This window comes from Salvelinus fontinalis, chromosome 7, assembly GCF_029448725.1.
Source record: "Salvelinus fontinalis isolate EN_2023a chromosome 7, ASM2944872v1, whole genome shotgun sequence".
NCBI classification, from domain to species: Eukaryota; Metazoa; Chordata; class Actinopteri; order Salmoniformes; family Salmonidae; genus Salvelinus; species Salvelinus fontinalis.
The window spans coordinates 44,977,790-45,099,619 of record NC_074671.1 but is presented as its reverse complement, the minus strand read 5'-3'; the positions used below and the strand labels follow the sequence as shown (position 1 = coordinate 45,099,619).

General features: G+C 43.2%; 1 protein-coding gene, 3 long non-coding RNA genes and 2 pseudogenes across 5 annotated transcripts; 5 read left to right on the top strand and 1 right to left on the bottom strand.

Moving 5' to 3' along the window:
- The first annotated feature begins 15,423 nt into the window (after nucleotides 1-15,423).
- Nucleotides 15,424-16,394, top strand: LOC129859518 (uncharacterized). The gene is made up of 3 exons (XR_008760184.1): nucleotides 15,424-16,006; nucleotides 16,114-16,219; nucleotides 16,315-16,394. It is a non-coding gene; the product is annotated as an uncharacterized LOC129859518 (long non-coding RNA).
- Nucleotides 16,395-20,264: 3,870 nt separating this feature from the next.
- Nucleotides 20,265-30,332, top strand: LOC129859517 (ras-related protein Rab-20-like; annotated as a pseudogene).
- Nucleotides 30,333-36,740: 6,408 nt separating this feature from the next.
- On the top strand, nucleotides 36,741-56,404 carry LOC129859516 (uncharacterized). The gene is made up of 2 exons (XR_008760183.1): nucleotides 36,741-37,456; nucleotides 50,539-56,404. It is a non-coding gene; the product is annotated as an uncharacterized LOC129859516 (long non-coding RNA).
- A 584-nt stretch (nucleotides 56,405-56,988) lies between these two features.
- LOC129859514 (insulin receptor substrate 2-like) lies at nucleotides 56,989-78,527 on the top strand. Its single transcript, XM_055929377.1, has 3 exons — nucleotides 56,989-62,271; nucleotides 62,529-63,034; nucleotides 76,437-78,527. Exons 1-3 carry the CDS (start codon nucleotides 59,573-59,575, stop codon nucleotides 76,439-76,441), a joined length of 3,210 nt encoding a protein of 1,069 aa, XP_055785352.1. The 5' UTR covers nucleotides 56,989-59,572; the 3' UTR covers nucleotides 76,442-78,527.
- Nucleotides 78,528-88,147: 9,620 nt separating this feature from the next.
- On the bottom strand, nucleotides 88,148-102,237 carry LOC129859513 (uncharacterized). 2 transcript variants are annotated; one of them, XR_008760182.1, is made up of 4 exons: nucleotides 100,144-102,237; nucleotides 99,433-99,524; nucleotides 97,919-98,047; nucleotides 88,148-97,214 (listed from the first exon to the last, which is right to left on the bottom strand). It is a non-coding gene; the product is annotated as an uncharacterized LOC129859513 (long non-coding RNA). The 2 variants fall into 2 exon arrangements; XR_008760181.1 differs by having other exon boundaries at nucleotides 99,456-99,524; nucleotides 100,144-100,508.
- Nucleotides 102,238-109,192: 6,955 nt separating this feature from the next.
- On the top strand, nucleotides 109,193-111,380 carry LOC129859512 (DNA ligase 4-like; annotated as a pseudogene).
- Nucleotides 111,381-121,830: the final 10,450 nt, after the last annotated feature.

Genomic DNA, 121,830 nt, shown 5'->3' with positions numbered 1-121,830 from the left:
AGTATATGGCTTGGGTAGCTGGAGTCTTTGGCAATTTTTCAGACCTTCCTCTGACACCACCTGATGTAGAGCTCCTGGATGGACAAGGTGTGACTTGACTAATTTTAAGGTAGGTCAAAGACCACAATCTCAATGGCAATATAATTTGTAAAATCTATTTTAAATTGTTCTGCCCATGCATAGTAATTGTAGTCCTAAAAGTGCATGCCATACCTTGAAATCAATCTCGAAATCATATATGGAACCTTGTTTGGGTCTTTAAGTGTCAAAAAAGATAATATGCATTATTTGACGTGTCAAATAACGTTATGCAAATATTGGCCAATCACAAATAAGACGCATGTGAAGCCAGCTTTATGAAAAACATTGTGAATCATCATCACCAACAAACGAATAAGTCATGTCAAACCTTGAAAACATGAGACCGCTTTTTAAATTTTGCCAGCCAAGTACAACCACCGCAGGATTGGGTGGTTCAAAGGTAGGATTAATTCTGGTTGGTAATACCTGGAAAAAGTCAACATTGACCGGTGTTCTGACGAAAAGCTCCCGGTGCCAGAATTCTCCGCCCCCCTTCCCGTGAACGCGCACGCACTCAATTCTTCATTGCTGCGACTTGCTTGCTAGTTTAGATTTCTGCTCTTCACTCCGTTGTCAGTTTAGCCTACATTTCACTGATCTTAGAAGCAGAAAGCATGTTTTATGTGTCCTTCAAGGCAGCTGTCAATGATCACGTTAGGCTGCATTTCATTTTATTTTTTATGGCGGTTTGATCGCGGGGGAGGCACTAGTAATGTCTGCAGTTCTCGGTTTGCCTATTTGTTTCAAGTGTGTTAGTCTATAAACAAATGTCTATATTGCAGGGCCAGAGACATGTTCAAATGTGTGTATTTATGTGGGGTAGGGGCAAAATAAATGTATGCACGATGGCGCACGCGCGCAGCCGGTTTGGTTCCATGTTAAGAATAATTTTGGTAGCTCATGTTGACCAGTAGTGTGTGCCACAGAAAGCAAAATTAGAGTATAAAGAAACATAAACATTACAAAATGTTTCTAAAATAAATGTTTAAGAAAATAATGATAATACACAATAACACAAAAACAACAAAGTTAATTAACAAACAAATTAAATAAGAAATATACATTTTGATCTTTGCATAATAAGATAAAATGACAAATCAAATATAAAAAGACATAACATAAACAAATATTGGAAAGCTGCAACAGCTCCACTGAACATTTAGTCCACTTTTTATGGAAAGTTTTCCAGGTGATACCGTCGCCTGGAACTCAAGCCTAACCTAGTCCTGACAGGCAGCGCAGACATAATACTCCAATGATGGGATGGTTTTCATACAGGACTGGCGGTCACAATCAATCTGAAATTTATGAAGAAAAATGTTAATATATTTAAAACTACGAAGAAAAATGTTAATATATTTAAAACATTAAATACATTTTCTTGAATTACAATTATTTAATTATCAGACAAAGCGTATGATACTACCTCTAGAAATATTACTGCTTATACAAATTTGTACTCCTAAAAATGTGCCTTTAGAAGGGAACAAGCAAATATCCAGTTAGTGTCTTCCTCATTACTGTCCACCTCCCCACAGAAGTGGCACAGTTGGCTCAGGTCATGTAGCAAAACATAATTTCAAGTAGTCTATACATCTTTACATGTACAGTTGAAGTCGGAAGTTTACATATACCTTAGCCAAATACATTTAAACTCAGTTTTTCATAATTCCTGACATTTAATCCTAGTAAAAATTCCCTGTCTTAGGTCAGTTAGGATCACCACTTTATTTTAATAATGTGAAATGTCAGAATAATAGAGAGAATGATTTATTTAAGCTTTTATTTCTTTCATCACATTCCCCGTTGGGCAGATGTTTACACACTCAATTAGTATTTTTGTAGCATTGCCTTTAAATTGTTTAACTTGGGTCAAATGTTTCGGGTAGCCTTCCACAAGCTTCCAACAATAAGTTGGGTGAATTTTGACCCATTCCTCCTGACAGAGCTGTTGTAACTGAGCCAGGTTTGTAGGCCTCCTTGCTCGCACACAAGTTTTTCAGTTCTGCCCACAAATTGTCTATAGGATAGAGGTCAGGGCTTTGTGATGGCCACTCCAATACCTTAACTACGTTGGCCTTAAGCCATTTTGCCACAACTTTGGAAGTATGCTTGGGGTACATTTGGAAGACCCATTTGCGACCAAGCTTTAACTTCCTCACTGATGTCTTGAAATGTTGCTTCAATATATCCACATAATTTCCCTCCCTCATGATGCTATCTATTTTGTGAAGTGCACCAGCCCCTCCTGCATCAAAGCACCCCCACAACATGATGCTGCCACCCCCGTGCTTCACTGTTGGGAGGGTGTCTTTGGCTTGCATGCCTCCCCCTTTTTCCTCCACCCATAACCATGGTCATTATGGCCAAACAGTTATATTTTTGTTTCATCAGACCAGAGGATATTTCGCCAAAAAGTACAATCTTTGTCCCCATGTGCAGTTGGAAACGGTAGTCTGGCTTTATTATAGTGGTTTTGGAGCAGTGGCTTCTTGCTTGCTGAGAGGCCTTTCAGGTTATGTCAATATAGGACTCGTTTTGCTGTGGATATAGACACTTTTGTACCTGTTTCCTCCAGCATCTTCAAGGTCCTTTGCTGTTGTTCTGGGATTGAGTTGCACTTTTCACACAAAAGTACGTTCATCTCTAGGAGACAGAACGCGTCCCCTTCCTGAGTGGTGTGATGGCTGCATGGTCCCATGGTGTTTATACTTGCGTACTTTTGTTTGTACAGATGAATGTGGTACCTTCAGGCATTTGGACATTTCTCCCAAGGATGAACCAAACTTGTGGTTTACAATTTTTCTTCTCAGGTCTTGGCTGATTTCTTTTGATTTTCCCATGATGTCAAGCAAAGAGGTACTGAGTTTGAAGGTAGGCCTTGAAATACATCCACAGGTACACCTCCAATTGACTCAAATGATGTATATTAGCCTATCAGAAGCTTCTAAAGCCATGACATAATTTTCTGGAGTTTTCCAAGCTGTTTAAAGGCACAGTCAACTTAGTGTATGTAAACTTCTGACCCACTGGAATTGTGATACAGTAAATTATAAGTAAAATAATCTGTCTGTAAACAATTGTTGGAAAAATGACTTTTGTCATGCACAAAGTAGATGTCCTAACCGACGTGCCAAAACTATAGTTTGTTCACAAGAAATTTGTGGAGAGGTTGAAAAACAAGTTAATGACTCCAACCTAAGTGTATGTAAACTTCCGACTTCAACTGTATTTTTATGAGCAAACAGGGAACAAGGGAATAGTATAGGTTTCTTGTAACATAATTATTTAAATGTTTTAGTGGCCATCTAGTCCGAAGTTGGATCAAAGATAACCTTGAAAGATCCATATAAATGTTTTTTTTTTTTTTTTTATCTACAATTATATTAAATTAGAAATTGAACATACCAGTGTTTTAGAGGAGAGTGACTGCTATTTCTTCTCATGATGTTAACATCTTTGTCCGTATTTGAAAAGACAATCGACGACTCCTTCAGAACATATTCAGCAAACTGGGAAAAATATTTGATGGCCATTTCAGTTTTCCCCAACAAAATGATCTTACACTTGAGATTATAGTTTGCAAGTATACAACGACACAGCTATAATATAATTTGACAGTTCTGTTTTGCCCTTTAGTCAGTATATTTTCAGTAGGTTGATTTTACATTGCCTTGAAAGTAAGTATGAGAGTATAAGAGTATATATCTTATTGGCATGGGTGAGGAAGGGTACCACATGCCCATCTGGAGATATTACACCCTTTCTCTCTCAGGAATGATCTGAACATATATGTTCACAAAAGTACAGCATTTTGAAACACTTTATTGATTACAGTATAGAGATTAATAACAGAGGGGAATCTGAGAATGCAGGGATTCCAGCAGGGTGTGAGTTAAGTCAAATATGGAGTTGACAAGGGCTGGAATGTAAATGACATGATCATCTCGGATTATCTAACATCTGAGACTGGGCAGGCATTCCCTCGGATGAAGAGCATCTCTGTCTTGCTGATTTAGGTGCTGTCATCCAGGTGGAAATGTCACCTGCCTATCTGATGTAGGAAAAGAGATAAGTTGAGTGTCCTGTGAATGTTTGTGTGTGTGTGTGTGTGTGTGTGTGTGTAAGTATATACACTGCTCAAAAAAATAAAGGGAACACTTAAACAACACAATGTAACTCCAGGTCAATCACACTTCTATGAAATCAAACTGTCCACTTAGGAAGCAACACTGATTGACAATAAATTCCACATGCTGTTGTGCAAATGGAATAGACAAAAGGTGGAAATTATAGGCAATTAGCAAGACACCCCCCAAAAAGGAGTGATTCTGCAGGTGGTGACCACATACCACTTCTCAGTTCCTATGCTTCCTGGCTGATGTTTTGGTCACTTTTGAATGCTGGCGGTGCTCTCACTCTAGTGGTAGCATGAGACGGAGTCTACAACCCACACAAGCGGCTCAGGTAGTGCAGTTCATCCAGGATGGCACATCAATGCGAGCTGTGGCAAAAAGGTTTGCTGTGTCTGTCAGCGTAGCGTCCAGAGCATGGAGGCGCTACCAGGAGACAGGCCAGTACATCAGGAGACGTGGAGGAGGCCGTAGGAGGGCAACAACCCAGCAGCAGGACCGCTACCTCCGCCTTTGTGCAAGGAGGTGCACTGCCAGAGCTCTGCAAAATGACCTCCAGCAGGCCACAAATGTGCATGTTTTAGCATATGGTCTCACAAGGGGTCTGAGGATCTCATCTCGGTACCTACTGGCAGTCAGGCTACCTCTGGCGAGCACATGGAGGGCTGTGTGGCCCCACAAAGAAATGCCACCCCACACCATGACTGACCCACCGCCAAACCGGTCATGCTGGAGGATGTTGCAGGCAGCAGAACGTTCTCCACGGCGTCTCCAGACTCTGTCACGTCTGTCACATGTGCTCATGTGCTCAGTGTGACCCTGCTTTCATCTGTGAAGAGCACAGGGCGCCAGTGGCGAATTTGCCAATCTTGGTGTTCTCTGGCAAATGCCAAACGTCCTGCACGGTGTTGGGCTGTAAGCACAACCCCCACCTGTGGACGTCGGGCCCTCATACCACCCTCATGGAGTCTGTTTCTGACCATTTGAGCAGACACATGCACATTTGTGGCCTGCTGGAGGTCATTTTGCAGGGCTCCTCCTTGCACAAAGGCGGAGGTAGCGGTCCTGCTGCTGGGTTGTTGCCCTCCTACGACCTCCTCCACGTCAGAATCACTCCTTTTTTGGGGATGTCTTGCCTATAATTTCCACCTTTTGTCTATTCCATTTGCACAACAGCATGTGAAATTTATTGTCAATCACTGTTTCTTCCTAAGTGGACAGTTTGATTTCACAGAAGTGTGATTGACTTGGAGTTACATTGTGTTGTTTAAGTGTTCCCTTTATTTTTTTGAGCAGTGTATATCTATATAATCTTGGTATATATATTTTTTTACATTTTAATTTCTATTATTATCATTTGTGTTTTGTGGTTGTGGGGTGGGGGAGGTTGATGGGGATGGTGGAGGTGCTGAGGGTGTCCTATTGAGGGCGAAGGGGCCTATTGGGGAGGGGATTCTTCATGGAGGTACATTCAGTCATAGTTTTATTATAATTATACTTTTTTTTGTTCTATTATAATAGTTACTGTGATTATGGATATGCACTCATGTTGACTTATATATTTTGACTTTCTTTTTCGCCCAGAGAATATTTTTTTTATGTTTTGTTATTACTACTGTTCCTACATTCTTAAACTAAAACAGAAAAGGTGTAAAAAGATGTAGGAAAAGCCATAAGAGGGAAAAGCACCATGGGATGGGGATTGAGGGATGGGTAGAGAGAACAGTAGAGGGCTCTGAACTATTATTGCTAATACTAATGAGGCACACTTCAGAGGCGGTCACCAAAAATGACTCTCATACTGACTCAAATCTCTAGCCACTTTAATAATTAAAAATGTATGTAATAAATTTATCACTAGTCACTTTAAACAATGCCACTTTGTATAATGTTTACATGCCCTACATTACTCATCTCATATGTATATACTGTACTCTATACTATCTACTGCATCTTGCCTATGCCGTTCGGCCATCGCTCATCCATATATTTATATATACATATTCTTTTTCATTCCCTTACACTTGTGTGTATAAGGTAGTTGTGAAATTGTTAGATGACTTGTTAGATATGACTGCACGGTCGGAACTAGAAGCACAAGAATTTCGCTACACTCGCATTAACATCTGCTAACCATGTGTATGTGACCAATAAAATGTGATTTGATTTTGAGTTCACGGAAGAGTATCCAAACAAACCACCCACAGTCAGATTCATCTCCAAGATGTTTCATCCAGATAGTCTGGCATTTGTCTTCGTTTCCTTTTTGGAATGTAATTTGTTACCATTGTGCTTTGATCCTGGTTTCCTCTATCCCCCAGTGTATGCTGATGTCAGTATACAGTGGGGCAAAAAAGTATTTAGTCAGCCACCAATTGTGCAAGTTCTCCCACTTAAAAAGATGAGAGAGGCCTGTAATTTTCATCATAGGTACACTTCAACTATGACAGACAAAATTAGAAAATAAAATCCAGAAAATCACATTGTAGGATTTTTAATGAATTTATTTGCAAATTATGGTGGAAAATAAGCATTTGGTCAATAACAAAAGTTTCTCAACTTTGTTATATACCCTTTGTTGGCAATGACAGAGGTCAAACGTTTTCTGTAAGTCTTCACAAGGTTTTCACACACTGTTGCTGGTATTTTGGCCCATTCCTCCTCTAGAGCAGTGATGTTTTGGGGCTGTTGCTGGGCAACACGGACTTTCAACTCCCTCCAAAGACTTTCTATGGGGTTGAGATCTGGAGACTGGCTAGGCCACTCCAGGACCTTGAAATGCTTCTTACGAAGCCACTCCTTCGTTGCCCGGGTGGTGTGTTTGGGATCATTGTCATGCTGAAAGACCCAGCCACGTTTCATCTTCAATGCCCTTGCTGATGGTAGGCTTTGTTACTTTGGTCCCAGCTCTCTGCAGGTCATTCACTAGGTCCCCCCGTGTGGTTCTGGGATTTTTGCTCACCGTTCTTGTGATCATTTTGACCCCACGGGGTGAGATCTTGCGTGGAGCCCCAGATCGAGGGAGAATATCAGTGGTCTTGTATATCTTCCATTTCCTAATAATTGCTCCCACAGTTGATTTCTTCAAACCAAGCTGCTTACCTAGTAGAAAGAGGAGGAAGGGAAGCGCTACTAAGGTACACTATATTATATTTTGGTAGATAGATGGTGCTCTTTGGTAAAAGGGGTAAATTGGTCATCAAAAAGAAAGGAGGACCAAGGCACTCTTCATATAATTAATTAAAATGCCTTTATTAGTATGGCATGTTCAATAGAAACAAAGTTGTTTAAAAACCAACGCGTTTCGGCTGCATGGCCTTCGTCAGGGAGTACAAAAAAAGGAGAATAAAATGTCCTCTTTTGAAAGGATTTTCCAAAAAGCCCTAATTAGAAGAGGGAGTGGTTACCAAATTGGACACACCTAGTAAGCAATAATATACACATTAAAAGGTGAAATACTGTAGCTATGCAGTGGCGTGCCGTGGGCCTGGGCCTTCAGTGAGGTACTACACAGTCCCACCTGAATTAATCCACCTCATTATGATGCCATGGCTCTAGACACTATACATTTAGACAGAAACACATCATAACCAGGCGTTGCGTCACCTTGAAATTGACAAATTAACATTTTTGGGTAAACAGTGTTTAACCCAAAACATGACACAATCAATGAGTCTTTTCAATATTTCCCTTCACCTTTTCATTTTGCAGCTCCGTTGCCCTGCGCGCTTGTTCTTTGAGCTGTAGATCCACTCCGGTGTCCCCAAAAGTTTTCAAAAGCACCATTGCTTGTTTGGTGTCTCGTTGCTGCCTTGGTTAGACAACTCAAGTTTGCAAAGCCAGTGTGGCTCCAAACACCAAATCGATCACTTGCAAATAATAGGCATTCCCAGCAGTACAGTTTGCAGTGCTTCTCGGAGCCAAGGAGCCTGTGAGCCATTGACAGCGCTCGTAGTTGAAACTTTGAAAGTGGCGAGCGAACGAAGCCCTTTCCCGCCTGTGACAGGCTTTGTGGCGTCGGGCGACCTCTCCTTACAATGTCTAACTTTTCTTGAAAAGTTTGTCTTGAGAATGGCGTTATAATTATATCCTCGACCAAATCGATATCTTCTCCTCCTTCCGCCATTGTGGGTTGAAAAAACAGCTTAGTAGTACGCAAATTAATTTGTTTATCAAATTCAGTTTCCTAGATCTCCATAGGACCTGCCTCTCAATATTGGTAATCCAATCAAAAGACGTGCACGCACTACACCTGCTAGCTGGCTCCTGTGTAACACTGGAGCCAGCCAGCAGGCGTACAATAGCCAACTCTAAAGCTGATTGGTTGACACTAAATTTTCATTTCCATTCACTATAAGCTACAAGCGCCCGCACTGTTGATTCTGAAGGCATGAGGGCAGATTTTAGACCCCTGGCAACACATGATGGCTGAATATGATTGGATAAAAGATCTAACATAAAGACCAGCCCTCCAAATCTCAACCTGGGGCTGGAAGCAGTGCAACCAAGAGGAAAGCTATGAAATGAAGAGTATAACTCTTACTCTGGGGAATAATTTAATACATATTTGTGGGAAAATATATTTAAAAAAATATATTATATTCTGATGATGTTTAGGCCAGCAGAGAAGGCCTTGCAGGCCCTGATGACCCACCACTGTAGCTATGTTATCATAAGCATACAACTCCAAGCTAGAAGTATCAGAACACTAAAAGGTAGTTCTAACCTTAAATATGACTGGGAGAAGTGTCTAGAATAAGAAAGCAACATATTCCATAGTACACTAGAACACAGCAAAACAGGAACAACAGTCTAAACATAGCTGAGGGCAATTGAGCAAAATGTCCACGAGATGACAGCAAATGGACCTATCACGACCCTACAGGAAGGGTGAGAAATCCATATCTTCATTTAAACCAGGGTATTTAGTGGCCTGTAGTTTGTAAATCCAAAAACTTTCCCTTTGGTTTAACTGTTTAAGACGGTCCCCTTTTCTAATAGAGGCCGGAATATGATCAATACCCATAGCTTGTAGGGAGGCAGGGTTGCCATGGTGTAAGGACTTGTAGTGCCTTGCCATGGGGTAGTCTTCATTGCCTACCCGTATGGCGTACTTGTGTTCCGCCAAGCGATCTTGAAGGCGTCTCTTTGTCCGTCCAATGTAGAATACCTTGCACCTTGCAGGCAACCCTGCCTCCCTACAAGCTATGGGTATTGATCATATTCCGGCCTCTATTAGAAAAGTTCCTCCCAAACCCGGATCCGGGAGCACCCCCACCAGTAAAAAAGCTGACTAGCATAGCCTAGCATAGCGTCACAAGTAAATACTAGCATCTAAATATCATTAAATCACAAGTCCAAGACACCAGATGAAAGATACACATCTTGTGAATCCAGACATAATTTCTGATTTTTAAAATGTTTTACAGGGAAGACACAATATGTAAATCTATTAGCTAACCACGTTAGCAAAAGACACCATTTTTTTTTACTCCACCAGTTTTTTACTCCATCAGTAGCTATCACAAATTCGACAAAATAAAGATATAAATAGCCACTAACCAAGAAACAAATTCATCAGATGACAGTCTGATAACATATTTATTGTATAGCATATGTTTTGTTCGAAAAATGTGCATATTTCAGGTATAAATCATAGTTTACCATTGCAGCCACCATCACAACTCGACTAGAATAACTACAGAGAGCAACGTGTATTATCTAATTACTCATCATAAAACATTTTTTTTAAATACACAGCCTACAGCAATTGAAAGACACAGATCTTGTGAATCCAGACAATATTTCAGATTTTCTAAGTGTTTTACAGCGAAAACACAATATAGCGTTATATTAGCTTAGCACATGTGCAAACATCACCCCAGCATTGATTCAAGGCAAAAAGAGCGATAACGTATAAACCACCAAAAGATATTAATTTTTTCACTAACCTTCTCAGAATTCTTCAGATGACAGTCCTATAACATCATATTACACAATAGATATAGAGTTTGTTCGAAAATGTGCATATTTAGCGGCACAAATCGTGGTTATACAATGAGAAACGTAGCAAAGCTGCCCAGAAAATGGCAGGAGAAATCTTTGAAGAGGCACCTAATCTAATCAGTAACTATTCCAAAACTTGACTAAAAAATACAGGTTGGACAGCAATTGAAAGACAAATTAGTTCTTAATGCAATCGCTGAATTACATTTTTAAAATTAACGTTACTTCAAGCATATCTGCTAAATTGTAATTACTCGATTTATTGCCTACCTCATGCCTTTTGCACACATTGTATATAGATTCTCTTTTTTTTTTTTCTACCATGTTATTGACTTGTTTATTGTTTACTCCATGTGTAACTCTGTGTTGTTGTTTGTTCACACTGCTATGCTTTATCTTGGCCAGGTCGCAGTTGCAAATGAGAACTTGTTCTCAACTAGCCTACCTGGTTAAATAAAGGTGAAATAAAAAAAATAAAAAAAAATACAGCGTGCGCTAAAGCGAGACCGCACCATAATTCATGGCGGAATTATTATCTGACATTTGCCAACATAAATACGAATTAACAGCATAAAGACTGCTTACTATTAGCTGAGCTTCCATCAGAATCTTGGGCAAGGTGTCCTTTCTCCAGAACAATCGTCTTTGGGTTGAAAGATGTCCTCTTGTCCGGTCGATAGCCGCTAATGTTAGCCGCCAACTGGAGTGGTGTCCAACTCGTGAAAGCGCATGGCAAAGAAATCCCAGAAAATCGCAATAAACTGCTATAAACTGCTATAAGTCGGTTTAAATTAACTACCTTATGATGTCTTTAACACCTATAACGAATAAAAACATGACCGGAGATATAGAACTACTAAAACGAAAGCGTTTGCAGGACGCCATTGTGATGTCTTCATGCGTCAAGCGCACTGTTGAAAAGGACGGTCCTTCCGCTCCAGGGTCTATATATAGGGCCCAGATTGCGCAATCCACTCCATTCAAATTCTCCCCGCTTACTGACATCTAGAGGAAGACGTATGCAGTGCATGTAGCCCCATAGTTTGCATGGGGACTTATAAACTGATCTCAGAACAGGGACCTCGATTTCTGAAATCTCACTCCCTGACAGGAAAAGTGCTGCAGAATGAGTTCTGTTTCACTCAGAGAAATAATTCAAACGGTTTTTAGAAACTAGAGAGTGTTTTCTATCCAATAGTAATAATAATATGCATATTGTACAAGCAAGAATTGAGTACGAGGCAGTTTAATTTGGGAACACATTTTTCCAAAGTCGAAATAGCACCCCCCATAGGCTCAAGAGGTTCAACACTATCAACAAGGCAGGTACTACAGGCCCCGGTTTTGTGACACCAAGACTACCGTTCTGTAGTGTGGTCAGGTGCCACAAAGAGGGACTTGGGAAAATTGCAGTTGGCTCAGAACAGCAAAAGTATACGGAGAGCTAACATTAATGGCATACATGTCAATCTCTCATGGCTCAAAGTGGAAGAGAGATTGGCTTCATCATTACTTGTTTTTATAAGAGGTGTTGACAAGCTGAATGTACCGAGCTGTATGTTTAAAATACTAGCACACAGCTCGGACATCCATGCATACCCCACAAAACATGCCACCAGAGGTCCCTTCACAGTCCCCAAGTCCAGAACAGACTATGGGAGGCGCACAGTACTAAACTCAGCAACAACAAAAAATAAGTCCTCTCACTGTCAACTGCGTTTATTTTCAGCAAACTTAACACGTGTAGATATTTGTATGAACATAAGATTCATCAACAGAGACATAAACTGAACAAGTTCCACAGACATGTGACTAACATAAATTGAATAATGTGTCTCTGAACAAAGGGGGGGTCAAAATCAAAAGTAACAGTCAGTATCTGGTGTAGCCACCAGCTGCATTAAGTACTGCAGTGCATCTCCTCCTCATGGACTGCACCAGATTTGCCCGTTTTTTGCTGTGAGATGTTATCCCACTCTTCCACCAAGGCACCTGCAAGTTCCCTTACATTTCTGGGGGGAATGGCCCTAGCCCTCACCCTCCGATACAACAGGTCCCAGACTCAATGGGATTGAGATCCGGGCTCTTTGCTGGCCATGGCAGAACACTGACATTCCTGTCTCGCAGAAAATCACGCACAGAACAAGCAGTATGGCTGGTGGCATTGTCATGCTGGGGGTTCATGTCAGGATGAGCCTGCTGGAAGGCTACCACATGAGGGAGGAGGATGTCTTCCCTGTAACGCACAGCGTTGAGATTGCCTGCAATGACAACAAGCTCAGTCCGATAATGCTGTGACACACCGCCCCAGACCATGACGGACCCTCCACCTCCAAATCGATCCCGCTCCAGATGACAGGCCCCGGTGTAACGCTCATACCTTCGACGATAAACGCGAATCCGACCATCACCCCTGGTGAGACAAAACTGTGACTTGTCAGTGAAGAGCACTTTTTGCCAGTCCTGTCTGGTCCAGCGACGGTGGGTTTGTGCCCATAGGCGACGTTGTTGCCGGTGATGTCTGGTGAGGACCTGCCTTACAACAGACCTAAAAGCCCTCAGCCCAGCCTCTCTCAGCCTATTGCGGACAGTCTGAGCACTGATGGAGGGATTGTGCGTTCCTGGTGTAACTCGGGCAGTTGTTGTTGCCATCCTGTATCTGTCCCGCAGGTGTGATGGTCGGATGTACCGTTCCTGTGCAAGTGTTGTTACATGTGGTCTGCCACTGCGAGGACAATCAGCTGTCCGGCCTGTCTCCCTGTAGCGCTGTCTTAGGTGTCTCACAGTACGGACATTGCAATGTTTTGCCCTGGCCACATCTGCAGTCCTCATGCCTCCTTGCAGCATGCCTAAGGCACGTTCACGCAGATGAGCAAGGACCCTGGTATCTTTCTTTAGGTCTTTTAAAAAAGTCAGTAGAAAGGCCTCTTTAGTGTCCTAAGTTTTCATAACTGTGACCTTAATTGCCTTCCGTCTGTAAGCTGTTAGTGTCTTAACAACCGTTCCACGGGTGCATGTTCATTAATTGTTTATTGAACAAGCATGGGAAAGTGTTTAAACCCTTTACAATGAAGATCTGTGGAGTTATTTGGATTTTTACAAATTATCTTTGAAAGACAGGGTCCTGAGAAAGGGACGTTTCTTTTTGTGCTGAGTTTACATAGAGCCATGACTACATGGAACTCTATTCCATATCAGGCAACTGATGCAAGCAGTACAATCAGATTTAAATAGCAGGTAAAAATACACCTTATGGAACAACGGGGACTGTGAAGAGATACACACAAAGGTACAGACACATGCATACGCACACATTGTGATATTGTTGTATGGTGGTATTGAACATTTTGTGTTGTGGATATGTGGTGGTGTAGGGATGTTATATTATGTACTGTTTTATCTTTAGCTCATTCAGTACAAACAGTTCACTGTTATATCTTTTGTTTTATATATAATCTGGGTGCTTTGGTGTGTTTGGATCCCAGGAAGAGTAGCTGCTGCCTTTGCAGCAGCTCATGGGGATACCTAATAAATACAAATACAAATTATACACTGAGCATATAAAATATTAAGAACACCTGCTCTTTCCATGATAGACTGACCAGGTGAATCCAGGTGAAAGCTATGATTCCTTATTGATGTCAGATGTTAAATCCACCTCAATCAGTGGAGATGAAGGGGAGGAGACAGGTTAAAGAAGGATTTTTGACACAACTGTGGGAAGCGTAAAGTATTGGAGTATGTGGAATGCTTTTGACACCTTGTAGAGCATGTCCTAACGAATTGGGGCTGTTCTGAGGACAAATATTGAGTGCAACTTAATATTAGGAAGGTGTTCCTAATGTTTGGTAAAACTCTGTGTGTCTGGGACTATCTTTGCTTTATGGGTTGTCTCAGCTAAGTTCCTCCCCCGTCAGCCAGGTTTGTGACATTAGTGAAGTGATGTGGTGACTAATGTTGTTGTGAGCTCACGAGATAACAGCGGCGAAGACTTGGGTTCAGAAGCTGGACAGACAGAGTAAATAATTGTCATTAAAATATACTAGTAGACAAGGCAGTGGTTTTGGTTGGACAGTTGGAAAGCTTGCTGATGAGAGTGGATTGAGGGAGTTGGAGGTTAGCCCTTTGTGATAGGGGATGTTCCTCCGTTGTTAATCCCAGATCCTGTTGTTGATCTAACCTTGGTTGAGAAAAGGAACAAATGGTTAGAAGTCAGTGTTATAAGGAAACTGGTTAACAATTATTGGTAGAAATGTTTCACAGTTGGATCCAAGGACCCAGATAGTAGGCGCACAGGAGCAGGCATTTACGTTCCTGAATTTGATGTGCAGATATGTAGAAGACTAACAGATGAACTGTCAGTATACTCAGTTGAACTGTTGGCAATAATAGTTGCCTCCCAGTGGGGGGAGGACGTACAAACTGTTAGAATTATAGGATGCTCAGATTCTCTGTCTGTATTGAATCATCTGGTAAATCTAATAGGAGTGACCTACTATTGGAGGTATTAATGTTATTATGATGAATTGAGAGAATGGGTGTAGTAGTGAGATTCTGCTGTGTCCCAGCACATTTGGGTGTGGAAAGGAATGAAATTGTAGACCAGCTAGCCAAAAGAGCTTTGAAACAAGATATAATTGATGTTAATGTTCCACTGGGTAGAGGTGAGTCCAAATGTAAGATCAGAGCCATTTTGACAGATGTGTAGCAGAAGAGATGGGACTCTGAGCACAAGTATTTACGGTGCATTTGGAAAGTATTCAGACCCCTTCCTTTTTTCCACTTTTTCTTACCTTACAGCCTTATTATAAAATGGATTAAATAAATAAAAAATCTTTGCATCATTGCACTTAAGAAATTGTACATTGAACTTGTGATAACATGTGGTTGGCAAGCATGTGAATGGTTTGTGTCTGGAGTGTATGGTCGGTGAAACGGTGGAGCGTGTTGTTATACTGTTGTAAGTATGTTGAAGAGAGGGAAAGTGTAGGGTCATTGATGTTAGACGAGGTTGGGAAAGGATTTGGGGGATGGGGTAAGATTCTATTAGAAGTTAGTAGAGCTCTTTTTTATTTTCTCCTAAGTACTGAGTTAGGAGGATTTAGAAATGTTATAAACCGTGATTGACCAAACACCCCAACACAGTAGGTGGCGGCATGCACCTTTAACGTTGGTTTGCGGACCACCATTTTATCATAGAAGAAGAGCTCACGAGATCTGGATGTATTGTACGAGGCTAGTTGTGAACGGAAAGCGACTTTGTAATTTTAAGTACAGCATCTTTCAAAATACAATTGACACACTTGCGCTACAATCAAATACATACTTCCATAATTGATGTGTGCACGACCGCTTGCATTCGTTTATTTAGCACATATTGAACCGCCTGCAAGCACATTTGCACGCGCTTATTTGACGCGTATAAAGTTAATTTAGCGCCTGCACCTGCTTACTTTACACGCGTAGCATTAACAAGATTGCGTTTTGACCACGTGCTGTAAGACCCAATCGGCGTTCCATAATATTGAAGCATGTCGAGGTATCGTCCAGGCACAACGGACGACTGACTGAACGACACATTTGGAGGTGGCAGTTGAGTTGCCTGCTAATCAACATTAGCTATATTGAGAGCTGTCAAGCAAGCTAGTTACTTGTCTGTCACATTGGACACAAGGGACTGTGGACGAGTGGTTCTACCGCCAGCTACATCCTATTATTTTGCACTCAGTTACCATGTGGCCCTGCATAACAATATTTAGGCCGCTTCTATTGAAATTAAGAAGCGGGTATGCTTTCTCCAAGGGCACTCAGCCAACGTTAGTGTAGTACTTACCCTGCATACATTACTTACTGCACATATATTTGATAATCATGTTTGTTTATATTTTTCAAGGTTCTTCCTCCTGCTGTGCACTTGAGAGTCACTAAGAATATACCGCAAATTGTGGCTTTCATCGAGGGCATCATCAGAAATGAACACGCCTATGTCACAAAACAAGGTATGTATATATGTAAAAGTCGATACATTCTCAAGCCAAGATCAGTTTGCAAATAGTTGCAGAATCTGAATTCCGTGTGTTCATTCTGCTGCAAGGGACGTGTATTTCGATATCAGGTCCATCGGGGACCATTACGGCAAGCTTATGGGGGCTGGTGATGCAGCTGGTGAGCCTGGTACGTGTTTACATCACTTCATTGTGACATGTTTTTGTCATACAGTGACTCTTTCTTCCTTTGTGTTTGGGAGACTACAGTCTACAGTATGTTTTTTCAAGACCATAAGCAAGGCAATGATTGACTAACCGATACATGTTTCGGGTAGGAACTAAGCTTTAACATGCTGTTTCCTAGGGGACACAGAGAAACGAAACAGCAGGGATTTTGCCCTGTGGAAGGCTTCCAAACCGCAGGAGCCCTCCTGGAAGTCTCCCTGGGGCAAGAGAAGTCCCGGCTGCCACATCGAATGCTCCACCATTGCCAGGTGCCAACTTCATTTTACTAACCCTTTGTTATTGAAGAATAACCCAATATTCATAATTTAGGACTAGCATAGTCCCAGATCTGTTTGTGCTGTCTTGCAAATGAAAATTACCACAGGAGTTGGCAAGATGGCACAAACAGATCTGGAACCAGGCTATTTTAGGTCATCATCATGTCTTTGCTTTTTGTTTTCAACTCATTCTCTGTCACAGTAATAAATATTTGCCTACCTACCATGGCTTGTGTTAATCTGTCACAATATGCATCTTATTATCACCATGTCATTTTATGTTGGGAGTTCAGTTTCTGAAGGTTTACTTTTTCACCTCTCTGGTCTCCAGCTCTGTGTTTGGAAGTCAGCTGGATATTCACTCTAGGGGTGTTGATCTGGTCTTCCCTCACCATGAGAATGAGATCGCCCAGTGTGAGGCCTACCGCCAGTGTGGCCAGTTAAGGGAACTACTTCCTGCACTCAGGTAAGACTCCACAGTCCTGTGACACGTAGGTTGTGTTCAGTAGGGCACACCGTAGCAAAACGAACAGGAGAGTTTCTTATTGTACATGTCCAAGGAAGTCTCTTTCTGCTTCAGTCAGTTTTATTTCGTTTGAAAGATAATAAACATGACTGTGATGTACACTTACATGGATTATGCTTTACGACATGGATATTCAGCTAGCGGGATATACGCTGCACCGGCAAGATAGAACAGCACACTCCGGTAAGACGAGGGGGGCCGGTCTGTGCATATTTGTAAACAACAGCTGGTGCACGAAATCTAAGGAAGTCTCTAGATTTTGCTCGCCTGAAGTAGAGTATATTGTGATAAATTGCAGGCCTCACTACTTGCCGAGAGAGCTTTCAGCTATACTTTTCGTGGCTGTTTATTTACCACCACAGACAGATGTTGGCACTAAGACCGCACTCAGTCAGCTGTATAAGCAAACAGGAAACCACTCACCCAGAGGCGGCGCTCCTAGTGGCCGGAGACTTTAATGTAGGGAAACTTAAATCAGTTCTATCAAATTTCTATCAACATGTTAAATGTGCAACCAGAGGGAAAAAAATCTAGATCACCTGTACTCCACACACAGAGACGCGTACAAAGCTCTCCCTCGCCCTCCATTTGGTAAATCCGACCACAACTCTATCCTCCTGATTCCTGCTTACAAGCAAACATTAAAGCAGGATGCACCAGTGACTCGGTCTATAAAAAAGTGGTCAGATGAAGCAGATGCTAAACTACAGGACTATGAAGGGAAGCACAGCCACGAGCTGCCCAGTGACACAAGCCTACCAGACGAGCTAAATCACTTCTATGCTCGCTTCGAGGCAAGGAACACTGAGGCATGCATGAGAGCATCAGCTGTTCCGGATGACTGTGTGATCACGCTCTCCGTAGCCGACGTGAGTAAGACCTTTAAACAGGTCAACATACACAAGGCTGCGGGGCCAGACAGATTACCAGGACATGTGCTCCGGGTATGTGCTGACCAACTGTCAGGTGTCTTCACTGAAATTTTCAACATGTCCCTGATTGAGTCTGTAATACCAACATGTTTCAAGCAGACCACCATAGTCCCTGTGCCTAAGAACACAAAGGCAACCTGCCTAATGACTACAGACCCGTAGCACTCACGTCTGTAGCCATGAAGTGCTTTGAAAGGCTGGTAATGGCTCACATCAACACCATTATCCCAGAAACCCTAGACCCACTCCAATTTGCATACCGTCCCCAACAGATCCACAGATTATCTAATCTCTATTGCACTCCACACTGCCCTTTCCCACCTGGACAAAAGGAACACTTATGTGAGAATGCTATTCATTGACTACAGATCAGCGTTCAACACCATAGTACCCTCAAAGCTCATCACTAAGCTAAGGATCCTGGGACTAAACACCTCCCTCTGCAACTGGATCCTGGACTTCCTGACGGGCCGCCCCCAGGTGGTGAGGGTAGGTAGCAGCACATCTGCCACGCTGATCCTCAACACTGGAGCCGCCAGGGGTGCGTGCTCAGTCCCCTCCTGTACTCCCTGTTCACCCACGACTACATGGCCAGGCACGACTCCAACACCATCATTAAGTTTGCAGACGACACAACGATGGTAGGCCTGATCACCGACAACGACGAGACAGCCTATAGGGAGGAGGTCAGAGACCTGGCCGGGTGGTGCCAGTATAACAACCTGTCCCTCAACGTAACCAAGACTAAGGAGATGATTGTGGACTACAGGAAAAGGAGGACTGAGCACGCCCCCATTCTCATTGACGGGGCTGTAGTGGAGCAGGTTGAGAGCTTCAAGTTCCTTTGTGTCCACATCACCAACAAACTAGAATGGTCCAAACACAACAAGACAGTTGTGAAGAGGGCACAACAAAGCCTATTCACCATCAGGAAACAAAAAAGATTTGGCATGGGTCCTGAGATCCTCGAAAGGTTCTACAGCTGCAACATCGAGAGCATCCTGACTAGTTGCATCACTGCCTGGTATGGCAATTGCTCAACCTCCGACCGCAAGGCACTACAGAGGATAGTGCGTACGGCTCAGTACATCACTGGGGCTAAGCTGCCTGCCATCCAGGACTTCTACACCAGGCGGTGTCAGAGGAAGGCCCTAAAAATTGTCAAAGACCTCAGCCACCCCAGTCATAGACTGTTCTCTCTACTACCGCATGCCAAGCGGTACCGGAGTGCCAAGTCTAGGACAAAAAGGCAGTTTTAACCCCCAAGCCATAAGATTCCTGAACAGGTAATCAAATGGCTACCCGGACTATTTGTATTGTGGGCCCCCCAACCCCTCTTTTATGCTGCTGCTACTCTCTGTTTATCATGTATGCATAGTCACTTTAACTATAGATTCAAGTACATATGTACATACTACCTCAATTGGCCCGACCAACCAATGCTCCTGCACATTGACTAACCCGGGCTATCTGCTACTCTCTGTTCATCATATATGAATAGTCACTTTAACCATATCTACAGGTACATACTACCTCAATCAGCCTGACTAACCAGTGTCTGTATGTATCCTCGCTACTTTTATAGCCTCGCTACTGTATATAGCCTTGCTACATTTTTTCACTGTCTTTTTACTGTTTTTATTTCTTAACTTACCTATTGTTCACCTAATACCTTTTTTGCACTATTGGTTAGAGCCTGTAAGTAGTAAGCATTTCACTGTAAGGTCTACACTTGTTGTATTCGGCGCACGTGACAAATAAACTTTCATTTGATTTGACTTAAGTCCTCCATGGGTAATGATGGAGAACGGCAAAAGGATGCGATTCATATCTGAATTCCTACTTTTACTTTATTTTCTTATACATGACATTTACATCTTAAAGGAAGTGCTGAGAAAATGTCAGTCCTCGAATAATTATATAACGATAAAGGTAAAGTGTTGATCTACAGTACATTACTACTTTTAAATAAATAAACATCATTAAATGGTTTCAGACTTGCACTATAGAAAAGGTAATTTGTTTTATAACAAGTCTTCATTCTTCCTAATTGAGGTAATATCTACTTCATGTGTGTCCATCTCTCTCACTTGTAGGACTTCCTAGAATCTTACTCCGCCAATGAATTCTGAATGTTCTGCCTGCTGACCAAATACAGATCAGGTGTGAACCCTTTTTGGTGGTTTTTATTGTAGTACAATGGCTTTCATTTTACTCAAGTGATGTTGAGCTCATCGTTTTTTGTTGTTCACAGCAATCAACTACAGTGACGCCAGCTTGAACGAAGCCTGGAGCTCCCTGGCAACCACTACTGCCTTCACCCATGATGCCCAGGCCTACATGAGGGGCCAGCTGCAGTGCCAGGCTGTGCAGGAGGGGGCATTATGGAAAGGTAGGGCCTACATCTCCTTTCTGCTATTATACTTATATGCAGTGTAGTACAGCGTTGAATACACACAGAAGTTCATTCTAGCTCAGGAACATCTCATCAGGAAGCATCAGGAGAGTCACATGCATTCTCAGTTGATTGAGACATTACAGCAATTTTCGGTTCTGATGATGACTTTGTCAAGGTGATATATTTGCTTGCATATTTTACACAAGGTGGGTCACTTATGTCTATGTTTAATAAGTCTGGTTGAACAGTTAATTTTTCTACCATAGCCCATGTCCTTCAGACGGTAAGCAGATAAACCTTGACCAATTCCTTGGCGTCTGTGTTTTCAAGGTTAGCTGAAACCAAAGCAAACGTCGTCAGATGACTTTGATACGCCAAGGGTCGTCAACCCCATCATGAGCCTTGTTTACCATGGGAACCGCCATCTTCAGCCCATCACTAAGGTGAGAAGCATGACAAACGTAGCGTACCCCTCTAAGGAACAGGTTCAGGCTAAGAAAGTCAACATCTCAGCATGTCAACACAACTAACCTGAATAAGATGTAACATCACAAGTCATACCTTCACACATTGCATTGAATTGTTACAAAGATGACACAATTTATCGTGTAGATTTTCCTGTGTTTCATAAGGGGATGGCTTGTACTGTATGGTGTACCACTGAATGGATTAAATCCCTGCCTTTTCCAGTGCAACATATGATTGTGTACATGGTGTGTCTGCACCATTTTAATGGTAAATGTCCATAAACGGTACTTTTTTTCTGTGGTTAAAATGGCACCAATTATGGGCTTAAAGTCAGGTTAATTATAATAATTATACTATTTTATGATTATACTATTTTATGTTACATTTGACATTTTAGTAATTTAGCAGACACTTTTATCCAGAGCATACTGGTCCCCCGTGGGAATCGAACGCACAACCCTGGCGTTGCAAGCGCCATGCAATACCAACTGAGCCACACAGGACCATAAGGTACCATAACCCTAACTGGTTTACTTGTTCCCATATCTCATTTATCTTCACCTTCAGGAGGCGTAGATTCTTCGGGGACCCTAGAGAACATGGTGGAGCAGTTGGCTCGGGTCCGTAGGGATGTGCGGACCTTCGCTTTGTCCGTGGAAGACACGCCCCTTGGAGAGCCCACCCATCCCAGTCCAAGACCACACTCAGAAAGGGTACCCCTCAAAGCCTGTGACACCCTGCGGGAAAGACCTTGCACCTTTGGGAGTGCGCATAAGGGTTAGTGTGTGTAGGTCAGTGGAATGTTCCTCAAAGGAGGAAGGGGAAGACGAAAGTGAAACTTTACGTTATCCTTTTTAGAAAATCTATACTAAGTATATGCACATCAAATAACTGATTTAAAACACACTGTTTTGAAATGAAGGTCTACAGTAGCCTCAACAGCATTCTCTCGGGTAGCACCATTGTGTAGCCGGAGGACAGCTATTTTTCGTCATCTGGGTACATTGACTTCAATACAAAACTTAGGAAGCTCATGGTTCTCACCCCCTTCCATAGACTTACACAATATTTACAACGACTTCCAGAGGACGTCCTCCAACATATCAGAGCTCTTGCAATATGAACTGACACGTTATGCTACCAATCAAAAGATTGTGGACATTTACAAGCTAAAAAGAACGAGATTTTGTTAGCATTTTGGTAGTAAGACACCCAATGGGCTTTTTACATTTTTAGTGCCCCCTTGTATGCAAGCCGGTTATACCATAAATCCCGGAATGGCAGAAGAACGCTATGAAAATCTGGATAACACCCAAGCTTTACTGTACTGTGATTGTAGCAAGTTTACTACCGCGTTACTTCTAGTAGCTTTGTTGACTATTATTTTTACTTTTTTACCTTTTATTTAACTAGGCAGGTCAGTTAAGAACACATTCTTATTTTCAATGACGGCCTAGGAACAGTGAACTGCCTTGTTCAGGTGCAGAACAACATATTTTTACCTTGTCAGCTTGGGGATTCAACCTTTCGGTTACTAGTCCAACACTAACCACTAGGCTACCTGCCGCTTTAGCTAAAATGGTGACAATGATGTGCGCTGTGCTGTTTTTTCGCAGGGTCACAGACAGCTGTTGTGCTCAAGTTAACAAGTGAAGGTGAGAGGAGGAGAGCGTATAGATGCGAGAAGGAATTATTCATCCAGTGAGGATGCTGTATGTATGTGGCTGCTATGAAAGTGAACTGTGTGTGTAGGTAATCAGGGCTGTATTCATTCTACCAATTATGTTGCAAAACGTTTCTTAAACGAAAGTAAACGGGATGGACTGACCTGCAATAGAAACTCTTGTTTTGGTTGCAAAACTGAACAACTGTTTGGAATAATGATTACACCCTAGATCCGCTAGTTGCAGGCAAGAGTATGCAAGGCGGTATTGAATGTGTCACTGCCACCTTTGTCTCTAAACCTCCTGTGCACCTACGTTAATACGTTATAAACTTACATATTTAGGTTAGGTTGTAGCAACCTCAGGATGGGTATAGGGCAAATTTGAGTATGATGTTGTAGCCTAAACCTATCGATGTTACATTGAGCTGGGTGAATGGAATATGAAGCACTGGATTACCTCTTTCATTTCGCATTTAATAGTCAGATTTCCTTTAGGTAATATTTGAACTTTTTTTTTTTCTTCTTTCAGTTTTACATTTCCTCAAACCATAGGATAAAACTAATCCAAGAAGTTGAACACTTGGATACTTTATGCCATCTGGTGTCTCTAAAAATACATCCTGCACCAATGATGCACATTAATAAGGCCTTATTATAACATTATATTAACATCTTTAGCTATGTACTGATATTGCAAAATTAACCATACTGTTATACCTTGCTTGAAAGACTTGAGTGTTTGTAGTATGAAGAGGTTTAACTGGGTGACATTCCTTCATTATGACTCAAGTTTTTTAGTTTTTTTTCTGAATTCAGGACCGAGGCCCCAAGTCCACGTTGGAGATTTCTCAGAAGAGGCCAGCTGGCCATGACAAGGAAAAGTAGAACAGAATTGCAAACAGAATGCGCTTAGATTGAGTTTTGTATGTCCTGGTTTGGATGAAGATTAAGGACTACCACAAAGACTGAGAGACATGGAATTGTGGGTTGGAGCTGCAATGATGTTGTTGGCGGTTTACTCAAAACTTTGGAAGGATTGGTATAATGGAATTTCAGTCATGGGTAGGGTTGTACATTTTGTGGAATATTCAGAGGTGGAAATTTTCCATTGGAATTAATGGAAGTATATGCAAATTAATATCAATACAGTTTAAATGTAGATGTTTTTTGTATTGGCTATATTTACCATATCATATGGAGACAGAAACATAAACCTTTTACCTTATCATAAGTATACATAATTGCAAATGATTAAATCCTTCCAATAGAAATAAAAATTAACTATTTAGTTACGAATTGAAATTTGTTGTTCAGTGAAATCATCCCATGTGAAGAATCAACTCAAATAAAGAACGGGAATATTGAATGATCCCCAATGATCCCATCGCATCTCCCAAAAATGTTTTCAACAATACATCTGTAAAATGATAGTCTAGAAACTAAAGCTTTGGTTGTCTTCCTCTCAGGCTTCCATGTCTTCTCCCTGGACCTCTTCAATGTCCACCTCTTGAACATCAGACTCCGAGGCCTCATCTTCACTGTCACTTTCCCACCTTGTTGAGGATGGCTCGTTGTCAGGCTCAAAAAGCTTCAAATTTGCCCGGATGGCCACCAATTTTTCAACCCTTGTATTGGTCAGCCTGTTGCGTGCTGTGGTGTGTGTGTGTGTTCCCAAACAAGGACCAGTTGCGCTCTGGCGGCTGATGCTGGTGGGATTTGGAGGATGATGGAGGCAACAGGGGAAAGAGACTCAGATCTACAAAGTCCCTTCCATCAGATGGCTAATGAGATATTTTGGCACAACTGCCATATTGCACCTCCATTCCAAAGCCCTTACTTGGAATTCTACTTTGCCAGACTGCCAAGAACCTTGCCCTCATCCATGCCAAGGTGGAGAGACACGGTAGTGATGACACCTTAGGCCTTGTTGATCTCTGCACCAGACAGGATGCTCTTGCCAGCATATTTGGGGTCCAACATGTATGCTGCGGTGCATATGGGCTTCAGGCAGAAGTCTTCATGCTTTTTGATGTATTTCAGAACTGCTGTTTCCTCTGCTTGGAGCAACAGTGAAGTGGGCAGGGCAGTACAGACTTCTTCTCTTACATCTGCAAGCAGTCTGAACATCAGACAGTGTGGAATTGTCTCCCTCAATCTCTCAATCCCTCAAGCAATGGCTACTGCTATAGCTTTCAGGAGTTTCGGGCTGCTTACCACTCCAAAAATACATCATCCAGGAGGATCCTCTTGATGGGGCTGTCCATATCAGCAGACAGTGATATGGCCATTTCTTGGAGTCAAACATGATGACAACACCACCCCAACGGGTGTTGCTGGGCAGCTTCAATGTGGTGCTTTTATTCTCACTTTGCTTGGTGAGGTAGATTGCTGCTATAACTTGATGACCCTTCACATACCTAACAGTTTCCTTGGCTCTCTTGTAGAGTGTATTCATTGTTTTCAGTGCCATGATGTCCTTGAGGAGCAGATTCAATGCATGAGCAGCACAGCCAGTAGGACTCCTCCACTTTAGACCAAGCAGCCTTCATGTTCGCCGCATTGTCTGTCACCAGTGCAAATACCTTCTGTGGTCCAAGGTCATTGACTGCCTGGAAGAATGCTCTGTGCCTGCAGAGGGTTGCAATTCCATTGAATTGGGGATAGTTTAACCAAAATATACCACAATACCTAGAATTGCCTTGTGTATCCCACAAAAAAAAGGTTCACTGTTATAAGCTAACTTCTTTTTAATGAATTTAAGCAAAATTCCCCAAATTCCCGGGCTTAACTTCCCATGGAAAATTTCCTGAAATTTTCCGGAAAGTTGCCGACCCTTTGCAACCCTAGTCATAGGGCAGGTTGGACTACGTCACTGGCATTGCATATTATGTGATTGCATCGTTTAAAAAAATAAATAATGGAATCGTCATAAAATAATACTGAGGTCTGCAAAATTGTATTGATAGAATTGTGTATAAACTATTGTGTTCATTTAAAATATTTTTCACGAAGCTATTTGAGTCAAAGTAAAATGTATTTCAGGGGAATGACTATCAAATATGTATATCCTTTGAAATCAGAATTGGCACATTATTATGTGCAAAATGCAGTTTAAATTATTACACACTAAAACAAAATGTAAACGCAACATCGAAGACTTGGTCCCATGTTTCATGAGCTGAAATAGAAAATCATAGAAATTTTCCATATGCACAAAAAGCTTATTTTCTCAAATGTTGTGCACACATTTATTTACATCCCTGTTAATGAATATTTCACATTTGCCAAGAAAATCCATCCACCAGACAGTTGTGGCATATCAAGAAGCTGATTAAACAGCATGGTCATTACACAGGTGTACCTAATACTAGGGAAAAAAGACCACTTTTAAATGTGCAGTTTTGTCACACAACACAATGCCACAGATGTCTCAAGTTTTGAGGGAGTGTGCAATTGGCATGCTGACTGCAGGAATGTCCACCAGAGCTGTTGCCAGAGAATTTAATGTTAATTTCTCTACCATAAACTGCCTCCAACATTGTCCAGTGGATGGATTTTGCCTGCTATTTTTGTTCATTGTCTTTCTGTTGCTACGTTATACTATTTGCTACTGATTTCATCAACACACACACACATTAGAGGGAGTGGACATATAGAAGTAAAAGGATGCCAACCTTTGATTAAACGTTAATTTCTCAGAATATGAATTGTTATCAAACAAAGGTCACAAGGTCACATGCAGCTGAACAAATACAATAGCTACATACATGCAAATATAAAGGGAAACCCCTCTTTGGTTTGGTGGACTACATTAACATTTTACTATCAAAGCTCAGTTATTTGATTGATGTTCCTGCATGCTCCTTGGCCAGATACTACTTTAAAACGTCCAGCAGTCTTTCGCACAAGTTTCCCCTGTCGTCATTTTTTGAGTGAACTTTGATCATTGAGCAAGCTGTGTCACAGCTTCATTGATATATCTGTTCATGTAGGAATGAGTCATATTTTATTTATTTATTTTTATTTCACCTTTATTTAACCAGGTAGGCTAGTTGAGAACAAGTTCTCATTTGCAACTGTGACCTGGCCAAGATAAAGCATAGCAGTGTGAACAGACAACAACACAGAGTTACACATGGAGTAAACAATAAACAAGTCAATAACATGGTAGGAAAAAGAGAATCTATATACAATGTGTGCAAAAGGCATGAGGTAGGCAATAAATCGAATAATTACAATTTAGCAGATTAACACTGGAGTGATAAATCATCAGATGATCATGTGCAAGAAGAGATACTGGTGTGCAAAAGAGCAGAAAAGTAAATAAATAAAAGCAGTATGGGGGTGAGGTAGGTAAATTGGGTGGGTAGTTTACAGATGGACTATGTACAGCTGCAGCGATCGGTTAGCTGCTCGGATAGCAGATTTTTAAAGTTGTTGAGGGAGATAAAAGTCTCCAACTTCAGAGATTTTTGCAATTCGTTCCAGTCGCAGGCAGCAGAGAACTGGAAGGAAAGGCGTCCAAATGAGGTTTTGGCTTTAGGGATGATCCGTGAGATACACCTGCTGGAGCGCGTGCTACGGGTGGGTGTAGCCATCGTGACCAGTGAACCGAGATAAGGCGGCACTTTACCTACCATAGCCTTGTAGATGACCTGGAGCCAGTGGGTCTGACGACGAACATGTAGCGAGGGCCAGCCGACTAGGGCATACAGGTCGCAGTGGTGGGTCGTATAAGGTGCTTTAGTAACAAAACGGATGGCACTGTGATAAACTGCATCCAGTTTGCTGAGTAGAGTATTGGAAGCTATTTTGTAGATGACATCGCCGAAGTCGAGGATCGGTAGGATAGTCAGTTTTACTAGGGTAAGTTTGGCGGCGTGAGTGAAGGAGGCTTTGTTGCGGAATAGAAAGCCGACTCTAGATTTGATTTTGGATTGGAGATGTTTTTTATTCTGCGGTGGATGCTACATGGGTAGAAGTTGCTCACGGTTTGGTAATCCTATGCATTCCTTCGCTTTAGACCTACACATGTTCTATGCATGTCAAAGGCCACCTGTCAGACTGGAACAGTAGTGATGCTTAATTGCTTTGACAATTTTATCAAATACGTTTTTATTGAAAGTCAATTGCACTTTTGAGATAGTGTAGCCTGTTCGGATGTCTAGAAGGAGAATGAAAATAACAATGCCTGAAATGATGCCTGACGTGAAACTGGTTATATTGGGGGACATGAACGTTGGGAAGACCTCTCTGTTACACAGGTACATGGATAAAAAGTTAAATGATGCCATTAGTACCGTCGGCGGTGCGTTCTACTTAAGCAGTGGGGACCCTACAACATATCGCTTTGGGACACCGCAGGTAGGTATTTTTTATGATAAAATATATTGTATAGCACATGGGGAAAGTGCAATGTCAATTTATACTTTTATTTTGCATTTTTAAATGCACAGACAGACTAATTTAAATTATTTAGGCTATACTCATCAAGAGTAATTGGTTGACAGAACCAAGAATCAATATGTATTTTCCAAATTCACAGTAGGGTTTCAAGAATCTTTTTCAAATTTGTATTTCATGTCTAATTTTGGGGGGATTTGTTTACAGTGGGGCAATTAATGGGCGGGGGAAGTGCTTGACACAGTAGTTAGGCCTACTTTCAATACAGAGCTCAACTGAAGATAACCTCTTGTCTTGAGTGACAGGGTTTTTCCATTCAATACAGAAATCAGTAGCTTTTGTGTGTGGAATACCCAAAGCATATAGTAAAAGTTGATCTGTCTGCCCATGTGTATATCTCTGTTGGTTTATGTTTGTTCTTGCTGTATAGTAGAGCGACACTGCGTTCATAAACATATATTGACTCCCACAAGGCGGAGAGGTTTCTTGGAGCAGTTGTTAGTGTGCTGGTCTTTTGACCAGAAGGCTGAGGGTTCGCAGACCACCTTGGACAAGCTCCCTCTCCCTTCTTGTTTCATTACACTATGTAACCATCTAAACATGCTCAATGTTTCACTTCTAGGTCTGGAGCAGTTCCATAGGCTCAGCCCCATGTACTGCCGGGGCGCGTCCGCTGTCATCCTCACCTACGACGTGACCAACTGGCAGAGCCTGGTCGAGCTTGAGGAGCGCTTCCTGTCTCTCACCGACACGGCCAATCACGACTGCAACAAGGCTAACTTTACTGACCCCCTGTCCACATACCGCACTATGCCTGCCACCTCACCCCTCCAGCTTCCGCTACTACGGGCTCCCCTGTGGCCAACCGAGAGGTTCGAAAGGAGGAAGCCATGGCGCTCTACCAGCGTGCTGGATGAGCGTTTGAGCCCGCCTGCAGAGAGGATGTGCTTTGAGACGGGCGCCTAGACGGGTGCCAACGTGGATGCGTTGTTCGAGGCGCTGTCCAACATGGTGCTGCCGTCCATCCTGAGGATGAGGTCGGAGAGCGAGGCCTCACTCACCATAGACCTGGAGGACGAGAGGCCGGTGTCCAGCAAGCAAACCAAGGGGGGCTGCTGCTGAATGGAGTAGAGTGAAGTTGCCCCAAGATGCTGATCTTGGGTCTATTTTGCATTTTCCCCACAAATGAGTAAGGTTAGGATTGGGGGAGGGGAAGCTGATCCTAGATCTGTACCTTGGGGAAAGTTTACCCCAGAGCCTGCTGAAGATGACAAGGAAAGCCATCTTGGGGAGAATCTCAATTGTATTCTCCTCACCTCCTCTCGCCTAGTATTCTTCTCATAACCCATTGGATGAGAAAGCCAGAGGTCCCTTCCCTCTGACCATCTCCAATAGGTTTTGAGATGGAGAGAGGATGCGAGGAGTACGCAATTGAGAATCTCCCCTGGAGTTGGGAGTTGGTTTTCACAGACACACGTACATACACCCACGTAGTTTCTACTTTAATACAGAGGGATTCCTCATCAAGTGAGCTCAACTGTTCAGCAGGGCCGGATTACTGAACAGGCACTGTAGGCACGCGCCATGGGCCCCTAACCCATATTTTTGTTGCATATGATACCAAAATGTGTAGAATTGTAGGAAATTAGCTTTAAAACTTTAAAATGATTTCAGCCTCATGGCAAAATGTGTAGAATTGTAGGAAATTAGCTTTAGAACAGCAAAGTTATCTTAACCTCATGGCAAAATGTGAACAAAATGAGATGCGCTATAAAATATCAACCCCCAAAAATCTGCCCAATGGCAAAAAGTGTAGAATTGTCCTCATGACACAATGCTTAGAATAGCATTAGAAAACTTCAAATGTTTCTCTCTGCACCATGGAAGAATGTGCTAATTCAGTAAGTAAGTCCGGTAGTCCGGCACTGCTGTTCAGATTTCTAGATTTATTTTATAGTTTCGCACAACGGAAATCACGTTTTTTACTGTTTTTTAGTCAATTCTGATCTTGGGTAATTTTTGGACTGAGTTGCACAAACATGTCACTTGTCTGAGCTGTTTGACCTAGATAGAAAAATGCAGTTTCCTTTGATTTGTGGCATTTGCAGTTTTCAGACACTTTTTTTTCTTTATCTTTGTTTACAATCTGCCTAAATTAAACCCATTCTACCTCAATAATGGTTATTGAATTTCAGCTTTCTGTGAATAACATGGTTTCTAATTTTTGAAGGCGTCATGTGTTTATTCAACATATGGTGTAGAATGCTACCACAAGGGGGTAGTGTAGGGACTGTTTTTAGAGAGCTTTCATTGAATTGGAGGACTAAGAATATGGCCAAAGAACCAAAATATCCTCTTTACCCCCAAGACATTCTGTTGCCACCTTGACCTAGAAATAGAACAGAATTGATGTACTGGTGATACCGAGTCCCTGATGAGATTTCAAACTACTGTCCTTCATTTAAACAACATTTTGACACATACGCTACTCAAAAATGATCTTAGAACATTTTGATTCTCTGGGAAATTAGAACAGAAACATTTTGATATGTTCAGAATAACAACTAGGGCTGAGTGACTTGTTATTGGGGCCACTTTACTCACCTGTCAGTGTGTTCTAGTAAGAGGTGTTCTAATAAGAAGTTTACGTGGCCGAGTGTCTGTCTAGAACTGTGCCATGGATATGATGGTGTTTGTTTCAGTGTCTTGAGCCGGTTAAACTAAGCTCCCTACCTGACGGACTGGGACCAGAAATATATATACACACACACACACACACAACCGTTAAAAAGTTTGGAGTCACTTACTAATGTCCTTGTTTTTGAAAGAAAAGCACATTTTTTGTCCATTTAAAATAACATCAAATTGATCAGAAATACAGTGTAGACATTGTTAATGTTGTAAATCACTATTGTTGCTGGAAACGGCTGATTTTTTTTAATGGAATATCTACATAGGCTTACAGAGGCCCATTATCAACAACCATCACTCCTGTGTTCCAATGGCACGTTTTGTTAGCTAATCCAAGTTTATCATTTTAAAAGGCTAATTGATCATTAGAAAAAACTTTTGCACTTATGTTAGCACAGCTGAAAACTGTTGCTCTGATTAAAGAAGCAATAAAACTGGCCTTCTTTAGACTAGTTGAGTATCTGGAGCATCAGCATTTGTGGGTTTGATTACAGGCTTTAAATGGCCAGAAAGAAATAACTTTCTTCTGAAACTCGTCAGTCTATTCTTGTTCTGAGAAATTAAGGCTATTCCATGTGAGAAATTGGCAAGAAACTGAAGATCTCGTACAAAGCTGTGTTCTACTCCCTTCACAGAACAGCGTAAACTGGCTTTAACCAGAATAGAAAGAGGAGTGGGAGGCCCCGGTGCACAACTGAGCAAGAGGACAAGTACATTAGAGTATCTAGTTTGAGAAACAGATGTCTCACAAGTCCTCAACTGGTAGCTTCATTAAATAGTACCCGCAAAACACCAGTCTCCACTTCAACAGTGAAGAGGTGACTCCGAGATGCTGGCCTTCTAGGCAATTGCAAAGAAAAAACCATATCTCAGACTGGCCAATAAAAAGAAAAGATTAAGATGGGAAAAAGAACACAGACACTGGACAGAGGAAGATTGGAAAAAAGTGTTATGGACAGACGAATCTAAGTTTGAGGTGTTCAGATCACAAAGAAGAACATTCGTGAGACACAGAAAAGATGCTGGAGGAGTGCTTGACGCCATCTGTCAAGCATGTTGGGAGGCAGTGTGATGGTCTGAGGGTGCTTTGGTGGTGAGATTTGGGAGATTTGTACAGGGTAAAAGGGATCTTGAAGAAGGAAGGCTATCACTCCATTTTGCAATGCCACGCCATTCCCTGTTGACGGCGCTTAATTGGAGTCAATTTCTTCCTACAACAGGACAATGACCCAAAGCACAGCTCCAAACTATGCAAGAACTATTTAGGGAAGAAGCAGTCAGCTGGTAGTCTGTCTTTAATGGAGTGGCCAGCACAGTCACCGCATTGCAACCTTATTGAGCTGTTGTGGGAGCAGCTTGACCGTATGGTACGTAAGAAGTGCCCATCAAGCCAATCCAACTTGTGTGAGGTGCTTCAGGAAGCATGGGCTGAAATTAATTAAAATCATTATTTATAACCTTGTCAAGGTCTTGACTATATTTCCTATTCATTTTGAAACTCATTTCATGTATGTTTTCATGGAAAACAAGGACATTTCTAAGTGACCCCAAACTTTTGAACGGTAGTGTGTGTATATATATATACACTGCTCAAAAAAATAAAGGGAACACTTAAACAACACAATGTAACTCCAAGTCAATCACACTTCTGTGAAATCAAACTGTCCACTTAGGAAGCAACACTGATTGACAATAAATTTCACATGCTGTTGTGCAAATGGAATAGACAAAAGGTGGAAATTATAGGCAATTAGCAAGACACCCCCCAAAACAGGAGTGATGACAAAATGACCTCCAGCAGGCCACAAATGTGCATGTGTCTGCTCAAACGGTCAGAAACAGACTCCATGAGGGTGGTATGAGGGCCCGACGTCCACAGGTGGGGGTTGTGCTTACAGCCCAACACCGTGCAGGACGTTTGGCATTTGCCAGAGAACACCAAGATTGGCAAATTCGCCACTGGCGCCCTGTGCTCTTCACAGATGAAAGCAGGTTCACACTGAGCACATGAGCACATGTGACAGACGTGACAGAGTCTGGAGACGCCGTGGAGAACGTTCTGCTGCCTGCAACATCCTCCAGCATGACCGGTTTGGCGATGGGTCAGTCATGGTGTGGGGTGGCATTTCTTTGTGGGGCCGCACAGCCCTCCATGTGCTCGCCAGAGGTAGCCTGACTGCCATTAGGTACCGAGATGAGATCCTCAGACCCCTTGTGAGACCATATGCTGACACATGCACATTTGTGGCCTGCTGGAGATCATTTTGCAGGGCTCTGGCAGTGCACCTCCTTGCACAAAGGCGGAGGTAGCGGTCCTGCTGCTGGGTTGTTGCCCTCCTACGGCCTCCTCCACGTCTCCTGATGTACTGGCCTGTCTCCTGGTAGCGCCTGCATGCTCTGGACACTACGCTGACAGACACAGCAAACCTTTTTGCCACACTTCGCATTGATGTGCCATCCTGGATGAACTGCACTACCTGAGCCACTTGTGTGGGTTGTAGACTCCGTCTCATGCTACCACTAGAGTGAGAGCACCGCCAGCATTCAAAAGTGACCAAAACATCAGCCAGGAAGCATAGGAACTGAGAAGTGGTCTGTGGTCACCACCTGCAGAATCACTCCTGTTTTGGGGGGTGTCTTGCTAATTGCCTATAATTTCCACCTTTTGTCTATTCCATTTGCACAACAGCATGTGAAATTTATTGTCAATCAGTGTTGCTTCCTAAGTGGACAGTTTGATTTCACAGAAGTGTGATTGACTTGGAGTTACATTGTGTTGTTTAAGTGTTCCCTTTATTTTTTTGAGCAGTGTATATATATGCGCACACACACACACAGTACCAGTCAAAAGTTTGGACACACCTACTCATTCAAGGGTTTTTCATTACTTTTGCTATTTCCTACTTTGTAGAATAAAAGTGAAGACATCAAAACTATGAAATAACTCATATGAAATCATATAGTAATCAAACAAAGTTAAACAAATCAAAATATATTTTATTTGAGATTCCTGAAAGTACCCACCCACTTCATGACAGCTTTGCACACTCGTGGCATTCTCTCACCCAGCTTCATGAGAAATGCTTTTCCAACAGTCTTGAAGGAGTTCCCACATATGCTGAGCATATGTTTCCCTCCTTTCTTTCACTCTGCACTGCATTCCAACTCATCCCAAACCATCTCAATTAGGTTAAGGTTGGGTGATTGTGGAAGCCAGGTCATCTGATGCAGCACCATCACTCTCCTTCTTAGTCAAATAGTCCTTACACAGATTGGAGGTGTGTTTTGGGTCATTGTCCTGTTGAAAAATGTGTTATATGCCCAGTAGGAGCAAACCAGATGGGATGGCGTATCGCTGCAGAATGTTGTGGTAGCCATGCTGGTTAAGTGTGCCTTGAACTCTAAATAAATCACCAACAGTGTCACCAGCAAAGCACCATCACACCTCCATGTTTCACGGTGGGAACCACACATGCAGAGATCTTCCGGTCACAAAGACACAGTGGTTTGAACCATAAATCTCTAATTTCGACTCATCAGACCAAAGGACAGATTTCCTCTGGTCTAATGTCCATTGTGCGTGTTTCTTGGCCCAAGCAAGCCTCTTCTTCTTATTGGTGTCCTTTAGTAGTGGTTTCTTTGCAGCAATTCGACCATGAAGTCCTGATTCACGCAGTCTCCCCTGAACAATTGATGTTGAGATGTGTCTGTTACTTGAACTCTGTGAAGCATTTATTTGGTCTGCAATCTGAGGTGCAGTTAACCGTAATGCACTTATCCTCTGCAGAAGAGGTAACTCTGGGTCTTCCTTTCCTGTGGCGGTCCTCATGAGAGCCTGTTTCATCATAGTGCTTGATGGTTTTTGTGACTGCACTTGAAGAAACTTGGAAAGTTCTTGACATTTTCCGCATTGACTGACCTTCATGTCTTAAAGTAATGATGGACTTACGTTTCTCTTTGATTATTTGAGCTGTTCTTGCCATAATATGAACTTGGTCTTTTACCAAATAGGGCAATCTTCTGCATACCACCCTTACCTTGTCACAACCCAACTGATTTGGCTCAAACGCATGAAGAAGGAAATAAATTCCTCAAATTCACTTTTAACATGGCATACCTGTTAATTGAAATGCTTTTTAGGTGACTACTCCATGAAGATGGTTGAGAGAATCCTAAGAGTGTGCAAAGCTGTCAAGGCAAAGGGTGGCTTCTTTGAAGATTCTAAAATATAAAATATATTTAGATTTGTTTTACAATGTTGCTTACTACATGATTCCATATGTGTTGTTTCATAGTTTTAATGTCTTCACTTTTATTCTACAATGCAGAAAATAGTACAAATAAAGAAAAACCCTTGAATGAGAAGGTGTGTCCAAACTTTTGACTGGTACTGTGTATATATATGCAAATCCTCTTGTCATTGGTCAAGCTCTTTGACTTAGATACTCTGTGATATCATGGACGTTGTCACGACTTTGGTCAACACTGAAAACAGTTGGGTCAATGTTTATATCCACTGTAAGTAAAGCAGGTTAATCTTGACTTAAATATTGACCTACTGTATGACTCCCAGACTTCTGTTTTCTTACCATGTATTGTATTCATGAAGGCTGTGTGCTTTCTACAATAAGTTTCTCTTCAGCCACACATGCTAAAGAAGTTTGTCTTGTATAAATGGGTATAGCACTATGTAGTGGAAAATTGTTCTGTTTGTGCTTCTCACTGTCTTTGCATTTGCACAGCAGCTGAATAGGTCTAGATGTAATATGTTAACATTTGTGCTACACTAGTAAGCATGCATGTTTGCCAATCCATATACTAGGGCTGCATGATTAATCAAAGTCAGATCGAAATTGCAATATCCATATCGCAAATGGCTGCGATTCACTTTTGACACTCCATTAATACAACAATAACGATACTATGGCATCTCTTCCAATGAGATGCGCTAGCATTTCCCAAACTCAGTCCTCGGGACCCCAAGGGCTGCACGTTTTCATTTTTGCCCTTACATTACACAGCTGTTTCAAATTATCAAAGCTTGATGATTAGTTGATTATTTGAATCAACTGTGTAGTGCTAGGGCAAAAAAACTAAATGTGCACCCCTTGGGGTCCTGAGGACCGAGTTTAGGAAACCCTGATTGCTGACCTCACTTTCTGCATGGCATGCACATGTTGACCAATCACAAGTGTCCTAAGCGCTGTTAGATGCTAGTGAGGAGAGCGAGAGCTTTACCTCCGTAAACCTCGGAAACATGAGTGCTGTGACTGCTAAACGAGATCGATTTGATGCCAAAGAAAGGCGCATCTTCAGTGGTATGGCAGTATCTTGGCTATAGGCAAACAGATATTAAACAAGTGCTGTGTAAAAAGTGCTTCAGAGTTGTGGCGACAACAAATGTATTCAATAATTTGAACAAGAACAAGCCCCTACTTTACGACGATTGCATGGTGAAAAAAGTGTTAACAGCAGCAAAGGGCCTCAGCCATAGCCACAGCCAGCCACCTACATTAAACAGGCATTGATTATCGATTCGTTTTCAAAACGTCCCGCAGACACAGAAATCACAGATGCTATCACCTACACTGAGTATACAAAACACAAAGAAAATCTGCTCTTTCCATGAAATAGACTGACCAGGTGAAAGCTATGATTCCTTATTGATGTTACTTGTTAAATCCACTTAAATTCGTGTGGATGAAGGGGAGGAGACAGGTTAAAGAAGGATTTTTACGCCTTGAGACAATTGAGCCATGGATTTTGTATATGTGGCATTCAGAGGGTGAATGAGCAAGACAAAGGATTTAAGTGCCTTTGAACGGGGTGTGGTCGGTGCCAGGCACATCGGTTTGTGTCAGGGACTGCAACTCTGCTGGGTTTTTCAGCCTCAACAGTGGTCCACCACCAAAGGACATCCAGCCAACTTGACACAACTGTGGGAAGCATTGGTGTCAACATGGGCCAGTTTCCCTGTGGAATGCTTTTGACAGCTTGTAAAGTCCATGCCCCCATGAATTGAGGCTGTTCTGAGGTCAAAAGGGGGAGTGCAACTCAATATTAGGAAGGTGTTTCTAATGTTTGGTATACTCAGTGGATGTCACATAGCCAAAGAAATGGTTCCTATTTACACAGTCAGCGAAAACATCTTCAAGAAGATGATAAACAAGCTGGACAGCACAGATACAAGATTCCATCTCCCAAGTCACCATCCCAATACGGTAAGACAAAATTAAGGGAGAAGTTGAAGCAGAGCTCACACGTGTTGATTATTAGGCTACTTTATTTTTATTTAATTTTTATTTAACCAGGCAAGTCAGTTAAGAACAAATTCTTATTCATAGGACGTCATTTACAATGACGGCCTACGAGCCTACAACAGACCTTTGTCTAGTAAAACAACCGAGCCCTACTGTACATTAGTTTGACAGTAGACTTCATTGATGGGGAGTTTCAACTGAACGGTCAGTGCTTGCAAACATCATAGGCTACATCTCCAGAGATCACACAGGAGAAACATCGCTCATGGGTTGAGAGAATGCCTGGGTCGTGATTGAGGAGCAGCAAGTGTGCATAAGGATAACAGCACAAATGTTTTAAAGGCCATCGCATTGAATGGACCAGACACCAATGTTTTGGACACAGGCTGCATCTTGCAATCGGTAGGCTACGTATTACATGTTTTTAAGGCAATTAGACTCATAATTTCAATTATAATAATGATTGAACCTACACATACAGGATAATTACACAATCATAAGTTTCCTATTCCATCTGCAGCCTATGGCTTCCTGAATAAATAACTTGGGTTATTTAAGAACTCATAATGGTAAAATAGGAAATATGAACTCAATGTTTGTTAGTTAATGAACAAGGGATGCTCTTATTGCACACTATATTTTAATGATCCCGTCACAAATGTGTGTTTGTTTATGTAGGTGCAATAAGCTTATCTATTATCATATGCATAATTGTGTTGGAAAATATTTGTTTAATTTGGTTTTGTATTCAGTTAGCACAGTATGTATTCATTCATATGAACTCATTTTAGAAGTGATGCTTTCAACCCTGACTCTTGAACAACCATGTCTGATGGAATTAAGTTTTCACCTAAGTGTTTGAAAATCACAATTCATAATCGCAATTGCAATATCTGCCCACAAAAATCGCAATTAGATATTTTGTCAAAATTGTGCAGCCCTATCATATACTGTACCTTCCATCCATAGGATGAGCTCTGGAGGTAAGGATCTCCTCAGCTCTCCCTACCTGAACAGTGGGCTTCCTCCCTGGGGATATTAAACAGGCGACCCACCCCTACTTCTGGAGCGGGTTTATACCAGTAATGCTAAATTACCCTTGTGCTAAGTAGCTGAGTTAATTCCCCATAGACCAAAGCCAGGGGTGTAAAATGGCTCGCAGGGAGAGAAAGTTGTGGTCAAGTGTCTAGCACTGGCCCTATAATTCCTCAGTAGGATTATACAGTGAGCAAAAGGGTCCAAGATTAGCATGGTCCCAGATATGTTTGGTGTAACAATAGGACCATAGGAGTTGGCAAGGCAACACAAACACATCTGGGACTACGCTAGCTCAAGGGTCCCCTTAAAACAAAATTATGTCATAGGGTCCCCATGGACTCAAATGGCTACCCCCCTTGCTGTCCTCTCTGGGGCTCTCTCTGGGTGAAGTCCATTGGTCTGACCCCAGTGTGGATTTAAGCCCACCCCACACTGGCACTATGTTCGGGCATCATATGGTTGAATGAGGGGGTCCGTATCCTCAGATCGTATGATTAAAGCACAAGTGGTTAAACTTTTGATCCCGTTGCGCTCTGCGACTACTGACGTTGAATAACCTTAGTAGGATTTGGTGTCCCGGACTGACCCCTTAAGTATGACCTGCTAGCAGGGCCATTGATCGCCCCGGCACTTGTTTACAGAGTTGAGAGTGAGCTGATCTTCTCTGGTAATCTGTCACCGCTCACCAGAAATGGGAAAACATGCACAGAAATGTGTCTAGTCATAAGATATACAGTATATACCGAAATATGCATGCAAAAATATGCACACAAAAATGTAACATTTTGCATTCTGAGAAACACATTTTCACGAAATAACTACATAAGACGAGAACCACACAAACAACAATGTCCATTCGTAAATATTTTGATTTTGCGTGATCGCCCTCATTCAGTATATGCCCTCGACAGTATATGGCCTCTCCTAACCTTACCCTCAACAACAACCCCCTCACCCCACCCTGCTCCTCTCACCCCTTGGTGGTTTCAACCCTCAAGCCGATCTCTGTCACAAACACTTCACCATCAAGACCGCAGGAGAGAAGCAGCATACAGCAGAAGGCTAATTGGTATTGTGTGGAGAATTGTCCTTTGTGCTCCTGCCACAGCCCCCAAACACACATACACACACACACACACACAAACACACACACACACACACACACACACACACACACACACACACACACACACACACAGTGACAGCCCGCCATGGCACACAAGGAAATTTGGAAATTCTGTTATGGGATAGCAGGATTAAAGAATGTGCTTACTCCACGCTCTAGATGCTGGCTCGACACTATCCCAGCTCCCGCCTGTATTTTAACGGTTTAAGGGAAACAGCTAAATGCTGAGAGGGAAATGTCCCCAACAGCCTCTCTCATATTTTACAATCAGGCCAGTCATCTGTGTATTTATCTACCACTGCTTGGAGTTGTATATAATTTCATAACACAGCAATAGAGAATGTGATATTAAGATTATTAACTTCTTTTCTGCAGCAGTGGCTTATTTGTTTTCTTGGGCATTTATCAATTGTTGGCTATTTGCAGCATTGCTTTGGATATTGTGTGTGTGTGTGTACAGTGGGGCAAAAAAGTATTTAGTCAGCCACCAATTTTTGCAGGTTCTCCCACTTAAAAAGATGGAAGAGGCCTGTAATTTTCATCATAGGTACACTTCAACTATGACAGACAAAATGAGAAAAAAAATCCAGAAAATCACATTGTAGGATTTTTTATGAATTTATTTGCAAATAATGGTGGAAAATAAGTATTTGGTCAATAACAAAAGTTTCTCAATACTTTGTTATATACCCTTTGTTGGCAATGACAGAGGTCAAACGTTTTCTGTAAGTCTTCACAAGGTTTTCACACACTGTTGCTGGTATTTTGGCCCATTCCTCCATGCAGATCTCCTCTAGAGCAGTGATGTTTTGGGGCTGTTGCTGGGCAACACGGACTTTCAACTCCCTCCAAAGATTTTCTATGGGGTTGAGATCTGGAGACTGGCTAGGCCACTCCAGGACCTTGAAATGCTTCTTACGAAGCCACTCCTTCGTTGCCCAGGCGGTGTGTTTAGGATCATTGTCATGCTGAAAGACCCAGCCACGTTTCATCTTCAATGCCCTTGCTGATGGAAGGAGGTTTTCACTCAAAATCTCACGATACATGGCACCATTCATTCTTTCCTTTACACGGATCACTCGTCCTGGTCCCTTTGCAGAAAAACAGCCCCAAAGCATGATGTTTCCACACCCATGCTTCACAGTAGGTATGGTGTTCTTTGGATGCAACTCAGCATTCTTTGTCCTCCAAACACGACGAGTTGAGTTTTTACCAAAAAGTTATATTTTGGTTTCATCTGACCATATGACATTCTCCCAATCTTCTTCTGGATCATCCAAATGCTCTCTAGCAAACTTCAGACGGGCCTGGACATGTACTGGCTTAAGCAGGGGGATACGTCTGGCACTGCAGGATTTGAGTCCCTGGCGGTGTAGTGTGTTACTGATGGTAGGCTTTGTTAATTTGGTCCCAGCTCTCTGCAGGTCATTCACTAGGTGCCCCCGTGTGGTTCTGGGATTTTTACTCACCGTTCTTGTGATCATTTTGACCCGACAGGGTGAGATCTTGTGTGGTGCCCCAGATCGAGGGAGAATATCAGTGGTCTTGTATATCTTCCATTTCCTAATAATTGCTCCCACAGTTGATTTCTTCAAACCAAGCTGCTTACTGTCACGTTCCTGACCTATTTCTGTTAGTTTGTTGTATGTGTTAGTTGGTCAGGACGTGAGTTTGGGTGGGCATTCTATGTTTTCTGTTTCAATGTTGGTTTATGGGTTGCCTGGAATGGCTCTTAATTAGAGGCAGGTGTTTGGCGTTCCTCTAATTGAGAGTCATATTTAGGTAGGTTGTTTCACAGTGTTCGTTGTGGGTGGTTGTCTCCTGTGTCAGTGTTTGTTGCACCATACGGGACTGTTCGGTTTGTTTGTTCATCGTTATTTATGTGTAGGCTATTTTCCGTTTGTTATTTTGTTAATCATCCAAGTGTATTTCGTTTCGTGTTTTTTCCGTCTTGTTTATTAAAATATCATGTCTTCACAATCCGCTGCATTTTGGTTCAATCCCTGCTCCTCCTCTTCGGATGAAGAGGAGGAGGACAACCGTTACACTTACCTATTGCAGATTCAGTCTTCCCAGCCTGGTGCAGGTCTACAATTTTGTTTCTGGTGTCCTTTGACAGCTCTTTGGTCTTGGCCATAGTGGAGTTTGGAGTGTGACTGTTTGAGGTTGTGGACAGGTGTCTTTTATACTGATAACAAGTTCAAACAGGTGCCATTAATACAGGTAACGAGTGGAGGACAGAGGAGCCTTTTAAAGAAGAAGTTACAGGTCTGTGAGAGCCAGAAATCTTGCTTGTTTGTAGGTGACCAAATACTTATTTTCCACCATAATTTGCAAATAAATTCATAAAAAATCCTACAATTTGATTTTAGGGATTTGTTTTTCTCAGTTTGTCTGTCATAGTTGAAGTGTACCTATGATGAAAATTACAGGCCTCTCTCATCTTTTTAAGTGGGAGAACTTGCACAATTGGTGGCTGACTAAATACTTTTTTGCCCCATTGTATGTGTGTATGTTCCTGTGTGTTTCTGTGTGCCCGTGCCCCTGCAAGTGCATGGATGTGGGTGGGGGGGCTGTTGGTGGAAAGTAACAGAATATTTTTAGATCAGTGGGAAAAGGTTACACACACTGACTGAAAATAACTGCTATAGCATGTAAACAAAAGTGGTTATTCCTAAATACTCTGCTGCCCTTGCTAACACGACCAGTCACCTCCAGAACAGCTGGCTAGCCTCTCAATCACTGACCAATCACTGAGCTGTGCTTTATCTGACATAGCCAGTGATGGCCTCTTTGTCTTTCCTTAATGTGACCACAGGAGTGAATGATCAATAAGGGCCTATAGATAGAGATACAACCCACAACAGAGACCCACAACAGCAGAGACATGGATGATTGACAGTCAAGGGGGTGGTGGACCATTCTTGATACACATGGGAAACGTTTGAGCATGATAAACCCAGCAGCGTTGCAGTTCTTTACAGACATAAAAACCAGTACACCTGGTACCTACTACCATACCCCATTCAAAGGCACCTAAATATTTTGTCTTGCCATTTCACCCTCTGAACGGCACATATTGTAACGGTCCTGACCTGTTTTATGTTGTTTTTGTATGTGTTTAGGTCAGGGCATGTGTTTTGGGTGGGCAGTCTATGTTATCTGTTTCTATGTTGGTTTTGGTTGCCTGGTATGGCTCTTAATTAGAGGCAGGTGTTTTGCGTTCTCCTCTAATTAAGAGTCATATTTAGGTAGGGTGTTCTCACTGTTTGTTGGTGGGTGATTGTCTCCTGTGTCTGTGTCGAAGTTACACCATACGGGATTGTTTCGGTTTGTTCGTGCGTTTATGTAGTCTGTTCCTGTGTCAGCGTGCTTCGTGTATTTGTAAGTTCGTTTGTTCAGGTCTGTCTACATCGTTTTGTTATTTTGTTAGTTATATCAAGTATAGTTCGTTTTTTCGTCTTTGTCTGTTTTGTTTATTTAATAAATCATCATGTATTCACAACCCGCTGCGCCTTGGCTCGATCACTACTCCACCTCTTCTTATGAAGAGAGAGAGGAACGCCTTTACACATATTGGACTCTGGTCAAAAGTAATGCACTATATAGGTAATAGGGTGCCATTTGGGACACCGTCTATATTGCCAGCGCTATCTCTTAGCGGCTTAGCTAACGTCTCTTCATACATTATGTAACTCGTGGACAGATGCACGTAACACAAATGGTAGTAGCATCTGTCAACAGACTAACAGACTGTGGGATGCGACAACTAACGAGGAACTTTGTTCCGGTACACAGTTTTTTTGTCACTGGTCATTTGGACAAATCACAATTTCGCAGATGCTCACATCTTTAGAATTTCAGAAGGGGAGGGGGCATTTGGCCCATACACTTACCTGAAACTGGCTCTGAGTTTCTGTTCAGAGGGTCTCACTCACTCACTCACTCAGTCACTCAGTCACTCACTCACTCACTCACTCACTCACCCAACCATGCCTCTCGGAACACAAGGCCTTGACACAAGATGACCAATGCTTTGTGGACTGCTGATGTGTCCAGCCTTCCTCTCCACCTATCCTTCACCACATCTCTCTTTTCCCTTCAGAGGCAAGGAGAAAGGAAGTGAGGAATCAAGGAAAGTCTAATGAGATTGACCCAGAAGAGGCTGCAGACACTGCATATGGCTGCCGTACGCACTTTAATCCCTCTTCCAGTCACGTCCCAGCCAGGCCAGCTGTACACCTGACATCAGTAAATGCTAATCAGACATGAAAGCAAATATGTAACTGCCCCACCACGCTCTTGAAGAGGGGATGCAGGCTGATTGTCACTGATGTATCCTTGTCTCAGTCATGTCTTACAGTGAGAAATTGTTAATAATTCACTAATTATTGGTGCTGTGATTCACTTTTTGCGGTGATCTTGTCGTCATGCTGTGCCGAAACAGGAATCTCTCATTTGCGTCACAAGTCTGTTATGATTTGAGTGTTATTTTAAAAGCTTCATAATCCTTTAAGAAACATTAGGTGGATGGCTTAAGTGTTTCTCAGCAGCAGTTCTAACTTCCGCCTCCATCTTGTCCATGCTGGTTGGTCCTTGGCTAAATTAGGATGCTGTTTCAATTTCATTGTGGCTGCTGTAAGTGACCCTTATGCCCCAACTACTGCATCTCTTATGGCTCCACACCAGATGGGTGCAACACTGTGAGGAAAGGGGGCCTCCTGATTTGAATATCAGATGGGCTAGCCTGGCATATACAAAATTCTTGTTTTGAAATATCATCTGGGCTTAATGGTTATTGAATGTAGGGCATTGGTATAAATGACAGCTCATAACCTGAATAAGTATAGAATACATTAGGGAATTAGATGTAGTAGCAATCTGGCCATGTTGTGATTCTAGGAAAGAAGTAGGCTCATGACTATTCAGTGTTCACCATCCCCTTTTGAGGAAAACAGCACTTAGCCTTTTTATTTATGCTGTACAGTTGAAGTCGGAAGTTTACATACACCTTAGCCAAATACATTTAAACTCAGTTTTTCACAATTCCTGACATCTAATCCTAGTAAAAATTCCCTGTCTTAGGTCAATTAGGATCAGTCAGTGAAATGTCAGAATAATAGTAGAGATAATTATTTATTTAAGCTTTTATTTCTTTCATGACATTCCCAGTGGATCAGAAGTTTACATACACTCAATGAGTATTTGGAAGCATTGCCTTTAAATTGTTTAACTTGGGTGAAACGTTTTGGGTAGCCTTCCACAAGCTTCCCACAATAAGTTGGGTGAACTTTGGCCCATTCCTCCTGACAGAGCTGGTGTAACTGAGTCAGGTTTGTAAGCCTCCTTGCTCGCACACGCTTTTTCAGATCTGCCCACAAATGTTCTATGGGATTGAGGTCAGGACTTTGTGATGGCCACTCCAATACCTTGACTTTGTTGTCCTTAAGACATTTTGCCACAACTTTGGAAGTATGCTTGGGGTCATTGTCCATTTGGAAGACCCATTTGTGACCAAGCTTTAACTTCCTGACTGATGTCTTGAGATGTTGCTTCAATATATCCACATAATTTTCCTCCCTCATGATGCCATTTATTTTGTGAAGTGCACTAGTCCCTCCTGCAGCAAAGCACCCCCACAACATGATGCTGCCACCCCCGTGCTTCACGGTTGGGATGGTGTTCTTCGGCTTGCAAGTCTCCCCCTTTTTCCTCCAAACATAACAATGGTCATTATGGCCAAATAGTTATATTTTTGTTTCATCAGACCAGAGGACATTCCTCCATAAAGTACAATCTTTGTCCCCATGTGCAGTTGGAAACAGTAGTCTGGCTTTTTGATGGCGGTTTTGGAGCAGGGGCTTCTTCCTTGCTGAGCGGCGTTTCAGGTTACGTCGATATAGGACTCGTTTTACTGTGGAAACAGATACTTTTGCACCTGTTTCCTCCAGCATCTTCACAAGGTCCTTTGCTGTTGTTCTGGGATTGATTTGCACTTTTTGCACCAAATTATGTTCATCTCTAGGAGATAGAATGCGTCTCCTTCCTGAGCGGTATGACGGCTGCGTGGTCCCATGGTGTTTATACTTGAGTACTATTGTTTGTACAGATGAACGTGGTACCTTCAGCCATTTGGAAATTTCTCCCAAGGATGAACCAGACTTGTGGAGGTCTACAATTTTTCTTCTGAGGTCTTGGCTGATTTATTTTGATTTTCCCATGATGTCAAGCAAAGAGACACTGAGTTTGAAGGTAGGCCATGCATAAAGTAGATGTCCTAACCAATTTGCCAAAACTATAGTTGGTTAACAACACATTTGTCTTCCAGATTCTTGATATCCTTCAGTTTGCGCTTATGGACTGCCCTCTTCAATTCAAACCACAGGTTATCATTGGGGGCAAGTCGGAGGACTGCGATGGCCATTGCAAAACGTTGATTTTTTTGGTCAATTAACCATTTCTTTGTGAATTTTGATGTGTGCTTGTGGTCATTGTTTTGCTGGAAGACCCACTTGCAGCTAAGTTTTAGTCTCCTGGAAGAGAAACCAGGTTTAGGTCTAAAATGTACAGGTTCATGACCCAGGAAGCAAAACAGCTCCATAACATCAAAGATCCACCACCATACTTTATAGTAGGTATGAGGTTCTCTTCTGCATATGCATCCTTCTTTTTCGAGGCAGAACCGACCACTGGTGTGCATGGCCAAAGAGTTATATTTTGATTTCATCTGACCATAGCACCCAGTTACAATCCAATGCTCTCAATAAAGTATTTTTTTTATGGCAACCATTCCAAATAGCCTATTGGCATGGAGGTGGTGTCTAATTGTAGATTTGGAGACTTGGTGACCCCAAGATATGACCAAGTTCTGTAATTCTCCAACTGTGGCCCTTGGACTTTTCTTTGCTTTCCAAACCATCTTCCTCACTGTATGTGTGGACAAGATACACTTGCGTCCTCTACCAGGCAAGTGTACCAACAGTGGTTGTAAATGTCTTAATAATTGCCCTAATAATGGTAGGTGGTATATTAGATTTTTCAGTTGTTATTATTGCCTGATTTATAAAAGTCACAAACCATTTTTCTATTTTTTCATTATGAGTTCTTTGCCTTTCTCCATAGTGATGGAATACAAATGGATTGTACGTGTGTGTTACCTAATTTTTATATCCCAGTGAAACAGGAAGCCATGGAAGGCCACATAACATTTCCTTAAAATGAGATTAACCTAAAAAGAGGTTTAATGTTAATGCAGATTTAATGTTGTTTGATTTTACTTATAAAAATCTTTCGGGGTGCCAATAATTTTTACACCTACGCTCTGTGTAATTAACACGCACGCACGCACGAACACACACACACAGACAGACAGACAGACAGACAGACAGGCAGGCAGGAAGGCAGGCAGGCAGGCAGGCAGACAGACAGACAGACAGACAGACGACTTACTATAATAAATTGTTATGATATTACTACACTGTATTATGTTGTTCTCTCTCTGTTTCTCTCTCTCTCTGCATATTCTCCTTTATTTATACACACTACACAGCTATATTAGTTTCCATATGCCACTTATGTCAACACCTCAAACACATAACATTATATTTAACTGAAGAAAATAGGATTATGGTAGGCTAGCCCTACCAGGCCCTGCTCACTAATTTCATGTGTAATTCTGCACAGCTGAAAAACATCAACAAAAACAGCCAGCCAAGTGGAATGTGAAGGGCTTAAAATGATCTTAACTAATCATACTCAAATAGAAATACCACCGGGCCAACACAGGTGTTTTATACACAACCTACCGTTGACATAATCCACATTTCCTGATATACTACAATAGCTAGTGGGAACATGATTCTAGGACCATTTTAAATTCAATCGAATAAGAAGAAAAATATTTGTATGAACTATGATGGTTGTTTCCCAAATAGGATGAGAAATGCATGGTCTTATTGTAGTATAATAAGCAAAGTGGAATAACAGACTTGTGTATACCATATCAGAGGATTGGTATGTACATGCAGTTACTTTTACCTGATTGGTACCACTTTTACATATCATTTTATTTTTTCCATTTTGATAGGAACATAGCTGTGATTCAGAACACAGATAGGGGAAACATCTTGATAGCAGGAACTTAGACTATAGGCTTCACATAATGTACACAGTAAGGTGGAATATCAATTAACCTTACTGTGTACATTATGCATTGTCATTTCCGGTCACAACTTGCAGACGTGTTGCTGTGCGTTTTGTTGCCAACCTTACTTTGCTACCTGACAACTTTACGGTTTTTACTTTTTAATTACCATTTATATTTGGAGTTTTTTCCTCACAACTTATTTTTCATTCAACTTTTTCACTCCGGATGCTTTATCTGGACACGGTTCGTCAGGACCTCCAACAGCCGAAGCTAAGTAGTAACATTAACATGATGCCTTCTAATTACAGTCGCTATACAGGAGAACAATCGCCTTACGGCAAGGATAGCTGTGCTGCGAGCACTGCTTCAGACGCAATCGTTAGGCAAGGGTAATTTAAGTGTAGGAAAGGATGAAACAGCGTCTGTGCCGCCAGTAAGTACAGATAGTAGTATAAATCCCCCCCCCCCCCCCGCACGGTCCCCGCAGCCGGACAACTTTCTCATTTTGTAGATAATTGGCCCTCTTTCTGGGACTCACCTACAAACAGGACCAAGCCTGGCCTACTGAGGAGTGACAGACTCCATCCTAGCTGGAGGGGTGCTCTCATCTTATCTACCAACATAGACAGGGCTCTAACTCCTCTAGGTCCACAATGAAATAGGGTGCAGGCCAGGCAGCAGGCTGTTAGCCAGCCAGCCAGCTTAGTGGAGTCTGCCACTAGCACAGACGGTGTAGTCAGCTCAGCTATCCCCATTGAGACCGTGTCTGTGCCTCAACCTAGGTTGGGCAAAACTAAACATGGCGGTGTTCGCCTTAGCAATCTCACTAGGATAAAGACCTCCTCCATTCCTGCCATTATTGAAAGAGATTGTGATACCTCACATCTAAAAATAGGGCTACTTAATGTTAGATCCCTCACTTCAAAGGCAGTTATAGTCAATGAACTAATCACTGATCATAATCTTGATGTGATTGGCCTGACTGAAACATGGCTTAAGCCTGATGAATTTACTGTGTTAAATGAGGCCTCACCTCCTGGTTACACTAGTGACCATATCCCCCGTGCATCCCGCAAAGGCGGAGGTGTTGCTAACATTTACGATAACAAATTTCAATTTACAAAAAAAAAAAGATGTTTTCGTCTTTTGAACTTCTAGTCATGAAATCTATGCAGCCTACTCAATCACTTTTTATAGCTACTGTTTACAGGCCTCCGAAATGTATTTTTGATACTGTCGCAAAGCTAACTAAAAAGCAGCATTCCCCAAGTGAGGATGGCTTTCACTTCAGCAGTAATAAATTCATGAACTTCTTTGAGGAAAAGATCATGATCATTAGAAAGCAAGTTATGGACTCCTCTTTAAATCTGCGTATTCCTCTAAAGCTCAGCTGTCCTGAGTCTGCACAACTCTGCAAGACCTAGGATCAAGAGAGACACTCAAGTGTTTTAGTACTATATCTCTTGACACAATGATGAAAATAATCATGGCCTCTAAACCTTCGATCTGCATACTGGACCCTATTCCAACTAAACTACTGAAAGAGCTGATTCCTGTGCTTTGCCCTCCTATGTTGAACATAATAAACGGCTCTCTATCCACCGGATGTGTACCAAACTCACTAAAAGTGGCAGTAATAAAGCCTCTCTTGAAAAAGCCAAACCTTGACCCAGAAAATATTTTAAAAACTATCGCTCTATATCGAATCTTCCATTCCTCTCAATTTTTTGGGAAAAAACTGTTGCGCAGTAACTCACTGCCTTCCTGAAGACAAACAATGTATACGAAATGCTTCAGTCCGGTTTTAGACCCCATCATAGCACTAAGACTGCACTTGTGAAGGTGGTAAATTACCTTTTAATGGCGTCAGACCGAGGCTCTGCATCTGTCCTCGTGCTCCTAGACCTTAGTGCTGCCATTGATACCATCGATCACCACATTCTTTTGGAGAGATTGGAAACCCAAATTGGTCTACATGGACAAGTTCTGGCCTGGTTTAGATCTTATCTGTCGGAAAGATATCAGTTTGTCTCTGTGAATGGTATGTCCTCTGACAAATCAACTGTACATTTCGGTGTTCCTCAAGGTTCCGTTTTAGGACCACTATTGTTTTCACTATATATTTTACCTCTTGGGGATGTCATTCGAAAACATAATGTTAACTTTCACTGCTATGCGGATGACACACAGCTGTACATTGGTGAAGACCCAAAATTGCCCTTGCTAGAAGCCTGTGTTTCAGACATAAGGAAGTGGATGGCTGAAAACTTTCTACTTTTATACTCAGACAAAACAGATATGCTTGTTCTAGGTCCCAAGAAACAAAGAGATCTTCTGTTGAATCTGACAATTAATCTTGATGGTTGTAAAGTCGTCTCAAATAAAATTGTGAAGGACCTCGGCGTTACTCTGGACCCTGTTCTCTCTTTTGATCAACATATCAAGACTGTTTCAAGGACAGCTTTTTTCCATCTACGTAACATTGCAAAAATCTGAAACCTTCTTTCCAAAAATGATGCAGAAAAATGTATCCATGCTTTTGTTACTTCTAGGTTAGACTACTGCAATGCTCTACTTTCCGGCTACCCAGATAAAGCACTAAATAAACTTCAGTTAGTGCTAAATACGGCTGCTAGAATCCTGACTAGAACCAACATTTTTTATCATATTACTCCAGTGCTAGCCTCCCTACACTGGCTTCCTGTTAAGGCAAGGGCTGATTTCAAGGTTGTACTGCTAACCTACAAAGCGTTACATGGGCTTGCTCCTACCTATCTTTCCGATTTGGTCCTGCCGTACATACCTACACGTACGCTACGGTCACAAGACGCAGGCCTCCTAATTGTCCCTAGAATTTCTAAGCAAACAGCTGGAGACAGGGCTTTCTCCTATAGATCTCCATTTTTATGGAATGGTCTGCCTACTCATGTGAGAGACGCAGACTCGGTCTCAACTTTTAAGTCTTTACTGAAAACTCATCTCTTCAGTGTGTCATATTATTGAGTGAAGTCTGGCCCAGGAGTGTGAAGGTGAACGGAAAGGCGCTGGAGCAACGAACCGCCCTTGCTGTCTCTGCCTGGCCGGTTCCCCTCTCTCCACTGGGATTCTCTGCCTCTAACCCTATTACAGGGGCTGAGTCACTGGCTTACTGGTTCTCTTTCATACCGTCCCTAGGAGGGGTGCGTCACTTGAGTGGGTTGAGTCACTGACACGATCTTCCTGTCTGGGTTGGCGCCCCCCCTTGGGTTGTGCCGTGGCGGAGATCTTTGTGGGCTATACTCGGCCTTGTCTCAGGATGGTAAGTTGGTGGTTGAAGATATCCCTCTAGTGGTGTGGGGGCTGTGCTTTGGCAAAGTGGGTGGGGTTATATCCTTCCTGTTTGGCCCTGTCCGGGGGTATCATCGGATGGGGCCACAGTGTCTCCTGAACCCTCCTGTCTCAGCCTCCAGTATTTATGCTGCAGTAGTTTATGTGTCGGGGGGCTAGGGTCAGTTTGTTATATCTGGAGTACTTCTCCTGTCTTATCCGGTGTCCTGTGTGAATTTAAGTATGCTCTCTCTAATTCTCTCTTTCTGTCTTTCTTTCTTTCTCTCTCTCGGAGGACCTGAGCCCTAGGACCATGCCTCAGGACTACCTGGCATGATGAGTCCTTGCTGTCCCCAGTCCACCTGGACGTGCTGCTGCTCCAGTTTCAACTGTTCTGCCTGCGGCTATGGAACCCTGACCTGTTCACCGGACGTGCTACCTGTCCCAGACCTGCTGTTTTCAACTCTCTAGAGACCGCAGGAGCGGTAGAGATACACTTAATGATTGGCTATGAAAAGCCAACTGACATTTACTCCTGAGGTGCTGACTTGCTGCACCCTCGACAACTACTGTGATTATTATTATTTGACCATGCTGGTCATTTATGAACATTTGAACATCTTGGCCATGTTCTGTTATAATCTCCACTCCACCCACCACAGCCAGAAGAGGACTGGCCACCCCTCATAGCCTGGTTCCTCTCTAGGTTTCTTCCTAGGTTTTGGCCTTTCTAGGGAGTTTTTCCTAGCCATCGTGCTTCTACACATGCATTGCTTGCTGTTTGGGGTTTTAGGCTGGGTTTCTGTACAGCACTTTGAGATATCAGCTGATGTAAGAAGGGCTGTATAAATAGATTGGATTTGATTTGATTTGAACCTCATTTGGGATCTCTATGATTTCCCAAGAATTTTGCTTGGGCAAAAGAAACTCACACATCTTAGTCAATCACGAAGGGTTGGGGATTTGCAATTGGCCACAGACTGCATACAATGCAAACAAAAATGAGTAAATAGGATGTCCCTTGGTTGTCACGAAATGGTTGCCTAAAGTGTCATGGTCCTCTGGAGGTTTTGTCTAGTTCCCGGTTGGTTACGGGGATGTTCTGAAAACGTTTTTAGGTCGTTCTTGGGATGTTGTGTCATGGTCCCCTGGTGGTCTTGCCTTATTCCTGGTTTGTCCCGGGGACATCACCTGATGGTCTTAACGAAACGTCCCCACCCCCAAGGCATGTGCACCCTAGTTTCATTATACATCATCCCATTTCACTGTTGCCAAGCCCATCAAGGCCCTGATTAGTGAACCACTGATCCAGTCACAGCTCTTTGTCTTTTGGCAATGCTTGTGACACCCTTCCGCCCCACACACACAAACAGTGCTTTTAACATACAGTGTTTTGAACTTACATATTTGACACACTTTGACATACACTACCGTTCAAGATTTGGGGTCACTTAGAAATGTCCTTGTTTTCCATGAAAACATACATAAAATGAGTTGCAAAATGAATAGTAAATATAGTCAAGATGTTGACAAGGTTATAAATAATGATTTGTAATTTAAATAATCATGTCCTTCAATCTTTTCTTTCGTCAAAGAATCAGCCTTGCAGACCTTTGGCATTCTAGTTGTCAATTTGTTGAGGTAATCTGAAGAGATTTCACCCCGTGCTTCCTGAAGCACCTCCTACAAGTTGATTGGCTTGATGGTCACTTTTTACGTACCATGCGGTCAAGCTCCTCCCACAACAACTCAATAGGGTTGAGATCAGGTGACTGTGCTGGCCACTCCTCTGTCCAGTGTCTGTGTTCTTTAGCCCATCTTAATCTTTTCTTTTTATTGGCCAGTCTGAGATATGGCTTTTTCTTTGCAACTCTGCCTAGAAGGCCAGCATCCCGGAGTCGCCTCTTCACGTTGAGACTGGTGTTAAGCGGGTACTATTTAATGAAGCTGCCAGTTGAGGACTTGTGTGTCAAACTGGACACTCTAATGTACTTGTCTTCTTGCTCAGTTGTGCACCGGGGCCTCCCACTCCTCGTTCTATTCTGGTTAGAGCCAGTTTGCGCTGTTTTGTGAAGGGAGTAGAACACAGCGTTGTATGAGATCTTCAGTTTCTTGCCAATTTCTCGTATGGAACAGCCTTAATTTCTCAGAACAAGAATAGACTGACGAGTTTCAGAAGAAAGTTCTTTGTTTCTGGCCATTTTGAGCCTGTAATCAAACCCACAAATGCTGATGCTCCAGATACTCAACTAGTCTAAAGAAGGCCAGTTGTATTACTTCTTTAATCAGGACAACAGTTTTCAGCTGTGCTAACATAATTGCAAAAGGGTTTTCTAATGATCAATTAACCTTTTAAAATTATAAACTTGGATTAGCTAACACAACGTGCCATTGGAATACAGGAGTGATGGTTGCTGACAATGGGCCTTTGTACACCTATGTAGATATTCCATAAAAAATCTGCCGTTTCCAGTAACAAAAGTCATTTACAACATTAATAACAATGTCTACACTGTATTTCTGACCAATTTTATGTTATTTTAATGGACAAAAACAAGGACATTTCTAAGTGACCCCAAACTTTTGAATGGTAGTGTACATGATTACATTGTGTATATTTATTCAAACAGTGTTTATTATTTAATGTTTCCGCACCTGGGATTGAAACTCACGTCTTGGTTCACAGCATCGCTGTGGTTCATGGCATCGCGCTGTGAACCTCTTGGTTCATTTCGCCGAAACCCTTAAGGGACCTAATGGGAACGTTGCCCAATATTCTCAAGACTTCCCCTGTATGCTGGGTAATCATGTGGATTTATGCATTGTGACAGGTAGTGGGGAGGCTGAGCAGAGCAGCTGCATCTCTTAGGCGGTGTCCCAAATGGCACGCTATTTCCAAGTGCAGAACTTTTGATCAGAGCCCTGTACTATATTGGGAATAGGGTGCCATTTGGAGCACAACCTCAAGCTACAGCTGTGAAGCTTACAGGCTCCTCTCTGCCCTACTCAGCTCTGTGAAGATTACATGTATCGGGTTAGCAACATTGTAAATGATCATCATGGTAAGACATTCCTCATTCCACCCTCTTCTATGGCTTTGCCTGGCAATCACCCAGAGAGGAATAAAATCAAATCATAAAACAGTTATGACATACTGTACCAGTCAAAAGTTTGGACACTGTTACGCTCGTCGTTTGAATGAGGAGACCAAGGTGCAGTGTGGTAGGCGAACATCTTACTTTTATTAAAATGAACACCGGAAAACAACAGAATTCAAAACGAACGTAAAGTTCTGCAGGCTACACAACAACTATACAAAATCAAGATCCCACAAACTAAGGTGGAAAAAAGGCTGCCTAAGTATGATCCCCAATCAGAGACAACGATAGACAGTTGCCTCTGATTGGGAACCATACCAGGCCAACATAGAAATAAAACATAGATTGCCCACCCTAGTCACACCCTGACCTAACCAAATAGAGAATAAAAAGGCTCTCTAAGGTCAGGGTGTGACAGACACACCCACTCATTCAAGGGTTTTTCTATATTTGTACTATTTTCTACATTGTAGAATAATAGTGAACACATCAAACTATAAAATAACACATATGGAATCATGTAGTAACCAAAAAGGTGTTGAACAAATCTAAATGTATTTTAAATTTGAGATTCTTCTTAGGGCTCCCGAGTGGCGCAGCAGTGTAAGGCACTGCATCTCAGACCCTGGTTCGTTTCCAGGCTGTATCACAACTGGCCGTGATTGGGAGTCCCATGGGGCGGCGCACAATTGGCCCAGCGTCGTCCGGGTTAGGGTTTTGGCCGGGTTAGGCCGTCAATGTAAATATGAATTTGTTCTTAATTAACTGACTTGCCTAGTTAAATAAAAGTGTAATAAAATTAAAGACACTGTCAGTGATTTATTTATAATTCAAGGCACACTTAACCAGCATGGCTACCACAGCATTCTGCAGCAGTACGCCATCCCATCTGGTTTGCGCTTAATGGGACTATTGTTTGTTTTCCAACAGGACCATGACCCAACACACATCCAGGCTGTGTAAGGGCTATTTGACCAAGAAGAAATGTGACGGAGTGTTGGCTCCCAAGTGGCGCAACAGTCTAAGGCACTGCATCTCAGTGCTGGAGGTGTCACTACAGACCCTGGTTTGATCCTGGGCTGCATCACAACCGTCCGTGATCTGGAGTCCCATAGTACGGCGCACAATTGGCCCAGTGTCATCTGGGTTAGGGGAGGGTTTGGCCGGGATTGTAAAATAAGAATCTGTTCTTAACTGACTTGCCTAGTTAAATAAAGGTTAAATAAAATACATATATCAGAATACATATATCAGATCACCTGGCCTCCACAATCACCCGACCTCAACCCAATTGAGATGGTTTGGGATGAGTTGGACCGCAGAGTGAAGGAAAAACAGCCAACAAGTGCTCAGCATATGTGGGAACTCCTTCAAGACGGTTGGAAAAGCATTCCAGGTGAAGCTGGTTGAGAGAATGCAAAGAGTGTGCAAAGCTGACATCAAGGCAAACCTAAAATATATTTTGATTTGTTTAACACTTTATTGGTTAGTACATGATTCCATATGTGTTATTCCATATTTTTTTTCTACAATGTGGAAAATAGTAAAAATAAAGAAAAACCCTTGAATGAGTGGGTGTGTCCAAACTTTTGATTGGTACTGTATATGGCAAGAACACGTGAATAAAAAGGGTGAGGGGGTTGAACGAGCGACAAAAACAGAGAGACAGAAACATAGCTGCGCGAAGATGTTTGGGGGTGGGAGTGCCAACAGGACTAGTAAAATACCATAGCACTACTTTTGTGGAAAAGTTTTTGATTATAGGCTAGATAGTGAGGGGGTTGAAGGAGGGACATAAAAAAACAGAAACAGAAAAACAATTGATAATTGATAATTATAGTCTTGTCCCATCGCTGCAACTCCCGTAAGGCCCCAGGAGAGGCAAAGGTCGAGAGCCATGCGCCACAACCCCACCAAGCCACACTGCTTCTTGACACACTGCTCACCTAACCCGGAAGCCAGCTGCACCAATGTTTCAACTGGCAACCATGTCAGAGTGCATGCGCCCGGCCCGCCACAGGAGTTGCTAAAGCACGATGGGACAAGGGCATCCTGGCCTGCCAAACCCTCCCCTACCCGGATGACACTGGGCCAATTGTGCGTCGCCTCATCGAACCCGGATCTGTAGTGACGCCTCAAGCACTGCAGTGCCTTAGACCGCTGCGCCACTCGGGAGGCCCAAGATTGACTTTTTCAGTTTGTGGATTTAAACAATTTCCTAAATAACCAATACAAATGGTTTAAGTCACTGTTAATGGTTAAAAACAACAACAATTGCCACCGAAAACAATGACACAAAATTGTGTTTTCTGTTTGTCTCAGAATGTCACATCCTGGCCATAGAGAGGCTTTTATTCTCTATTTTGGTTAGGCCAGGGTGTGACTAGGGTGGGCATTCTAGTTTCTTTATTTCTATGTTTTTTATTTCTTTGTTTTTGGCTGAGTGTGGTTCCCAATCAGAGGCAGCTGTCTATCGTTGTCTCTGATTGGGAATCATACTTAGGTAGCCTTTTTCTACCTGTGTTTTGTGGGTAGTTATTTTCTGTTTAGTCTCTGTTACCTGACAGAACTGTTCGCATTTGTTTTGTTACTTTGTTCAAGCGTTTTTTGATAAATAAATAATCATGAACACTTTTCATCCTGCGCTTTGGTCCACTCCTTCCGAGGACAGGCGTTACACAGAAAGGCCAAGCCAGGCCAGGTTTCCCTTGGTGATTACCAGTATTGTAGCTATAAGCCCTCTCCTCAGTACACTATGTTTTTTTGTCTGTTAAGAGGTGGTGGTTAGTACCAAGAACACATGTTGTGGTCAAGCTTAAACCTCTGAATCAACACTTTAATCGAAAACAGAAAAATAGGCAATGTTCAAACGTCACAAGGATCACAAACACAATGCCATAAACAATAACACCCGAGAACAACACTTATTAGACACTCCTGGGGATTGTATTTAATCTGTTCTGACGTGTGTGTGGGGGGGGGGGGGGTCGGGGTACCCCATTGGGGGGGTTAGAAATACAATAGCCAGATGCTCTATAAGGGGGGTGGGGGATATTGGCTGAATAGAATGGTGGCATTCTACAGTAGCCTCACCCCCACCCTACCCAGCTTGGCAACACCGATTGGAAAAAAAATAACAATATTTTTCGAAAGATTATGAAACCAATCAGGGCAGCTGAGCCTGGGGGACATGGGGGTTAAATGGGGTGTTGAGTGGGGTTTCATTTGACTGTTAAGAGGTTTGGGGGTGTAGGGAGGCTGTGACATTAAAGTTCAGAGAGCAGGACAAGACAAATCAAAGGTAGGTAGTATTTAGCATCGTGGCCCACAATTGGCAGGATGATCCAAGAGTTGGCAGATATTTGCTCCCCTGCTTATTGTAAAGACACTAGTGCTGCTTTTTGACTGTAACACCAGTGATACTCTAGTTACACCCTTATGTTATGCTAGGGAAATTGTGTTTCCATAGCTAGGGCTGACAGTGTAGAATTGTGAAGAGCATAGCCCAAAGGCCGACAGATGTTGATATTGAGTAATTTCATGAAAATGTGTACTTTCTTTATGAAACACTATTTTCCACCACCATGCTAGAGTAGCTAATGCTACTTCCTGGTGTTGCGCCCTGCGTTCAGCCAGGGGTAATCAACACGCTGCTGCAACCTGATTGGCTGAATGCTATACGCAACATCCGAGACTAGCATTCCTAGGCATTAGCCACTCTAGCATGGGTGTGGAAAATGGTGTTTCATAAAGAAAGTATGCATATTTTCCCCGTTTATTTTCTCGCCTTCTCACCATACAATTTAGTTAAGGAGGAAATCAACACCTTTGCAGCCTGAATGGAGAATGTTTTATGTACAAACCAGTCCACGGGGGCACGAATGTATAGCCGGCTGCATGCACTCCCTTTGGACGGTAAGAAGAAACAACTCAATATCGTCATCTGCCAGCCTTTGGGCTATGAGGAGCAGAATCAACAACCTCTGCATAATCAAAACAGTTGTTTTGTGAGAAGATGTTGAACTTCACAGTTAGCCATTGTTATGTAAAGGACAGCTGAAAAGTACCAGTGGCCCCAAGTGAGAGCAGGTCCCCTGGAGCCATGGCCCAGTGAGATACGCCAGCCCGCATAGATGGAAACAGAAAAGTCTGAGCCTTTTGTGTAAAACACTGGGGTAAATTCTGTATGGAAATGCACCATAAGACAAATCAATAAAGCAGTAGCTTCACAAAAAGGGGTGTTTTTCTATGCAGGGACGATGAGCTTAGGTTAGCCTATATTAAGCACTTGTTTTTATAGCACAATGAATAACAAGTGTGTTGATTACGCATAGCCTAAACACCAAATGGGAGTAGTGGGCATCATTTATCCATGACTGAGAATGTTGTGTTAGCTGAGAGGTCAACTGTGCATGCAGATTTGTATTTTAGAGAAAACAGAATAGGGCTACGGGGTCAATTAAGTCAATGAAATGAAATAAATTGTATTAAATCTAGTTGAGTTGCTCCAGTAGGCCTATATGTAACATCCCCAGACTGGAAGTGTCTGGTGAGACTATTACTATTTTTCACGCGAGAAAAAAAGTTCTTATATCAAAATTAGCCAGACGGTGGCAGCATTTCAAGCTTTAACGCGAAATTGGAGCTCCTGGCGCACCAAGTAAATAGAACCCCAAAAAACACACATCTCATCTATGTCATCACTATCACGATTTAAATACCCATACTCCAACCTAAACGTGATTCCCACAGTATGACAAGCGATTCAAATTATTTTGTTGAAAAACTATCTATGTGCATGTGTGCATAGAAACACAACTAACACAGTTCCACCTGGGAGATCAAATGCTTTAAATTGCAGGCTTGTTGATGAACCATGAGTAGAAAGTAGAAAGAATATAGAGGTCGGATACGCAGTTCTCTGTTGGACAGGGAGAGTGATACCCAAGCGCGCAAAATATATCATAACGCACGGTTATTTAAAAGTAGGGCGATGCTTATTTAGCGATTGAGGCGCTCCATGACATGCACTGCAGTCTCACAACAATACGAATAGTGCTCAGCTACATATTGTGCATTTGATAAAGAATAAACATTCACAGTTTCCCACACTATACATGGTAGGCCTATTGTATTTCACAGCAAAAAAACTAAAACAAATGTAATCCTCTATATTATGCATCGATGCTGAAGGCTATGCGCGTCTCTGCCAAAATGATCAGAGTGCAATGCAAGAGGCAACACCTAGCCTATTTATGCTATGTAGAACGCCTGCATTTGGACACTTACTCGGTTATTACATCGTTACAATGTAGCGGAAGGAGGCGTTAATTGGCTATTTTGATACATTTACCCTACGTTTCAGTGATATCTGCTGTACTATATGTACATGGAAAGGAAAAACGGGTAATATAGTAGGCGGGTTTAAAAGAACGAGAAGGGAAGGGTATGGCTGCGGAGTCGGGTCCCGTTTACCAGCTGTTCGTTCATTCCACCAATGAGTTGGGCAGAATTGGCTAGATTGACAGGCACGCCTTTCCAACGTTGCGCTGCCTTTTATGAGTGTGTAGTTTTCTTCTACTTTTTACTGCAAGCCAGAACTGGATGTAATAACGTCACATGTTGTTTTTCTCTCCAGCGCAATCACGGTGGTGTTATTTGGTGCTTAACTGTTGCAGACAGCGGGAGGGAATACCTGTGTCGGGTAATGGAATAATTAAAGCGGATTTACATTAGTTTTTTTCGGTGCTTTGGAAAATAGCACAAACAACTTCTCTAAAAGTAAGTAAAGCGTGCGCATCAGAATGGCGAGTCCTCCAACGAGTGGAGGACAGATGTTGTCTAATGTGACCAATAACAGTAATAACATTAAGAAATGTGGATATCTAAAGAAACAGAAGCATGGACACAGACGTTTTTTCGTGTTGAGAGAACCCAGCGAGAGCTTTCCTGCCCGGCTGGAATACTACGAGAGCGAGAAGAAGTGGAAAAACAAGTCGGCTGCTAAAAGGGTGATACTGCTGGACTCATGTCTTTGCATAAACAAGCGAGCTGACTCCAAGCACAAACACCTCATCGCCTTTTACACCAAGGACGAATACTTTGCAGTGGCAGCCGAAAACGAGCAGGAGCAGGAGAGCTGGTTTCGAGTGTTGTCGGATATGATCGAAGAGGGGAAAGTCTATGACAGCCCAACGTCTAATTCCACCTCTCTTTTCTGTTTCGAGGAGGCGAATTACGGTATGATCACGCCAACCACTGCCTTTCACAAGGAGGTATGGCAAGTGAATTTGAAGTCCAGGGGACTGGGTCAAACAAAACATTTGATAGGGGTGTTTAGGCTGTGTTTATCCAGTCGGACTATCAGCTTTGTGAAACTGAACTCGAAGGTTGCGGCTGTCAGTTTACAGCTCATGAATATCCGGAGATGTGGCCACTCTGACAGCTTTTTCTTCATCGAGGTTGGTAGGTCGGCTGTCACTGGCCCCGGTGAGCTCTGGATGCAGGCTGACGACTCGGTGGTTGCGCAAAACATCCACGAAACCATCCTGGAGGCGATGAAAGCCATGAAAGAGCTGTCAGAATTCAGACCTCGCAGTAAGAGTCAGTCGGCAAGAACCAACCCCATTTCAGTGCCCACAAGACGCAACTGGAATAATCTTCCCCCAAGTCAGACAGGGTTGGTGAGGAGGTCGAGAACAAACAGCATAGTGGCCACATCCCCAATGAGCAAGTTCACATCTTGTCGGATAAGAACTGCTAATGGGGGGGATGGCAGCATGGTCAGGCCAGTGTCTATGTCAATATCTATGAGCGGGAGTCCCACCAGTCCCCTCTCCAACCGGATCCCCCTAAGCCGGTCAAGTACGCTCTCCAGCGGACGCATTTGCCGGATACTGGAGTCCAGCCTCCAGCACAGCCGCTCCTTGCCCGTCTCCAACAACCCCCCCTCAGTCTGCAGTTCCATCTGCCTCTCTCCCATGAGTGGGACCCTCCCCACCCCTGATGCGGTCCACCGCCACTTCAGCTGCAGCACCTCCATCTCAGGCTCCCTCAGTGACGCAAACTTTATGCTATGCGACGAGTACAGCTCCAGCCCAGGCGACACCTCCAGGCTCCTACCCCTCACCAGGAGTGACACCCACGACTCCCTCTCCAGCACTCCCCCCTCCTGGGAGGCCAACGACCTGTGTGGCTACATGATTATGGACAGGACGAATGACCAACAGCGGGCGTGCCAGGAGGAGGACCTGACATCGCAGAAGGCGTACAGGAAGAGGTCATACTCTCTCACCACACCACGCCAACACAGGGTGCCCGCTCAGCTGTCGTCTGCCTCGTTGGATGAGTACACCCTATTGTGGGCTGCCCACCACAACAACAGCGGGCACCACTCCAGAAACCGCTCCATCTCCGCCTCCCCAAAGAGAGGCGAATCCAACGGTAACCTAGGAGGGGACGATGGCTATATGCCTATGATGACGGGTGTAGCAGCGCCGCCCGGGGGAAACAACAGCAAGGCAGACGCTTACATGCCCATGAGCCCCATGTGTGTCTCGGCTCCCAAGCAGATCATCAACCCCGGGGCCCAAATCCACCAGGACGGGGGCGGCTACCGGACCAACTCACCCAGCAGTGGAGGCTCCTTGGAGGACAGCGGCTACATGAGGATGTGGTGCAGCTCTAAGTCGTCCATTGAAAGCCCTGACAGCCGCTCGACCTACATGAACATGTCCCCTAGCAACGCTGCTTACACCACCTCGCAGACCTCCCCGGACTACTTCCTGGAGCAGCTTCTGGGTGGTGAGCCTTCCATCTACTCCGCAGACTCCCTGCCGCGCCCCACCAAACTCCACCAGACTTCCAAGGAGGTGGGGGACACTAATGACCAATACGTCCTGATGAGCCCCCAAGGCCATCCGTCGCTAGGTGGGGAGTCAGACGACTACTACTCAGTGATGACCAATGCGGCCACGCTCAACTCCTCGGTGCCCTCAGCCATCAGACAGAGCCGGGGAACTGAGAGCCTGACGTCCCACCAGGGGAGGATGGGGCGACCCAACCGGCTGTCTCTCGACAGCTTTAGGATCCTGCCCAGCATGAACGAGCACCTCTTGCCCGGGGAACCTAGGAGCCCGGGCGAGTATATCAACATAGACTTCAGTGAGAGCACCAAGTACTCCTCTCTGTCAGCATCCAATGAGAGCCAGGAGTCGTCTCCGGGCTCCATCGGCAGCCAGCCGAGGTCCCCTCTCTCCGACTACGTGAACCTGCACCACATCGTCTCGCACTCACCCAAGGCCGGAGACACCCCTGCCGGACGGTTAGACACGGTCCCTGAGTTATCCCTGTGCCCTTGTCTGGATGGGGAGGGAGTGTACCATCTCCGATCGAAGAGCGATTCCAAGTGCCCCCTGAGAGGCAAGGATGAGTACACCGAGATGACATTTGGACTTGGAATGGCCAACAAGCCTCCCCAGTTCGTCCCTCAGACCTCAGCAAGGTACACTCAGTACTCTAGCCATTATTTCAGTTATAAATACATTATTCAGCAACGTTATTTGGCTAGTTATAGAAAAGCATCTCAAACTATGAATAGGATGGATAGATTCCCCTTGCACGGCAGGCACTTTATATTATGTTTGTAAGTGGATTGAGTTCATGATAAGTATAAAATATTTTCTATATCACATCTATCTATGGATGTTTTGTAATAGACTATGTATTGTAATACATATTAACTCTGTTTATTATCTTCAGCCCCAGTGCCAGAGAGAAGAGGCTTTCCCTGGGTGAGCAGAGCCTCCCGGTGGGCATTGGGGTATTCCTCCTTGGCGCCGTCAACCCCGTGGATCCTGACAAGGCCGCCAAGGTGATCCGGGCCGACCCCCATGGGCGCAGGCGGCACAGCTCCGAAACCTTCTCCTCTACGGCTACCGTCACCCCTGTGTTCCCCTCGTTCGCTCATGGGAATGCCAAACGCCACAGCTCGGTGGAGAACCTGTCGGTGCGGAGCAGCGAGGGCTCAGACGAGGAGAGTGACAGCCCCATGATTAGAGAGAACTCTGCGGGCTTCCAGAATGGACTGAACTATATTGCCCTGAACCTAATGGAGAACCGGGACAGGGACATGGAGGGACCTTGTTGTGAAGACCTGCCCATGGTCAGCTTTAAGCCGGCCACCAGCTGCAAGGGAGCCCTCCATGGATTACACGTCGCGCCGTATGTCTGTTTGGGGTTCAAGGAGGCGGCAACCACTGTCAAAGGTGAGTGATGCTCCTGTTTGTTTGTGTGTGTGTGTTTTAGCTGTCCATTTCATGGCTGGTCAGAGTTTGTAAAGGTAGGGTTAGAGGTCTGCAGTGGTCATATACTAATGGCAATGTTGCTGCATTTTTGTTTATGGCGTCACTCATTTATACTGGAGGGTGCTGTCACTGTCAACAACAATAAGGGGATTTATATTGCATGAGAGGAAAACCTGAATGAAGGACTGGCAATGAGTTAAAAATGAATGATATTTCAGTTAGTACAGCATCCTACTACTGTTCAGCTTGCTATTCTGCCATGTGTATTGCGATTAGACGAGATAATGAAAAACACATGAGGGGAAAACATCTTTCAAAATGGAAACGTTGAGATTATTTGCTGTGGCGGCCTTGAATTTCAAATGTTTACCACCGAAGATGCGTAGGTGGTACATGACTTCAAAACGGACCTGCTGCGTGACGAATGTTGGACTTTTGAAACCACTGAAGTAAACAAGTGGTGGGTGGGTACGTAGGCACCATGACACTGCAGGACAAAATTGATTTTGGGCACCAGCCATTTTATAAAACAAGTGAGAAGTGTTTATTCTCTGTGTCATACTAATTATATTAGAAAAGACACGAGCGAATTTGGTTGATCGAATTACACACAGAAATTACGCACAGTGCGCAGGCGGAGTGTATACATGGACAGTGAAGAACGAAGGGTCTAAATAATATCAATATAGATTAATGTCTATATAATGGCTTGTTTACATTAAACTTACATTGATCTCCTATTGACAAGCACGTTTTTATAGTAATTATCATTGCATTACATGTTTAATACATTGCGCAATGACATGTTTAATACATTGCGCAATGGCATCACCTTTAGGCTTGGGCGGTATACCATATACCAGGGTATTTGTAAATAACCATAGGATGGTTTTTCATTACCGTCAATACTGTTTAACAATGTCTTAATTAATAAAAAATAAAAAAAGTGAATATTTGTAGCTACTTTTTAAGTAAATACCTGCAGTCAACTTGTGCAATACGTTAGGAGATGAAGAACATTGCGTTCTTAATTTCATAAGCTACATTATTATGAAGCTTAAATGGTAGTACCCAGTCACACGTCACGTGGTGTTTCATCACAAGTATAGAGTCATAACAATGTGAATGAGTGTAAGCATCTTCTGACAGGTGGTTGGTTTCATCAGGTCTGTGGCAGCTTTGTGTTCTCGGGAAAACCAGATAACCACGGTGGGATCCAGACCGAAGGAGTCTGAATGTAGACGCCTTCTGATAGTGTCTGAAGGTCACAACACTCAAAACAGGTTTTAACACACACGCAGAGGTCTCCTGAAGAGGAGACCTTACAGTTTATCATACCATAATTTATTAAGAAGCAGTGCGGCTTGGTTGGTTGTGTTTCGGAGGATGCATGGCTCTCGACCTTCGTCTCTCCCGAGCCCGTACGGAAGTTTTAGCGATGAGACAAGACAGTAACTACTAATAATTGGATACCACGAAATTGGGGAGAAAAAGGGGATAAAATAATAATTAAACCGATTTTACACTGTGCTTTGGTCCGAGTGTCATTACGACGATCGTGACAGAAGATCCCACCACACCAGGACCAAGCAGCGTGCCCAGGAGGAGAAGGTATCCTGGGCTTTGGAGGAGATCAAGGAGGAGAAGATATCCTGGACCTGGGAGGAAATAATGGGAGGACTTCCTTGGAAGCAGACGCAAGGAGAGAAGGGAAGACAGCGACAACGAAAGCCCAAAACAGCCCCCAATAATTGGGGGGGCACACGGGGTGGTCGGCGGAGCCGAGGAGTGAACCAGCGCCAATCTGGGAGGAGATGGAGAAATTGGAGGAGAGAGTCAGAAGACCGTCAGTGAGTTGATGGAGAAATTGGAGGAGAGAGAAATGAGAGAGTTGTTGTGTTGGTGTATGATGAATGACATTTGCCCTAAGGAGCGTGTCATCAGTTTGATGCAACCTGAGTCAGCTCTTCATACTCATCCTGAGGAGCGTGCTAGCAGCCTGGTAAAGACTGTGCCGGCTCCAAGCACCAGGTCTCCAGTACGCCTCCACAGCCCAGTACGTCCTGTGCCAGCTCCCCGCACTCGCCGTGCAGAGTGGGTCATCTGTCCGGGACAATTTGTGCCGGCTCTAGGCACCAGACCTCCAGTACGCCTCCACAGCCCAGTACGTCCTGTGCCAGCTCCTCGCACTTGTCCTGAAGTGTGTGTCACCAGTATGGTACCACCTGTGCCGGCTCCACGCATTAGGCCTCCAGTGCGCCTTCCCAGTCCGGTATGTTCTGTGCCTGCTCCTCGCACTCGCCCTGAAGTGTGTGACACCAGTCAGGTGCCACCTGTGCCGGCTCCACGCACCAGGCTTCCGGCAACAGTTCACAGTCCAGAGCTTCCGGCGACGGTCCCCAGTCCAGAGCTTCCGTGGACGGTCCACAGTCCGGAACCTCCTGCGAGGGTACACGGTCCGGAGCTTCCAGGCAAGGCGTCCAGTCCAGCTCCAAGGCCGGAGCCTTCCTCTGCGCCGATGCCCAGTCCAGGCACGGTGTCCAGTCCCGCTCCAAGGCCGGAGCCTTCCTCTTCGCCGGTGCCCTGTCCAGGCACGGCGTCCAGTCCCGCTCCATGGCAAGAGCCTACCTCTGCGCCGATGTCCAGGCACGGCATCCAGTCCCGCTCCAAGGCCGGAGCCTTCCTCTGCGCCGGTGCCCAGTCCGGGTGTGGCGTTCAACCCAGCTCCATGGCCGGGGCCCTCCTCTGCGCAGAGGCCCAGTCCGGGCACGGCGTTCTACCTGGCCACGGACCCGTTGTCTGGATGGGGGCAAAGTCCCGCACCAGAGCCGCCACCGATGCTGGATCCGCGGGATGAGCGGGTTCTTCGTCCCGCACCAGAGCTGCCACCGATGCTGGCGGATCCGCGAGCGGAGTGGGTACTTCGCACCGGAGCCGCCACCAACTCTAGATGCCCACCCGGACCCTCCCCTATTGAGTCAGGTTTTGCGGCCGGAGTCCGCACCTTTGGGGGGGTTACTGTCACGCCCTGACCATAGAGAGCCTTTTTATTCTCTATTTTGGTTAGGTCGGGGTGTGACTAGGGTGGGTAATCTAGATGGTTTTATTTCTATGTTGGCCTGGTATGGTTCCCAATCAGAGGCAGCTGTTTAGCGTTGTCTCTGATTGGGGATGCTATTTAGGCAGCCATTTCCCACTGGTTTTTGTGGGATCTTGTTTATGTGTAGTTGCCTGTAAGCACTCCATAGCTTCACGTGTGCTTTATTCTTTATTGTTTTTTGTGCGGTTCACTTCAAATAAAATGTCGAACCGATTTCATGCTGCGCTTTGGTCCGAGTGTTATTACGACGGTCGTGACAATAGTTGATGTGTCTGTTACTTGAATTCTGAAGCATTTATTTGCGCTGCAATCTGAGGTGCAGATTGAAAAGCATGCCCAGAGTAAACTGCCTGCTACTCAGTCCCAGTTGCTAATATATGCATATTATTAGTAGATTTGGATAGAAAACACTCTGAAGTTTCTAAAACTGTTTGAATGATGTCTGTGAGTATAACAGAACTCATATGGCAGGCAAAAACCTGAGAAAAAATCCAACCAGGAAGTGTGAAATCTGAGGTTGGTCGTTTTTCAACTCATTCCCTATTGAAGATACAGTGGGATATGGGTCATGTTGCACTTCCTAAGGCTTCCACTAGATGTCAACATTCTTTAGAACCTTGTTTGATGCTTCTACTGTGAAGTGGGGCCGAATGAGAGGGGAATGAGTCAGAGGTCTGCCAGAATGCCTTGAGCTCGTGATGCTCGTTCACGTGAGAGCGAGCTCTGTTCCATTGCTTTTCTGAAGACAAAGGAATCCTCCGGTTGGAACATTATTGAAGATTTATGTTTAAAACATCCTAAATACTTTGTTTGACATGTTTCTACGGACTGTAATATGACTTTTTGTCTGAACTTCAGCCTGGACCTGCCCGCGCGTCGTGAGTTTAGATTGTGTACTGAACGCGCAAACCAAAAGGAGTAATTTGGACAAATTATGGACTTTATGGAACAAATCAAACATTTATTGTGGAACTGCCATTCCTGGGAGTGCATTTTGACGAAGATCATCAAACATAAGTGAATATTTATAATGCTATTTCTGACTTATGTTGACTCCAACATGGCGGATATCTTCTTGGGTTGTTTTGGTCTCTGAGCGCCGTACTCAGATTATTGCATGGTTTGCTTTTTCTGTAAAAAATTTTTAAAATCTGACACAGCGGTTGCATTAACGAGAAGTATATCTTTAAATCTGTGAATAACAGTTGTATCTTTTATCAGTGTTTATTATGAGTATTTCTGTGATTTGATGTGGCTCTGTCCAAATTCACGGGATGTTTTGGAGGCAAAGCCAAATGTAAACTGAGGTTTTTGGATATAAATATGAACTTGATCGAACAAAACATTGTGTAATCTGATGACGAATATCAAAGGATAGTGATTAGTTTGATCTATTTCTGCTTTTTGTGACTCCTCTCTTTAGTTGGAAAATCGCTGTATGCTTTCTGTGACTAATTCCTGACCTAACATAATGATATGTTCTGCTTTCGCCGAAAAGCTTTTTTGAAATCGGACATTGTGGTTGGATTAACGAGAATGTTATCTTTAAAATGGTGTCTCTTTAAAGTTATTAATGTCCCGCATTGACTGACCTTCATGTCTTAAGGTAATGGACTATTGTTTCTTTTTGCTTTTTTGAGCTGTTCTTGCCATAATATGGACTTGGGTTTTTAACATCTTCTATATACCAACCCTACCTTCTCATAACACAACTGATTGGCTCATGAAGCTGGTTGAGAGAACGTGCAAAGATGTCAGCAAGGCAAAGGTTGGCTACTTGGCATAGTCAGAAAGATATTTTGAATTGTGTGGCACTTTTTTGGTTACTACATGATTCCATATGTGTTATTTTCCGTAAGTATTCAGACTTTTGCTATGAGACACAAAATTGAGCTCAGGTGCATCCTGTTTCCATTGATCATCCTTGATGTTTCTAAAACTTGATTGGAGTCTACCTGTGGTAAATTCAATTGATTGGATATAATTTGGAACTGCACACACCTGTCTAATACAAGGTCCCACAGTTGACAGTGCATGTCAGAGCAAAAACCAAACCATGAGGTCGAGGGAATTGTCTGTAGCGCTCCAAGACAGGATTGTGTCGACCACTTCTGGGGAATTTCTGCAGCATTGAACGTTCCCAAGAACACAGTGGCCTCAATAATTCTTAAATGGAAGAACTTTGGAACAACCAAGACTCTTCCTCGAGCGGGCCGCCCGGCCAAACTGAGCAATCGGGGGAGAAGGGCCTTACAATTTTTAAAACATTACAATACATTCACACATTTCACAACACTGTGCACCCTCGGGCCCCTACACCTCTACCACATATCTACAGTACAAAATCCATGTGCATAGTGCGTATGTTATCGTGTGTGTATGCATGCGTTTGTGTTGCTTCACAGTCCCCGCTGTTCCGTAAGGTGTATTGGCTGGGTCTTTCAGCATGACAATGATCCCAAACACACCGCCCGGGCAACGAAGGAGTGGCTTCGTAAGAAGCATTTCAAGGTCCTGTTGTGGCCTAGCCAGTCTCCAGATCTCAACCCCATAGAAAATCTTTGGAGGGAGTTGAAAGTGGTCCCGTGTGGCTCAGTTGGTAGAGCATGGCGCTTGCAACGCCAGGGTTGTGGGTTCATTCCCCACGGGGGGACCAGGATGAATATGTATTAACTTTCCAATTTGTAAGTCGCTCTGGATAAGAGCGTCTGCTAAATGACTTAAATGTAAAATGTAAATGTAAATGTGTCTAATACTTGTATGTTTGAGAAAATTGAATTATGAGATTTCTGTTGATTGAATTTGGCGCCCTGCAATTTCATTGGCTGTTGGTGAGGGGTTTCGCTAGCGGAATCCCGTTCCGCTAGCGGAACCCCAGTCCTAGACATGTTAACTCTATGAACGTATCCTCTGCAGCAGAGGTAACTCTGGGTCTTCCTTTCCTGTGGCGGTCCTCATGAGAGGCAGTTTCATTATAGCGCTTGATGGTTTTTGCGACTGCACTTGAAGAAACTTTCAAAGTTCTTAATTTTCCGTATTGACTGACCTTCATGTCTTAAAGTAATGATGGACTGTCGTTTCTCTTTGCTTATTTGAGCTGTTCTTGTCATTATATGGACTTGGTCTTTTACCAAATAGGGCAAACTTCTGTATACCCACCCCTACCTTATCACAACACAACTGATTGACTCAAACGCATTAAGAAAGAAATTCCACAAAATGAACTTTTAATTAACAAGGCACATGCATTTAAATTAAAACATTCCAGGTGACTACCTCATGAAGCTGGTTGAGAGAATGCCAAGAGTGTGCAAAGCTGTCATCAAGGCATAGGGTGGCTACTTTGAAGAATCTCAAATGTAAAATATATTGGTTACTACATGAATCCATGTGTTATTTTATAGTTTTGATGTCCTCACTATTATTCTACAATGTATAGAAAATAGTAAAAAATAAAGACAAACCCTTGAATGAGTAGGTGTGTCCAAACTTTTGACTGGTACTGTACATCTACTATAATAACACTTTTCACGTTATTCATTCATAAATACTCATCTGCAGAGCTTGTATGCATCTCCTTCAGAGATCTGTTTAGGAAAGTGCTGTGAGAATGCTGTACTCAAAGTAGGGATCCAGCCTATGCAAGCTAGAACATCTTGTCAGTGTTTTTATGACACGTCAGCCCTAGGCAGTTCCTTACACACCTGTTCCTTCCATGCCTCAGTCAGAAAGGCAGGCAGGCAATAAAACATGCTGCAGCCCCAAGCACCCGTCAATAAATCATCCAAGGCATAGGTCCATCTGACTGGCCTGGTGTCAGTTTTCTGGCCTAGAATAGTCCCTGTGGTGGCTATAAACAAACCAATGTTCCAGTCTCAGGGGCAAGGCACACGGAGTCAGTGTTTTGGCTCATTGTACCTTGTAAACATTGAGGTGCAGGAGACTTGTTGACAGGTGAGGGATTTTTAGTTGCTTGCACTTTTATCAAACACTGTGTGTGTGTTTGAGAGCAAGAGCGTATGTGACTGTTTCTCTGTGTGTGTGAGGCCTCATCCATGTGCGGGTCCCTTGGAGGCGGCATCCACGCCAATGTCTTTCATGAATTTGGCTAGTCACTAGTCGCGCCGCGGGTCAGAAAAACAAGTGAGCTCGTTGTTTACTAGATGCCAGGAAATGACGAAGTGTCACGCTCGGAATTCCTGTCTGTGTTGCAGAGGCTGCTGGGAGGGACGGGGCAACTGAACATACATTATTATCCTAAACTCCCTAGTCCATGCTGATGATAAGCATACCCATAATGTTATGAAGCCACCACCATTCTTGAAAATATGAAGAGTGGTACTCTGGGATCTATTGTGATGGGTTGCCCCAAACATAACACTTTGTATTCAGGACATAAAGTTAATTTCTTTGACAATTTTTTTTGTAGTTTTACTTTAAGATGCCTGCTTTGAAATATTTGTATTCTGTGCAGGCGTCCTTATTTTCACTGTCATTTAGGTTAGTATTGTGGAGTAACTACAATCCATCCTCAGTTTTCTCCTATCACAGACATTAAACTCTAACTGTTTTAAAGTCACCATTGGGCTCATGGTGAAATCCCTGAGTAGTTTTCTTCCTCTACGGCAAGTTAGGAGGGGCGCAGGTATCTTTGTAGTGACTGGGTGTTGGAGGCTTTGGAAAACCTCCTTGGTCTTTGTGTTTCAATCTATGTTTTGAAATTCACTGCTCGACTGAGGGGCCTTACAGATAATTCTATGTGTGGGGTACAGAGATGAGGTAGTCATTCAAAAATCATGTTAAACATTATTATTTCACAGTCCATGCAACTTATTATGTGACTTCTTATGCACATTTTGCCGCAACAAAGAGGATGAATACTTATTGACTCAAGACATTTCAGCTTTTATTAATTTGTAAAAATATCCAAAAACAATTATATTTTGTCATTATGGGGTATTGGGTATAGGCCAGTGACCCAAAATCTCAATTTAAGCAATTTTAAATGTATGCTATAACACAACAAAATGTGGAAAAAGAACTTGTGAAAGAACTTGACTGGCCTGCACAACCCCATCGATCACCTTTGGGATGAATTGGAACACCGACTGTGAGCCAAGCCTAATTTCCCAACATCAGTGCCCGACCTCACTAATGCTCTTGTGGCTGAATGGAAGCAAGTCCCCTCATCTATGTTCCAACATCTAGTGGAAAGCCTTCCCAAGAGTGGAGGCTGTTCTATCAACAAAAGGGGAACCAACTCCATATTAATGCCCATGATCTTGGAATGGGATGTACGACGAGCAGGTGTCCACATATCTTCGGTGACTTCTTGCTAGTCAGAGACCTGATACGGTGTTTATCTTTAACTTCAAAGCCACACAATGAATGAGTGGGAGGAGAGGGAGAGAGACATGGCAGTTTTGCTAGGTACAAAGTACCAACTCAGCCATCCCAGGTATTTAGAGCCTCCGACACCATGTGCGTCTGCCTGGAATGCCACCACAGGGTTGTTTTTGGATAAACAGCACCCCTCAGACAGACTCCTGAACTTCCTCTTCTCTCTCCGTCACTGTCAATCAGTCAAAGGACTTGGGCCTCGGCAGTGACATTGTTGATGGATAGATATTTTGCGTGATTATCCAGACGACAGTTGGTTGCATAAATAGAAAGGTCACAGGACAGTCACTGTGTTTGTTTACCTTCTGCCTCATCGGCAGGCCAGGGCACGTGGGCACCAACTCTGTTTACCTCTGTGTACTAATGTATGCTAATGTAAATCCTATCACAATGACCTGAGAGTGTGCTAATGTGAGCTAACCCCATGACCTGGGCACTCATCCTTGGTGAACAAGGTGTTCAGAGATTTGTAGAAGTGTCAGGAAGAGGTTTAGGGATGTCTCTTCCTCTCTGGAGACTAATAGCCTTTTATCTGATCAGGTCTGTCTTGTTTTTCAATCCCTCTCTCTCTCTCTCATTTGACATCAGGTGTTTTGCCCTAATGGCTGGCAGCAACGAGGGTAAACACCCAGAGTGTTTTTGTGTGTGGACACACACACACACACTTGCGGACACACACTTTGGACTCCTTGAGAGGGGAGTGAGTGCTCCTATGAGTGGCGCGCGGTGAAAACTGCAAACTCTTCTTGAGTGGTGGCAGATGGCTCTGCATCCGGGAGGAGGGGTAATGCAGGAGGGGTAATGCACCTGCCGTACACCGCTATCTCCCTGTCAACCCCCACCTTTGTCCTATATATATATAAATTATCACTATATATATATATATATATATATATATGAGTGATAATTTATTTTCCATATGTCCAGCCCTAGTGTGCAGTCTAGTAGTATAGTAGTGGGTGGTGCTAGCCTGCCTTGACTGGCGTGCAAGGTACTGTCCAGTACTCACCAGTGACTGTTGCTCTTGTCCCAAATGGCACCCTATTCTCTATGTAGTGCACTACTTTTGACAGGGCCCATTGCACTCTGTCAAAAAGTAGTGTATCATTATAGGGTGCAATTTTATTTATATATATATAAATATATATATATTTATAAACAAATAAACTGTTACAAGTCATGGGTAAGAAATAAAAAAAATACTAAATAAAATAGTGCAAGTTAATATGCATTATAACTGTTAGCTTCATGGCACATCACAGTTGAAGTTGGGGTAGTTGTTGTCTTACAAGTTGGGGTAGTTGTTGTCTTATGGTCTTACAAGCAAGAAAGACAAGTCTGTCTATGGTCTCTGGCTTTAAAGCTGCCCTATGGCAGGTCACTATGTTGCCACCTGTGCTAAAAACACATTCTGAGAGGGAGCCGGTCGCAGGAATGCACAGGTAGCGCTTTGCCAGGTGGCTGACTTTGGGAAAGTTTTTTTGGGTAGATCTTCCACCAGTCCAGTGGATTGATTTCACTGTCAGCATCAGGAGACTGAGGCAGCAGCTGAGTTCCTTTTCTACCAGTTGGATTTCAGTAAGACCTGCGGTAGTGGAGCATGGCTTTTTTGAAAAAACTGCCCAGCGACTTTCTCTTTAGCTGGCAGTTGTGGTGAAGCAACAGCAACGTCTCCCTGTGCTGGGCTTGGGTTTTCATGTCCCTCATTGACCATCTCTCAGACAGCTCTTGCTTTTATGTGGCCCACCTTCTCCTCTTTGATGTAATGTGTTTTAAAAATTTTATTCATTTAGCAGCAGGTGCAGCCCAGGGGCCAGTCTAATGTCCATCAACCCGGGAAGGGGAGTGGGGGGGGATGAAGCCGTAGCCAGTAGCTCACACTCTAGCACAGCTCTCTCAGATATCCATCCTATCCGTGACCGAATCAGAGCTGCGATTGTTCTTCATCTACAGATTGCGTGTTGAATCGGATGTGATCAAAGATCATCATCATCAGCATTTGTCAGTGCTGCTTTTGGTTTAGAACAACCAAATACAGTAGAATAGTGGAACATCACGCACACCAGATGCAGATTATTTTTGCTCTGGGCCAGGCAAAGTGTGTGTTACGTGTTTTGTTCTTGTACAACACCCCCACCTCTTTTACTTTATCTCTATCGTTCCGAGAGACGTCAGGGAGCATGCTCAATGAGGCTCTGCTTTCATTTCAAAAGAAATTGAGATATTAGAGGCAGTTCGACCCTCCCTCTCCTCGCTTGATTTGTCTCCCTCTCTGCTCCGCGGGCTTATTTTCTCTCACTCTTTCCTGCTCTTTTCCTGTTCTCTTTCCTCTTTTGGTGTTCTTTTCTCTCTTTTTCTTGTAGTTTTTTTGTTTTGCTTACTCTGTGCTACCGCTCTTTTCATGTTTCTCTCTTTCTCACTCCGTTTAGTATCACACACAAACATCCCCTCCAAACACACGCACTGCTGCGTCAGAGTTTCCAGCAGGTGGCGGTTGCAGTGCAGACGCTGTGACACGGTGACTAAACTAGGCCAGGATGTTCCCGGCTCCAGATAACCCACGCGGCAGCCGTCGCCAGGCAGCGGTCCCTTACATTTATCCTCAGCAGCTGCAGCCAGGGTTAGAGTTAGAGATGAGATTACACACTGTGTGTGGCTGGGGATTAGACACCGCCGCCAGGTTGTTAGTTATGGAGGTGGGATGAAAGGGTGTGTGCATACACACTCTCAGTCTCTGTCTCTCTCTCTCTCTGCCTTAGACTCACGTAAACACACACCATCTTCCAAAACCATTCACAAATTTGCTTTAGTTGTTAGCTGCACTGCAGTTCAGTTTCGGCATTGTAAACTGCCGAAGTCCACCATAGTGGCATGTGTACTATATGTGAATAAGCAGTCTATAAGATGTACAATCACTGAACAGCAACATATCAGAGCCTTTGCAGTGAGGTACAAGGCCCTCTGCCCCAACCCCAACCGTGCCCTCTGTAATACGGTTTGCAGGGCCACTCTGCTCTCCTGCTCTGCTCTCTAAGCCCCCATCATTGCTGGCCGGGCCCATTTCTGGAAGACCCAGATGGCATTGAGGAGCTCCACAGCTGGTGCTTTATCCCCCTACTGCAGTACTCCTAACCCCCCTCCTCCCTCCTCAGCCCCTACAAAGCTGCTGCTGCTTTTGCTTGGCGTGATAGCGTCCCAAGCGCATCGCCCTACTGAGCTATAATAATAATAACCCTCCTTTTTCTTGATCTCCTTATTGTTATGATAATCATTATTATAATAATAAGTAATGTCGTTATCATTAGTTGGCTTAGTATAGCAACCTTGTATAACCACCATCGAGCTGTAGGCCGAAGTGCATCCTGTTTAGTCTTAATACCATACTTAGGCCTATATTTCAATACTTACATTACTGTAGCTTATAGACTGTATCAATCATTAATTCATTCATGTCATCATACAGCATACAAGTCATTCATCATTTAAAATGCAATCAACCCTTTAGTTTTAAAATAAAATAGCAAAGTGACTCTTGAATAATTAGCATAAACAATAAATAAACATGCATTTTGGAAATTGCATTCACTAATGAATGCGACTGGTTTTAGACTTTGCTGTAATAAAGGCTTTACAAAAAAGACTCTCTGGTATGCTTGTAATTTATTTAGTGTTGTTTACATTGTTCCAAACGGTCAGAGAAATTATATTGTAATATAACAGCACCTGTTTGGCAATTGGCACACATAATATGCACGCAGTGCTTGCTCCTAACCTTATTTTTCTTGATCTCCAGTATTTTCCATAACGAGTCAAATTTATTCCAAACGTCTGACTTCCCCTTTACCTCCTTAGCAACCTAAACATTCCCCCATTTTTCGAGTTTATTTGTCCTCTGCAAGTCCTCTGCATCCATTTTGGTGTCATATGTGTCAAGGTTTTCGGAGTTTGTTGAATTTATTGATGTGATTATGATATGCTATAGGTCAGGCCCTATTGGTCACATGCATGTGATGCATACATGTGTTATGGAAAAAGAGCAAGGGTTGAGGGAATAGGGAATGTTTTTCCTAAACAAATGAGGGATTTCGGTAACAGACTTTTTCAGTCCCCAATGGCTGGTAGTTATATTGCAGCTTCAGCAACACGGACAGAGCGATAAACACTGTTGATGTTATGTGGTGGTCGCTCCAGCAGGGAGGAGAGAGGGAGACAATGGGTGCAAGTCACACAGCCACTCGCTGTGTTTTTTTTGTAACACAGCGCAGAAAGTTTGAACCCGGCACAAGGTCGTGAGTGTGTGCGCGAGAGCGGTGCGACGCACAATTGCTGTTCCGGGTTGTCTAGCTTTTTTTCCCAAACAGCTACAGATATAGGATCTTAATTTGAGCCAGTTTGCTACAGCAGGAGAATAATCCTGCAGTAACAGGAAATGTGGATTATAGTTGCGCAGGAAATTTCTCAGCAACAAAAGACTGATCAAATTAAGATCCTACATCTATAATTCGGAGTGTGTTGTTGTGACACACAAACAGGCTGAAAATTTGAATCTCTCCGAGGATGGAATGAATGGTAACAGGAGGCTGTTTTACCTCTATCTCTCTCCAGATGTCAGATATAAGCATGGGATTTTTTGTCTATAAGAGTTGTTTGTGGTAGCAGTGGAAACCAAGAACCCTAATTTGAGGTAGCTTGACTGACATAGGAAATAATAAGAGATTTCTAAGAAATCCAAGAATTTCTAAGCTAATTGCAGTCTGTATTGACTCAAAGCGCCATGTAATGCAATGATACTTAACATGCTCTTCTCTCTCTTTCCTTCTTTCTTTCTCTCTTTCATTCTTAACCCCCCCCCCCCCCCCCAAGACTGAACAGGACAGTGGATGATCCAAGCCCTCATCATCCATGCTCTGAGATGGACAGTCATACATTGGGGGCGGCTGAGACAACCTGCTGCTGTAAATTAACTCGAGAAGTAAGGCTGTGCCTCATGTGACCCAACAAACACCCCCACCATGGCTAACTCCCTTGCCCATGGATGGGAATCCTAACACTGGTGCTGTCCCACTCTGTACTAAAAAGGAAATGGGGCCAGAGGCTCCTGTATATGGGGGACCTCTGTATGTGTCTAGAGGCTATATTTCTGGCTCTGTTTATCTGTTTTGAATTTTCCCTCTGGTTTTTGGTTTTGTCTCATGGACTGTGAGTAGCCTGTCTGTTGACCCACAAGACAGCACATGTAAGGCACAGTACATGTACTTACACCCTCCTCAAAAGATTTGTCAACACCCCCCCAACACACACACACACACACAGCATGCATATATTATTTATTTACTTACATGAGTATGGATGGGTCGACGTTTGTGTGTGTAAAAACAGAAACCATGATAGTTTCAGTAACACATTCGCTAGCAAACCATTTAAAATACTCCAATCCCTACCTCAGAAAGAGCAAGGCCGCATACTGAGTAATGTATAGATATATTTAGGTTGTATTTATTTTGTAATGTTTCATAAAGACCAGCCCAATGCCTTACTGTCTTTAATGTATTTGTAAGGCACAACAAAGACAATCTGATTTATTCTTCTGATATTAAAGTATTTTCTTAATTCTAATTTCATGCTATATGATACTATTTAAGAGCATTTATTACTAGTTCCAGTTATGAGGTGAGAAATACATATTAATGTAGTAAGGATGCAAAGATGTTGGTCTGTGTACTTCCTAGTAGTAGTCAGAACTTCAACTAACCCAAGCATTTACTGTATTTGCAATGCATTACCCATATCCCTAGCTGTAACCTGATTACATGATAGAACATCTCAATGATTTAGTTTTGGGGGTAGAACGACACGATTTGGAGTCATGGGGATTGCCACAGTCACTGCTGGTGTAAGCATGAGGAGTACATAGTGCCAGGGTACTGTTCATTAGGCATCAAACGGATGAAAATGAACTGAAACAAGGGAAGACTACTTGGACTTAGAAATGTTTGGTGCCCCATAATGAATTGTGCCCCAGTTTTCTCACACATTTCTCACAACTCATTAGATTGTAACACACTAGCGACACATCTGAATGTAGTAGAGCACTTGATGTAGTAGAAACGACAATTGAAAATTAAGTGGGAGACATTTATCAAACTGTATTATTTAATATGTACTACACTTATGAAGTATTTTCTCTGCAGGCTTTTTTGTGTAGATTATGTACATAAGAGTTTATCTGAAATAGGATGTAGATAGTGAAGATAAATTTAGTCATGTTGCAATGAAATTACTAAACAATGTAAAGAAAATATTTTTGAAAATTATGTTTTTGGATTGCAATGTATGCCTTTACCCCCTCACATTTACTTGTGAATAAGTCTATAATATTTAAAAATAGAATTACCTTCGGTATATTTAGTTATCTTTGCCTTGTTGACAACACTTTACCCATATGGCATATTCAATAGTGAAACACATTAACTTAGTTTGTAACCAAATGTACACATTGTGTTGATATATATTTTAAGTTTTTGAAGAAAGGAAACTATTTTGCTCGTTGTATATCTCTTTCTACCTACTTTTGATGCTATTTTTTGTCACTGGAAACATATAGTGTATATATATTCAACAGTGCGCTCACTTTTAGTGTATATCTACTGTTTCTTACTCGAAGATTGAAATATGAACTATATTGAGATGGCACAGATTGAACATGTCTTCCATTGTACATACTTCATAAAAACTGATTGTGATGCTCTAAAGAGAATTTTAATTGTATTAGTCAGTATCACCAACGAACACTTTTTTTGTGTCTCAAATGTCTATGTAGTGTACTACTTTTGATCATGGCCCATTGGGCTCTGGTCAAAAAGTAGTGCACTATGTAGGAAATAAAGTGGCATTTGGGACTGAGTGGACAAACTCATGTAATGAAAAGAGAGAACCCTCCCTCCCATCAGGATATTCCAGGTGTCTGAGTATTTCTGCCTTTTTCTGCTGCTTGAAAAATGTATCCTGTTTAGGAGACCACAGAAAACTCATTCAGCAAATAACTTCCTTCCGGGTTCGTGTCGGACTCAGGGCTTAATAGGGCAGCCAGAGAGGGTCAAGAGGGTTCTCTATCACTTACTCACTCACTCACACACCACAACACTCTCACATCAATAGGCCAACTGCTCCAGTTCTCAACCATAGTGCACAGAGTACTCAGCTCTATTGTCCCTGTGGAGGCTCTATCCCTCCTAGGTACGCTTGATGGGACAAACAACAACGCCACTATGAAAAAACACATAACAGAGACCATGTCTTCTCTCCATTTAGAAGATACCAGCACATTTGCATCCTCATAACTCCCATCGGGATATTCTCGGGCTTTTGAGTATCGTTGCCTTTTCCTGCAGCCTGCAAACATTTCCCCTTTTAGAAGGAGACCATAGGAAGCTCATGTTCAGCAAATGACTTCCTTCCTGGTTATAGTGTCGGACATGGCTTAATAAGGCAGCCAGAAAGGGAATCTCACACACACACACGTGCAGTACTAGATGACTGGAGTTCAGCAGCCAGGCAGACATGAAGTCTTATGCAACGCCTGTCATCATATCAAGTACAAAGTGTTCCGTACCCCCACTGAGCTACTGTTCTGTTCCAGTCTCGCAGGCCCTGTTTATGGACATATTTGTTTGAAACTACAGCAGGAAAGAAAGGATGGATAAGAAAATAGAAGAAAGGGTGCCTTCAGTCTTCTTTGAGAGAGTGTGTTCAAAGTGTGTTGTATGACCGCTGGTGGAGTGTGTTGGGGGAAATAGTTTCATCTGATCATTTAACAGCATCTGGAGGATATGGGAAAACATAATTGTTTACCGCTGCTGCATACACACACGCACACACAAAAAAATGACAACCAAAATAACCGAACCCTTTCTCAGTCTCATTCTCTTATGCTCTCACCTACGCACCCAGCTGAGAGGAACACTAAAACACAAATAGAACCCCCACAACCCCAGCTGCCTTGGTTTTCTTTTGACCCTGGTGCCCAACCGGATGTTCAACCACACGACCGAATGTAGTCATAAAGCGCTGACCTCCACAAAAGGACCACACCACGACCGCAGAGTGACAGTGACATTTGGCCCATCAAATTAAGCTTCCTGTGGGTCCCTTCAAGGGTCCTTCAAATTCTCCCCATCTCCCAACATCTGGTCATATTAACTCCACCACTAAATCAGAGTTTTCCAAACAGTTCCAGACCATTAACTAAAGAATACACATCTGCCATCTGCCTTTTCAGGCTTTCAACTTACAATATATATATATTTTTTCACCTTTATTTAACCAGGTAGGCAAGTTGAGAACAAGTTCTCATTTACAATTGCGACCTGGCCAAGATAAAGGAAAGCAGTTTGACACATACAACAACACAAGAGTTACACATGGAGTAAAACAAACATACAGTCAATAATACAGTAGAAAAATAAGTCTATATACAATGTGAGCAAGTGAGGTGAGATAAGGGAGGTGAAGGCAAAAAAACAACAAAAAAAAGGCCATGGTGGCGAAGTAAATACAATATAGCAAGTAATACACTGGAATGGTTCATTTGCAGTGGAAGAATGCGCAAAGTAGAGATAGAAATAATGGGGTGCAAAGGAGCAAAATAAATAAATACAATAGGGAAAGAGGTAGTTGTTTGGGCTAAATTATAGATGGGCTATGTACAGGTACAGTAATCTGTGAGCTGCTCTGACAGCTGGTGCTTGAAGCTAGTGAGGGAGATAAGTGTTTCCAGTTTCAGAGATTTTTGTAGTTCGTTCCAGTCATTGGCAGCAGAGAACTGGAAGGAGAGGCGGCCAAAGGAAGAATTGGTTTTGGGGGTGACCAGAGAGATATACCTGCTGGAGCGCGTGCTACAGGTGGGTGCTGCTATGGTGACCAGCGAGCTGAGATAAGGGGAGACTTTACCTAGCAGGGTCTTGTAGATGATCTGGAGCCAGTGGGTTTGGCGACGAGTATGAAGCGAGGGCCAGCCAACGAGAGCGTACAGGTTGCAGTGGTGGGTAGTATATGGGGCTTTGGTGACAAAACGGATGGCACTGTGAAAGACTGCATCCAATTTATTGAGTAGGGTATGGGAGGCTATTTTGTAAATGACATTGTCGAAGTCGAGGATTGGTAGGATGGGAAACAGCCCGTATCTACCCCCAAGCCATAAGACTGCTAAATAGCTGCCCGGACTATCTGCATTGAACTATTTTGACTTGTTATTGTTTATTATCTCTCATGTTGCCTAGTCAATTTACCCCTAACTATATGTACATACCGTGCATTTGGAAAGTATTTTTCACATTTTGTTACATTACAATCTTATTCTAAAATTGATTCAATTATTGTTTTCTCCATCAATCTACACACAATAACCCATAATGACAAAGCAAAAACAGTTTGTAAAAACAAAAATGAAATATCACATTTACATAAGTATTAAGACCCTTTACTCAGTACTTTGTTGAAGCACCTTTGGCAGCGATTACAGCCTCGAGTCTTGGGTATGACGCTACAAACTTGGCACACCTGTATTTGGGGAGTTTCTCTCATTCTTCTCTGTAGATCCTCTCAAGCTCTGTCAGGTTGGATGGGAAGCGTCGCTGCACAGCTATTTTCAGGTCTTTCCAGAGATGTTAGATAGGGTTCAAGTCCACGCTCTGGCTGGGCCACTCAAGGACATTCAGAGACTTGTCCCGAAGCCACTCCTGCATTCTCTTGGCTGTGTGCTTAGGGTTGTTGTCCTGTTGGAAGGTGAACCTTCATCCCAGTCTGAGATCCTGAGTGCTCTGGAGCAGGTTTTCATTAAGGATCTCTCTGTACTATGCTCCGTTCATCTTTCCCTCAATCATGACTAGTCACCCAGTCCCTGCCGCTGAAAAACAGCCCCAGAGCATGATGCTGCCACCACCATGGTTCATCGTAGGGATGGTGCCAGGTTTCCTTCAGACGTGATCCTTGGCATTCTGGCCAAAGAGTTCAATCTTGGTTTCATCAGACCAGAGAATCTGATTCCTCTTGGTTTGAAAGTCCTTTAGACAGTTGTGTAAAAAGTACCCAATTGTCATACTTGAGTAACAGTAAAGATACCTTCACAGAAAATGACTCAAATAAAGTGAAAGTCACCCAGTAAAATACTTGAGTGAAAGTCTAAAATAATTTGGTTTAAAATATACTTAAGTATCAAAAGTAAATGTAATTTCAAAAATATACTTAAGTATAAAAAGTTAAAGAATAAATAATTTCAAATTCCCTATATTAAGCAAACCAAATGGCACAATTTTCTTGTTTATTTATTTAAGAATAGTCAGGGGCACACTCCAACACTCTAACCGTCTGGCCACTCTACCATAAAGGCCCGATTGCAGCACTCTACCAGAGATGGTTGTCCTTCTGGAAGGTTCTCCCATCTCCACAGAGGAACTATGGAGCTCTGTCAGCGTGACCATAAGGTTCTTGGTCACCTCCCTCACAAAGGCCCTTCTCCCATGTTCGCTTAGTTTGGCCAGACGGCCAGCTCTTGGAAGAGTCTTGGTGGTTCCATACTTCTTCCATTTAAGAATGATGGTGGCCACTGTGTTCTTGGGGAACTTCAATGCCTACACAATCCTGTCTCGGCGCTCTAAGGACAATTCCTTCAACCTCATGGCTTTGTTTTTACTCTGACATGCACTGTTAACTGTGTGACCTTATATAGACAGGTGTGTGCCTTTCCAAATCATGTCCAATGAATTGAATTTTCCATAGGTAGACTCCAATCAGGTCCAGTCAGGCCCAGGACCAGGTTACTACGTGATTCCATATGTGTTATTTCATAGTTTTGATGTCTTCACTATTATTCTACAATGTAGAAAATAGTAAAAATAAAGAAAAACCCTTGAATGAGTAAGTGTTCTAAAACTTTTGACCGGTAGTGTCAATATATATTACAAATAGATAAAATACAAAAAAAGAAATAAAAGTAACAAATTGTCACGGCCTGATCTGTTTCACCTGTATTTGTGATTGTCTCCACCCACCTCCAGGTGTCACCTGTTTTCCCCATTAGTCCCTGGGTACTTATTCCGGTGTTTCCTGTTTGTCTGTTGCCAGTTCATCTTGTCAAGTCAACCAGTGTGTTATTCAGTGATCTTGCTTTTTCCTATTCTCTGTTTTTGCTTGTCCTCCTGGTTTTGACCTTTGCCTGCCTTGACTCTGACCCTGCCTGCCTGACCCTTCTGCCTGCCTGCCACTCTGTACCTCCTGGACTCTGACCTTATGCTCTTTTGCCTGTCCACGACTATCGCTTGCCTGCCCCTTGGATTATAATAAATATCAGAGACTCAAACCATCTGCCTTCCGTGTCTGAATCTGGGTCTTGCCCTGTGCCCTTATAACTAATTTAAGAGCAGCAGTAAAATAACTTACGTACGCCTCTTGGCGGAGGGAACGCAACACCCTGCTACAACTCAACTCCCATTGGAGTGAAAAAGGTATGTGATTGTAGGTGCAGGGGAAGGACGACAGAGGCAGAGAAAATTACCGTTTACAGGGAATGTTTTCTTCCTAACACGGTATTGTGGGGAAAAGGGGCTGGACGGAACCAAAGCAAAGAAAGTAAAAGTTAGAGTCCCCTCTCCTATCTTACCTGCCTACCCACTACTTACCTAATCTTTTAGCACTTCCTGGGGCGCTAAACAAAATACAGGGGGTGATCCGCCTAGGTCTTACCTAGTGTGTATAGACAGAGTAAATACTACAGGATATGTATGCCAACAGGCCTCTTGCCTAAACACTCCCAAGGTGCGTTCCCCTTCCCCCCAGGGAACAAATAAAACAGAATAATTATTGTATTGGCATACACATACCTCAGGAGTAGCAGCTACAAAATACTTTCAACAAACAATTTCATGGCCTACCAACCAATACAAGACATCAAAGAAGCTCTCTCCTCCTGAAAAAGGAACACTGGCTTTTATCGAGCTGGAGAAGGAGTTGGTAATTGAAGACAGCTGTTTCCCCTGACGAGAGGGAGGGTTCAAAGCTCCAATCATCGATAGGGCCTACCAATCAGCTGCTTGAGGAATCCAGGATTCCATTTCCTGAAATACACCCACAGATACAAACCCACAACAACACAGAAACTGGGGAACATAACAGTAGCGAGGCTATATACAGGGGGCACTGGTACAGAGTCAATGTGTGAGGGCACCGGTTAGTCGAGGTAATATGTACATGTAGATAGAGTTATTAAAGTGACTGCATAGATAATAAACAGAGAGTAGCAGCGTAAAAGAGGGGGGGCAATGCAAATAGTCTGGTTAGCCATTAGCCATGTTCAGGAGTCTTATGGCTTAGGGGTAGAAGCTGTTTAGAAGCTTCTTGGACCTAGACTTGGCGCTCCGGTACCGCTTGCCATGCGATAGCAAAGAGAACAGTCTATGACTAGGGTGGCTGGAGTCGTTGACAATTTTTAGGGCCTTTCTCTGACACCACCAGGTATAGAGGTCCTGGATGGCAGGAAGCTTGGCCCCAGTGATGTACTGGGCCATATGCACTATCCTCTGTAGTGTCTTGCGGTCGGAGGCTGAGCAGCTGCCATACCAGGCAGTGATGCAACCCGTCAGGATGCTCTCGATGGTGCAGCTGTAGAACTTTTTGAGGCTCTGAGGACCAGGAAGGAGACGCCTTCTTCTTCCTAGAGATGAACGTACTTTGGTGCGAAAAGTGCAAATCAATCCCAGAACAACAGCAAAGGACCTTGTGAAGATGCTGGAGGAAACAGGTACAAAAATATCCATATCCACATTGAAACGAGTCCTATATCGACATAACCTGAAAGGCCGCTTAGCAAGGAAGAAGCCACTGCTCCAAAACCGCCATAAAAAAGCCAGACTACGGTTTGCATCTGCACATCATCTGTATACATCAATGATGTTGCTCTTGCTGCGGGCGATTCCCTGATCCACCTCTACGCAGACGACACCATTCTGTATACTTCCGGCCCTTCCCTGGACACTGTGCTATCTAACCTCCAAACGAGCTTCAATGCCATACAACACTCCTTCCGTGGCCTCCAACTGCTCTTAAACGCTAGTAAAACCAAATGCATGCTTTTCAACCGTTCGCTGCCTGCACCCGCACGCCCGACTAGCATCACCACCCTGGACGGTTCCGACCTAGAATATGTGGACATCTATAAGTACCTAGGTGTCTGGCTAGACTGCAAACTCTCCTTCCAGACTCATATCAAACATCTCCAATCCAAAATCAAATCTAGAGTCGGCTTTCTATTCCGCAACAAAGCCTCCTTCACTCACGCCGCCAAACTTACCCTAGTAAAACTGACTATCCTACCGATCCTCGACTTCGGCGATGTCATCTACAAAATAGCTTCCAATACTCTACTCAGCAAACTGGATGCAGTTTATCACAGTGCCATCCGTTTTGTTACTAAAGCACCTTATACGACCCACCACTGCGACCTGTATGCCCTAGTCGGCTGGCCCTCGCTACATGTTCGTCGTCAGACCCACTGGCTCCAGGTCATCTACAAGGCTATGCTAGGTAAAGTGCCGCCTTATCTCAGTTCACTGGTCACGATGGCTACACCCACCCGTAGCACGCGCTCCAGCAGGTGTATCTCACTGATCATCCCTAAAGCCAAAACCTCATTTGGACGCCTTTCCTTCCAGTTCTCTGCTGCCTGCGACTGGAACGAATTGCAAAAATCTCTGAAGTTGGAGACTTTTATCTCCCTCAACAACTTTAAAAATCTGCTATCCGAGCAGCTAACCGATCGCTGCAGCTGTACATAGTCCATCTGTAAACTACCCACCCAATTTACCTACCTCACCCCCATACTGCTTTTATTTATTTACTTTTCTGCTCTTTTGCACACCAGTATCTCTTCTTGCACATGATCATCTGATGATTTATCACTCCAGTGTTAATCTGCTAAATTGTAATTATTCGATTTATTGCCTACCTCATGCCTTTTGCACACATTGTATATAGATTCTCTTTTTTCTACCATGTTATTGACTTGTTTATTGTTTACTCCATGTGTAACTCTGTGTTGTTGTCTGTTCACACTGCTATGCTTTATCTTGGCCAAGTCGCAGTTGCAAATGAGAACTTGTTCTCAACTAGCCTACCTGGTTAAATAAAGGTAAAATAATAAATAAATAAATAAAAAACATGGGGACAAAAATCATACTTTTTGGAGAAATGTCCTCTGGTCTGATGAAACAAAAATAGAACTCTTTGGCCATAATGACCATTGTTATGTTTGGAGGAAAAAGAGGGATGCTAGCAAGCCGAGGGAACACCATTCCAACTGTGAAGCATCGGGGTGGCAGCATCATGTTGTGGGGGTGCTTTGCCGCAGGAGAGACTGGTACACTTCACAAAATAGATGGCTTCATGATGAAAGAAAATTATGTGGATATATTTAAGCAACATCTCAAGACATCAGTCAGGAAGTTAAAGCTTGGTCGCAAATAGGTCTTCCAAATGGACAATGACCCAAAGCATACTTCCAAAGTTGTGGCAAAATGGCTTAAGGACAACAAAGTAAAGGTATTGGAGTGGCCATCACAAAGCCCTGACCTCAATCCCATAGAATGTTTGTGGGCAGATCTGAAAAAGCGTGTGCGAGCAAGGAGGCCTACAAACCTGACTCAGTTACACCAGCTCTGTCAGGAGGAATGGGCCAAAGTTCACCCAACTTATTGTGGGAAGCTTGTGGAAGGCTACCCAAAACGTTTGACCCAAGTTAAACAATTTAAAGACAATGCTTCCAAATACTCATTGAGTGTATGTAAACTTCTGACCCACTGGGAATGTGATGAAAGAAATAAGCTTAAAAAAATAATTCTCTCTACTATTATTCTGACATATGCCATAATGACCATCGTTATGTTTGGAGGAAAAAGGGGGAGACTTGCAAGCCGAAGAACACCATCCCAAGCGTGATGCACGGGGGTGGCAGCATCCTGTTGTTGGTGTGCTTTGCTGCAGGAGGGACTGGTGCACTTCACAAAATAGATGGCATTATGAGGGAGGAAAATTATGCGGATAATTAGCAACAATGATGACTGGGGAAGAAACCAAAAGGGAGTGACATATAAAAGGCGGGTAATCAAGGAGGTGATGAAGTCCAGGTAAGTGTCATTATGCGCGTAATTCTAGTGACAGGTGTGTGCCCTAACGAGCAGCCTGGTGACCTAGAGGCCAGAGAGACACTCTGACATTGCTCGTCCTAATATTTATATATTTCTTTATTCCATTCTCTTACTTTTGGATTTTTGGATTGTTGTAAATTGTTAGATACTACTGCACTGTTGGAGCTAGGAACACAAGCATTTCGCTACACCCACAATAACATCTGCTAAAATATGTGTATGTGACCAATAAAATTGTGTGCTTTGATTTGAAAAACAGATATTACCCTCGGTAATTTGGTTATTTACACTGCTGAGAGCACACATTCACCAGCCATCTGAGTGTCTTCATAGGTCATAGTCTTTTATTTTTGTGTACCAACTGTACTTTCAGCAACGGAAATAGTTGAAGACTTTCCCTCCTCTCCATCCGTCCATCTGTCCGTCCACCCACCCACCCACCCCCCCCCCCCCCCCACCCCCCCCCTCTCTCTCTCTCTCTCTCTCTCTCTCTCTCTCTCTCGTGCTCTTTCTCTCTCTCTCTCCCTTGCACTCTCTCTCTCCCTTTCTCCCTCTTTCTCTTCAGCGGGAGGCCCTCAGATATATGTGGGAAGAGGTTTTAATGATGTGTCCATGTGATGTCCATTCCGTTCAGGTTCTCGTGCAACTGGCCCCAATAGCATTCCACAGAGAAACCGGTTTAGAACTGTGTCCCAAATGACACCCCATTTCCTATATAGTGCACTACTTTTGGCTAGAGTCCTATAGGCCAGGGTAAAAGGTTGTGCACAACATAGGGCCAGTTGGGACACAGATTTGATGTAAAATATAATCAGAGTGAATAGCTGGTTAATAACAGCTCTTCCCTCCATGCTCACCTTCCCCCCCTCCCCCATTCTGCACCCAATCACCAATGAAGTCTATTATTACCATATACCCATGTGAATGTAGGTTAACGCCATTAACCATATAGAATAAAATTATAATTTACTTTCTCATTACTAACCCATAATAATGGAAAGATGGTCCTATAGGAAGTCCCAGTGTTGACTATAATTCAACCGTCTTAGACTTGATTTCCCTAAAGACAAAAGTCCTCCACCCTAAATCATAATAGCACATGGCCCATGAAACACCTGCGAATTACGTTTTTGGACATAAAATAATTCCTTAAAAGCAAAGCTTGTGGTGCAATGTGACATAAAGTGCTTATTCATTAACCTGTAGGGATCCCCAATGCAATATAACGTAATGTAAACTTATGTTCATTTTTTTTATCGTATGTGGTACATTTTCACAACTCTTACTACAAAACGTAAAACAGATCATCAAAAGCCAGTTGTTTCAAAACTCTAAGCACATTTTCAATTGACTAAGTACAACAAACAAATTCATAGTCACTTTTTCACCAAACTTATTCAATGTTTAATCTAGAAATACATATTTCAAATTACAATACATCTTCATATAAAGTAATTGCCTTTCACAATGCAATGCTCACTTTACTTTCGATATTCTCTTCTCATTTGTTACAATACATTTTACTATTACTTAATCCGACGGCTCTTAATTGATAATCACTTATCCCTTTTGTATACCTATAGATTTTATACTAATTTGTCTACTACAGATTTTGAAAACAACATAATAAAAATGTACACTGTGTGTACAAAACATTATGAACATCTTGCTCATATTTTTGCCCTAGGAACAGCCTCAATTCGGGCATGGACTCTACAAGGTGTCGAAAGCGTTCCACATGGATGCTGGCCCATGTTGACTCCAATGCTTTCCACAGTTGTGTCAAGTTGGCTGCATGTCCTTTGGGTGGTAGACCACTCTTGACACACAAGGGAAACTGTTAAGTGTGAAAAACCCCAGTAGCGTTGCAGTTCTTGACACACTCAAACCGGTGCACCTGGCACTTACTACCATACACAGTTCAAAGGCACTTAAATCTTTTGTCTTTCCCATTCACCCTCTGAATGGCACACATACCCAATCCATGTCTCACTTGTCTCAAGGCTTAGAAATCCTTCTTTAACCTGTCTCCTCTCCTTCATCTACACTGATTTGAAGTGGATTTAACAAGTGACATCAATAAGGAATCATAGCTTTCACCTGGATTCACCTAGGTCATGGAAAGAGCATGTTTATAATGTTTTGTACACTCATCTCAACTGTACGTGTGATGTGTGCTGTCTGGGGGGGTTGAGAACGGAGCAGAAGATACATTTCCATTGTCCTAATGGACAATAAAGTAATGGACAATAAAGGGTATTGTAATTAGTAGAATGTAGCAAAACGTTTTGCATTGGAAACAGATTTTGTAAATGTTTTATTGGACAGGCGCAGGTATTCCCTCCCTGTTGCAGTCCACAGGGTTATTTCACAAAATGGAAATGACAACTGAAAATCAGAGGCTACACTAAAGTCTATGTGAACGCACTGCAACTATTTACTCTGCTCACATATGACTCCAACCCCACAGTATCATAAACAGAGAGCATGTTGTTTTTCTGAATGAATAAGTTTACAATAGGATGTCTTATACTCAGAAGTATGACTTTCGTTTGCTTATACCTAAAAGTTATTGTACTGATATTTATGATGATAATAAAATGGCATAAAATAAGTAAATAAAATAAGTATCATAACAAAAAAGTCTGAAATCACAAATGCTCATATTCCTGCCATCTTTCTGAGCAATACAAAATTAATCTGTACAGGCGCAGTCTGGTTGAAAGGCCCTGTGTGTGTATGTGTGTGTATGTGCAGTCAGCAAGTTTTCCACATTGCAAATTATATTTCAACAAACTCTCTCTTATTGTTGTATACAGTAGCTGTTACAGTATACAATAGCTGTTATAGTATACCATAGTTGTATATTGCTGTAGCTGATGCTGCCATTTAAATGAGCTCCCAAAGGAATTGTTTGCTGACTTTGCTGAATTGTTTGCTGGCAAAAACATGGAAATATTTAATTTCTATTCCCTTCACATAGTTCAGATAGATTTCAGAAGAGGTTTGTTCTCATGACTGCAAACATACCATGCCATGTTTTAATGTAACCTTTATTTAACTAGGCAAGTCAGTTAAGAACAAATTCTTATTTACAATGACAGCCTACCCCGGCCAAACCGGGACGACGCTGCAATCACGTCCAGATGTGATACAGCCTGGATTCAAACCAGGTACTGTAGTGACGCCTCTTGCATTGAGATGCAGTGCCTTAGACCACTGCACCACCCAGGAGCCCTAAATGCCATCCTGTTCAATATTCTAAGGCCAGAAAGTTCATATCAACATTCAAAATGCCTTTTATCAAAAGAATGCCTCTGGACAGATAGTGTGTGGATAGAAGGGATATGTGTATGTGTGTGTGAGTTCAGTGCCTCAGGAGGTACTCACTCCATTGGGCGGCAGGTGTGACACCATTAGTGTTTAAGAGTGTTGGGTCACTAACCAAAAGGTTGCTGGTTTGAATCCCCAAGACGACTAGGTGAACAATCTGTCGATGTGACCTTGAGCACCATTTCACCACATGGATTCACCACTTTGTTCAGAAGCGTTACCTTTTGTCCTCATCAAACTTTGATTGCAGATTGCCCGAATACCCTTACACTAACGTACTCTCTTATATGGTTATTATAGGCTTGTTATTTGTACTTTCAGCAGTGATTGATAAGTGGTAACCATTATCAAATTACATTCCTCAGGTCAAAATGGTTTATTCTATGGAATAACTTCAAAGGTGATCAGTTACAGTGTATCAGTAATGTTACGGACCCTGTACTCCTAAAAGACATTAACTTAAAGAGAGTAATTTTACCTAATGCCATAGTCTATCATACAGGAAATGTTCTCCACACACACACTTCTTGGCAACTGGCCAGACTTTGACACTTCTGTGTCTGTATCTATTTATCTGTGTGTATGTGGGTGTGTGCACACACTTACTCAATGATATGGTGCTGCCTCTGTTTTATGATGTTTACACCCCGATCGGGCTCAGTGTGTCCCAGAGCATAGCTCTTTTATGAGCCATAGCCAGGTTTTTATGGTCATGCCAACGATAACAGCATAATCAGCTCACGCTGCTGAACATAATGAAAACACACTCCTCAGGGCATGTTTACTGAGAAGTATCAACATTAGGCTATGGGAAAAACACAGGAATGACAGATCTCAGATCAGCTTCATTAATGAGTAGTCCCATCATAAAGCTACTGCAAACAATGGCATGATGGATCACAGATTAGCCTTATGTAATCCATACATAACATGATGATATATGACATGACTTATGACATTTCATGATCTCCCGGATGGCGCAGTGGTCTAGGGCACTGCATCGCAGTGCTAGCTGCGCCACCAGAGTCTCTGGGTTCGTGCCCAGGCTGGGCTGGGTTCGCGCCCAGGCTCTGTCGCAGCCGGCCGCAACCGGGAGGTCCGTGGGGCGACGCACAATTGGCATAGCGTCGTCCGGGTTAGGGAGGGTTTGGCCGGTAGGGATATCCTTGTCTCAGTATGTAAAATGTATGCACTCTACTGTAAGTCGCTCTGGATAAGAGCGTCTGCTAAATGACTAAAATGTAAATGGAATGATGACATATGACACATCAGTGTAGCGCTGTATGGTGGAGATCAAACCTGGGTCCGAATAGTATTTATTTTCTTTCAAATACTTAGAACTTTTGATTGAGCCATTCAGCAGTGACACGTGGTTTTTCTATTGGAACTATTCCATTGGTTCCATTGTGAACGCAGGCTCATACACACTCATACACACATTGTGAACGCAACCTAATACACTCTTGGGGTCCTTCATTGACCTTGTGGTAAGTCTGTGGGGATGGACCAGAGCCATGAGGCAGACATTTCTAGGTATAAACTCCATGTAATAGATTTGCTAAGCTGTGTGTTTGCTCAAAATGACCTGATATCTGCTTGTTTTGATGCTATTTACACTGTTGCCTTCGCACTACCAACAGGTCAAAAGACCAAAAACATTCAGATTAAGGCTGGGGAAACAATTTCATGATCTCAAATACTGCGTGTTTCCCTACGAATTACCTGCTCACCCAAATCCCAACCCTGGCAAGAATGGGGGCTCTGATCAAATCCCTTTCAACCAGATCAACAAAACTTGATGCAGAAAACCCAACCTCCCCCCACCTTTCTCTCTCTGCTTGGCCTTGGCATCCCGCTGCTTCATATTTAAGTTTCCCTGTGATCCCTGACCTTTGAAGCGGTCTTCTGTCGGCCCTTTGGCACCCAGCCCAATCCTATTAGCCGGGGTGACTGAGAGCCTTGTAAGTCTCACCCAGCAAGCCACCGCCACTGCTCCCTCAATGTACTGTAGCTACACACACACAAGTCCCAGTATGACCCCCTGTTAGTAGTGGATGTGACACTGCTCACAGCATGGGTTGTGCAGTTTGCGTGTCCAGTCTCCCAGTAAACTGCCACCTGGAACATGCCAGGCACCAGGCTAAAGCTTAGAGTACACAGTACTGAGTAGACAGAGACATACATTTTCAGGGGCTTAATGGTGGGTAGCGGCACGTAACACGACTGTAGCCAAATCTAGCAGAGAAGCCTAAAGTAAAGCTGCTGTACCCAAACTCAAATCAAAGCTACCCAAACAAGGCTAAAGCCGGGGGCTCCCCAAAGTTTGGCACAGCTGTAAGACAAGTTCAAAGTGACATGGAGGACTGTCTTGACAGAGAGAGATCTCAATAATGTAAAGTTATTTACTCTCCCTGGCTGTGTCCCAAATGACACACTATTCCCTACAGATGTAGGATCTTAATTTGAGCTAGTTTGCAATAGCAGGAAAATAATCCTGCAGTAACAGGAAATGTGAATTACAATTCATGGATAATTTTTTGTTAGGGCAATAAAGTCTGACATTTTAAAGTGTAAATGTCAGCATTTAAAAGCCTTTTTAAACCTTGAACACACTGCAAGTTTGCAATTCCTGCTGTATAGGAAAATTCTCCAGAACAAAAGAGTGATCAAATTAAGATCCTACATCTGTATATTATAGTGCACTACTTACGACCAGAGCCATATTGATTCTGGTCAAAAGTAGTGCACTTCATAGGGAATAGCATGCCATTTGGGATGTAGTCCCTATTTGATTTATGTAATCTGCGCTGATTTGAAAAGTCTTTATCCAGATGTCTTCTCAGATCAGTGTAGATTAAGAAAAGGAGAGGAAATTACTCTACATTGTTGAGATGTACGGTAGAGTGTAGAGTAGTTTCCTCCATTTCTTAATCTACATCATGTACCCCATGTCTGTTCAGCTCTCCACTTAGGGGAGAACAATATCATCCATCCTTCTCTTTATATATCACTCATCCTCTCCTACTCTAGAAGTTTGCTCTTCACAGATTAATCCCGGTTTCAACTGTACCGGGCAGACAGCGTGTATGGCGTGGTATGGGCTGATGTCAACGTTGTGAACAGAGTGCCCCATGGTGGCTGTGGGGTTATGGTATGGGCAGGCATAAGCTACGAGCAACAAATACAATTTCATTTTATCGTTGGCAATTTGAATGCACAGAGATATCTTGATGAGATCCTGAGGCCCAATGTCGTGCTATTCATCCGCCGCCAGCACCTCATGTTTCAGCATGATAATGCATGGCCCCATGTCGCAAGGATCTGTACACAATTCCTGGAAGCTGTACACAATGTCCTAGTTCTTCCATGGCTTGCATACTCACCAAACATGTCACCCATTTTAGCATGTTTGGTATGCTCTGGATCAACGTGTACGACAGCATGTTCCAGTTCCCGCCAGTAACTTCGCACAGCCATTAAAGAGGAGTGGGTCTACATTCCACAGGCCACAATCAACAGCCTGATCAACTCTATGCAAAGGAGATGTGTTGCGCTGCATGAAACAAATGGTGGTATACACTAAGTGTACAAAACATTAAGGTCACCTGCTCTTTCCATGACATAGACTGACCAGGTGAATCCAGGTGAAAGCCATGATCCCTTATTACTTGTTAAATCAACATCAGTGTAGATGAAGGGGAGGAGAGAGGTAAAATAAGGATTTTTAAGCCTTGAGACAATTGAGACATGTATTTTGTATGTGTGCCATTCAGAGGTTGAATGGGCAAGCCAAAATATTTAAATGCTCAACAGTTTCCTGTGTGTATCAATAATGGTCCACCACCCAAAGGACATCCAGCCAACTTGACACAACTGTGGTAAGCATTGGCATGCTTTCGACACCTTGTAGAGTCCATGCCCAATGACTCAATATTAGGATCTTTTTTATATCATACAAATCTGTTATTCAATGGATTTGTATGGACTAATAGCAGTAAGGCCAAATTCAGTGTTTCATCAAATAATCTTGTAAAATATATTTTCTATACCTAAAGGGGTCCTAGAATTCAAAATCGAACTTTTAGCACTACTAAAGGACTCGTGACTCGAATATTACGGACTCTGACAATCAGATATTGCGGACTTGGGACTTGACTGTTAAGTGACTTGACTACATCACTGCATGACCAAACCATGAACTGTGGTTTTGAATGTGGAGACCAAACTTGACACTTGGCTAATGATTGCCCTTCTGCAGCCCAGGGTTTCCCTGATGGACCAAACACATGGAGAAGTCAAGTGCCAGTGAGTTCAGCAATAAAGCTGCAGTAGCTGATTTACACCACACACAGCACTGATTTACACAGTCTATCTGTCTCTGTCTGTCTTTCTGTTTGTCACCACATTGCTTATGGTGGCTACAGTTAGCTGAAGTTTGTAGTGGCTGTTTAAAAAACGGAATCCTGGATTACATTTATTCTTGGCCAATAGACTACTATCAGGTTGAAGAACCATCTAACATCAAGTTGTAAAATAGTGAACTATCCTTTAATGACTTACATAACATTATGATATAATAACTCAAAGTGTTCCTATGCCCTCATCATTTAAATACAAGCCATTGCTCTATGATTTGCATGTGAGCATAGCAGATACTAGATAGGCTAGTTGCTACACACACCTAGTGTAAAGGGTATGGAACTAGATATATGCTCGCTTCCTGGTTGGGTTCTATGAATGGCTTGCTATGTTTGTTTACAGATTAACAGACTCTAAAGGTCTTTACCAAATAATTGGGTTGAGAAGGCATGCCAAATGTTTCAGATTGGGACTTCCGCGGATGAGCTCTCGTTAAAAACGAATGGGAAAGTGGCTCAAAAAAAAAAAAATACTCCTGTAAAATGGGGACTGTGTGCCCATTTGCAAGCAGATCTTCAGTTCCTCAAATGTTTATTTAATTCCCAGAGACTAGAAGCTTCCCCATTGAGTTAAACTGATTATGCTAAACTAAGGTTTCCAGGTCGGCTTGTTTTTTAAATTGATTACACTGCAGTCACAGGTCACACTTGATTGGCCAGGTCTATAATAGATGTAAGAACTGAATAGATTTAACATTCATTCATTTGGAGATAGTTGCATTTCAGGTCTAGAGTGGCTAGACCATGTCTGCTAACTAACTCACTGTGAAGGATATCTTAACTGATGCATATTGGATAGGCACATTGAAATAAAGTCTTCTAAAACAATACATTTTCTGAGGGGAATATATGCCTTCAATGGCATTGAAACTGAAAATGGAAAACCTGCACTCATGGAAGTCAAACAAACAGTGGCATTGCCCAGTGCGTTGCCCCATCATGCTTATGTGATGAGTAAACTTGCCTGAGACTAGTATTAACTCCACAAACTAATGCCTAGGCTTTAGCTTGCATTAGTTTAGCGGCCTAACACTGTCTTCTGGTGCACAGACAACCTGGGTTCAAAACCCAGTTGGCATATTAGGCGCACCATGCATCAAGACCACAAATTACACAACAGCTATTTTATGTGAGACTCTAAATTAAGTTACAGGATTAGATAACAATTACGAGACAATGTCCTCTGAATTTAACCTCCGGCCTCTAACAACCCAAACATCCACCTGGTCTGTTTACTCAAGGGCTGTGTCCCAAATGGCATCCTATTCCCTACGTAGTACATTTCCCTCATGAAAAAGTACTACTGAATTACTACTCATCACTACTACACAAGATCTACACAAAACCTACTGGTTTTACTACTTCATTGCTATTGAGATGTGTAATAAACCGGTAGTGATTTATGTAGTAATTTAAGTAGTAATGAGTGATACATTGGGATGCTTCACTACTGGTGAACACTATGTATTTCCAATTTATTTCCATTCTCCCTTAATGACTACTGTGTAACTACTGAGCTTTTGGGTATACAGTATCCTAAAAACCTACAGGGCTATGAAAGAGAGGACTACAAAGGACTTCTTCTGTAGTCGCGAAAAGCCGGTAGTCTGGCTCTAGTGTAGTACCAAGTATTAAAAATCTCTACCTGATTACTACTGGAAACACTACTGTTTTCCTACTGAACACTACAAAAAAAAAACTCTACTTGTTTATCTTGAGTAGTGCATAAACTACACTTTCACTACATAGTCACTACCGCTCAAATAGGTTCCGTGTAGTAATTCACTAGTATTTTTCATGAGTGGGGTCTATAGGGCTCTGTTCAAAAGTAGTGCGCTAGGGAATATGGTGCCATTTGGGCCACAGATATGGTATTTTTACTCCTTGTACTTAAATGTTATACCTTTGTTTTTGTACCAGAGCCCCCTTCTTGGCTAGGTCTCTCTAGTTTCCGGTTTTAAATTAAGTCCCAGGATTATGCAATATGGGATACCTTCACAGTACATTAGATCATACACTGCTCAAAAAAATAAAGGGAACACTTAAACAACACAATGTAACTCCAGGTCAATCACACTTCTGTGAAATCAAACTGTCCACTTAGGAAGCAACACTGATTGACAATAAATTTCACATGCTGTTGTGCAAATGGAATAGACAAAAAGAGGAAATTATAGGCAATTAGCAAGACACCCCCCAAAATAGGAGTGATTCTGCAGGTGGTGACCACAGACCACTTCTCAGTTCCTATGCTTCCTGGCTGATGTTTTGGTCACTTTTGAATGCTGGCGGTGCTCTCACTCTAGTGGTAGCATGAGACGGAGTCTACAACCCACACAAGTGGCTCAGGTAGTGCAGTTCATCCAGGATGGCACATCAATGCGAACTGTGGCAAAAAGGTTTGCTGTGTCTGTCAGCGTAGTGTCCAGAGCATGCAGGCGCTACCAGGAGACAGGCCAGTACATCAGGAGACGTGGAGGAGGCCGTAGGAGGGCAACAACCCAGCAGCAGGACCGCTACCTCCGCCTTTGTGCAAGGAGGTGCACTGCCAGAGCCCTGCAAAATGACCTCCAGCAGGCCACAAATGTGCATGTGAGTTTCTCCTTTCACGGCCAGTGTAGTAGGCATTGGTGCAGCCGGTAAATTAACTACCACAGCAGAAGACTGCTGTGACTGCAGCTGAACTGCTGGCAGATCTAAAATAGAGAGGCACAATTTTCTTAACTGACAATAATCATACAACTAAATAGACTGAACGAGTGTAAGGCCTAGATTCAATCAGATCAAGCGTTAACCGGCGATAGCCGACACCCGCATAGCTGATGTTTTGGTGGTGTCTGAGGGGTAACTGCGTTGGATCTGTCAACTTGGTAAGAAGCAGCTCTTGATCATTGTCACAAACCCACACCCGTTCTACTCGCGTTACAAGTTCAGAACGAGAAAGTGTAGCAATAGAAATAATGACGCTCAAATTCAAACTAAATAATGAGGATTTCTATCAGCCTAATTGGGGTGTGGATTACATCTTAAATTCCACTGTTCTAACTTGTAAATAGGGCTGCATGAGATTTCTGTTAATGCGAATCCGTGGAGCCAATGGCAATGTCCGCTTAAGGTATAATGCCCGGAGCCGCTTGTTAATTTGCCAGCCCTAATACAGTTCCACCTCAGACACCGCCAAAACAACCGCTATGTGGATGTCGGCTAAAGCGGATGTGATTGAATAGAGCCCCGAGTGTGCATGTGTGTATACATTCATGTGATAATTATCTGTATCACCTGTTGTGGCCGGTGTAGCAGACGTAGGAGCAGACGACAGAGAGGAACAATTTTCTTAAGTTAAAATAATTATACAACAAAACCTAGAGAGTGAGTGAGTATACGTGTGTTTGATAATTACCTGGACCACATCACACTGCTTCAGGTCTACAAGCCTCTGGAAGTTCCAGCGTGCCACTCCAGGCCTGGAACAGCTTGGTGGAAAGACGGTTACCTGGTTACCTGTCACCCACCGAGCAGGTTGGCAGATCTGAAAAATAGGCACAATATAATTTTAATGACAAAGCCTTGACTACACACTAACCTAAACAGAACAGACTATGGGAGGCACACAGTAGTACATAGAGTCATGACTACATGGAACTCTATTCCACATCATGTAACTCATGCAAGAAGTAAAATTAGACTTAAAAAACAGATAAAAATACAACATATGGAACAGCGGGGACTGTGAAGAGACACATGCATACACGCGATAACATACGCACTGTACACACACGTACACAAGGAGTTTGTGTTGTATATATATATGGTAGTAGAGTAGTGGCCTGAGGGCACACACTTAATGTGTTGTGAATGTATTGTAATGTTTTTAAAATTGTATAACTGCCTTAATTTTGCTGGACCCGAAGAACAGTAACTGCTATCTTGGCAGCAGCTAATGGGGATCCATAATAAATACAATACAACAAATGAATTATGTTCGTGTGTGTGTCTGGCAACCCACGCAGCAGACTTCTTTTTTCCAACTGCTCATTGTACTTACCCTTGCAATCTGATATGTGTGTGTGTGTTCTGTGTTATTATGACTTAGAAGTGTCAACCTGACCACATCCTTGTAGTAGGACATTCAGTGATTAGCGTTGGGAAAAAATTATCAACAGCGTACAATAAAAAGGATATCAAATAGTCAGATCTGGATTGACAAGTACGGTAAATCAAGTGACGTTACAAATCTCCATGGCTTAGTCTACACTCAAGATAAAATAAGGATTTAGGACATGAGCTCTAGGACCATGCCTCAGGACAACCTGGCCTGACGACTACTGGCTTTTCCCGTCTCCAGTCCACCTGGCCGTGCTGCTGATCCAGTCTCTATTGTTTCTGTCTGCAGCTATGGAACCCTGAACTGCTCAAGGCTCACCGGAGGTACTACCTTGTCCTAGACCCGCTGTTTGATCCTGCCTCTCTCTACCGGACCTACTGTCTCAACCTCTAAATGCTCAGCTATGAAGAGCCAACTGGCATTTACACCTGAGGTGCTGAACTATTGCACCCTCTATTATTTGACACTGCTGGTCATCTATGAACGCTGAAACAGCTTGAAGAATAATCTGGCCTAAATGGCTGTACTCTTTTATAATCTCCACAAGCACAGACGGAATAGGACTGGCCACCCCTCAGAGCCTGGTTCCTCTCTAGGTTTCTTCCTAGGTTCCTGCCTTTCTAGGGAGTTTTTCATTGCCACTGTGCTTCTACGTCTGCGTTGCTTGCTCTTTGTGGTTTTAACCTGGTTATCTGCTTAAGCACTTTGTGACAACTGCTGATGTAAACGGGGCTTTATAAAAGACTTTTGATAGATTGCTTGTATATGCTTCTTTTCATGTCAGTAAATATGACATTGAGTTGTCTTACATTTCTTCAATAGGAAGTTGTACCTTGAGCCAACACTTTTTCCTGGTCTTTCCTGCTGGGAACAGTTGGCTTCAGGTTTGGGAATGGAGGGCCTAGAGAATTCGAATATTAACAATAATTAGTGTCCACATTTAAGAATGAATACAATTCTAAATGGGTTAGCTGTGTACCTCATCTGATTGAGAAATGATGATATACTGTATGTCTATTTTCTTCTGAAAATCTGCCACCAAACCACACAATTCTATCTAGCGAGAGTGTACACAACCATTAGCTTATTTTACCATGTCAAAAATAACATAATTTTGTCAAGGGACCCAACGAATAACAAATAACAAAACAGTAGGAAGGCTATTGTTGCTGTATACTGTACCCTAACCCATCACCAACTACTAGCTGGCCACAAGGTTATAATTTAGGAATGTTGTACTGTAGCCTACTGCACCCCATATCAACCAATTTACCAACTAGTAGTGACTATATAGGCGACATTGTTGTCATTCAGTAATGCTATAACGGTACTGTCGCCTACTGTACATCACATTATTATCCACCTAGCTAGCTAGTGATAGTTTAGCTAGCTAGCTCCAAAGAAACAACCAATGAATGACAACAGGCTTTGTCACAAAACATCTATCTATCTAGCTTGTATGATTACATGTAAAACAATTCCACAGATGATTACAAAGTTTGAAAGCAAAGTTGACTTACCAGTAAGTAACTCTCTTTCCTGAACTAGAGTAAGGCATCCAGATATGAGGTTAGCCAGCGCTGCTAGCATTAGCTAGCTAACAGCAACAGCATGTTAGCTATGAAAATACCTATCGAGCAACAAGGTCGAGTTCAAAAACGAAAGAAACTATGTTAAGCCATGCTGACTTCGTAAGATAAGTCAAATCGAAATGAAATAATTAACAGGCTGAACGTACATGTATGTGACTAACTAGCTAACTTTAGCTTGCTAGCTCAGTGACCGGTGATGCACCTATTCCTGTTTACAGTGTGTGCGTCCCTTCCCCATCCCACGTCCTGCAAGGAGAAGCGCCACTAAGTCAACATGTGGCCAGAATTATATTACATCCGGGTTGATTGACAATGCATGGGAAACTGTTTAGGGCCATCCCGGGCTGCCACCCGCGTGTTGGCCTTGTCCAGCGGGTCATCGACTGTGCCACAAAAGCATGCTCAAGTGACAAAGTCGATATCTTCGCTTATAAACCAGGGTCGCAACACAACTCCCTCCTTTCAAAGAGTGCGTCCTCACACTAGACCATAGGACGCAGTCTTACAGGAATGAGGTCACTGACCAAGCACACACACTGTCATGGATGCCAGGTCTGATCCCTTCCAACACCAATGTAATGAAAACAGGCAGGGAACACATCTCGAACCCTCAAAGTCCAGTGCGCTATCGACTGTGCCACAAAAGCCTGCTCAAGTGGCAGAGTCGAAAATCCATGTTCATAAACCAGGGTCGCTGCAATATGTTTGAAATTTCTAACTAGTTTTCATTGGGAAGGCAGATATAGCGTTATCAAAAGCAATCACTTTTGCATTTGACAAAACATAATCCTACTCATTACTCCACGTGCTAATTACTTTCATTGCAGCCAACGTCGCCATGGGCTTTGAATAGGGCACCTGGCTCACACCTGGGAGGCAGCCCGGTTCCAAAACTAATGCAATCAACTTTCACCCGGTGCGAAACACACCAACTCGGGGCTCCCGGGCCAGAATAATTTAATCCCGTTTCTGAATCTGGCTCTGAGTTCCTCCCCTACGAACTCTAGAATGGAAAAACATTCTAACCGTTATGATTGGTCCCAGAAATCGATGGGTTGAGCCAGAGCCAGGACATTTTGACATTTAAAAAAATTACTTCAATGATGGCAGCTTAAGACTGATCTATGTAGCGAACATAGAGCAGCGGAAGAATTCACTTTGATTCGTCAGGCATCTTTTAAGGAGAGCATTTGATATCTTGGGTAGGTTGCATAAGAGGTAGATGTTCTGTGACCTCATGGTTGTGATGACTGGAACAAGTACTGGGACAAGTTCCAGTGTGTGTTATAATGTGCTCAGTTGTTCTCAGTTCCCACCACAAATCCCAGAGGCCTGAAAAGGTATAGGGGAAAAAGTGTTTGGAAAGGGAAAAAATGTCACAGTCAAAATGTGGAAATTCCACCCCTGGTCCTTGTATGTAACAGTGCCACATCCTGATCTGTTTCACCTGTCTTTGTGATTGTCTCCACCCTTCTCCAGGTGTCACCTGTTTTCCTCATTGGTCCCTGGGTACTTATTCCTGTGTTTCCTGCTTGTCTGTTGCCAGTTCGTCTTGTTTGTTAAGTCAACCAGTGTGTTGTTTCCCGGTATCCTGCTTTTTCCCTTCGCTCTGTTTTGCTAGTCCCCCTGATTGTGACCCTTGCCTGTCTGGACTCTGAACCCGCCTGCCTGACCATTTTGCTTGCCCTGCCCTTGAGCCTGCCTGTCACTCTGTACCTCCTGGACTCTGACCTGGTTTTGATCTTTTGCCTGTCCATGAACATTCTCTTGCCTACCCCTTGGATTGTAATTAATGTCAGAGACTCAAACCATCTGCCTACTGTGTCTGCATCTGGGTCTCGCCTTGTGCCCTTATAAACAGTGTATGTACAAACCACCATTAAACCACCTTATCACTTGACTGGCGATATATCCTTAGGGGAGTAAGGGGAAATGGGAATCCTCTCCAGTATCAATAAAACAACATACATTTTTTAGCAGACACTCTTACCCAGAGTGACTTACATAGCAATTAGGGTTAAGTGCCTTGCTCAAGATTTTGTTTTACCTAGTTGGGTCCTGGATTCAAACCATTTCCTAGTATTGACATAACGCTATGCCTGTGGATGTACACCAGCACTCTCGTTGAACCGTCCAGTGTGGAGTAGTAGTCCATCTGTGCGTCCATACAGAGTGTAATTCGTCCATCTGGTCCACTCCCGTCCGGACTGTTATCCGCTGCCATAAGCCAACTGTTGATCTCTTTCTGTGTAGCCGCTGGCCAGCCAGCCGTGTGATGTAACCACGGTGTGCTGTACAATTCAAATGACAAATAGCATCATGTCCTGTGTTGATCACTTGTGAATGTTAGAGAGAAAGTGAGTGTTGAAATTCACATTGGGTAGACAACAGACTAGATACAGATGTAGGATCTTAATTTGAACTAGTTTGCTACAGCAGGATAATTATCCTGCAGCAACAGGAAATGTGAATTATTATGTGGATTATAATTAATGGACATTTTTGTAGGGGTTGATAGATTTTTTGTGAGGGAAAATCAAGTCAGAAATTTTAAAGCGGAAAATACAAACTTCAGAAGCATCTTTAAACCTCAAATGCACTGCATTGCAGAACAGTTATCCTGCAATGCTGACACGTGTGCACAAACACATGCACGCACGCCCCCCCCCCCACACACACACGCACGCACGCACGCACGCACGCACGCACACGCACACACACACACACACACACACACACACACACACACACACACACACACACACACACACACACACACACACACACACACACACAGATTGTGTGGAGGACAATCTACATTTAGTAGAAGTATGCTCTGCACTGTCTGGCTCTCACTGCCAGTAGAATAACGCAAACACAGCAGGACTACCCACACCACTGGCGTACCTCACGCCCTCGCAATGTGGGCAGGACTATAAGCTCTGGGGGGCCCTCAACCCAATACTTTTTTGGGGGGGTTGGGGTCCAGGAGTGCTTTCCCCCAAGATAGCATATGAACACCTCATAAGCCATGTTCCTTGCTCAGACCTTGCGAGCGGGCTTTGCAAAACTGTAGTACGCCACTGACACACACACACACACACACACACACACACACACACACACACACACACACACACACACACACACACACACACACACACACACACACACACACACACACACACACACACACACACACACACAGTGTAAGGTGTGTATTACATGAACTTACCCTGTCTCCGACCTGCCTGTTGTATAATGTTACGCTGCTGCAGATACAGATAGAGACAGATTAAATCAAACCTGCCGTGGCAATGTTGATGCACTATCTTTGTTTACACAACTACTGCCAGCAGCACATACCTATAGGTGTCTTATTCTGAGAACTGGGAGCCTACATCTGTGAGGCTTGGTATTTTTACCGTACTTAACACAATTTTGTACCAGGTCATATTTTAGCCCCAAAAAGGCTAAAAGAAAATATGCTCCAAAGTAGACCCCAAAATGTCATTCTTATATGCTACTATGAAAATACTGCCATGTGGTTTGATATAATTTTTGTCTTAGGAGTTTTGTGTAAAGCCTGTGACTTTGTTTTGTGTAACATGTCTGTGGCACTTGTTTTCCGCAACAGTTTTAATGAGGGATGGATCATCATCACTGTTTCTGGGATATAATTTACTGCAGCAAGTCCATATTCATAAAGCGTCTCAGGGTAGGAGTGCTGATCTAGGATTGATAAATACCTCCCCTGGTATTAGAACCATAACAGTCACAGTAGAAGCTTACTTACAGTTAAGTCAAGATCCAAACATTTTCCATATCCAGTACCTCTGTGAAGGATGAGCAGTACAAACCTGCCAGTCCCAGATGATATTACCCCCCCACATACCTCTTCAAATCCTATCCTGCATCCCCCCTCACCCTGGAGTGAGCAGAAGCATGCCACGGCATTGGCAGCAGCAGCAGTAGCTGACATCACTTGTTTACCATCTTCTAGGTCGGCACTCACTCTACCTCACTCTCTGACTGTGTCACATAGAGCACTGTTACGCAACCTCTGTTATGAACCTGGCTAACTCTGCAGTCCTATGCTATGACTGACTGTGGATATTAGTTTAACTCAAGCATAGGCCTATATCCCTGTCAGGCATCTGCTCCTGAGTGGTGGAGTGGTCTAAGACACTACATCTCAGTGCAAGAGGCATCACTGCAGTACCTGGTTTGAATCCAGGCTGCATCACATCTGGCTGTGATTGGGAGTCCCATAGGGCGGCGCACAATTGGCCCAGCGTTGTCCGGGTTTGCTGGGTAGGCCGTCATTTTAAATAAAAATGTGTTCTTAACTGACTTGCCTAGTTAAATAAAGGTTAAATAAAATAAATAAATACAAAGAAATGAGTCATGTGCCACTATGATAAACCAACATTGTGTGTGTGTTCTCTGTTCTGCGACTCCATCTCTTTCCTGGCTGGCTTCACCACTGTTAACTCAGGACTATGCTGCTCTCTCTCTCTCACACACACATGTAGAGGGAGAGGAGGCCCTCTAGCGGGCAAAGATGAATTAGCAAACCAGATAACCTGCTTCAGAGGTAGAAGTTGCCCCCGAAGCACAGATCTAGGATCAGATTGCCCTACACCGAATTCTTACCTTAACCATTAGTATGACCATTAGTATGAACCAATATATGACTTTCTATCAGTGTCAGGGAATGACCTACGAGTGTATCTGCATCAAATGCACACCCTATAATTATTATAGGGTGTGCCAATTTGTAAGTCGCTCTGGATAAGAGTGTCTGCTAAATGACTTAAATGTTAAATGTAATTATTATATTATAAATAAATGGAGTGAAGACCCTGCTAGTCTTTTGGTGTAATCATAGATATATTGGCCACTGGTTGAACTACTTTACCAGTCAAAAGTTTGGACACACCTACTCATTCAAGGGTTTTTCTTTATTTGTTCTATTTTCTACATTGTATAAAAATAATGAATACATTAAAGCCATAAAATAACACATATGGAATCATGTAGTAACCAAAAAAGTGTTAAACAAAGCAAGATATATTTCATATTTGAGATTCTTCAAAGTAGCCACCCTTTGCCTTGATGACAGCTTTGCAGACTCTTGGCATTCTCTCAACCAGCTTCACCTGGAATGCTTTTCCAACAGTCTTGAAGGAGTTCCCACATATGCTGAGCACTTGTTGGCTGCTTTTCCTTCACTCTGCGGTCCAACTCATCCCAAGATCGGGTGAGGTCGGGTGATTGTGGAGGCCAGGTCATCTGATGCAGCACTCCATCACTCTCCTTCTTGGTCAAATAGCTCTTACACAGACTGGAGGTATGTTGGGTCACTGTCCTGTTGAACAAACAAATGATAGTCCCACTAAGCGCAAGCCAGATGGGATGGCGTATCGCTGCAGAATGCTGTGGTAGCCATGTTGGTTAAGTGTGCCTTGAATTCTAAATAAATCACCGACAGTGTCACCAGCAAAGCACCCCCACACCATCACACCTCCTCCTCCATGCTTCACCGTGGGAACCACACATGCGGAGATCATCCGTTCACCAACTCTGCGTCTCACAAAGACACTCATCAGACCAAAAGACAGATTTCCACCAGTCTAATGTTCATTGCACGTGTTTCTTGGAAAAGCGCGTATTTTCTTCTTATTGGTGTCCTTTAGTAGTTGTTTCTTTGCAGCAATTCAACCATGAAGGCCTGATTCACGTAGTGTCCTCTGAATAGTTGAGATGTGTCTGTAGTTGAGATGTTGAACTCTGTGAAGCATTTATTTGGGCTGCAATTTTTGAGGCTGGTAACTCTAATGAACTTATCCTCTGCAGCAGAGGTAACTTTGCGTCTTCCTTTCCTGTGGCGGTCCTCATGAGAGCCAGTTTCATCATAGCGCTTGATGGTTTTTGCAACTGCACTTGAAGAAACTTTCAAAGTACTTAATTCTCCTGATTGACTGACCATGTCTTAAAGTAATGATAGACTGTCATTTCTCTTTGCTTATTTGAGCTGTTCTTGCCATAATATGGGCTATCTTTTGTATACCCTCCTACCTTGCCACCACACAACTGATTGGCTCAAACACATTAAGAAGGAAAGAAATTCCACAAATTAACTTTTAACAAGGCACACCTGTTAATTGAAATGCATTTCAGGTGACTATCTCATGAAACTGGTTGAGAGAATGTCAAGAGTGTGCAAAGCTGTCATCAAGGCAAGGGGAAAAGGGTGGCTACTTTGAAGAATCACAAATATTAAATATATTTTGATTTGCTTAACACTTTTTTGGTTACTACATGATTCCATGTGTTATTTCATAGTTTCATATCAAATCAAATCAAATGATTTGCGCAGAATACAACAGGGGTAGTAGACCTTACAGTGAAATGCTTACTTACAAGCCCTTAATTAACCAACATTGCAGTTGAAGAAAAATAAGTGTTAGGTAAAAAATAGTTAAGTAAAGAGCATTAAAGTGCAGCAGTAAAATAACAACAGCGAGGCTATATACAGAGGGTACCAGTACAGAGTCAATGTGCGAGGGCACCGGTTAGTCGAGGTAATATGTACATGTAGGTAGCGTTAAAGTGACTACGCATAGATAAAAAAAAAATGAGAGTAGCAGCAGTGTAAAAGAGAGGTGGGGGGGGCAATGCATATAGTCTGGGTAGCAATTTGATTAGCTGTTCAGGAGTCTTATGGCTTGGGGGTAGAAGCTGTTAAGAAGCCTTTTGGACCTAAACTTGGTGCTTCGGTACCGATTGCCATGCAGTAGTAGAGAGAACAGTCTATGACTAGGGTGGCTGGAATCTTTGACAATTTTTAGGGCCTTCCTTTGACACCACGTGGTATAGAGGTCCTGGATTGCAGGAAGCTTGGCCCCAGTAATGTACTGGGCCATACGCACTACGCTTTGTAGTACTTTGCAGTCGGAGGCTGAGCAGTTGCCATACCAGGCAGTGATGCAACCAGTCAGGATGCTCTCGATGGTACAGCTGTAGATATTTTTGAGGCTTTGAGGACCCATGCCAAATATTTCAGTCTCCTGAGGGGGAATAGGCTCTGTCGTGCCCTCTTTACGACTGTCTTGATGTCTTCACTATTATTCTACAATGTAGAAAATAGCAAAAAATAAAGAAAAACCCTTGAATGAGTAGATGCGTCCAAACTGTTTACTGGTACTGTGAATAGAATTCACTATACATGTAAGGAGTAAGCAAGAACAAATGTTTTGCATGTGCACACAATCTTCAGTCTACAATACTTTCATTGAGCTGCAGTGTACAATACTTGTTTGGGTAACTTAAGCACCACAGTTCATATACATCTTTATCTTCATGTTTTGCTTGGTGCGGGGACTCTTGACCTCAAGTAAATCTGTTGGTTGATTGTAGGCCTATGTTGTGTGTTATATTCAGGGCAGGCAGGGCAGTGCACAGTGAGGAATTTGAAAGAATTTCCAGACTATATAGGTTAATACAGTCTTGAGGTGTGTGCATGTGTTGCACACTGTCAGGACTTAAATTACTTAAACTAATTTTTATGGACATTGGAACATGAGTTTGATCAAATTCAAAGCTATTATAGAGGTGTGTTTACAAAATGATTATTGCTTAATGATTATTTATCTGCATGTAACCAAAGGTATTGTGACCATGTACTGTATCTGCATCAATGAATATGTATTCAAATGAAATGTTTCACAGAAACATTGTTAAAATAAATGTTATCCTATCACCTTTATATAAAAAAGGTGGACACATAATAAAGGACATTCTAATTAGCACTGCACTAACATCTCATTTATGCAACTCCTGCATCCAGCTGCGGATTTACTTTTTATTTTTTATTTTTTACATATATCTGTTGCCCTCTCCTGACACATGAAATAATTGCTTTACCCCAGGTCCATTATGTCCCTTGTTTTTGCTTTGTGATCAAGGAAGTGTTTTTTAGAAACTCAAATAACAGTTAGTAAATAATAATCGAAAACCGCAATGGTTATGTTTTGAAACCGAGAAGAAGTAATCATGTAATTTGATACATTATTTGTTGCATTTGTAATCGTATCACACAACATGACAACATGAATTTATCTAACGTTAGTATCGAACAGCTGTGTCTATAGATTGCATGCTAACTAGCATAGCCTACAAAAGTGGCCCCAACTGCATTTCCATGCGCCATTGCACAACCTTTGGCACAACAATGCTAGCTAGCTGTGCTTAGTATTCAAGTACTCAACTACTGTCTGGTTTGTTTCAGGTTCGTCAGGAAATGTATGATGCAGTCATAACCCGGGCTTGTCGCATGTTGTAGAGGAGGGATCCCCAAAGAGTTGCAAGACACTGACGAGTTGGCTGGTTGCTTTGAGGTAAGATAGGTAGCTAACTTGAGATGTTTTCAATAAATATTTAGGCTATGCATTGTATAGTGTACATTCTCGCTAACTAGTTTCTAAACATGTGGCTTGTGTGATGAATTAGGTCATATGGCTTTTTAAAACACATACTTCTCAAGTTATGTTTTGTTTATTGAGTAGTCATGAGCTACGAAACTGAGAAATTTGGGAAATGTTGTTATACTGCATGTACTGTGCTGCATATAACGTACAGGCTCCAGCACTATACATTGCAAATGAAGTAGGCACTGTAGAACACTACTAAAGTACAGTATCATATTTTTCAATCAATAAAACAATTACATACACACCTGGATGAAAACTAAGAGCCACCCTTAGAATCTGCGGGTCGTTAATGTTTGTTCTTCTTTTTTTATTTTTAGCTTTCACAATGGAGGGAACCTCAAAAAGCAAAGCTGCTGCTCCCCAGAGCTCTGTCGCTGCTCAAGTTCCATTTCTTCACCTGTGCAACATGCTTGAAAAAATATAGAAGACCAAACGCCGACCAGACAAATCAAAGTTTCTCCGTGACTTCATGGACTCCTGGAGTAGGTTCCATGCGGCTCTCCACAAAGACAACCCTACCACCACAGACTCTTTTTAGAGTCTTGTTGTTGAAAGGCTGCACAAGCAAGGGCAACCTCAACATCAGAGAAGTCAATGACTTTCTGGACTCTGTGGCCATCAACAACGCCGGTAAGCAGAAGGACTTGGTGAAGAAGAGCCTGCTGCACCTTATCACAAAGGGCACGTCACTGGATCAGAAATGGCTTGTCCGCATGATCCTGAAGGACATGAAGCTGGGGGTCAGCAAAGAGACGGTGCTCCAGGTGTTCCACTCAGATGCGGCCGAGCTCTACAACGTCACCACAGACCTAAACAAGGTTTGCGGGCAGCTTCACGACCCCTCAGTCCCTCAGCGAAGTGTCCATTGGCCTGTTCTCTGCCTTCAAACCTATGCTGGCCGCCGTGGCCAACATGCACCAGGTGGAGAAGCAGATGGGCAACAGCACCTTCTTCATAGAGAGCAAGCTGGATGGAGAACACATCCAGCTGCACAATGATGGCGACGTCTACAAGTACTTCACGCGGAACTCCTTGAGTACACCCAGCAATTTGGTGCTTCACCAAACGCTCTTCCGTTTTCGATGTACTTCTTGTGAACGACCACAAGATTGGCAATGAGATGTTGAAGGAGCGCCACAACAGCCTTCAGACTGTCTTCACTGTACACGTGGTGCCGAAAACGGAGGCCAAAACCATGCAAGAGGTGGTGAACTCCCCTCAACAAAGTCATTGACAACAGGTAGGAGGGCATCATGGTGAAAGATCCCTCATCCATCTACAAGCCCGATAAGCGAGGTGAGGGCTGGCTCAAGCCGGAGTACGTTGATGGCTTGATGGATGAGCCCGACCTGTTGATTGTCGGAGGCTACTGGGGAAAAGGAAGTCAGGTGGCATGATGTCTCATTTCCTTGTCGCGGTGGCCCGAAGCTCTGACGCCTGGAGAGAAACCCTCTGTCTTCCACAAGCTCTGTCGCTTCGGCTCTGGCTACACCATGAAGGAGCTCTATAACTTGGGGCTGAAGCTGGCCAAGCACTGGAATGTCTACCGGAAGAACGACCCTCCGGCCTCTTTCCTGTGTGGGAGCGAGAGACCGGAAGTCTGTATTGACCTGTGCAACTCGGTCATCATCCATCATCCAGGTGAAGGCAGCAGAAATAGTCAATAGTGACATGTACAAAACCAACTGCACGCTACGCTTCCCCAGAATCGAGAAGATCCGGGAGGACAAAGAGTGGCACCAGTGCATGACCCTAGCTGAGCTCGATCAGTTTCACAACAAGCCGCCTGGGAAGTTGTTCTCGCGCCACCTCCGCATCAATGACAATGACGAGCCCGAAAAGAAGAAGGGATAGGCGCCGGCAGCATCCAAGCCCAAGAAGTATGTCGGCGTAATCGACCACTTCAAGTCCCAGGACCTATCTGGCGCCACCGAGGAGACAAACGTTGTGGACGTGGAGTTCTGTGTTATGGACGGCAACGAGGCGCACCCCAAGGCGGAGCTAGAGAAACCAGTGGCCCGATGTAGCGGTATTGTTGTCCAGAACCAGGGACTGGACACCTACTGTGTGATCGCCGCTGTGGAGAACATACATGTGAAGAACCTGATCTCTTCAGACCAGCAGGGCGTGGTGTGGGCTGCCTGGTTGCTGGAGTGCCTACACAGGAAGCAGGTGGTGCCATGGAAACTGTGTCACATGATACACATGTCGCCCTCCACCAAGGAGCACTTTGCCAAGGAATACGACTGCTAAGGAGACAGCTACTTCGTGGACACGGACGAGCAGCAGCTGAGGGAAGTCTTTGGTCGGATTTGTAGTGTGGACACTGACGGCACAGTGCATCGCTAAGGTGGAGGAACGCTATAGCTGGGACGACCTCCCCACTAGCATGTTCAGACCTTTCAGGGTCTACCAGGACAGGTACGCAGACATAGGTGACCCTAAAAGCACCTGTGTGGACACATGGGCTCTGGAATTCCACTTCCACGGAGGGACAGTAGTGGAGAAGCTCGGGGTCTCTCATGTCATAGTGATGGATGAAACAAGACTGTTGGCTTTAAGAACCCTCAGACGTCTATTTACCAAAATATTTAAGATTGTTAGAGAGTTATGGGTAACAGAGTTGACCAAAAAAGGTTTTTGCGGAATGACAATGACTACCTAGTGTGATGGTTAAAGCCAATCCATTAAGTTATCTAATGCAAGCACTGGACACTCAGCACATCATGATTGACATATCTCTGGGATTGTAATATTTTGTTTTAATCCATTTTAGAGTGTAAATACATGATTGTTTTAAAGGGTTTTCTTAATCAGAAGGTAGCGTTATGCGGTGTCTTTCTACACATTTGAATATGGATAAAGGAAGTCAAGGATATAGTGCAGGCCTATATCTAATGGTGTATCTACTGTAATTGAGGTAAGCTATGTTAATGTCCTTACCAATGCAGACTATTGTGTTAAGATATTTGAAGACTGTCTTTCCCATCGTTTCCCAAACTGACAGCGAGACACCAAGGGTTAAACGTTTTGGTTTTTGCCCTAACACTACACAGCTGATTCAAATGATCAAAGCTTAATGATTAGTTGATTATTACAATCAGCTGTATAGTGCTAGGGCAAAAACCAAAACTGCAACCCTTGGGGTCCCGAGGACCGAGTTTGGAAAACCCTGTCTATCCCCTAAACTATTTGTTACATTTAATGCAAATTATATTATACTGTATAACTTAAAAAACAATCTTTTCAATTCTCATGTTTTGGAACTAAAATAAATATATTTTGAATAAATATGGGAATTGGTATTAGAAGATGGTCTTTATGTATTGTCCAGGTATCTAAATATCAAAACAGTTGTTACGATGTTAACTTCAGTAAATTAACTGACTTTAATGAAAGAAAAAGTGATTTTTATATCTGTTAATTTGAGAGAAAAAATAAGAAACCCGCACACTTCTCTTCCTAGTATCACTGCTCTTTATTAAGCTTTACGTATCGGCCTCAAGGCATTCGTCAGAGCCGGTAATTAAATTACATCTATACGCAACAATTTCTACGAATTTACTGAGTTACAGTTCATGTAAGGAAATCAGTCAATTGAAATACATTCATTAGGCTCTAACCTATGGATTTCTCATGAGGTGATGGGGTGGATGAATGGCACGACAATGGGCCTCAGGATCTCGTCACTATATCTCTGCATTCAAATTGCCATCGATAAAATGCAATTGTGTTCGTTGTCTGTGGCTTATGCCTGCTCATACCATAACCCTACCGTCACCATGGGGCACTCTGTTCACAACGTTGACAGTTGACATCAGCAAACCGCTCGCCAACACGATTTCATACACGTGGTCTGTGGTTGTGAGGCCGGTTGGATGTTCTGCCAAAGTCTCTAAAATTATGTTGGAGGTGGGTTATGGTAGAGAAATTAACATAAAATTCTCTGGCAACAGCTCTGGTGTACATTCCTGCAGTCAGCATGCCAATAGCACGCTCCATCAAAACTTGAGGCATCAGTGGCATTGTGATGTGTGACAAAACGGCAGTTGTCTTTTATTGTCCCCAGCACAAGGTGCACCTGTGTAATGATCATGCTGTTTAATCAGCTTCTTGATATGCGAGTATAGATCTACAGTACCAGTCAAAAGTTTGGACACACCTACTCATTTAAGGGCTTTTCTTTATTAGTACTATTTTCTACATTGTAGAATAATAGTGAAGACATGGTACTGTACATAACATGAAAAACAGCACACTAGTAAAGGCAGACAATTGACCTTGAACAAAGTCAAGAATGGTCATCTGTCTTTGCTGGTGTGCTGTTTATTTCATGTTTGTACCTTACAATCCACCTCCAGTAGCCATGCCTGTTGAGTGAGAGGAGATAGAGTGCACTGCCTGGCCGTGCTTTGAGTAGAGAGAATCAGTGAGCCGTGTGGGGTTCTTGAGGGGAACGATGTGTCTTGTCAGAGAGATGGGCAAGCCACGGGAGTCCTCCAAAATAGGATCCTCCTGGGGCTCTCGGCAAAGATGTTCCCTCTCGAGAAAAAGGTCACAGAGGTACCGTGGGACTGAATGTCTGTTGTTGTTCCCTCCCCAACCAGTCCCTGTTGAGTGTATGGATTTGTCTCAAATGGCACTCTATTCCATATAAAGTGTACTACTTTTGACCAGGACCCATAAGGCTCTGGTCAAAAGTAGTGCACTATATAGGGAATAAGGTGCCATTTGAGATGCAGGTCATGAGTTTTTGGGCTTTTTTTTTTATCTTAACCAAGTAAACAGTGTGGTTTAATTAAATTGAGTCTTAAGAGTTATTGAGGTCCACATTGACAGCAACCTGTAAACTAGTTGGAACATTTTATTTGAATACATTTTATTTGAATACAGTGCCTTCGGAAAGTATTCAGACCCCTTGTCTTTTTCCACATTTTTTTACGTTACAGCCTTATTCTAAAATTGATTAAATTGTGTTTTTTCCCTCATCAATCTACACACAACACACCATAATGACAAAGCAAAAACAGGTTAACATTCCCCCCCCCCCCCCCCCCCCCTAAAAGTGAAATAGCACATTTACATAAGTATTCAGACCCTTTACTCAGTACTTTGTTGAAGCATATTTGGAAGTGATTACAGCTTTGTGCTTAGGGTTGTTGTCCTGTTGGAAGGTGAACCTTCGCCCCAGTCTGTGGTCCTGAGCGCTCTGGAGCAGGTTTTCATTTCTGTACTTTGCTCCGTTCATTTTTGCCTCGATCCTGACTAGTCTCCCAGCCCCTGCCTCTGAAAAACATCCCCAAAGTATGATGCTGCCACCACCATGCTTCACCGTAGGGATGGTGCCAGGTATCCTCCAGACGTGACGCTTGGCATTCAGGCCAAATAGTTCAATCTTGGTATCATCAGACCAGAGAATCTTGTTTCTCATGGTCTGAGAGTCTTTAGGTGCCTTATGGCAAACTCCAAGCGTGCTGTCATGCCTTTTACTGAGGAATGGCTTTAGTCTGGCCACAATACCATGAAGGCCTGATTGGGGCAGTGCTGCAGAGATGGTTATCCTTCTGGAAAGTTCTCCCATCTCCACGGAGGAACACGTTCTTGGTCGCCTCCCTGACCAAGGCCCTTCTCTCCTGATTGCTCAGTTTGGCCGAATGGCCAGCTCTAGGAAGACTTCTTCCATTAAAAAATGATGGAGGCCGCTGTATTCTTGGGGACCTTCATTGCTGCAGAAATGTTTTGGTACACTTCCCCAGATCTGTGCCTCAACACAATCCTGTTTCGAAGCTCTACAGACAATTCCTTCGACCTTATGACTTGGTTTTTGCTCTGACATGCACTGGCAACTGTGGGACCTTATATAGACAGGTGTGTGCCTTTCTAAATCATGTACAATCAATTGAATGTACCACAGGAAGACTCTAGTCAAGTTGTAGAAACATCTCAAGGATGATCAATGGAAAGAGGATGCATCTGAGCTCAATTTCGAGTCTCATAACAAAGGGTACTGAATACTTACAGTACCAGTCAAAAGTTTGGACACACCTACTCATTCCAGGGTTTTTCTTTATTTGTTCTATTTTCTACATTGTAGAATAATAGTGAAGACATCAAAACTATGAAATAACACATATGGAATCATGTAGTAACCAAAAAAGTGTTAAACAAATCAAAATATGTTTTATGTTTGAGATTCTTCAAAGTAGACACCCTTTGCCTTGATGACAGCTTTGCACACTTTTGGCATTCTCTCAACCAGCTTCACCTGGAATGCTTTTCCAACAGTCTTGAAGGAGTTCCCACATACAGAAAAATGTAAGTTTGATTCTAGAGGAGGGACAATGAACATACAAATATTTTAGCTAGGGTGTAGGGGAAGATTTATGTCATCTTGTCTTCAGGAGATTTTATTATCCATTTCCTTTATTTAGTCTGATCAGTGGAATAATTCTCATTATTAACATTGGTCTAAAATAATCAGCAATTAGTGTGCTTGTAGGCAAGATCACTACTGTTATTCCCCACACTTATTTTATTATTCCACTTCTTCACAATTTTGCCAGGGTAATCTGATATGCCTACATGTACTTGTGTCTTTGAAAATGTATTATATGAAGCTATGTATTATTGCAGCCATTCATGGACAGTTTTGAATAAGTCATACAAATAAGCATGGCTATTAAATGCTCCAGGAATCAAATGTAATTTTTGACATTTTAGTGTTGTGCACATGCTTGACAGAAATGGTAAGGGGACTCAACTCATAAACTCACATTTTGTCTATGTAGAGTAAGATGATGGCAAGGATCTTCAACCAATAGGCATAAACCACCTGAATATTGATATTCATTCTATTTTTCTTGAAGGTTGGGTGATTTTGAGAAATTATTGTTATAACAAGAACATTATCAAACGCCCAGCACTTGGGAAACATAGATCAGGGATGGCCAACCCTCCTGGGGAGCAAGCAGGATTTTCTTCGAGAACTATTTTAAAGAGAGAGTTCACCCAAATTGCAAAATACAACATGTTTGTGTCCTTACATTGAAAGCAGTCTATGGACAACGATACTGCAATCTATGATTTGGTTACCCACTGCCATCAACCATTAATATTATTGTTTCCTGTGCAAAGCCTTGGTGTAGTGATAACACACCCCTGCAAATACAACTTTCCACCTGAGAGCAGGGATCCCTGCTTCCAACCTTCCCACTCTTTCTAGCATTTGCCTTTCTCCCCACTTCATTACTGTCTGAATAAAGTATCAAACATCCTAAAACAAGATGTTAAAGTTTCATCTCCCGAAAATCTCAGAGTAAGAAAGTCGTAGAATTTTGAGTGTTCATTTAATGTTCAAAGTATCCTGAATACACCTGGGTGGTTACATATAATATAAGTATAATGTATACTACTTCATGATCTGTTTAGGGGTTGTGCTAGGGGGAAATGAAATTCACATAGCAAGGCCCGGAGCCTCCAGTGATGATCCATGGCCCAGAGCCTCCACTGATGATCCATGGCCCGAAGCCTCCAGTGATGATCCATGGCCCGGAGCCTCCACTGATGATCCATGGCCCAAAGCCTTCAGTGATGATCCATGGCCCGGAGGCTCCAGTGATGATCCATGGCCCGAAGCCTCCAGTGATGATCCATGGCCCGGAGCCTCCAGTGGTGATCCATGGCCCGAATCCTCCAGTGATGATCCATGGCCCGGAGACAATCCATGGTCCGGAGTCTCCGGCGAAGGACTGCAGTCCAGAGTCTCCAGCGACGGTCTGCAGTCCAGAGCCTCCAGCGACGGTCGGCGGTCCAGAGCCTCCAGCGACGGTCGGCGGTCCAGAGCCTCCAGCGACAGTCGGCGGTCCAGAGCCTCCAGCGACGGTCTGCGGTCCAGAGCCTCCAGCGACGGTCTGCGCTCCGGAGCCTCCAGCGAGGGTTCCCAGTCCGGAGCCTCCAGCAACGGTTCCCAGTCCAGAGCCTCCAGCAACGGTTCCCAGTCCGGAGCCTCCAGCGAGGGTTCCCAGTCCGGAGCCTCCAGCGACGGTTCCCAGTCCGGAGTACCCGGCGACGATCTACGGTCTGGAGTCCCCGACGACGATCTACGGTCCGGAGTCCATGGCGATGATCCACGGTTCGATTCCTCCAGCGTCAATTCACGGTCCGGAGCTTCCGGCGGCGATTACCGCACCAGAGGCGCCACCGAAGTTGGCGGAGCCACGAGCGGAGCGGGGTCTGCGTCCCGCACCGGAGCCGCCACCAAGGGTAGATGCCCACCCGGACCCTCCCCTATAGGTTCAGGTTTGCGGCCGGAATCCGCACCTTTGGGGGGGGGGGGGGGGGGGGGGGGTTAATGTCACGCCTTGACCTTAGAGATCTTTTTAATTCTCTATTTGGTTAGGTCAGGGTGTGACTAGGGTGGGCAATCTATGTTTTCTATTTCTTTGTTGGCCGGGTATCGTTCCCAATCAGAGGCAGCTGTCTATCGTTGTCTCTGATTGGGGATCATGCTTAGGCAGCCTTTTTTCCACCTTAGTTTGTGGGATCTTGTTTTTGTACTGTTGCTTTCCAGCCCTACAGAACTGTGCGTTTCGTTTTGTATATGTTGTTTTTTCGGTGTCATCAATAAAAGAAAGATGCATGCCTACCACGCTGCACATTGGTCTGATCCTTCCATCAACGAACGTAACACATCGGCTACAGAGAGCGTGATCACACAGTCGTCCGGAATAGCTGATACTTTCATCAGTGGCAGAGCCCCACCTGTGTTGAGCACCACATTTTTAGGTATAAATGTTATTTGGTATCAATACGTCACATATCAGTTTGCAAACAATGTAAAAAAAAAAAAGTACTTGTGTTAAAAGTTACTCTGACAGGAAGTTCATATGAGGAAGGAGATCCAACTTCTCAGGCCTTGCTATACCTCTTTAATTAGATTTTTTAGAAGAGTTTAGAGCACACTTTCAACATAAAACATTTGTTACGTTGTAATTCCAGCTCAAACACTCAGTTTTCAGCATCTCCCAAGCCAAAGTGTTTCCCGCGCTGATGTGGTGGAAGGTGTCGGATTAAGTATTTTCCCCAAAAAAATTACAGACGAGCAATGGCCCATTGGGAGGAGATAGACGTTTGGTGTCGGGAGACACAGTGGCTGTCTCAGTAGGCCTTTCTAGACTAAGGGGAGATTTACAGAGTTCCAGCGGTGCTGCCGAGGGAGAAATATGGATGTAATGAGGCAGAGTGACTAGAAGACGGCCCAGTTTGAAGATCATTTCCCGCATTCCTTACGTCACTCACTCACACACACAAACAAACACACACAGGCATACAGGAGCGTACACCCGGGAAAATGCACACACATACACACACACACATACACACACACACAGGAACATACATGCACAAACACACACACCTCTTTGGGTTGGTATTGCACACACTCACACACGCAGAAAGGTACACACACACACCACTTTGGGCTGGCATCGCAATCTCCACCCATCTCCTAAAATTGACTGTGACGGAGAGTGGAGAGCAGGGGTGTTTACTTTGAGGATGCATCATCTGGACGTTTATCATAGCAAAAAACTCTGCTTGTTCTTTCAGTTACCCCTCCTCATCCAAAGTGGTCAAAGCCGCAAACAAATATGGTCTCTTTGTTGTTTTCTTGAGTAAGGCAGCTCCAAATGCAGATGTTTCAGCCTAGCTTAGTGCTTTCTGTGGTGGTGGGGCTAGCCTGCAGAAAATACAGAGCGTTATGCCTGATTGGCTCAGTTTTCTGTTTCTTATGGGACAGTACGTCATCGCCAATTCTAAGCTTAGGGCTAAAAAATGTTAGCCCCTTGGGTTCTGCCATAGAGTTATATTAGAAGTGTCGATCCAAGAAGGCTCAAGGTCATTGGCCACAGATAGAACGACATCAAATCACCCTATGTCTACAGTAGCTTTGATTGGAGTGATCATGTCAATGTCTTACTTTCAAAGTCTTAGCTAGCAGTCGTCATCAGTCTACTGGCAAATCCTTTTTAATCCTTGTCATATGAAGGTAAATAATGAAGAGAAATTATAGATAAAACATATCTGTGCTCATCGGCCATTGTACATAAAGATTACACAAGTTGGAAATCGCAAATTTAACAATGAGTCGTTTGGAAGAAATAAGTGGCTAACTGCAAGCGCTGCAAAGAAACCACTAATGTTAGCCTGCTATTCAATGGAGAGGCTCTGTGGAGTTTCCACCATAAATCCAGAGAATGCCAGACTTTGATGACAAAGTTGGATGACAAAATTTGCCCACAGAGGGCCGCTGCGCCACCTTCACAAGGTGAGTCCCAAAAAATATATTGTATGCTGCTGCATAAATGATGTTTTATGCAAGGGAGAAATGTATACTGTAGCTAAGAAAGTAATACTAAGTGTATATTTTGTAGTAAGCTGTTAGTAGCCTATGTGCCTCACCAACGCTGTAAGAATGGCCCATGTTCTGACTTCTGTCGCTGTACATTTAAAAAGTGCTGAACAAATTGTTATATTGACTACGACCATCTTCACTTGCTCATTAATGTCTTAATCGATAGTATGGATTGCCTCTTATCCACTTGTCGTCCCCTTATGCCATAGTTTAAAAGGCATTAAATGAGGCTGAATTAACTGTTTCAATGCCAGACAAGGCTCCCCTGAAAGCCAGGTGTAGCAGTAGTAAGCTGTCGGGACTCTGCTGTTGGGACAGCTTTATGTAGGCTCTAACAGGTTGTGGGCACCATTTGTCAATGTTGTAGTGCAATTAATGTATTGTTTAGTGTTGTGTTGTGTGGTGGCTTTGCTGGCATGCATCCCACTTTTTTTTGTCCCCACCAAGATTTACATGCTAAAATCGCCACTGGCTCTAATGCATGCTTCAGTGTTCCTTGCCTCGAAGCGAGCATAGAAGTAATTTTGTCTGGTAGGCTCGTGTCACTGGGCAGCTCGCTGCTGTGCTTCCCTTTGTAGTCTGTAATAGTTTGCAAGCCCTGCCACATCCGACGAGTGTCGGAGCCAGTGTAGTACTACGATTCAGCATAGCTGGATTTCTTATAAGCATCCGGGTTTGAGTCCCGCTCCCTGAAAGCGGCAGCTCTACCTTTTAGCTCAGTGCAGATGTTGCCTGTAATCCATGGCTTCTGGTTGGGGTATGTACGTATGGTCACTGTGGGATGACATCATCGATGCATTCATTGATGAAGCCAGTGACTGATGTGGTGTACTCCTCAATGCCATCGGAAGAATCCCGGAACATATTCCAGTCTGTGCTAGCAAAACAGTCCTGTAGCTTAGCATTTGTGTCATTTGATCACTTCTTTATATACTGAGACCCTGGTGCTTCCTGCTTTAGTTGTTGCTTGCTGTAGCTTGTAAGCAGGAATCAGGAGGATATAATTATAGTCAGTTTTGCCAAATGGAGGGCGAAGGGAGAGCTTTGTACGTGTCTGTGTGTAGAGTAAAGGTGGTCTAGAGTTTTTGCACATTTAACGCGCTGGTAGAAATTAGTTAAAACGGATTTAAGTTTCCCTGCATTAAAGTCCCCGGCCACTAGGAGCTTCGTGCAGACATAGTGCTAGCATCGGTTTGTGGTAGTAAATAGACAGCTACGAAAAATATAGATGAAAACTCTCTTGGTAGTGTGGTTTATGTCATCGTTCAGCCACAAAAAATGTAAGATGTTACATTTTTATTTATTTTACTTCTACCCCTTTTTCTCCCCAAATTTCGTTGTATCTAATTGGTAGTTACAGTCTTGTCTAATCACTGCAACTCCTGCACAGACTCGGGAGAGGCAAAGGTCGAGAGCCATGCGTCTTCTGAAACATGACCCAACCAAGCTGCACTGCTTCTTGACACAATGCCTACTTAACCCGGAAGCCAGCCACACCAATGTGTCAGAGGAAACACCGTACACCTGGTGACCGTGTCAGCGTGCATGCGCTCGGCCGCCAAAGGAGTCACTAGAGCACGATGGGACAAGGACATTCCTGCCTGCCAAACCCTCTCCTAATCTGGACGACGCTATGCCAATTATTCGCCGCCCCATGGGTCTCCTGATTCCGGCCAGCTGCGACAGAGCCTGGACTCGAACCAGGATCTCTAGTTGCAATGCAGTGCCTTAGACCACTGTGCCAGGAGGGAGGCCTCAGATAATATACTTTCTAATGTGCCGTTGGTAGGATATTCGTGATCGTAGCTTGTCTATTTTGTTGTCCAATGTTTGTACGTTAGCTAATAGGACTGATGGTAGAGGCACATTACCCACTCGCCATCAGATCCTTATAAGGCACCCATTACCTATGTCCCCAATATCTCCATCTCTTTCTAATGCGAATGACGGGGATGAGGGCATTCCCAGGTGTCTGAAGTAAATCCTCAGCGTACCACTCATTAAAGAAAAAATCTTTGTCTAGTACGAGGTGAGTAATCGCTGTCCTGATATCCAGAAGCTCTTTTCGGTCATAAGAGACGGTGACAGAAACAGTATATATAAAGTAAGTTACAAATAACGCAAAAAAACACACGCAATATCACAATTGGTTAAGAGCCCGTAAAACGGCAGCCATCTCCTTCTGCACCATATCAGCTAACCACATCATATGATATAGCAATCTGATGCCTAATTGTGCAGTCAATGACGTGGAACACAAACATTGGTTGATGCTATGCATCGCCTGCAATATAGTTGGGGGAAACGCCACCAAAAGCTTGATCATTAGAAAAAAAATTCCCCCACTATACCCCATACTTGATTCAGAACTGATACTTAAGAATGTAGGATGTTTTTAATGAGATCAACAACAAAAAAGACAAAATTGCAAAAATGATCAGACATTAGCATATGATACATCAAAAAGACACCACACAACAAACTACCAATAGCAGGTGTTTCTCATAAGCAATGAAGTAGTTGCCTGCCTTTCTACTCCATATGGTGTGTGTGTGTGTGTGTGTGTGTGTGTGTGTGTGTGTGTGTGTGTGTGTGTGTGTGTGTGTGTGTGTGTGTGTGTGTGTGTGTGTGTGTGTGTATGTGTGTGTGCCTGCTCTATTATCAATAATTGTTTCCTGGAATGCATCTGTATTTGCATAACCAATTCTG

Excerpts from the sequence above, each read along its gene's own strand:
- LOC129859514 (XM_055929377.1), top strand. The coding sequence starts at position 59,573 with ATGGCGAGTCCTCCAACGAGTGGAGGACAGATGTTGTCTAATGTGACC. Across the intron at positions 62,272-62,528 it reads GTCCCTCAGACCTCAGCAAG|CCCCAGTGCCAGAGAGAAGA; the intron begins GTACACTCAGTA and ends TATTATCTTCAG.